The 139,729-nt window shown below is 40.3% G+C and overlaps 15 protein-coding genes and 1 long non-coding RNA gene across 20 annotated transcripts; 5 read left to right on the plus strand and 11 right to left on the minus strand.

Annotated features, from left to right (window-relative positions):
- Positions 1-11,584: 11,584 nt before the first annotated feature.
- Positions 11,585-12,714, minus strand: LOC124197825 (paraplegin-like). The gene is made up of 4 exons (XM_046593370.1): positions 12,662-12,714; positions 12,194-12,592; positions 11,929-12,126; positions 11,585-11,871 (listed from the first exon to the last, which is right to left on the minus strand). Exons 2-4 carry the CDS (start codon positions 12,296-12,298, stop codon positions 11,686-11,688), a joined length of 489 nt encoding a protein of 162 aa, XP_046449326.1. The 5' UTR covers positions 12,299-12,592; positions 12,662-12,714; the 3' UTR covers positions 11,585-11,685.
- Positions 12,715-15,486: 2,772 nt separating this feature from the next.
- On the plus strand, positions 15,487-16,945 carry LOC124197827. The gene is made up of 2 exons (XM_046593372.1): positions 15,487-15,845; positions 15,907-16,945. Exons 1-2 carry the CDS (start codon positions 15,625-15,627, stop codon positions 16,130-16,132), a joined length of 447 nt encoding a protein of 148 aa, XP_046449328.1. The 5' UTR covers positions 15,487-15,624; the 3' UTR covers positions 16,133-16,945.
- Positions 16,946-17,042: 97 nt separating this feature from the next.
- LOC124197826 lies at positions 17,043-18,500 on the minus strand. Its single transcript, XM_046593371.1, has 4 exons — positions 18,210-18,500; positions 17,984-18,143; positions 17,715-17,843; positions 17,043-17,637 (listed from the first exon to the last, which is right to left on the minus strand). Exons 1-4 carry the CDS (start codon positions 18,450-18,452, stop codon positions 17,594-17,596), a joined length of 576 nt encoding a protein of 191 aa, XP_046449327.1. The 5' UTR covers positions 18,453-18,500; the 3' UTR covers positions 17,043-17,593.
- A 7,985-nt stretch (positions 18,501-26,485) lies between these two features.
- Positions 26,486-28,560, minus strand: LOC124197618. Its single transcript, XR_006876275.1, has 3 exons — positions 28,475-28,560; positions 26,722-26,869; positions 26,486-26,634 (listed from the first exon to the last, which is right to left on the minus strand). It is a non-coding gene; the product is annotated as an uncharacterized LOC124197618 (long non-coding RNA).
- A 9,795-nt stretch (positions 28,561-38,355) lies between these two features.
- On the plus strand, positions 38,356-40,244 carry LOC124197839 (actin-related protein 2/3 complex subunit 1A-B-like). The gene is made up of 8 exons (XM_046593387.1): positions 38,356-38,556; positions 38,621-38,753; positions 38,814-38,941; positions 38,998-39,110; positions 39,177-39,357; positions 39,446-39,624; positions 39,688-39,972; positions 40,036-40,244. The coding sequence occupies exons 1-8, from the start codon at positions 38,490-38,492 to the stop codon at positions 40,072-40,074; spliced, it is 1,125 nt and encodes a 374-aa protein (XP_046449343.1). The 5' UTR covers positions 38,356-38,489; the 3' UTR covers positions 40,075-40,244.
- On the minus strand, positions 40,238-41,560 carry LOC124197843 (rhythmically expressed gene 2 protein-like). Its single transcript, XM_046593390.1, has 4 exons — positions 41,151-41,560; positions 40,938-41,071; positions 40,599-40,868; positions 40,238-40,528 (listed from the first exon to the last, which is right to left on the minus strand). The coding sequence occupies exons 1-4, from the start codon at positions 41,351-41,353 to the stop codon at positions 40,398-40,400; spliced, it is 738 nt and encodes a 245-aa protein (XP_046449346.1). The 5' UTR covers positions 41,354-41,560; the 3' UTR covers positions 40,238-40,397.
- A 175-nt stretch (positions 41,561-41,735) lies between these two features.
- On the plus strand, positions 41,736-43,978 carry LOC124197841 (lactosylceramide 4-alpha-galactosyltransferase-like). The gene is made up of 3 exons (XM_046593388.1): positions 41,736-42,144; positions 42,327-42,863; positions 42,939-43,978. The coding sequence occupies exons 1-3, from the start codon at positions 42,036-42,038 to the stop codon at positions 43,364-43,366; spliced, it is 1,074 nt and encodes a 357-aa protein (XP_046449344.1). The 5' UTR covers positions 41,736-42,035; the 3' UTR covers positions 43,367-43,978.
- LOC124197838 (myo-inositol transporter 1-like) lies at positions 43,405-53,731 on the minus strand. Of its 3 annotated transcripts, none has more exons than XM_046593385.1 (17): positions 52,545-53,731; positions 51,057-51,606; positions 49,994-50,014; positions 49,205-49,733; positions 48,935-49,081; positions 47,663-47,758; positions 47,424-47,584; positions 47,203-47,327; positions 46,966-47,136; positions 46,798-46,905; positions 46,648-46,710; positions 46,382-46,489; positions 46,214-46,297; positions 46,011-46,150; positions 45,702-45,905; positions 45,490-45,626; positions 43,405-44,451 (listed from the first exon to the last, which is right to left on the minus strand). In XM_046593385.1, the coding sequence occupies exons 1-17, from the start codon at positions 52,759-52,761 to the stop codon at positions 44,301-44,303; spliced, it is 3,012 nt and encodes a 1,003-aa protein (XP_046449341.1). In that variant the 5' UTR covers positions 52,762-53,731; the 3' UTR covers positions 43,405-44,300. The 3 variants fall into 3 exon arrangements, with proteins under 3 accessions (XP_046449341.1, XP_046449340.1, XP_046449342.1); XM_046593384.1 differs by having other exon boundaries at positions 49,205-49,736; XM_046593386.1 differs by lacking the exon at positions 43,405-44,451 and adding an exon at positions 44,774-45,061 and having other exon boundaries at positions 49,205-49,736.
- Positions 53,732-53,956: 225 nt separating this feature from the next.
- Positions 53,957-65,263, minus strand: LOC124198371. The gene is made up of 5 exons (XM_046594203.1): positions 65,148-65,263; positions 65,019-65,088; positions 63,967-64,089; positions 59,130-59,209; positions 53,957-54,186 (listed from the first exon to the last, which is right to left on the minus strand). The coding sequence occupies exons 1-5, from the start codon at positions 65,261-65,263 to the stop codon at positions 54,138-54,140; spliced, it is 438 nt and encodes a 145-aa protein (XP_046450159.1). The 3' UTR covers positions 53,957-54,137.
- A 2,671-nt stretch (positions 65,264-67,934) lies between these two features.
- Positions 67,935-69,172, plus strand: LOC124197842. Its single transcript, XM_046593389.1, has 2 exons — positions 67,935-68,049; positions 68,117-69,172. The coding sequence occupies exon 2, from the start codon at positions 68,167-68,169 to the stop codon at positions 69,151-69,153; it is 987 nt and encodes a 328-aa protein (XP_046449345.1). The 5' UTR covers positions 67,935-68,049; positions 68,117-68,166; the 3' UTR covers positions 69,154-69,172.
- Positions 69,173-69,492: 320 nt separating this feature from the next.
- LOC124197837 (alpha-1-inhibitor 3-like) lies at positions 69,493-77,763 on the minus strand. Its single transcript, XM_046593383.1, has 28 exons — positions 77,603-77,763; positions 77,091-77,321; positions 76,725-76,966; positions 76,500-76,616; positions 76,244-76,419; positions 75,941-76,163; positions 75,490-75,873; positions 75,187-75,408; positions 74,819-75,118; positions 74,517-74,751; positions 74,332-74,441; positions 74,137-74,269; positions 73,984-74,043; positions 73,829-73,922; positions 73,329-73,763; positions 73,128-73,210; positions 72,946-73,061; positions 72,717-72,867; positions 72,378-72,616; positions 71,993-72,308; positions 71,702-71,874; positions 71,429-71,629; positions 71,323-71,360; positions 71,066-71,249; positions 70,770-70,980; positions 70,323-70,652; positions 69,990-70,214; positions 69,493-69,921 (listed from the first exon to the last, which is right to left on the minus strand). The coding sequence occupies exons 2-28, from the start codon at positions 77,311-77,313 to the stop codon at positions 69,758-69,760; spliced, it is 5,385 nt and encodes a 1,794-aa protein (XP_046449339.1). The 5' UTR covers positions 77,314-77,321; positions 77,603-77,763; the 3' UTR covers positions 69,493-69,757.
- A 794-nt stretch (positions 77,764-78,557) lies between these two features.
- On the minus strand, positions 78,558-79,362 carry LOC124197844 (40S ribosomal protein S20-like). Its single transcript, XM_046593392.1, has 4 exons — positions 79,202-79,362; positions 79,010-79,106; positions 78,816-78,948; positions 78,558-78,753 (listed from the first exon to the last, which is right to left on the minus strand). Exons 1-4 carry the CDS (start codon positions 79,202-79,204, stop codon positions 78,630-78,632), a joined length of 357 nt encoding a protein of 118 aa, XP_046449348.1. The 5' UTR covers positions 79,205-79,362; the 3' UTR covers positions 78,558-78,629.
- A 598-nt stretch (positions 79,363-79,960) lies between these two features.
- LOC124198561 (valine--tRNA ligase-like) lies at positions 79,961-84,470 on the minus strand. Its single transcript, XM_046594442.1, has 15 exons — positions 83,923-84,470; positions 83,647-83,857; positions 83,339-83,582; positions 82,964-83,225; positions 82,754-82,900; positions 82,533-82,657; positions 82,328-82,471; positions 81,843-82,190; positions 81,661-81,783; positions 81,494-81,601; positions 81,279-81,438; positions 80,810-81,217; positions 80,633-80,736; positions 80,454-80,568; positions 79,961-80,394 (listed from the first exon to the last, which is right to left on the minus strand). Exons 1-15 carry the CDS (start codon positions 84,119-84,121, stop codon positions 79,997-79,999), a joined length of 3,096 nt encoding a protein of 1,031 aa, XP_046450398.1. The 5' UTR covers positions 84,122-84,470; the 3' UTR covers positions 79,961-79,996.
- A 7,020-nt stretch (positions 84,471-91,490) lies between these two features.
- LOC124198562 (sodium/calcium exchanger 2-like) lies at positions 91,491-101,256 on the plus strand. 3 transcript variants are annotated; one of them, XM_046594445.1, is made up of 21 exons: positions 91,491-91,596; positions 94,857-95,076; positions 95,220-95,349; positions 95,454-95,588; positions 95,680-95,768; positions 95,850-96,003; positions 97,082-97,214; positions 97,277-97,385; positions 98,017-98,125; positions 98,272-98,344; positions 98,418-98,511; positions 98,582-98,732; positions 98,803-98,928; positions 99,007-99,074; positions 99,209-99,353; positions 99,420-99,517; positions 99,590-99,670; positions 99,729-99,879; positions 99,954-100,132; positions 100,211-100,308; positions 100,379-101,256. In XM_046594445.1, the coding sequence occupies exons 2-21, from the start codon at positions 94,876-94,878 to the stop codon at positions 100,518-100,520; spliced, it is 2,466 nt and encodes an 821-aa protein (XP_046450401.1). In that variant the 5' UTR covers positions 91,491-91,596; positions 94,857-94,875; the 3' UTR covers positions 100,521-101,256. The 3 variants fall into 3 exon arrangements, with proteins under 3 accessions (XP_046450401.1, XP_046450399.1, XP_046450400.1); XM_046594443.1 differs by lacking the exon at positions 91,491-91,596 and adding an exon at positions 93,149-93,341 and having other exon boundaries at positions 95,850-96,009; XM_046594444.1 differs by lacking the exon at positions 91,491-91,596 and adding an exon at positions 93,191-93,341.
- Positions 101,257-105,552: 4,296 nt separating this feature from the next.
- Positions 105,553-107,153, minus strand: LOC124198372 (zinc finger MYM-type protein 1-like). The gene is made up of 2 exons (XM_046594204.1): positions 105,625-107,153; positions 105,553-105,583 (listed from the first exon to the last, which is right to left on the minus strand). The coding sequence occupies exons 1-2, from the start codon at positions 107,151-107,153 to the stop codon at positions 105,553-105,555; spliced, it is 1,560 nt and encodes a 519-aa protein (XP_046450160.1).
- Positions 107,154-128,159: 21,006 nt separating this feature from the next.
- Positions 128,160-129,059, minus strand: LOC124198373 (ovarian-specific serine/threonine-protein kinase Lok-like). The gene is made up of 3 exons (XM_046594205.1): positions 128,949-129,059; positions 128,539-128,782; positions 128,160-128,350 (listed from the first exon to the last, which is right to left on the minus strand). Exons 1-3 carry the CDS (start codon positions 129,057-129,059, stop codon positions 128,160-128,162), a joined length of 546 nt encoding a protein of 181 aa, XP_046450161.1.
- Positions 129,060-139,729: the final 10,670 nt, after the last annotated feature.

Consider the following 139,729-nt stretch of genomic DNA (forward strand, 5'->3'; position numbering starts at 1 on the left):
ATTATTTGCCAAAAGATATCGCCAGAAAAAAGGGTTTACAACCTTGAGTTTTTTTTCACTTGTAGTCGGCTACAACTCGCTCCACCTCATCTTGGCTATTGCTGTTGTGCGGGACCTCGAGATCGTTCTCCTTGATTCTACGACGACTTTTTCAAAAGTGTTGTTGAAGACGAAAATTATATTGCTCAATCTGAAGGGTATTTGGTTTTCGGCCGTGAAACTGATGTTTGCCGCATCAACAAGGGTATTTACGGCATATGTCAAGTATTCCGTATCTGAAACCAGTTGCTCCACACCTTTCCTCTTCGTTTTGACCTTTCAAATAGCACTGCAGATCCCTGCGTCTACCATCACTCAAGACTTCTTTCCTGTGATTGTTACCTTGGTCAGTGATGATTGTCGCTTGTAATACTATGGCTGTCGTCGATCAACTTCTTTGTTTTCTCAAAACTTGATTTGAAATTAAGACTGCTGCCTCTGATCTGTTTGTTGGCATGGTTATCACGCGTGATCGTCCAAACAAAATGATTTATTTATCCATTTTTCAATTCATCGATAAATTATTGGTCACCTTTAACATTCGACGTCTTGCGCGGTGACCATGCCGGTTTTGAAAAGGGACCTCGCGTCTTTCTGCTTCATCGACCCCGGCGTCTCCTACTTACATGGCTTCTAAGTGACATATTTCTTACTGCCACTCGAGGGGAGTCAAATGTACACGGCTCTCACAGTTCGACTAGACGTCACCGTCATGGCAAGTTAACTTGCACTGTACTTTCATAATCCAGCCGTGACCGAATTGAAAGCTGATAATGTGTCATTTAATACCTCGGTTCAACACACCGGCATGATCTCTAGTTCGGTGTAAGGGCCACGGCAACCACTTCGTCGTTGGGTGTTTGGACGCTAATTACGCTGGTGAAATATAACACTGCTAGTGATTGTTCAAGAAAAGTAGTTTCAATTCGAAGATTAATAGAAAATCTTAATGCTGTTCATCTGGAATCAATTTTGCTAAAAGTCCAAACCAGTGTTCTATACTGCTATTGGTTTTTGCTCTTCTCCTCCTGCTAGGTGCTAAGCACGTATGTAAAACAGCGAACTGGGAAACGGCCCGCGAAATCGCGAATTGGGACACAAATTGACGATTTATTCTTAAAGTAAAATACATAAAATAAGAGGTTTATTGCAAAATCTAATAAATTAAATTTAAAATATAGGGGGTAAATTTAAAAAAGGATGTCTAATATTCAGAATTAAACGAGATATCAATATCTTAATATTAGATGTCAATATTTTAATTAGATAATGACTCCTCTTTCTCATAGTGCCGTACCTTACGTCCCAAACTATAGCCCCAAATTATTTTACAGAAAATATTATTTAAGTCTTAACGTTTTTCATTCATCCCGTTCACGTTCATAAAATATTTGGGATTCACTGTAAAAAATAAAAATAAAACGAAAAACCGATAACATTTTCGAAAAAATATTTGCATTTTTCTGCCATAAGGTGCTATGATGCTAATTGGGACCGTCGAATGGGAAACTTTGTCTATACTCTATCACAGACTTCTTACGGAATAAGTATTCAGTAGCTTCGAGGTTCAATGCTAGATTAGAATGCGTGTTATCGTTCTGCTGGGTTCGAATCCCAAATCTAAGCAGTTAATTCGTTATTAAATTCCCAATTGAATTAATATCTTTAAAATATATCTATTCATCGTCCTTTGTCAAATGAATTTTTAAAAAAGTTTTTCGGGTTGACATCCCGCTTCAGATCACTCGTAAGATCGTGCACATTTACAATAGTTGAACCTTCGAAACTTGTTTTAGCAATAAACAAGCTTATCCACTATTCCAACAATTCCAATTAAGAACATTTCAAGATTTCATAAGCAAAACCTAAGCCAATTTACCCGATTTCATTTCCATTTCCATTTGATTTCACGATTTCATTTCAATTTATCGCAATTATCAAAGAGAATAATAATTAATATTAATACTGAAAACATAATTAACCGTTTGGTCATTTATGAGTATCGAATTTATAAATATATTCTTCATCTGCCGTGATTATACCGCCACGCCATCATAATTTTATACTCAGTAAGGTAAAGCTGGGTTTGCTCAAGTTTGGGACATTCGCAACACGGACATCCAAATTCCCAATCAAATTTCTTTATAAATAAACATATATTTTTTTTTTATTTTGTAAACCGTAGGTTATTCTTTTTAGATTTAGCAAATGAGTTATAGAGATTTTCAAAATTCATTTTTTTGTTGTTGAACAGTTTTGATCAATTGTCGAAAAGTTAAGCAGACAAAAAATACTTTTTGACAGCACAATATTTTGATTTTTTAAATCAGAATATCTTTATATTTTCTATTGCACCATTCGTAGTGGTTTAAGTAATTCGATTCAGAGAAAAATCTGCTTCGAATGAAATAATTAGTTTTAAAAAATAAGTCTGTCCGAATTAGAATTATTGTCCCACGATTCGCATTTCGTCGATACACGTAAATGCAATAAGAAAGTCTATTAGAAAAAACGCTGTCCCAGTTCGCTAATTTACTATAGAATTAGTTGAGAACAAAACCTTTTGTGTGGTGTATGTGGGGACTAAACTTCAATTAGCGGATGAGCTAACTAAAGCAGTAGATGGTGATACTAACCAGTTAAAACCGTTAAAACTCCTTTATTTTCAAACGGAAAATAAATAAAAAATAGGGCAAGTAAATAAGGGAACATTTCACAATAAATGGAAAAAATGTTCTGTAAAAGTTAATACAATATAATAAATAACAATAAATAACAATAAAATAATCGCATATTCTCACATAGGGTAAAAATGAAATTGCTTTGAAAGATTGCACAAAAGCTTTAGAATTGAATCCAACATATTTCAAAGCACTTATGCGACGAGCCAAACTTTATGGAAAATTAGATCAACTTGACAAGGCTTTAGCTGACTATAAAGAATGACATGAACTAGAGCCCACCAATGGGGAGTTAATTGTGCCTTGATGAATTTGCCTAAACGTATTGAGGAGCAAACAGAAAAGCTCAAACAAGAAATGTTTGGTAAGCCTTCAAATTATATCTTCTTTTTTTTTACTTGTTACTAACCTGTGCAAAATATTTTGTGCATGAAAAATGAAAAATTTGTGAAATATGTTTTTTAAACCTTTTGGATTGTCAATACTACTACCATAAAAAAAGTAAGCCTTTAGTTTCTAAATTGTTATACATAACCTGACTTTCATTTCATGTTTTTTCAAACAGACACTACAGTGAGCCACTAAAATTTGGAGGCTCCACAACAAGTACGCCCAATCATAAGGTAGAGGTGAGATAACTTCGATTGTTTTATTTGTTCCAAGTGTTGTAGAACATTAACTTTATTTTCGGTCAGCCAAAGATGCGATAGCCATTGCTATCTTGTTAATTGCCTCGTTTTTCCCACGCTGAGATTCTGCAATGATTGCAAGGGACTGCGCTCGTTTCTCTTCGATGTCAAGCATCCTGCCTTTAAAATCCTCATTTTTTCCTTTAGATTGTTTTGCGACATTACATTTACCCTAGTATAAGAAAGGTTATTACTGTGGGGATTTTTAAAGTCAGAAACTGAGTTACCTTCTTCTTTACTGAGTAGTACAACACCTCAGTGACATTTTCTAGGGTCACCGTAGGATTATCTTTAAGAACTCGCGTCATACTCTCCATGTATGGCCAGTCATTTTCCTCCTTGTCGTTTGAGGTTTTTCCATTTCACCGAGCAATCGACGTCGGAACGACTGCTGAATCCTGCTTTCTTCAGCTCCTTTCAACCTGTTGGATAGCTAACTGTTATTGCTTATCATGAAAAGTTAGAAGATCTGTGACATTACCTTTTTCCAAAGCTGTTTTTTCGGTGCGGTTGATTTTTCAAAATCATCATTGAATATTTCCATGATGGAAATGAAACACTCCGCTTCAGTCCAATTACGTGCTTCTCCTAACTCGGTGTGATTAGCTTTCTTAACATTTTTTTTTCTTGGACAAATTTTCTAGTGTGGCCGCTTTTGCATCCTCGTCAGAAGCATCTGTTGCAGTTGGCCTCTTCTTATGTGATGCTTGAGTCTCTTCGTTGCTGTCCACCAACACTACCTCGTCGTCATTCTCATCCCCGTCTGCCGAATGCCGCTCATTCTTGGCCCATTCTTTTTCCTGCTCGGCCCATTCCTTCGCCTTGTCGGGCCATTCCTTCTCCTTCTCGGCCCATTTTCTCTCTCTCTCCGTACGATATTTTTTTCCTTTTCTCTCTCTTCACGATCTCTCTTCTCACGATCTCTCTCTTCACGATCTCTCTCTTCATGCTCTCTCTCTTCACCATCTCTCTCTTCACGCTCTCTCTCTTCACGATCTCTGGCTTCACGATCTCTGGCTTCACGATCTCTGGCTTCACGATTTCTGTCTTCATCTCTACTCGATGCTTGTTCCCCTGCGGTGGAATGAGTGGCTACAAGTGATCCTGCTGCTTTGGCTTGTTCAAAATAGGCTGTTGCTTTCGCGATAACAGCTGCCTTAAAATCAGGATCTGGGCACATTAGGACGAAACAACATTTTATGATTATAATATTCACAAATACTAACTTTTTGAAATTTTACCTTTCAAGAATTTCTCCTCATATTCAGGTGTCACCTGTTTACACAAACTTCCCCCACACGGAAATTCAAATTTCAGGACGACGTTTCCAGGCTTGACTCTGAATTCGGTTGGATAAGACATGGCCGTGCTTTCGCTTTGAAAGGCTACTGTGAATTGACCTTTGGAACGTTTGCGATTGTGGCATTTTACCTTTAAGCGTTCATTGCCCTTACTCTCCTATTATCAAACCAAACAGTTGCCCTTGACCAAATTGGTAACTCTACCTCCGATTTTCTTTCATTTTCCATTTGCTGGCTTGGGGAACCCAGCCATGTAGCATTCACATAAAGGATGATGTTAATTCTTTTATTTTTTATGTCAAATGATTCCAGAATGAATTCCGGGTGGATAAAAGTACAAGCTATGTGGCTTACCCTTTCTGATCCAATATTGGTGGACATAGCCAAAGCAAGTACACTAAGGTAATAATTAAGTTGCAATTTGACTTGATACAAAAGTTAAAGTTTGTAATTGTCATTGCAGAAATTGCGGAACGGTGGACTTGGGTTAGTGTATAGCTGGATTCACCGGAAAAGAAAAAAACGACGGTATTATCCTGAACTCTCCTTTTTTATGCGTCCTTGAATTTGCACAGCCTAGTTAACAGCATTCATTTTTCACTAGAACGTATGATCTCATTGTTTGATAGTAATAACGAAGCTGATATGCTCGTCAATGCTGCTCGGTTGTGGCAATCGGTCAAACAAAGTTTAGGGTATGTAGAAATTTACTTTAAACGTGTATTATTAAAATTTAAAAACAAATCACTTTTTATTTTCCGTACACAGAGAAGGTGTCCTTGTGGTCATTCGGTTTGTCCAATTATGAGTGACTTTTACAAAGCATAAAACAGATTTGGCATCTGAAGAACGTCGAGAGGTCATGACGTATTTTCGCTCCAGGCTGCCAGTGTAATGACTTGAGGTGACACTGCAAGGCTTCGGTGATACTGTGTATTGACACTTAGCACTGAGAGGTGCTCTTAGGTTGTGAGTTGAGTCCAGACTGACTCTCCATTATTGGGGTGGGGCTGAGGACGATACAGATGAGGGGGAGACCTCTTGCGGAGATATAACATGCCCCTTTCCCCTGTTTTTTGGTCTTTTTAACGATAGATACATATAGTACAATTTGATTGAATTCAGCGACAATGGTAGATACATATAATACAATTCGATTGAATTCAGCTTCGGTCTTCTTCTTGAGTTCATTTCCTCCATTCTGAGTTGGGGTTGTTGACATCGTAGACTGGGCGGCGATTTCGTTCGGGCTGTTTACGGGTAGGCTGGGTGTTTTGCGATCCGCGGTGGCGATTACGGCGGTGGACTGGTGGTATTGTAGTTGGTTCGCTTTGTGTTGTCGAGGCCGGAGGTGGTGTGGCTGGCTCGTTTTGGTCGGCTGGAACTGGTGGTTCTTTTGCTGTGGTTGCCGGGCAGACGGACGCTGAAGACGTTTTACGCTGGCCACCGGCTGCTTCCGCGTACGTCAAGGCTGGATTGGGTCCTCCTGGCATCACTGGGGTGCGTTTTAAAAGATGGCGGCGATACGACGGAATTCTTTCCCGTTTGCTGTGTACACCAGGTAATCGTTGTTAGGGCCGATGCCGATGACTTTTCCGGGGGTGGACCAACCAGAAGAATTTGGGCCTTGAATGAGAATGTGATCTCCGACGGCCAGATTTCCTAGTACGCCGGTATTGTAAAACTCCTTGCTCTTCTCGCGTGCTGCGTCTACTCGCCGTTCAAGCTCTTCCGTTTGTCGCTGCCACTCTTTAGCAAATTAGCGTTTGTGCGCTGGAAGGCCGTCGTGAATCAGTCGTCCAAAAACACTTGTGGTGACGCTCGGGTGACGGACCGCCACCGCAGCGTGGAGCGTTTCGGAAGAGCATCAGTGCTTGGCTCATTTTTTCTGCATCCCACTTCCCGCCGACTTTGGAACCGCAGATGAGTTTTTTTATTTGTTTGATTTCAGCTTCTGCTCGACCGTTGGACTGTGGGTAGTGGGGTGATGATGAATGCCAAGAGACATTGTAAGTGCGCAGGAAATCCTGGAACTCGGTCGCTTTGAAAGGCTGATTGTCCGACAAGAATCCTTCCGGCGCAGAGAACCAGGGTTGGGACTATCGTTCCGATACTCGATGAAAACGTCATCGTAAATAGTTTTTTTTTTAATTTCCCGATTATCGGCCGATACATTTTAAAATTGTCATCGATCGATAATCGGAAAACTATCGATCGATGAAATAGCCGATACCGATAGTTTTTTTTCAATTTACGAGTAGAAGACATAAAATTAGTTAGTATACGTATTTCAACTCAGAATCAGTCAAACAAAAAATTTATGTTCATCCTCAATTTTTTACCTATCATGGCCCAGCAGAAAAGGCTGGGAATTCGCATTATATCTGCATTAACTGTCCGAATAAGATTAAAAACAACGGTAAACAAAAGACTATTTCGGTGAGTGACATATCTCGACAAAACCTTTACTCACATTTATCGTCCAAACATCCTGGTCTGCTTTCTTCATTCAAAGCTGCTAGTATACGTGGCGAGCAAACGCCGTCAAAAAGAAATCGAGAGGAAGATTCAGACACTGCTGATCTTCAAGTAAACAAAAGACAAGCTACAATTCAAGATTCACTTACATTGCCACTAAGAAAGCCACTAAGGCCTGTCGCTCTATCGCAGGAAGAATTTGATGATGTTGTGTTAAACTACATTGTAGATAGTGTTTTGTCTTGTAGACATGTAGAAACAGAGCCCTTTCGTGAATTAATGAAACAAGTTTCGCCAAGTATGATTCCATTATTTTTCATTCTCAACTATTTTATAATAATTATGCTTTATTAATAATAATATAGATCATTCAGTAATGTGCAGAAAAACTTAAGCAAAGCGTCTGCAGGCTAAATATGTTGCAGCAAAAGAGAACATTGTAGATCATTTATTGAAACTGAATCACGTCTGCACGACAGCAGACCTTTGGACTGCACATGGAAAGTCATACCTTGGAATGACTTGTCATTGGCTGCATCCAACATCTTACGAAAGAAACAGTATATGTCTTGCAATTCGACGTGTAACTGGAAGCACACTTACAACGTGATAGCATCTAGTCTTGACTCAATCAATTTAGAATTTGGAGTTGAAAATAAGACTGCAATAACAGTTACTGATTCTGGACCAAATATGTTGAAAGCCTTCAGGTTATTTGGAGCAGAAGCAATGGCATCTAATGATGAGACACCTGATGGTTCAAATGAAGAAGAAAAAGAAGATATATTATATACGGATTTGGATTTTGCTATACTTACTTTAGATACTACTGAAGATGATATTTATAGACTTCCTATGCATTCTCCTTGTGCTGCACACCTACTAAGTCTGTTAGCGAAAGCAGACGCAGAACTGGCTTTATCGGACACACAATTCAAGAAAAAATCAAGATCGGCTATTGGGAAATTACAGGCCCTATTTAATAAACAGCAACATCCATCTTTAAGTAAAGACAAAATAAAAGAATTCCTTGGTAAGATTTAAGCTCTGTAATTTGCATATCACAGTTTCCTTTAATTACTTTTTTTTATATTTCTACTTTTGTTAGGAACGTGGTTTGTTATTCCAAATGATACGCGTTGGAACGCTTGGTTTGACGCAATTAATCACGTAAAGACTTTGGTCTCAGACGTGAATACTGTTAAGACAATGAAGAAAAATTTGAAAGATGTCTGCGAATTTTTGAAAGTTCCTGCTCTCACTTCATAAGACTATCTGTTTATTTCAGAATATGTATCAGTGATGACACCAGTAGCTTATGCTTTGGAAATCTTGCAAGGGTAGCAGCATACCCAAGTTACGTCTGGTTATTTACTGCAAACCATTGTTTTGATTAGAAGACGTCTTGGCCAACTCGCTGAGAAAGAACCACCCCTTCTTATCTGCAAGCCGCTCGTACAAGTATTACTAGACGGCATATCCAAACGTTTTGATAGGTTGTTTAACCTGGAATATTTTCAATTGGCTGCTGTCATCCATCCCAAGTTTAAGCTTTGCTGGTTAGACGACAGAGAAGAAAATGAAAAGAAGCTCCAGAAGAAAATTATATCGAGAATTGAAAAAAAAATTACAAGCAATGCAGGAAGAAGATCAAAGTAATTCAAGCCCTTGCAAATCTATATCGCCCGAAGAAGAAAAACACGATTTTTTCACAACTCTTTCAAAAGGAAAAAAATGTGACCAATCTTCTGACAATATTTGGAAAATTGAATTAACCCGTTACCTCGAATCAAAGAAAACAGATGACCTCACATGTCTCAATTTTCTTTACAACGTTCTCTGAGAGAACGTTGTGAAGAAAGCTCGGCTGCTGTTGATGAGTCGGTGAGCTGTGGTGTTCTTGTCGTTGTTGTTGAGCAAAACCCATTCTGCCATCTAGCGTTGACTGGTGAAGTCTTGTGGTGCGGAGAAGTAGGGTGACTGTTTAGACTCACCCGATATAGAAGAGAAGCGTCGTTACGGGTCTGGCAAGAAGAAAGCGTCATCCCTACAAGTGATCTAGAAATTAACTGTGTGTTCCCCTCTCAACTGGGGGCTGGTTGTGACGGGAGGTGGCTGACGCAACTTTCACACGACTTAGCAGCGTTGTTGATGTCAGCGTCCATGTGTGGCCAGTATACTGACAGACGGACCCGTTGTCGCATCTTGGTTGAGCCCTGGTGCATTCCAACTAGGATTTTCAGCATCTCCGGGACCTTAGCGCGGGGGATCACTACTCTTGGGCCACACACAATCATGTTGTCGTGGTCGTCGATCGCCAGGCTTTCTATTTTATCTCATAATGGACGTAGGTTGGCTGGTAAGTTGGTCTTTCCGTTTGGAAACCCGCTTAAGATTACTTCTCTTAGGTCCTGTAGGTCTCGATCTGCAGCCGCAGCTATTTTGATGCCTTCCAGGCATATGTCTGTTGCTTTTTCTTTTGATCCTGTCCACTCGGCTATCATACCGACGACTGCTTTTCGGGCTGTGTAAACCATTGGTCCTTCTCCAAGCAAGTCCTCCTCGGTTGGTTTGTCCGTTGGGGAGCGTGATGAAGCGTCAGCTTAAATTTTTTGGGTGCCGGGCACCCAGCGGGCATGGAAGCAGAACCGAGACATTTTCAATATCAGTCGGAGCAGTCGCTGGTTGTCTAGCTGGTCCAGCGTGTAGTCGTTGAGGATGGGAATCAGCGGCCGGTGGTCCAGTACCAGTTCGAATGTAGGTAGGCCCTTGAGGAACTGCTTGCACTTGCTAATGGCCCAGGCCGCTCCGAGGCATTCCAGCCCGATCATGGCGTATCTTGATTCGGCTGGGGCGATGAATCTTGATCCGGCTTGCACCATCCGCCATTGTCCGTCTGCTTGCTGCTGCTTCAGGATAAATCCGAGTCCGCGGCGGCGCGATGCGTCGGAGAATAGCTCTGTAGGTCGGGACGGGTCGTAGTAGGCCAGCGCTGGGACATTTAAAAGAAGACAGCGTGCTGCTACGAATGCTTTGTCGTGGTCGTCGAGCCATACAAATGCGACTTATTTTTTCAGAAGGGGGGGGGGGGGAATGGAGCCAATGCTGTTGCAATTTCGTTGCTGAAAAGGCCGACTTGTTGGTAGAGGCCGTTGAATGACCGAAGGTCAGTCTTGTCGTTTAGACGATGGAATTCGGCTATTGCTCTGGTGAGTCCTGGGCTTGGTCCATATCCATTTCTTTCCAGTCGGTATGTCGCCTTCTTGTCGCCTTCTTGTGATGCGAATGCTCTAATTGTCTTCTTGGTGTTGAAGGAAACGTTGTACTTGTCTGCTCTTTCGACGATCCCCTCTGTCAGGGCCAACATTTCGGGATATGTGGCAGTGTACACGCACATATCTTCCACGCATATGGCGATAGAAAGGTCGCCGAAAATCTGGTGGTAATGGCTCCCGAAGCTATCGCCTGAATGGCTGATCCCCATTGGGAGGCGGGTATACTGGAATAGGCCGAAAGGGGGAGGAGAAGGTGGTTAGCGTCATTGATTCTTCCTCGAGGCGTACCATGTGGTAGCCCTTGAGGCCATCAAACATGGTAAAGTAGTTCATTCCGGTTGGAATCGATCACACGGCTTCAAAGGGCGTCTTGTTCGAAAAGATGGTGCCTAGGAACCATTTGTTGAGCTCCTGGAAATCGACTGTAATGCGGACGCCTCCTGACACGGATTCTTTTCGTAGTGTGACGACTCCATTGATGAAGGATGTTATGGTTCCTGGTTGTACTGCTCGGAGTAGTCCCTGTTCCACTTGGCTCATGAGTTCGTCGTGGAACATCTGCATGAGCGGTTCAGCAATGTTTCGATGACCGCGTATCTGTACTGGAATGGCTCCTTCTCGTAGTGTTGGATGCACCGGTTCACAATCCATCTCTCTGCAGACTCCGTCGAAGACTTTTGGGTGTGCGCGACCATTAGTTTGGCTAGGTCGAAGTCTCTCTGTTCCTTGGATGGGCGGTCTGTGTCGGTGATTTGATGGACTCGGAAGTGTGGATAATCGACAGGAATCATCCCTAGTTGTTGCTGCGACGATCTCGATAGGACTGCCCACATAACACAAAACATCCGGCGGATGTCCGTGCTAGAGCCGAACAGCCGAAACATATCCTTGTCCCGATGCGGATGTCCAGTGGATGTCCCACTGACGACCTTTTAGAACATCCGATAGATGGCCGGAAAAGGACAGCAACTCTACGTAGTTTGGCTATCCATATTGATGTGTGGATAGGATGTGTGTTGTATAAATAATTTTCATGCGAAAAAAGGAAATTTTTGGAAGAAAATATAAAAAATTCAAGTTTCGTAAATTCGTAATGAAATAGCATTAAGACACAATTGAACCATAAAGCACTTTATTTAAGAAAAATTTTTACACAAACATATTTTTTGTACATTGGAAAAAGTCAAAGCACTTGGATCTAGAAAAGATTAGAAAAAAGAGTCTAGTCTTCAGGGAGAGGTGGAGACTGTTGCTGGGATCTACCGGGTGCAATACCGGCTTGTTCGTTAATCTCAGCTTCAAACTGAAGAGGTTCAATCAACTGTTTCTGGCCGTGTGGTGGCGAACCGACCAGAGCTTTCATGTCATGGTAGTTGAGCGTCTCTTTAAGAAGCAACTCCTCTGCAATCTAAATACAATTCACATCAATAAAAAAAACTGGCGTGTTGACATTTTCATGTTGTACCTTCTCGAGCATGTGGCGGTGCTGGAGAAAAATACTTTCGGTCCTCTTGTAAGCGCTGGCGATAATATTCCGAGTTTCGTCATCCATCGTGTTAGCCAATCTTTTACTGTAAGGTCGAACTCCGAATTCCCTCGAATTGCGATCCTCATCCGGGAATAAAATGGGACCCATTGATTCATTCATTCCGTACGTTCTCACCTGTCCAAAACAATTTGACGTCACGTAATAAGACGAGATGACAGAAAGCGTGAAAATTTATTCAAACCTGCGAGTAGGCAATTTTGGTGACTTTATGTAGATCATTTTGTGCTCCGGTTATCACTCGGAACGTGATAGATTCGGCCACTCGCCCGCCTAAGGCCATGCACATCTGCCCGAAAAGTTTTTCAGTAGAGAAGAGTCGCTTGTCGGTGGGCGTGTACTGAGCGAATCCCAGGGCCTGGCTCGCACGAGGAACAATGGTCACTTTCAGAAGAGCGTCAGTGTTGACATTCGCGAGTTAACATTTCGTCAATTTCCACTAAAAGTTGATTTAATGTCTGTTCACTTTCACAAGATGCTCCATCAAAAGCACCACCACCCTGGGAACGCTGGCGGCCAATGGCATCGATCTCGTCAATGTAAATAATGCAGGAACTCTTTTCGTGCTTCTTTGAACAAATCTCTAAGTTAAACAACAACAAAAAAGCAATTAGGATTCGTTTTCAAAAGATAATTAACGTTTCTAACATACCGGACGCGAGCCGCTTCCAGTCCTCCAACTACTTGGGGGATTTTGAAGAAGATACGTTTCCATCTGGTTCAACTCCACCTTCCAACACAAGAGCTTTGGCGTCTACTTCCAAATATCATGGTAATTATCTTTTTTTGTGGTGTTCAGAAAACAATTTTTCAATTTAAATTGTTGTTTTTCAGCAACAAGCAACCGCCCTGGATCTTCAGGCGTTCGTTCCAATGACTATATGGATTTTGAAGACGAAGATACGTTTCCATCTCGTTCATCTCCACCTTCCAATACATGAGCTTTGGCGTCTACTTCTAAAAATCATGGTAATTATCTTGGTCTATACTCTTTATTCGCTTACTTTGTTGGTTATATAAGTAATCTGAATGGAACAGCATGTATTTCAATTGTTTTTTTTTCTTTCCAGCTTCCGGAATTCGCCCTGGACCGAGTTGTGATGAAGAAGAGACGTTTTCATCTCGGTCGCATCAAACTTCGAAGAAACGAGCTGTGGTGTCTACTTCAAGATATAGTAATAATCGTGTCAATTTTCGTTATTGATTTATTGCTGATTATTAATGTTAGAATTATTTTTCTTTATTTAGGTGAAAATATCGTGAGCAAGGAAAACAAACAAAATGAAGCTGGGAATAGAAGATCCAAAATTTCATCTCGTCCTGGTGGTATGATATTAGTTCATTATTCGTTTAACATTCTCATTGCTGAAGTCGTTTAATTTCCAATTTTTGTTTGTAGAATCTCCGGATGAGTTTGTACAAAGAGGCATAGTCTCCATAACTCACGATATGAGAGATCTGCGATTCCTGGGATCTGCTGTCTTGGATCAGCTAAAGAAAATGGAAATGAAACTTATGCGGCATCAGGATCACGACGATGATGACGAGTTTCTTCAAAATCTCCCTCTCAAAACAATGGATGAATTCAATTTTTTTGACGAAGAAATTAATAATAAGTCTATTCGGAAGATTTTGGTACGTAATAATTTTGCCACCAATATTATTTTAATTGTGTTCTTAATCTTTTCTATCATCTCTTTCTTTAGCATAATCATCTAACTGGGATTGGAGGGCGGGATGGAAGAAATATAGTGTGCTCCATTGCCAAGCGGATATTTTCAAAGGAATTGGCAAAGAATTTTTCTTGGTTTGGGCAGAAAGGAAACAGGAATCTCTCTCTGACCAATATAGGAAAGGCGATTATGAGTAAATTTTTATTTTCTCTAACTGTTATATACAAAAGTTAACTCAATTTTAAACGTACTTGTTTTAGGAGCGGCTAAGCGTGAAAAGCCCGTTATTTCTGAACGGGATGTAATAGATGTTATGATTGACTTCCTTAGGCACTGCAAGGACAAACCAAGGAACAGACAACAACAGCAATAAAGTTTTCCGGAAAAAGATTAATTCAGTATATTTGTTGAGATCTGGTTGGTTTCATTTAATTTTCGTTATACAATTTGTTTTGTTCCCATGCGTCCGCTTTGTTGACTTACAATTTGTCCATTTGATCCCCTAATTTTTAGTTTCCTGTCATTCTGAATTTTCTGTTCTGAAATTTGTTTTCTCCTTTTTGAATAATTTCAGTGTTGATGTAATAAAATGACCTAGAATAATATTACAAAGATTGCAACAAGATTGATTGAAGGCTTATTTTATTAGTTTTTTACAGTGAATTACACATTTAATAGGCATATTATATGAAATGAAATCAAAGCCAAGGAATGTTATCCCTATGTCCCAATTGATGAACGGCGGATGTCGGTAGGCGCCGATTTGGGTAGGTCTTCTAACGTTATTCCGACCTCCGAACGCCCTCCTGTGCGGATATGCGGCGGTCCCTCGGACATCCAACGGATGTTTTGTATGTCCCAGTACGACATCTGGCGAACATCCGTGGGACTGCCGTGTGCTATTTGGGTGGTTGCCTGAGATCTTCTAAGACGTGGACTGTCGACTCTATGCAGCGTGATGACCCGTCGTTGGCCGTCCAGTTGATCGAAGCCTTGAATGATTCTAAAGATTGAATGTGATTGCTGGTGGTGGTTTCGGCGTGAGTGCCGGCATTGAGTCGTACATCTCCGAAATGGCTGCAGAAAACTGATGGCGGAATTGCGTCCAAGGTTGATCCGGTATCGGGCAGCGTGAGTACCTGAGTGGCCGGTCCTTCTTTGGGGGTGATAGAGATTGCGACTGTGTCTTCTTTATTTGAGGCGATTCGGTTTACGTAAATTGCCGAAAGTTTACCTTTTACTGGGCAGACGGATTTAACGGATTTGTTTCTCAAGTTTATCGCCTTCTAAAATGCTTCCGCAATCTTATTGGTGTGCTTTCAGGCCAGCAGCAAGTCAGAATTTTGTCCTGGCCAGCTACATAGCTCCGGAGGTCTGTATAAATTTTGTAAGCTGGTCTCTTCTGTTGTTCTTTGACAGCAATGTTTTTATACCATAATTTTAGGTAGCGTTGGCTGTCATTTGGGCCTTAGCCATAGAACGTACAATGATCATGTACAAATATCATCGAACAGATTGCATTTTCTTTTCGTGCCCAAACTTTGACTGGCCACTGTATTGCTGATACTTTGCTTGACAAAGAAGCCCATAAGCTGAAGAACTTGCACGAAAAGCATTTGCTAGCCGTCAAAATTTCTATCACATAAAAAGTTAGTCGTTTCTTTGTTTTCGTTTTTTTGGCTAAAAAGTTTATCTTATTAAATTGCTTAAACTCACAGGGAACAGTATACAGAAATGAGTGTATCCTCGCAAGTACGCTCCGTCATGCGAAATAAAAAACTTTTTGTGGAAGAGATTCCGTTGGTTATCTTCCGTCTAGAAGAAATTATCGCTTCTCTGGACGTAGCTCTCTAACCATGGCTGAATTTCAATTCACGTTTTACAACGTTTCGTGGGAAATAGTACACATGCAAAGGTCCTTACAATTTTCTACAGTTTCTTAATGGACTATATTAACCAGAACCAGACAACTAGTCATCTGAGAGAAATCAAAACCGAACCTAACGTTCGCGCTTTACTTCAGCAAGTCTGCGATCTGGTGCAGCGAGAAGAATTGAACGCGTCATTAATTGTATTGGAACTACTAGGAAATACTGGACCGTCTACTTCACATTCCACATGTTCACCCAACACTGAATCTACTGGAGCTGACTCTTTGCCGACGTACCTAATTGATGAAAAGTAACTTTTAACATTTTTACCTTACTCATTGATGATTCGACAGGAATGGCGACTTAAGTATGGTTGGCCCGCTGTGTCGCGAGCCTATAGCAAGCAAAAGTCCCCTTGCTCGCCAAGTGTTTTTACTTTTGGAAAACCAAAATAATTCAGACCTAGAATTTGTACTTCCAACTGATGCTGCTGCGAGCCAAATTAGCCATTTGGTCAAAGCACACCATGTAATATTAGCTGCAAGATGTCGTTGGTTTCATCGAGTTCTTTTGTCTTGAATGCGAGAAGCAATTGACAGGTATACAACAACAAAATATGCTTTCGACATCGCTGTCGTGTTTAAACTGCTCTTTTCTGACAAGGAAAATCACATTTCCCGACTGTTCTGCCCAGCTGCTATCAGTGTTTCTTCGTTTCCTTTATGGTGACCATATTGATTAAACTACTCTCAGTAATGAGCAACTACTAGAGTTGTTAATCATGGCTGACCTGTTTGAGGTTGAACAACTTAGTTCCGGCTTGAAGATATCCTCGGAGGTGAAGTTTCTAGGCCTGAGCTTTTGCGGTTAGCCCTGGCGGCTGACTGTGACATTAATAGAGCCGTCAACTATTACCTTGCGCAGCCGGATCCTAGTAACGTTAGTGCCAAAGGTCCCAGTAAATAAATATTCAAACTTTCCCCACTCGTGATGCATACATTTTAAATTTCCGCCTATCGTTCTGTTTCAACAGCTGCTCGAAGCTTTCATCAACCATTGTATTGGTTTTCTTGCGTGGTTTCCCTCACTTGCTATCGCCTATTCACATCCCATTAAAAATATTGTTTAATAATGTTGTGATTGTTTACGGTTTTTTTTCTTTAACCTTGTATTTTATTCTGGTATTTTATTGATGGACGACGTTTTGTATTCTATAATTATTTCTGTGAACCGTCTCGTTATTTATGACGTCGATTGTGCAATCATCTCTAAATTCATCCTTAACGAAACATCACTTAGTATTCATCAAAAATACAAAATTTGAATTGCCTCCTTTGGTTATTATTATCTTCAGACCAATTATTACCGACAGAAAATTTAGAGTGAAAATTTCGATTTTTCAAAGTGATGATGGTTACAACATAGATGCAATGCGGTTTCTCTTGATATGTCCGATATGAGCCTCGCGATCCATGGGAAAGTTATCGTCCTCGTTTTCGTCTTCGTCGCTTCCGTCAGCATAATCGTTGTCATCTTCGTCAAGGCCGTCAACTTCTATTATGAAATTGTGCAGGCAGCAGCAAGCAATAATGACACTTGGTATCAAATCTAGTCTTAACATGTAGAGAAATTTTAAACAACAAAATTTCATTTTTAGGTGGGCAAATGCACGCTCTATTGTTGATCTGTCACCATTTAGCGTGCGGTTGAATAACAGTTGTTCCTGGAAAACATTAACGTATTAAGGGATGATTTTGCAGCATACTCTGCAACGCAATGTTTACCGCAGTTGCACCTTCTCGCGGGTATGATTTCAGCAAATAGCTGGAAAGAGGATAGGCAAGATCTGCGATTAAATGCTAATCGGTTCTGGCAAGTTTGTCGTGAAGCGTTTTCCCTAGCTCGCTATTCGCATAAACACGGGCGTCATGCATAGATCCTGGCCAGCCAGTGCTTACCGATGTAAATGACAGATTTTTTCTACAGGTCGCTTGCAGGGTTACTGCAAAAAAAATTTCGACAAGTATATGCAGCAAAGTTTTAAGACGGTTGTAGTATTCGTATTAGAGTGCCGTCCAGTGCGCCTAGAATGAACGCATGAAAAACAACATGTTAATAACTCTTGTTTACCAAGATCATGTGGTTTCTTGGAAAACACTACCTATGGTGTATGGAAGACGAAAATCTTCGCTGATACTACGATATTCATTCTCTTCGGGCCAACCAATGAAATCAATACCGTGAGCCAGTATTATTTGGCACGCTGAAATGAAAATGAAATGGGCATCACCTGGAATGATGTTAATGGTGTTATTACATAACAAGTAGAAGAAAGCAATGATATCTAACAGTAACTGGTTCACCACCAAAAATCAAGCATATTCCCTTCCAAAAAAATTTGTGGAGAACCTATCGCCTAACATTTATCACCTTTTAACATTCCGAAGCGATCTCCAATTGCTCTGAAACTGTCTTGGTTGCTTATAGTCCATAAAAATAAGAGAAGTTTCACATAGGGCGAAAGGGCTGTATTATGGATTGTTGTGTTAATTGGCTGTGTCAAGTACACCGTAAATCTCTGCAGCAATACCTGTATGAAATAATATGAGATTGAATACAGGAATAATTATGTTTAAACTCAATAGGATTACAATACATTATAAGCATTTCTAGACATCCTGAAATGTTGTTTGAATAAATCGTCTGGATACCTCCAAACTGTGTCTTGGATATAGTTTCTGATACCAACAAAAGGCGAAGGGCCGAATCGTAATTGCTGGTTAACTATGAGACCAGCAATTCTACCTGGATATATGTATTCGTCTATTAAATCCATTTCGATGTCGTCGTCATATATTATTTCAAGAACTGCCGCAAGCATAACTGGCAACTCGTCCATTTTTACTACGATGTCCACAATTATAAAATGTCACTGTCAACTTTCAAAGGAAAAATTAGCATTGATCTTGCAAGTAATTTATCTCGCCGCAAGATATCGCAAGATAGGTATCCACCTCCTGTCAGCGTAGAACGTTTTTTTTTGGAACGCACCCTGAATCCCTTTTCTGAATTCAAACGAATCCGAATTCGGATTCTCCACTTGACGAGTCCCGATCTGCAAGTAATCGCCATGCCCTGCGATGTGGAACCGGTCATTGTAAAAATCGCTCATGCAGCCGCTTTCGACGCAAACCTTCAGCAGCTTGCTTCTAGCAAAGTTATTTTACTACAATATGACAAAGTTATTGACTGAATTCTATAGCGTCTTCGAACAAAATGTGTAGTAACTATGGTCCACTCATCTAGTAGAACACAGCATACTGAGTTACATCACTAGACGTTCAAGTCTAGCCGAGAAGCTTCGCAATCTCATCTCGTCGTTCACAGAGCAACAGCCAATCAAGAGGACGCTACATTCACTGACATCCAGCTATCATCCGTTCCAATCGTCTTGACTAAGTGACCCAGTTGTTGAGCAAACTCTACTGAATCTCTCGTCGATAATTGTTGCCGAAGAAGCAATGCGATGTGGAACCGGTCATTGTAAAAATCGCTCATGCAGCCGCTTTCGACGCAAACCTTCAGCAGCTTGCTTCTAGCAAAGTTATTTTACTACAATATGACAAAGTTATTGACTGAATTCTATAGCGTCTTCGAACAAAATGTGTAGTAACTATGGACCACTCATCTAGTAGAACACAGCATACTGAGTCACATCACTAGACGTTCAAGTCTAGCCGAGAAGCTTCGCAATCTCATCTCGTCGTTCACAGAGCAACAGCCAATCAAGAGGACGCTACATTCACTGACATCCAGCTATCATCCGTTCCAATCGTCTTGACTAAGTGACCCAGTTGTTGAGCAAACTCTACTGAATCTCTCGTCGAGGATTGTTGCCGAAGAAGCAATCAAATTTGGTGAAACGGATCCGGCTAACATTGTGTTCTTCGCTGGCAAATCATGACACACCCGTTTCACCCAGCTCAACAAATGAGACTGCCATGTCTGCCAGAGCTGGGTACAACGCTTACAGAGGAGGAGGAGGAGGAAGAGGCTATTGTGAACGTAAAAGAAGCTATCAAAGATACAAACACGACTATGGAAATCGCCACTCTGACGGAAATGGATCCACCATCATACACTCTAAATGTTGAGACCCGTACTACGTAGTACGGGTACGTACTATGTGAGTACTATGAGTCTTAGTATTCCTTTCGTAGTAGTGAAAATATATTTTGTTAGTATGCACTCTACGAAGAGACCATACTATAATTTTCGACCCGTACTATGTAGTATGTGCACGTACAAACCCTCTTCGAGCTCCGTTAGTATGTTCATAAAAAAAGACAGTAGTATCCGCCACTACGAAGACCCGTACGAGTAAAATGGATTATACCACACCCTCTTCGTATCCCTTTTGGCCTTCTCGTCCTCCAAACGCCCCCTCTAGTATTTTAATTATATAAAATTTAATTTTAATAGTATTTTAGTACGTCTTAAGTTTTAATTTAAAAACTAACTTTATCTATCTTATAAAACCCATCTTTGAAAATAAAAGTGTCCATTAAGCTTAAATAAAAAACCATGTCTTTCTAGCTTTTACATTAAATTAAAAAAGAATTATTAGGATTCTCATAAAAATGTGCCTTTATTGCGATTGAAGGCTGTTTTCAAAGAGTTATAAGAATATGTCCCTAGACTGACTTGAAATTATTAACTAACTATTGATGTGACGGTAAAGCAGTAGGATTTCGTCGTTCTTTACCCAACCCGAAAGTCGCCAATCTTTTCTCCGTGGAAAAAACCATCGAGTCTGGTTTAGAAGTCCTCTTTAAAGGCACAAAGTCATTTTTTGGCAAAGGCTGTGTCACCATCATCCATCATGATCGGAGAAAGAAATGGAGATTCAATCTTTTTGCTGCTTGTGACTCCAGTTAATTGCAAACAGGGAGATAATTTTGTGACGCAACTCAGCCACATGTTGGATATGCATCCCAAATCTAGCAGCACCAGCAGAACCAAAGGTACCTGTTTTCACACCAGAAGAGAATTGGGATGACTGTACATCACGTTTCCTCACAGTAAATTCGATTGAAGACTGGAAGGCAGCAGTAAAAACACGAGGCCAGCAATCGGGACAGTCAGTGGCACACTACGCTCACGATAAAGCAAAAATCCATCACCTTTGCCCGAGACAATGACAGAGACAATGAGCGTTCGTCGGGAATTTGGTCAGTGGAATCAGACACACTTTAACTATACTTGCATCTCCACAACGGTAACCTGTCACCATCAATATTCTCATTCATGATAGAATATAGACGAATAGGTAGGCAGCCAGCACCGCATCACCGATCGTCGATCCACTACAATGGAGGTGATGCGCATAAAGGCGGAGATGGAAGAAGTAAAAAAAAATTAAAATATTAAGAAGGAAGAATTAATAATAATAAGACTGCAACAACACGTTTCGCTTCCAACAAGTCACTATCACCAGCCAAATAATGTGCCTCACTTTCAACCAGAAAATCATCAGCAAATACTTCGACAATACCCTCAATCTGGACCACATGAGCAACATCCAAGATTTGATACCCGTAACAACTTGCTATCACACCAAAGGTTACCATCAGCTTGTATTAGACTGAACATGAGATGGAACGACCAGCATAGCAACGAGCAGTTGAATGTTATCGGTGCTACAAGCAATGACACATTGACTACGATTGTCCAAAGGAGAAAGGGTGTTCCTATTGCAAAAAACCGGAACACTTGATTAGTGCCCGAAATTAAGCGGGAAAAAAAACCTGACAGGCTCAGCGACACAACAACTCAGTAGATCAGTCAGTCCACACTAGAAAAACAGAAGGACAAGTCATCCGGGGCAAGACCGTCAATAGTAGGACTTCCAAGACCCAAAGGAGAAAGCGGATCGTACAATCAACAGTCCTTGAAGCAGCAGATTCTTCAATCATCCTAGGAACGAAATAGGCCGTTGATGTAGGAGCTGCCTCAAACATGGACGAAAGAAAAATTATGTGTATTTGAGGAGCGGCGGAAGTACAGGAATTGGCAAATTCTCTAGTAGCAGACAAAAGAGGAGTGAGGTAAGGGGAAGAAGTCAGAGAGAGAGAGGAGGTTTCATGGTTTCAACTTAAGCCCATAAGCAGAAAAAAGAAGACGAGACACTGTTAATCGTAGCAAGAATGATGATCGTCCGATCAGAGCCCCGACAGATTGTAAAAATTAAATGGGGTTTCAGGGTTATTCAACCGCATTGAACAGAAATAAAGTTCTAAGAACCGAAAACTTCATATTTTTTCGACTATTCCAAAACTTTGACAATTCTGAATTTTTCCTCATTTCTCTTTCTCATTTTCTTCAACCTCTGCTTACATTTTGTTTCTTTCACCGTCTGTCCGTCCTCCCACCTGACGTGAAATCTCTGACCGAGATATTTCTGTCATGTTAGAATCCATGGCTTTTTCTGTATCTGCCTGGAGGAACAGATCTGGAGCGTGACAAATATTTTGACAAAGTTTTCGGTCCCAGGTTTCTCTGTCAACTTAGATCGCAGCCGCCTGTTGGGCCAGAAATATCCCTTAAACACAAACACGACAGCTCACGCCTGATTCTTCGGAAAAGCCGTCGAAAAGATTATGTCCTGACAGGTGATAAAGGATTAAAATGTCCAAACAAGTAAAGACTCGGAAGCAATTATCAAATCAGAGGTCTTCAATCGACGAGAAAACTAACTATATAACTAACGTTTTTTTATGTTAGGGGGAGAAAAGACGATACACACCTCGATCCAATTCAAATTTTTAAAGATTGATTGAATAGACTTTTTTTATTCTAGGGACACCACTGTCGACGCGAAACAATCTAACGCCCTAAATGAGGCGCCTCTAAATAACTCAAAAATGGTTACTACTCAAAACAGAAAATGACAAATAGGAGATGTGAATCACATTGAATCATTTATGGATATTGTGTTTACAATATATATGTATATATATATATATAATTGATATGTGTATTATTAAACAGGATGGCATTGAATTTGGAGTCATTTCAAACATTTCGAACAGTACGTTCAAAGTGGAATTCAAAGTACATTTGAAGTGTACATTCCCAGGAATTATTTTCACATTGAACGTAAAAAAATCTTACATCCTTTTAATTTTGTTTTTAAATACTGGAACTAAACTAATGCCAAGCAAGTTTTTTTAAAGTAGTTTTCGCTTTTTTATTTAGCTTGAGCCAAGCCTTTTTCCTACCAGTTAATTTCCACCAAATTTTGGGAGGTTGGAAACTGCTTTATTGATTGATTGGAATTTAAGGATTTGTTTTAACTTGAAAAAGGTTGGCCTCAAGCCATTTATATTGAGCCAGGCATCCGCTTATCTTTTTCCAAACAATAAAAAAAAATTTCCGGTTGTAACAAAGATATTTAAGTAAAAATTTACGAATCTTAACTTAAATTTCTTGAAGCTTTATTGGTTATTTTCTTGAATACAGATGAATTGCAATTTCATCATATAGTATTTATCATATAGTCATTAAAGAGGACTAGAGGTAGTTCCTAATTCGAGACCCTTTTTTGGCTATTGCCGTTTTGCATGTTATGGTATAGGCCGAACACCTTCCTAAGTCGGGACACCAATAAAAAGTACGGGACGAAGATCCCAAATCATCCGCCATCTACCTTTGAATGTGAAGTTACTATCACTTTCAATCATTTTTTGACAAAAATTAAAACAAGAATCAAAACATCTTTGGTCTAATAGATGGCGTTGAACTACCAAATCAAAGTTAAAAACCGTCCGGGTTCGAATCCCATGATATTTTGAATTATTAAATGGATAATCGTATGACTTTATCTGGAAATTTTAACACAGTCGGCATCCATCTTAACCTAAATTCTATGACTACTTTTAAAATTTATTATATAACGCTCATCTAGAACACACAACCCCCCCCCCCCCGGCTCGCTAACTGGCCTAGCGACAGAATTTTAATGTTTGAGATCTTAAAATTATATTATTTGTATGATTGTTTACTAGGGTTCATTTTCCCCCGAAAAAGAGTATTTTTAAAATCGCAACTCTCACTAAATTTTTTAAATAGAGCTCATAATCTATTACTACTTGCGTCTAAAACATAAAACATATCCAGAAATCGTAGAGGTTAGATTTTTCGTTCTAAAGATATTTTTATTTTAGTTGGTGACATTTGAGCGGTGAACAGAAAATTTATTTCTGGTAAAGAATATAGAGAGACATGTGCAATTCCAATTCATTGGCAATCACATTTTTCGCATTAGATCTCCCGTAAAAAAAAACAGCTTGCCGGTACTCGAAAATACCGAAGAATACCAATTTAAGCTAATCCTAGCTAAAATGGGTATAATGGTGAAAATTTGTGTGCTTAAATCAGAACAGTTCAGTCAAAGTCTAGCGAGGTAAAAAATCTGCAACTAGTTCTAGCTGGAATTAGTTTTTTTTTAATTGTGCATGCTTTCCGCTATTAATTTTAGATATTAGTAATTAGTAGTATGTGGTAAATATAGCTAAATTTAGCTCATTCTTGCAAATTTAGAAGATACAAATGTAATTGCCGTCGGCTTGCATCAGAGTGCTATGTCTTAATAAGTAAATAGAGAATAATAAAGCTAGCAATACCGGACCATTATTTTTAACAGGCTTGCTAAATATGTGTTAAAATTTGTGTGAGAACTATTTATTAAGATTGCTTTGTAGATTAAAATAACCAACTGAACATTTGAAATATAAAAAATATTCAAGACTCCATAAATAAAGAGTCCGACAATACTGCTATGAAGATATGTATTGGTAAATTTTTTTAACAGTAATAAGATCTGATTAGAGTAATGGTTAGCGAGTCGATCTGGAAGACTAAGGGCACAAGGCCTACACTTTAATGGACACCAGTCTTTTATCAGGCAAATAGTATTACTAATAAATACTTAACTGAAAATAGCTTAATTAGTTTTAGTAAGCGGTAGTATAAAACCCAAACATTACGCATACTATGTCCACTTTCTACCTAGTTTGGGTGCAAAATGGAGTTGCAAACAAATATTCTAATAGAATCCCTTGATACCGTTACAAGAATTAGAAAAAATTTAAGCTGTTGTTTTTTATACGGGCTTCCTATCAAATATTGAACGAGCTTATCGACCGAAGAATATTCACGGGAAACAATATTTGACCATTAGGGGACTCAACTGACAACACCGCTGTTGGTGTAGTGGTTATAGCATTGGATTGGTAACTCAATGAATGGTGATTCAAATACAATCTCGGCCAAAAGAAAGATAGTCATAATCATTTCTAATTACAAATTGGAAATGTATAATGATTCCACGCTGGACTATATAACCATAAACACATCAACCAGATTTCATCTAAATATAAGACAAATAATGTTCGCCAACATTTTAAAAATAACAAAAAATTTTATTTACCAATAGAAGTAAAATAAGTTGAAAAAAATATTGTAAACCAACAAATTTGGGTGCAAAAATATATTGGAACAATATTTGAAAAAAGTGTTTTACCACCATCTCAATTTGCAATATTTGGGAAATATTCTCTGCTAGCAGGGTAATATCGCGTCTAAGTAGAAACGTGAGACAACGCTGATTTAGTTCGAAGAAGATGATTTCCAGCTGCTTTTGATGAGATTATTATTTAAAACACATACATAATTTTAGATTTCATAATTCTCATCTTGGTGCTTGTTTATAAAACATGAGATACCTTTCTGATTCCAGTCAGATGTGTAATAAAATTCACAATTCAACTCTTGATTAAAAAACAACCTAACTTAGTTCTTGATGTGACACACACTACACCCAATACTACACATCAAGTCATCTGTGCCCCCATCGTTTTCCTTACAATGAAAAACCGACGACTATCGTCGTTATCGCTTTCTCCGAAATCTAGGTTGTACAACCCTCGTTGGTTTCAAAACCACTCTCGGCTGTTGTATAGATCATAAACAGAGATTACAGGCAGTTCCTTTTTCTTCCTTATTAGATTTCTGGCAGCTCCAACAACATGTTCTGAAACTTCAAATTCGGATTCAACTCTCTCTCAAGACCAGGAGTCAGGTGTAAATGGTAATAGCTGGATGCTCTCAGAAAATTGTTATGATGCATTAACTAATTCCACGTCCCATTTTTCTCAATTTGAACAGCTCTAGTAGCTACAAGGTGTTACGCTACTTGAGGTGCAAATAATTTTTTTTCTTTTCGTATTCCCGCTTCAAAAAACAGAAAGTTTTTCTGTTTTTTATTGATGCCGTTCGTGCATCATTAATTTGAAATACATTTGATGAAATTACTATTAAGAAAGGGCATTTGGAAGAAAAAAAAATGTATTTCTATGTCATCCCTACCGTGTTATGAATATTACACACCCCTAGGTGATTTTCAAATATTTATCAGCAAAAACTCATGGATTTAAATATGGATAATCACAAGCAATTGGATTTGAAACCTATACCAAGGCTTCTCTAACATAGCTATGTTAGTTTTTTTTTAGGGAATTTGGTTTAGCTTAAATACAAATCATAATGACGACATATAAATTTTCATATTCACGAAATTGTTTGAATATACAGGGTATATTTTAAATGTACCGATGAAGATTAATATGTTTCATATTTATAATTCAGGTCTGTACTGGTATCCGTATCAGGAACCCCTATTGTCTATTGGGCCTATTCGGATGCCACGGGGACTATCTCGCCTTTCACCGTGAAATGTAGCAAGCACCTCGGAAACTATATATATGTCCATGAAACTGATCCATGGTATTGGGGGCACTGACTTGTTTATTGATAATGAAAGTTTTCAGACATAATTATGTTGCACCATGAGTCGAATTAATTTACCTGTTGCATAAAAGCAGTAGAGCTTCCACTTAGAGCTACCTCTTCGTATATCGCAATAACACTTTCTTCTGCTTCAAGACGCCAGTATTCTATGGTTCTTTCAGTTACTAGTACCGTAGTACGTGGACCGAAGAAGAAGCATCCATAAAAAACCACTGTGGATTGAGATTTATGTACGTTACATCTTTGTGTAACGACTCAATAGCTTACTGGATGGTCAGTACTCTCTCTACTTTAGTCACCTGTAATTAATTTAGTTATAGAATGCAGGTCAAGTAGTGGACTTTGAGAATATCAGTCAGTCCTTCCACAACTCTTCCGGCACATATTTTTCTATTTTCGGTGGCCGTAATTATCTCAAAAATTTTACCGTTCCTGTCCCATCCTTTCCTGCGCAAAATTAAAAAATGTTTAGATAATATTTATCTTTCAGTTTGAGAATAAATGAGTCTTTAAAATATTCTTGAGAGTAGTTTCCTTTGTTGTCAGTGATATTAATTTCTCTTGTACAAATTAATGGGGTCATATAATAGAATTAAAAAACTTAGATACAGGCAAAAAAGAGAAGCACCAAGAGTCCATGATTTCGAGGTGACGCAAGCCTTAGCACTCATTTTTTTACTCATTTCTGGGTCCTGTATTTTGTTGTAGATCTTTGCCAAAAAAGCTTTAGAGATTTTTTTTGTGGGAGGTATCTACTATATTGATAGGCGAAGGCTCTTGTCTGATGGGGTGTTTATTGGAATTTCACTCAGTCATGAAACATTTTGTAAGCATTTTCTCGAATGACTGTAGCGATGTCATGTCTCTCTCTTTCGTTGGGTCTTGTTGTGATTGGTTTATTGTCAGGATAAATGTTTCTCAGGGCCCGTCATTTGTCATTTAATACTCAATGTGTGGGTGATTTTTAACGGTTGTGGCAGCTGCATGTCGATTCGAAGGAGGTGTAGATCACGAGAGGGAGAAAGAGCTAGAATTATGATTTAGAATTACGTTTTTATTTTAAGTACTTTCTTATAAGAATAGCGATATTGCCCGTAAAAAGGAACGGGGGTCTAAATTTGTAGCCTATTTGATTTCAATGACATCATTTCAAGTTCCATGTCATCTTTATTTCTTCTATTTTCTCCTTATACCTATTTAGTTCTTGGTAGAGAATATGGTTAGCGTGCAGTGACCATGGTAGATTGTTGATTATTTTTTTTATATAATATTTTTTAAGGCATTTAATGGCGAAGGTAATTTCAATGACCACTGCCTAGTGTATTACTCAACAGTTAATTTATTTGAACTACTTTTGTCTATATTTCCTAACAACACGTAATTTGATAAATAAAATTAGGTTAAATCAGATTATGGTATAAAGTGAGGAGTGTTTTGCTGACGAGCATAGCTCTATTAGGCCATAAAGAAAGAGACCCGTCCCATCATACTTCTGCTGAGTAAGTGATAGGAACCAGCTAGCGATTTGTTATGCCCAGAGCTCAGTCACAGAGCCATACACATCCTGGAGTGACAAGCCCAAGTCCAGATATAATATTACAATGGGAAGGGAGAGATCGCAGAAAATAGCGTTCTCTCATTCGCCCTGCCTAGACTTACGTTCCCACCGTAGTATGTTGCGTTGGAGTGGCAAAGACGACTTGGGGCCACACCCATTTAGAGCCATACGACTCTAGAGGTCTGGAGATGATAGAAGGCAATCGCTGCTGACCAAGAATTATAAGATGATTTTTTTTGTTAGATAAATATAAACTACCAAACAGAAGTTTAATTCTCGTCATCTGCAATCTTTAAAGGATGGTTCATGATACTTATTCTTTTTGTCTCTATGTTGGTGAATTAAGATTATTGCCGGTTCAAAGCCTAAAGGCATGGACCACACACACACAAGAAAGGAAACAAAAAATCAACTTTTTTGCAATTAAACACTTTAGTAATTTACTAAAGTGTTTAATTGCAAAAAGGTTTATTAAATTTAGAACTTGATTTGACCTTTGAGAGAAAAATTAGATGAAGAGAGACACTGTCAAAAAGGGACCAGTCTTGAAGGCTGGTTAAAACACAAGAGAGAGAGAAACTTTTCTTTTCAAGACACGAGATCCTTTTTTTCCGACTGGTGACCGAAAACAACAAAAGTCGTCTGCATAGGTTTCTGCAACCAACAGAACTTTTTTTGAATTTTTTGCTTTTAAATTATTTACGCCAACACTCTATCGTATCTCCATTCATCACTATCATTCTCATTCAATTTCCATTCAAAATTTCCTTTCATTTCTCCATCTTCTAATTCTCTAGCCTCTGCAAATTCGCCATCAAGCTATAAAAATATAAAATTATATAAAAAATATTTTTGCACATGATAATGGCGGAATTCAGTGAAACTAATAATATGAATCGAATAATGAGAAGAGAATCTTTAGGTCAGTCTTAGGTGATTTCCAAATGAGATTGGAATTTGAACCTTGACACCCAAAATCTAAAAAATACCACACAACCATGTTAGAATACGAGTCAATCCGCCGAGTTTCGGATTTTTTTCGTCGCAAAAAAATTTGATTTTCAAAATTTATGTTCATTTTAGGTGCTGATATTGATTGTTGTATTTGTACATGCTATGAACGTTAAGTTAATTTAAAAATTTAAGATGAATTTCTTCGAACAAAAATAACATCAATAAAACGTTCGAAAAATCAATGTGGTTGTACACATTCGTTTTGACCATCATATAACGTTATTAGTATGCGGTGTTTTAGTAGAGAACCCACTGTGCCATCGAAATCCATAAATTTGTTATGAACTCTTCAATGGACGATGAAATCTAAGGGTAGTGGCCGCAGAATTAATTTTAAGGGTATCCATACAGTGTTATAAATTCGGAGAGCCTTGAGATGATTTTCGAAAAATTTTCACAAATTATTTCCTGGGGTTTGAACCAAGGACCAAAAACAATAGCCACCATGACCACTCCCACCACTTCCAATCAGGACGATGGGAATTTTTTCGATTATCATGTCTAATTTCGCCTTCATGTAATTTCGTGAAGCGGTTTGCCACCTTTTGTTTGTCGATTGGATCGTGCCATTTCCAATTGGATCATGCCATTTTTCTTTGTCTTCTTCTCTAGAGAAATTATAAAATTTATCTTACTAAGTATCACTTGGCTGATGATTATTACCAACGTCCCTCTTTCAGTGGGCTCAGTGTCTATTACCTTAATTGAAAAATCTCTCATGAAAATGAGAGAGAATAAAAACTTTTACCCTTAAAACAATCCAGTTTATGAACGAAAAACTCTCACTTGAATTACGTTTAATTGACGCTCACTGCAACTGAATTAGTAAAGTAGCTTTCCAGGGAGTTGTAGATAATTGATGCTCAGATTTGAATCTAAATTCCGTCAAATTTATTTTATGAAATTCATTTAAAATTGGCCGAAGGTGTCCAGAATTCGTTTGGATGGAATGAACGTTCGAAAGTCGAACGAACCAACAATCGTTGGATGATCGTCGGATGGAAACAACTTATGTTTAGCAATTACACTTATGTTTAAGAATGGCAAGATTGACAAAATGGGAAATAACTGATGATATAAATAGTGGTGTATTACTTAGTAAGACGACAAGTATTCACCCTTTATGTGAACAAACAAAACTGAACTTCGAAAAAATTTGTCTTCATTGATTTCATCGAAGAAAACGTTAGAGACTCGTTATCGAATAAGCTCCACTTGTCCCCAAAATGATCTTGGATGTATGACAAATAATTGTATTGCATTGTATTGTAACATTTATATAGCACACTATCCATGCTGAAAGATCTAATGACGCTTTTAAGTTTCCAATTTTTAGAGGATGTGATTAAACACAACACAGTACATTTAACCTCATATCCTTGAAACCAATAAAGAATCTTGTTTCATGCGTGCATGCGTTCATGCGTGCTCATGCAGGTGGTTGAAGTAGTTGTGGGTGGTGTCACAATGTACGGTGTTATATTTCTCTCTCTCTCCATTTTGGCTCTTCTGGGCGAAACTACCACTAAGTCCCGTTGGACCCCAACGGGACTTTTCGGTCTGCTCCTGAGTTTTTTCATCAGGTGTATACGATTCATGTTGACTACCAAGGCCATACATTTCCTTTCGCTTATGTGTTAATGACACACAGAAATCAACTCCTTTATGAGGAAGTGATGAACCACATCCTAGAAACAGTGACATTGGAGTATCCGAATTTTAATTTGAGCAATATTAAATATTGTATGTCCGACTTTGAGCCTGCGATTCTTGGGGCAATGAAGGTAGCATTCCCAAACGCTGTTGCAAAAGGTTGTTGGTTTCACTACGGCCAAGCCATTTATAGAAAAACAAGTGAGCTTGGATTATCGGTTACACACAAACAAAAGGGAGTAGTTTATAAGATTGTTAAGGAGCTCATAGCTCTTGCTCTTCTCCCGGCAAAGGACATATTAGAAGGTTTCCAGGTATATTATCTTATTCTCAATTATCCTAATTGTAGTTATGCTAAGAAATTGTTCTTTGTCTTTAGATCATCCAGGCAAAGTATGAAGCTGCTCTTGCTAATGAGTCGCAACGCACTCAAGATGGAATTCCGTCTTTGTATGCATACTACTGGGGTTACTGAATAAGCAAAATCAAACCAGAAACCTTTTCTGTATACCGCAACGAAAAGCGTACCAACAATTTAATTGAATGTTGGAATCGGTATTTTAACAGAAAGGTGATATGGTGGCTCATCCTAATTTCTTCAATTTTATGAGTTAGTAATTGCAAAATTTTTTTTTATAAATATTTTTTTCGTTCGCGCATTTATAGTCATAATTGTTTGATCTGTAAAATTTAGAAGCCCTTGTGAAATCAAACGCGGATACTGAACTGGATTTACAAGCTGTGAAACACGCTTTCAGCTAAGGGAAGAGCAAGCCGGTCAAAGCCAGAATCGTTGACCGAAAAATTAATGATCTTTGGACTAAATTTGACGAAGGAGTCATCAACATTTCACAGTTCTTAGATCTGGCGTGTAACTTTTTTGAGCCAGATAGAGACCTTCCACGTCCAACGTTTTATACGTCGGCAAGGCCAGCACGACGGGAGAATGCTCGACGTGGCCGAGCTACAGCTGGGCAATGCAGAAGTAGACAATTGCAGCCTTCAGGGGCCCAACCTGACGATGCCAACGGTACAGTTTGCTACTATGACTTCCGCCCTTCGGCTTTCAAAGTAAAACTTTTAATTTTTATTTTAATAGCAATAGTTATTCGGCAGGATGACTCGTTGACGAACGATTCGTCGTCCCAGCTGCAATCAATAGACACTATTGCCAATCAGTGGGATGGATCCTTGTCAATTGCCACCATCCCTCAATCAACTGCTGTTCAACAATGGTGTGAGCCTTGTTGAAAAGTTGATTTCTGACTCGACTTCGACAGTTGATCTGTTCCGGCTGATCAGCGGTCGTTGACGGCTTTCCTTTATGGTCGCATGCCATCACTGCTAAATAAATTGAAGATGGCCTACCTTCAACACCATGAGCGTGCCGAGCTGGCCAGTGCCACCCAGGGGAAACATTACAAAAACTCGGTGATCACCGTTAGCAGCCCTTGCCGGATGAGTGAAGAAGTTGTGTGTAAGGCTGCGGATTATCTGGATACCAATTCACACAAATTACCAGCTGCATTCGATAATGACAACTTCCTCAATCCTTGGGGAGGGGGGGGGTTGTTTTGCGGGTTTTATATTGCACTTCCTGTCAGTTTTATATTGATGTTTTCGCGTTTTATATTGAATTTGTAATTATATATTGATATTTTGAAAACATTTTATATGGAAAAGAGGCGGTTTTGGGCTCTCATAAAATTTGTTCACGGCTCCTACCTTGAGAATCATCTTGAACAACCTGTGAAACAAAATAAAATTTTAAAAGAGAAATTTATAGAATATCTTTTGCTCCTTAAACACTCTTGCAAGTTTACGAGGAAAACAACTAGGTGAAACACTATTGTTTTGAAGTTGTACTTTTTTTATTAAGGCTCAGACTACTAAACAAAAGAATCACAATTTTATGGTTTCATTATTAACATTGAATTTGTTAAAAACTCTGTCTACATCAACTCTTTCATTTTTATCTGTACTCGGTACTGGTTGTCGTTATCTTATTCAAAGTTAAATATTTAAAGTTCGAACCAGCAGAATCAGCTCTCGACAGCACATGGAAATTATTTACACGAGAGCAACAATGAAAATGAAATTCCGAACACCATAGATCAGAAGTTTAAACTGAGCATTCAGCAGATGACAGTGTCACAGAGGTCTTGTCTCTACTCTGGGTACTACACAATTCATTAAATAATAAAAAAATCATTAAAAATTCAAGACGTCATAAAGAATACCAGAAAACCGACCAAAAATTCGAAAATCGGTTCTTGAAAGTGGCTTTTTTACGGATTTATTTTTCCCATCAAAAATCAGAATAAATTTTGGTGCAGGGCATGTGGTTTGAACCAACGAACCGTCTTTTTACTCTAATAGCAGCGTATTGGATTTAACAAGATCAAATCAAATCCAAAATATCTTAATATTTGATCGGCGGTGAAAACATTCTCGACCGATTTTGGCAACGCTTTTACAACCGAGACCACAATCTACAAGTGCTTTTAGCATAGTTTTAGATGAACTTGATGTTTATCTCAAGGAACCGCTCGTAACAAATGAAACAGGGGAGTTTGATTTGTCATTCAGCCCAGTACATGAACGTACAAAAAAAGAAAATAAACTTCCAACACTTGCATCCATGGAAAGGGACCACTAGACAGAAGTACCAGCTTCGTCAGCTAATATCAAGCGGGCTTTTAGCACAGCTGTTGATATAAAGTCAGCTAAAAGAAACCACCTATTGCTTGCAAAAACAACATTCCCCCTTTCTGCATTTAGGGTCTGTTGGGGTGGTCTCCCTCATAACGTCAGCCTACTCCTATCGAAAGGGGGTGGACCGGCCCAACAATCCCTACAGGAAAAGAGGATGAAATGCTATTATTTCCAGCGCTAGGTCGCTTATAAGATGAAGGCCAGCATGGACAAAAAACGTTAAAAAAAATGTAGAGAATTTTTTTCAAGATTTCAATCGTTAATATCTCGCCTTCTTAGGTGAGTATTGAAAAAAATATGAAAATAGTTTGAAGAGGTGGGCTATCCCATCATTTAAAAATATTTCGATTATTTTTTGGTGCAGCAGTTTTCTCGTCAACTGCTGCACCTAAAAACAAAAAAAAATTCGAAATTTTGGCCCTACCCTACTACTCCGTCTACTACTACCCCTTCAGTTTTTTATAATATCTCCCAAACTACAAAAGCTAGGCGATTGCGGTTTTTACCAGAACAAAACCTATCTATTTGTTTATTTTAACAACCACTAGCGATCATTTCCGCAAAAACAAAAACCCCCAAAGTGGTCTCTTTGAGTGGTGGATCGCTTGTTAAAGCATTACTTAACAATTTTTTTGCATTTAAAAACGTTTCATATCAACAGTTCTCGTTTGACACTCAGAAACTTCATAACTTGGAATAAACAAATTTCTTAAATTGTAAAAAAAAAATTACAATTCAAATGACGTTAAACGTCATATTTGACGTTGGAAAAATTTGACGTTTTTTTACGTTTGACGTACTGCTTTTCGATGGACGGTGACGTTTGCCTTAACGTCAAACGTCACGAAATTCAATTGACGCTCCAAACACTGGTTCAATTTGGTTTTTTTAAGGAATTTGATTTGATCGATTTTTTTAATGATTAAATTTAAAATTTTCTGGATTAGGCCTTTTCGAATTTGGATTTGAATTTGATTTGAAATTTTTTATATTTTGTAATATTTGATCAAATCCTAAATAATCGTCAAATCTGGTCGAGTAAACGTCCCAACCCACTCGACCAGCGTGCCCCTCATGTTGTTTGAAACGGTAGCCGATATATAAACATCTGTTGTATTTCACTTTATAAAAATAGAATTATTATTTTATTATTTACCTAGGTAATTCAAACTGATATTTGTATTAATTAGAAAATTTCCTTTTTCTCAACGGGTTGACGGCCACCCTAATTCGTCACCGTCTTCGTCTGTTGAGTTAATAAATTGCGCTGATGAAATCATGAAACAGCCACCAGACGGTGCCGCTTGACCTATTCTTGCATTTTGAATAACCAGTAGGGGAGACTGGAGTAAGCCGGGACGGTTTTCGTTTTCCCCCCATATCTCCCAATTTAATCACCCTATTTTATTTTTTTTTTCATTTTTATGTATTTAACATGTAAAGGTACCCCCCATATTTTTTTTTATTTTAGAGTAAACCGTTTACCCGTAGGAGACGGCTAAAGTTTTCACAAATTTGTGGGAGGTGCCTATTTTGAGGGGTAAGTGAGGACACTAGGGGGGGTGGGGTGGGACATTTGCTTTATAAGCCTTAAAATTTGTTAAAAATTTAAAAAAAGAATTAAAATCGTGTTTCCCTATATCAATTATATATGTCTGTAAAAAAAATTATGAATTATCGTGTAAATTGAAATTTACATTTTATGAAAAAAATTGCTTAGCTACACCCGAATTGAGGGCGGAGATCCCTGCCCATCTCAACTGCAGTAAAATTTGCTTTCCCAAATTCCCGATAACCTCTTTTTTTAATGTCCATATTTCCTAAAATAATGGGTCTAAAATTCTAATTTATTTTTTAACGATAAAGAAATGAACAAAGTTTCTTTCCATTTAAATACAGTATGCATTTTTTTGTATTTTTCCCGTAATACCTTTTATGGAGGCGAAAAATGTTTACATCGAAAAGCCGTTTTTTTTATTTTGTCAATAACTCCTACAGTTATTGACAAAACACACCAAACTTCAACCCCGATTACATAACATGTTTTACATGCTACACTAAAAAAATTTAATTAATTAATATTTTCTATTTTTCCCCTCACTGTCCCTCTTGACCCGGTGTCCCGGCATATTCCAGTCTCCCCTACAGTTCTCTTAGGCTCGAACACCGTAGTACGAATCTTCTGATGTCTATTTCTAATGTTACAATAAATATTTGATAAATGTTTTCAACTTCTTTTAAAACGAGGAGGGAATGTAAAATTAATTTAGGAACATAACAATAAAAAACATGGGGAACTGCTTTTTAAAGAGTTGAAACTTCTCTTTCAAAAAGCTAAGCTTCTGTGTCAGTGTTGTTATCAACCCATACCATAAAGATGCCTTTTGGCGAAACCTTCGGGGCTAAATTCTTTTAACATAAAAATAAGTTACAATTTTCGGTAGATTTTAGCAATATCAGTATCATTACATAGTATAGTTGATAGCAGTGTAAGCTACGACACGAGCAGACATGGGGTCCACGATAAAGTCGTTATCAGACCAACGGTAGACGACATAGTCGTGTACATTTGGACAAAGTTTCAAATTTTTCTAATGATACGCTGATTTTTGCCAATTTTTTATTATATGTTGATTTTTCTTCTCACGTCGCGTGGAGCGTATCCTGTCCCGGGGGTAGAATAGAAGAGGGAAAGCAACCGGACCCCTTTGTTCTCCCCTATTCTCTTCCCTCTATTCTTCCCCCGGGCTAGGACTTCGTCCCTGCGCCACCAAAATTAATCGGCATGTTTTCTTTAAAAAATCGGCAAAAATCAGCGTATCATTAGAAAAATTTGAAACTTTGTCCAAATGTAAACGACTATGTCGTCTACCGTTGGTGCAAGTTTCAAGTAATAATGTATATATTTAAATTTTTTATGATTTTTTAATTAGCATACTCTTTAGCTTAGAAACATATGGCGAGCACGCCGATGTTTCCAAACTTTATATCTAGCCTTTTCGGGATAAACTTCAATTCACTAAAATCTGCAAAAAATCATGGTGAAAGGAAATTTTTTCCTCACCAAGACGATTTTTTAAAATTTGCTTTGCGATAACTCAAACGTGAGTTATCGGGTAAAAAAGGGAGACACTTTGGCACGTAAGCCGCCGTGTTTCCAAACTTTGTGTAGGTACTGTATATTTGAATTTTATTTAATCTTTTTCTTCGTTATATTTTTTATATTTTACTTCATATTATTTCCTACGGGAACCTCGCACAACGGAACCGGGATGCCACATATATTGACACCATTGACACATTAAGAAATGTCCCCCAATAGGTTAATGCTAAAAAAGAGTCAAGGAACCTATAGAAAGAGCATATCAAACTTTCACATTTGATATTTGAACGCATGTTAGCGCTTCTTGGGTGCAGCTGGTCTTCTCCACCACCACCACCCCAGCCACAGAAAATAGTTTCGAGGCTTAATAACATAGACGAGTCAATAAACTAAACCCAACGCTGAAAATTGAATGCGCAATATAATCACACAATTTTCAAACAAAACTTTTCTTCAATTTTAATTCACTACTCCCTGATGGAGTTTACAAAGAGATTTCTTTTTTTACGGGAACGACTATTTCAAGAGTAAACTCGAATTACGTATTTTAAAAAACACGGTTCGAATGAAAAGAACCAATCCGAAGATCCTAATCGTGTTAAATAAAGGTTGTTGAGCCTACCTAAGCTTCTAAACTCTTGGAGCTACAGAAACTTAAAACCTTCATACTCATAAGAATGAATATTACCAGAGTTTGTATGGTCCAACCATTTATATGGAAAGGCCTTCCATTACCTTTTCCGCCTGGAAGTGCTCTGGCTGGAGACCTTAGTTACAGAGCCACAGCAGGTGTGTTGGGAAACACATGTTTTTTTTCAGTACCAAAATTAACACAGTTTCAGTAGATGGCCGCTGTTGGCGCTGACAATTAGGTCTAAATCGATACTCAAGCACATTTTCCCACTTTTGATTCGCGATATTGGCTGCAACTTTAGGAAAAATTTCCGAGAGGAAAATTTAACAGGCAGTGGTTCTACCATCATCTATAGCTCTGATATTACCCTCAGGGATAACGTTAAACTAACGTTAACGATATTTATAAATAAACGGCGAAAAGTAAAGCTCCGTTAACTTATTGGTTACGCTAACGTTTTTAAAATCAACTAACGTCACATCACTTAGTGTTTGCTTGTTACTTGTTAGGATAATTGTGCCAGAACTATACGGTTATACGTATAGCCAGAGCTATACCTCCCTATCCCGGTTTCAGGGTAAACGTAAGCCGATTTTCAGAGATTTTAGGGCGGAGCCTCTCAGAATTTGTGAAGTGGAAACGTTAAAAAGAGCCATCTAGGCTCTCAAAAGTAGCTGGGCGTAGTAGCTGACACACTCACTAGAGGCGCTTTTTAAAGTTTCCAAATTGGCTTACGTTTACCCTGAAACCGGGATAGGGAAGCCAACACAGCCGTGAAGCGACCAGGAGTCTATAGACCTTATTCTGATCCAAAGGTATGGGTCAAGCCGACCCCTTTCCGTCGCGTTGCAGTGTGAAGGGGTGCCGTGAACAGGAGATTTTATTTTGGCTCCCCCCATGTGGCATGGGACTAGTCTTTTCGGGTTAATTGTGCCCGAGGGAAGAAAAGGGAGGAAAGGAAAGAATGAAGAAAAGAGGGGACCAGCTTTCCTTTCCTCCCTTTTCTTCCCTCGGGCACATTCGTCCCACATTCGTCCCATGCCACATGGGGCGAGCCAAAATAAAAACTCCTGTTCACGGCACCCCTTCACACTGCAACGCAACGCAAAGGGGTCAGCTTGACCCATACCTTTGGATCAGAATAAGGTCTATAGCTCTGATTGTGCAAGTTCTTTTTTTTTTCAAAGAACTGTGGTTTTCGCGGGTTTTTACTAAGCTGTACGTTTTTGATATTTCAAAAGTGGCAACGCTGCCACTTTGATTAGAAACTGGGTGTGGGCCAAGTGTGGGAAGTAACATACAGGACTGTACAGGATACGGCTTACATTTGTATACTCTTTATATGTCAGTTTGATCCGTGTTGACTGACCAGAGTCCGCGGATAATTAAAATGCCCGAATCGCTAAGTTTCGGAATTGAACCCATAACTGCTCATGCTTGGAATAAGGACCGTACAAGTTAGTATTTCATTTTATATTCTCAAGTATAAATAGTATTGTTGATACATTTTTACTTTGGTAGAATTGGCCATATCTCCCAACAGCCCTGAAGTTCATATCTATCATTTCCAAAGAGGAGAGTGGAAACTTGAAGAAATTTTGAAAGAGCATGATTTAAAAGTTACTGGTATAGATTGGGCACCAAACACCAACCGGTAGATTAAATTCACACTCTTGTGTTATTAACATCCAACTGATGGGTACCTTTACCACAGCATTGTAACATGCTCTGCTGATCGCAATGCATATGTTTGGACTCAATCTGAAGAGAAAAAATGGAGGCCTACTCTGGTTTTACTTAGGATCAACCGTGCTGCAACATGTGTCCGTTGGTCACCTCTTGGTAATTTAAGAAAGAGTTATGACCTTATATAGTTTCATTGATGAAATTTTCTATAGAAAACAAGTTTGCTGTGGGATCTGGTGCTAGGTTGATCTCAGTTTGTTATTTTGAGAAAGAAAATGATTGGTGGGTTTCAAAACATATTAAAAAACCAATCAGATCTACTGTGGTATAATCAATATCCCAGAATTCTAAGTAGTTCTTTTTTTTAATTAAAGCCTTTCTTTGTTTACAGACTTGTCTTGATTGGCATCCTAATGATGTTCTTCTAGCTGCTGGATCTACAGATTTTAAAGTTAGGGTTTTCTCTGCTTACATTAAAGAGATTGAAGAAAGACCATCATCAACATCTTGGGGCTCTAAAATGCCACTGGGACTGATGATGGCAGAATTTTCCAATTCAACTAATGGGGCTGGTATGTCCATACTTTCGAACCTTGTTTTTTTTTCCTTCTTTTTATTCAATACTACATGGAGTACATACTTAATGCCTAACATTTTTAGGGGGCTGGGTACACAGTGTAAATTTCAGCTCTACCGGTGATCGAGTCGCATGGGTTGGTCATGATTCCTCCATTTCTGTAGCTGACGCATCAAAGGGAATGGCTGTTTCTATGATTCGAACAGATTTCTTACCATTTTTATCGTGTCTGTGGGTGTCGGAAAATCGTCTAATAGCTGCGGTATTGTTTGCTCTAGAACAGACAGTTTCTTGAAAATACTAATATGATTTATTTTTTAAATAGGGACATGGTTGCTGTCCTATGCTTTTTGAGGTTGAAGAAACGGGACAGGTACAATTTGCTGGAAAATTAGATGCTTCTCTGAAAAAAGAAACTTCTGGTGTGAGTGCGATGAAAAAATTTCAAAGCTTGGATCGCCAAGCTCGCACAGAGACCAACGATACATCGTTGGGCACACTCCATCAGAACGCCATAACAAGTGTATGTCTTCATACCGGAAACAAGGCTGGTGCCACCAAGTTTTCTACTGCAGGTGTAGATGGACTGCTGGCCATCTGGGATTTTAATGTTAGTTTATAAATATCGTCACTTGTTTCATATTTTTACATTAAATTTCACCATCATTTGCAGAATTTAGAATCGGCGATGGGAGGATTGAAATTCAACTAAGGGCGCAATATTATTCCCTCGCATTCTTTGAATGATATGTTAATTGCAGTTCTTATTGTAGTTGTCAATCAATCAATTTACCGAAGTCTTGCATAAGCGAATTCTTTTCATGATTCCTTCATTATAATTATAATTTTTTCTTTTAATAAACTGAAGAAATGACTAAATAACTATCACTCTTTGTAATTACTTAAAGTTACAGTGATTTAGAATGTGCAAAAATGTTATTTGCTTGGAAAATCCAACTTTTGAAAAAGGTGTGAATATGTAAGTCTACTTCAGTTAAACTGCTAATTAGATATATCCACAATTACCATTCTGAACTATTTTTTATTGATAAGACTATCAAGTAATCGGTCGTGAAATTCTTCAAAATTAGCACACCAGTTACTTGAATTGAGAGAGTTGGAAAACTTGTTTACTAGGATAGCATTCCACCCAGATTGTACTGCTCCTATAGTGTAAAAAATGTTGAAATTTTATTTAGAATTTTCTTTTTTTTTTTTTTAGTTACCAAAACTTACCCAAATAGTCCTCATTATAGCTGTCACCAATGTGACAACACTCTTCTGGTTTGGTGTTTTCTTTACAAAGCAAGCTATACCTTTCCAATGCAAGTCTGAAAATATCAGACTGAGGTTTAACACATTTGACTTCATAGGATGGTAAAACAAATTCAAAATAGTGTCGCAATCCGGCTTCCTTTAGGATATTTTCTAATCTTGGGTCCATGTTGGAAATTATGCCAATCTTTTTATCCTTCTGTTTTAAAGATTGTAGCACTCTTTCTACACCTTTGGTATGAATTAATTCTTCACGTCAGAAAACATATTAATAAAGAAATGCTTGTACCAATATAATACCTGGCACAACTTCCCACCCTGCAGTAGTACCATATAATTTAATGAGATGCCATGATGTAGCATCTAAATTTGGGCTATCATGAATCCCAGCACTGATAAATGTACGCTTCACAACATTTAACCACCACTCAGTCCTTTTTAAGCCGTAAGATACAAACAGAAAGATTTCTTTTGACAAAAATGATACTGTGACACATACAAGCATAGGCCTACCAATGTAGATTGGTGCTGGCTCCAAAATTTGGATGAACTTCATTGACAGTTTTGAATGCTTTTTTAAAATTGTCATGAAAAGCTTTTTTATTCTTTATTTCAATTCCATACAGACGGGCTATATTTTCATACTGGACGGTCGGTGGTTTTCGAAACCGCATCAGCGTCCCCGTGAAATCAAACGTTATTAACTTGTAACCCATAATCTGTTGTTTGTTTGTTTTTTCTCTTCAGCTGCGAAAGGCGAAAGGTTGGAGCGAACACTTCAATGCTTGGAGTCGTCAGAAACCAAAACAAAACAAATTTTGGCAGGAGAAAATCCAGCAGACGACATTAACGTAAATTGTCCTTTTTTTCTGAAAAAAAATTAAAATTAACTCAAGCGTTAATTAACAATGGTCGCCTTTTTTTTCTATTTGAGCCGTTCAAAACTTCGAATCACAGATAAAGACCTCTTCTTCTTTATCTATGATTCAAACATGGTGATTCAAAAATCAAATGTTAAAAAAAGTTTAATATTATGCAGTGTTCAAAATATAATGCGGTAGTGCCACTGCAAATTTAAGGCTATTGCCACGAAAAATCCCGTTATTCAATCATAACACTCATGAACATCAGGACATTAGTTAGTACATATCATTAGATAGTTAGTTAGTTTTGGCTTTCAGTAAATGATATATAATTGTAAGCAATGAAATAAATCTGTTAACTGATTCAAACCGTATTTTGTTGGTGGCTAAAGTGATGGCTAAAGTGAATACTTATTGAGATTTGCGAAATTAGACATAAAAGAAGACTTTGTGTTGTCTTGTGGATGCAATTTAGACAGGTGCTATTATATATATAGGTGCATGTAATATATATACGAAGCAAGAAACATGTAAAATGTTTCCGCGTTCAACACGTAAAAGAATTCGAAAAGTATTTGGTTTCGCGTTTCTCGTGTATTGTTTCGTTTATTTTGTCAACTCTGTCAACCGGCCTTCTAACACAGGTAATTTTTCTACTTTCCAACATCGTTACGTGTACCCCCTAAGCATATTTAGTTCGTCCGCAAATGAATTTAATTTAATTAGTCTATCTTAGTTTTAGAACAGAAATTAATTCACATCAAAATCAAAAATTTTTAATTTTAGGCTAAAACAATTATCATACAATCATATTCTTCATTTATAGGCATAAGCATTCTAGTTCCTGGAACAGAGGATTTATGTCCCACTAAACCTCATTCTGCGGCGCGTGTACGAAAACCTCGCAAAACTCAAAATATTTTCTTCTTGGAAACTTCGGGTGAATCTTGCTTAACCGCTCGGCAAGCATGTAGTGTTGAATCGGCCGCGCGTTCTAACCCCAACGCCATCATTTCTGTCCATATGGAAAACAGCGGACTTCAAAATCAAAAAGAAATCAAAGCCAAACTAGCTGGTCAAACAAGAAATTGCGCTATAACCCACAGACTCTTCAAGGAATGGAGTAACGTCAAGCTTGTGCAGGAGGATTTGATACAACATTTAAGAAATACAACGTTGTGGCGCCTACAGGAGAAATCGCTATTAACTCAATCAATTCATCCACTAACTCATCGAAGTGATGCCATGAGAGTTGCTATGCTTTGGAAATACGGGGGTATCTACCTTGACTTGGACTGCCTTGTCTTACGGCCGCTTTACTGCCTTCAAAATACTGTGGGACTTGTCGACTTTTTAGCCGACTGTAATGTTGACTTTAAATAATTGACTGATAATTTGTTTTTTTTTTAATTAAAATATTTTCTCTCCATTAAATTAGGGGTTGAAAATGGTGTCATGGCATTCGAGGCTGGCCACCCATTCCTTCAATTCCTGATGAAATATATGGTGTTTGCTTTCAAGCCGGAGGAATACATAAGCCTTGGCCCGGCTACATTAACAGACTCCATCAAGTATTTTTGCGATCGTACTGAACTTCCGGCAGAAGAATGGTTTATGTGCAGAAACAGTTCCATGATTCTTCAACCTCCACGAGCTTTTTATGCCATCAACAATCGACGCCAAAATGCTTTTTATCATCCCGAGGCTGACCCATCTGATTATGAAGACTTGCGCCACAGTTACCTTTCTCACATCTATGACGCCGGAAATGGCCGTTCTGTCCCTAAAAAATCATTGTATGGAATGCTGGCCCAAGAGTTCTGTCCCACCACATACCAAATGGCTTCGGACGAAGGTGAATTTTAAAGAAAAGAGAGAAAATAATAACAATTCAGGCTCGTAACTCAAGGTCTTTCAATATGTTTGTATTAGTTTTTACTTTATTCGTCTTAGCCGTTTAGGGGCTAACATAATGAGTGTAAAACTGCGTGTTCGTGTCCCTTTCATTATCAATGTTTTCCCAAGATTCCTTCAGCATTGAATGAGCTGTCACTATTTTTATGTTCTGTTGCTTATACATTAAAGAGTCTTTACAAGCATCAAAAGGAATGTTGAAGCGTATGTACTGTATGCATACGCGTAATGTATGCACGAAGAAACGAAACAATGTTGTCCCGCAAAATAAGGATGCAATCAGGAACTGTCACATGTCGAATACCGCACAGTAGACATTGCTTCCACACTGGCTGAATATTTAACGATTTAACAACAGAAAGAAATGAACGAAACCACCACTGTAACAACACAATATGGTCATATTCCACAACACTTTTTTTTTAGAAAATCCATGCATGCTGGCACGCATATTATACAAAATGAAAAATGTCTTTTTCCCTCCATTTTCTTTTCACCGATTTTACCCAAAAACTTGGCTCACAACATTTTCATATGTAATCTGAAATAAACTTGTTTTTTTTTTGTTTTTTTTTTTGTTTTGTTTTTTATTATTTTTGTTTCTTTAGTTTTTCTTGTTCATCATTTCGCTTTCGTTTGTTTCAAATTTTGAATGTAATAGTGTAATCATCAGAGAGGAGTCGTGCTTCCAAGTTATTGAGCCGATTTTTCTTTCGTGTGTCGAACATAAAGGCTACTATGCTGATGTTGGAAGCCACGCCCTTGACACGATAATTGAACGAGAACAGGAGAGATGAGGAAAAGGGGAAGAAGAGGGCAAGGAGATGCAAGAGAGAAATAGAGATAATGATGGAAAAGAAAGATGGCAAAACGGATTTCGATTCGACTACGAAGCGTTGATTTTGATGGTTCGTATGTCAGCCAGGAGAGCCGTGCTCTCTGTGTGTGCCGGAGTACTGGATGGCGCGGGTACGGCAAGAGTGCTAGACCCGGCACCACTGGATGTCAGAATACAATTCTGTGTTGCGAATTCCTCTCTAAAATAGTTACACAAATTGTTAGAATTGTAAATATTTTCGTATCGTAAAATGTTGTGGAACTCGTTGATTTTAAACGCAATTTCAAACGCGTTTAAATTATCTGTTGATGTTCATAACACTTGTGAGCAATCAACATCAATTACAAGATCTTATTGTTAGTTATCTATCTAAATCTAGGATTATTCATACATTATAATTCTTGCATTCTGCTATTCCATATGACGGCTAATAAGAATAAAATTCTCGTGCTTTCAAGAAAACATACATGACGAAAAAATTATGAATTGCAAATAAATGAAGCCAAACTTTAATGACCTAATGCGCTAAAACAAAATATATTGGCGATTTAACAACGACATTCCAAATTTACGAAGCAAAACAGAAAAAAAGAACAAACAAACCACTTTCACTTCGCACGATCAATAATCAGCAAGTCTACCAAGATGCCCAAGTACTATTTTTGTAATATTTTAGAGGATTCTTTTTAAATAAGATAAACCTTGATTTGATCATTAGATCAAATGGCTAAAGAAATAATCTTGTTCACAATGAACTCTGCTGTTTGTCGTCAGAAGCAGATGGAGCACAATCGACGTTGGGATGAACTCTGCATGGGCAAAATAAGACGACATAACGGGTAAAAACCAAAGAAACAAAAACAATACGAACAAAATATAAACACTACCACCAATTAAAAACCCAAGCAAAAAAACAAAGAAAATAATAATAATAATATAACGTACGGAAAACAAGTAAAAAATGCAGAAAAAAATAACGGAAAATAAAATGATAATATTTGTAATTCATGGTGAATAAAAAATAATTGCTATTGAGTATTTTAAGTTTAATTGGGGTTATTGCTTGTTGGTATCGTATGCAATGAAAAGCGCATAACCAACACCATCAAACCGAGCACTGACAAGAGACATACGGAAAAAAAATCCCATCACAACAACCAATAAGAGCATAAAATCACGAAAACCGAAAAATTTGTTGGAAAGGTAAATTAAAAATTAAGGGGAAAAAAATATTTACCTATCATTGCGGCGAAATAATGCCGAGATTTCGTCAAAAGTTTTGTTTTTCGTCTCTGGAACGATTTTGTAAGTGAAAATCCAGAAAAATGCTAACAATACGCTGAATGGCAAGAAAATGTAGTTGTGCAGCATCGCCTGTTAATGCACGTACAGCAGATATAGAAAAAGTTAAGTTTGTACAGTTCCAAAAATGTCATTAAACGCATTTACTTTGAGAGGTAAGAAGAAGAGACCGACAAGAAAATTTGCCAACCAGTTGACAAGTACGGCGATGGACATTGCGGCTGGTCTTGGTCCTTGACTGAATAGCTCGGCTGTAATCATCCATGGAATGGAGCCGGGTCCAACGGCGAAAAACAATACAAATGTGAGTGTGGCAACAACGGCTACGTAGCGAACCCATTCGATAAGTTCCTACATTAAAGCGAATCAAATTTTAATGTAATCTAAGTCTCCTAACCATCCCAGTGGTGGCAAAACTCAGTTAAAGAAAGAATATTTTTCGCAATTACGACTTACCATTACGAGCAAGGAAATGGTGATGAATATGCTGAAAATAAACATGCCTCCAAGTCCCCATAAGTGAAGGGTGCGTCGGCCAGCGCGATCCATCAGAGGAATGGACACAAGAGTCATGCCCACCATGATGGCACCCACACCTACAAACAACATTAAATCAAATGACGTGTGCCACGAAAAGATGCTTTCCATTCACGCCTTACCAATAGTGGCATATTTAGCAGATTCACTAGCAAGGCCTGCTCCGATAAAAAGTTCAGTGGAATAGTACAACACGGCGTTGATTCCTGCGTGTTATAAAGTTGCGATGTAATGGCTGCTCATCACGAAACAAAGAGATATTTGACCAACACAAATAGCCAGCCACTTACCCGACAACTGCTGCGAAAGTTGCATGACAATGGCAATGCCGAGCGGCATGAGCAAGGCGCGTGATTTGAGCAGCTCCAACATCCCCATGTGGGCCTCAGATTGTTGGGCTGGTTTAGGGCGTAAGATAAATTCAGACAAAATTATTGGAAAATCTTAGGTTGTGGCACGAATAGTTCAAACTTTAAGAAGGCCCGAATAGAAATTAATTTTGCACATCGCTACGAATATTGTATAAATAGCTGAAACTTATACAATAACAACTTACCCTCGACTCTCATTTCTTCCATGTCTTCCTCAATTTGGCTAGACGCTCGCAATCGTTTCATCGCTATAGCACAGAATAATCAAAATGAATCAACCATATAGTTGGTTGTATAAGCACCGACTTCAAAGATAATTAGACCGCATATCTTACCAGTTCTGGCTTCTTCTTCGCGATTGGCTGTTATGAGTAGGTAACGCGGAGATTCAGGACAGAAGGAAAACAGAATCAACTGCAGAATTGCTGGGCAAATGGCTAAACCTGCATAGACAAATGTTAGAATGTTACAATCCCTTGGCAAAATAAAAGTCTTAGTTTTACCTAGGAGAAGAGGCCATCCGCTCTCCGTGCCAAGAATTTCTTGGATGCCTAAAATCTGAGAGAAAAGAATGCCAACGGTGACTCCCAATTGGTTGACCGTCCCCAAACCGCCACGTAAGTTCAATGGAGCGATTTCAGAAATGTACATGGGCACCAATGACGTATTCAATCCTGAAAAATCCCGCAACATTCATTTAACTTTCGATGCACCTTTATTTTCTGATTACGAAATGGTACCACAATTGAATCCGATGATCATTCTTCCTATAATGAGCATTTCATATGACTGGGCAGCTTTGGAGAAGGCCATCAGAATAGCTCCGAGAATACCAGTTGCATTATTTAGCAGCAGACCACGTTTCCTATAAATAATACAAAACATGATGTGTAACAACAATAGCGATCACCATCAAACAACAGGCAAAAGAACAAAAGCTGAGCCAACTGGTTCAACTTACCTGCCAAACTTATTGGCGACGAAGCCACCACCAAAGCCACCAATCATCCCACCGATAGCGAAAATGGAAACAGCGATAGAAAAGATGATTTTCTCCCAACCATCGGCTATTTCCACTCCATATCGGCTGTAGTAGGCTGACTTGATGAAGCTTTCAATCACCTAAATTCGAAAACAAAAATATTTTTAAAATCAAATTTAGAGCTCACGGGTTGTAGTTCCAGATGACAAAATACTTGCCCCTTGTGGTGCGTTGATGACTCCCGTATTGTAGCCGAACTGAAGCATTCCCAGCACGGCCGCAAATATGGCATAGATGAGGAACCCCGTCAGGCCCTAGAATTGATTGCAAGAACGAGGACACAAACGCGGGTTAGTTACCGATTGATGGCTAATAATTGAATTGTTTGTGGCTAGAGTTTAGATTGTCATTCGATTCTTCAGCCTCTCTGCTCTTCTCCTGCTGCAGTTCCTTCACATGATACGACTTGGAATCAAAAGATTCACATCACGATTTCCAAACAGAGGGTTACCATTTAATGGAATAACAAGTCAAGAAAGTTGGTAGACAAAATTGCACCAACTGACAACATTCTTTGAACAAAGGCTCTACACTATTGTGTGTAGCATTAAATATCAAAGAATAGCGATCTCGTGTCAACAAAACAAATCAGACAAAACGCAGTCGGTATAATCAAGCACACAAACTGAAGACGGGGGAAAAAAAAGAACAGCGCGCGCGCACACACACACCTTGTTCGACTCCATTGTAATTGTAGAAACTCTTGTTATTAAAAATAGGGGCTAAAAAGAAAAGTCAACATGGGCAGAGAAGTTGGTGGGACTAGCAGCTGGCTCGCATGCACAGCAGCTGACTGTCACCAACCGATTCAAAACCCCCCCAAAAGAGCGGTGGGTAGTTACCCCCAACCCTTCTTCTTCTTCTTCTTTTTCCCGTTGTTCTCCCCGTGCTTGCCGTGCGTGCAGTGGACGGGCCAATGCAGTATTTTTCCAGCTCACTTGGTATGTTTGATCAAAGTCAATGGGGGAGGGCGAGCGGAACACAGGAGAAGAAAAGGCGCACACACCCACACACACACACACACAAACGAACTGAAATTGATGGAGACGGGCATTGTTGATGGGCAACGGATGCATTCCAACCCAAAAAAGGCGGCCGTAAGAAAATGAAAAGGCACGTCGATGATGACGACGTACAAAGCAAATGAACGTCAAAAGTAAATCAAATAAAAAATGGCCTAACAACATTCATCGAGGTTCCAATACTACTCTCTTTTCCTCTCTATAGACTCTTAGGTCTATTAAGGTTAAGCCAATCATCCCTGAAAAAATCTTAATGCAACTGAAGTAATATGTCGAAGGCAACCATGCGAAAAAAAATTCAAAAGCGTTCAACGTTGACTGATATTGGCAGTCAATCCGCAAAAATAAAAATAATTCAAATCGAATAAGAATTGGCATCGACATTGAGAAATGGCGGGCTAGGGCTACCTGTTCGAGCAGTCTGAGTTTCCTACGCCGATTCTGCTCTTGTAATTTGTCGATGCAATCGCGCAGATCGTCAATGTCCTCCTTGACGTGGTGGACCGATTCCACGTCGTGTCGCATGGTCGACATGTCACGTTTCATGTCGCTCACCTGTCATCATCAACGGGAACAATGCCCATTCATCGTCAAAGAGGATTGGCATATTTAAATCGATTGGGCTAAGAAAAATGACTTGGCAAGAATTTGGGATTTTTGTTTTGTTTCTCAGCTGACCTCATTTTGACAAGACTCGACGGATCGAGTCAACTCCTGCAACTGCGTGCGGATCTCGCAGAGGGCGGGGCAAACGACGGGTGCCATTTCCAAGGAAGTTTGGAGTTGAATGGCGTGCGTATGGCCGCCGTGATTAGTGTGATTGCCGTCGCGCTGCTGTAATTGAACTTGCTGCTGCTGTTGCTGGTGCTGCTGATGATGATGATGTTGCTGCTGGAGGTGGGCTAGGCTATTGCTGACGCTGGCCGGCAGCGGCATGGCCGAAGGAGCCGTCGGCTGCATCAGGAATGGCGGCCCGAAAGACATGAGAGGCAGCAGTTGTTGCTGTTGCTGCTGCTGCTGTTGCGGCAGCAGTAACGAGGTCGAAACTCCGCCTAGAGGGGCGTTCATCAGAAGGGAACTGCCGGATGAATTGGGGGCCAAGACGGGTCCCGTTAACTGCCGCATTTCGCCGGATCCTTGATCGAAACGTTGCAGCGTTCCCATCACGGGTGGCAATTGGAAAACTCCACCAGGCGGAGGCAAACTTCTTCTGTTTTTGGTTTGTTTTTGTTTTTTCATTTCAACACAAGACAGCGAGCGCCACCAGACGTCGGGAGATTAAAATAAAAGAGCCGGACCCATTATCAAAAAAAGAAAAAAAAAAGTACCGCACGTGTGCATAAAAGAATTAGTCTAGTCCTATCGTACGGCTGACTGTATACGGTAAAAAAGAAAATCACGTCTATATAAAGCTATAGGCCATGCCATGACGGCACAGAGAGAAGCGCCAAAGTATTGATCACTTACCCACCATCTCCTGCGTGTTGGCTATATGCAGGGCGAGCCCGCCGTGTAGATAGCATGTTGAAAATAGAGCAGCCGAATAAAAAAAGAAAAAAAAAGTAAAGAATAGAAAAAAAATTCAAAAAAAGTTGTGTATACACAGCATTAAGCGTCACACGAAAGAATAACGACAGTTTCTCTCTCCCTCTTCCTTTTTTGGTGGGGGGCGTATGAAATCGGTACTTGTCTAACAGCAAACGTTCTCCGAATGGATGAAATGTAGATTTCACGTAGCTTTATATATAGACCGAACTGTCTGAAACGTCGAGGTGGCTCATCGTGTCACTTTCACTTTTATGCTTTTTTATACGGAATCGTTCCGTTCTAGAGTGTATATAGGGTGCAAGCAGGATCAATATTCAATTTTAGCTGGAGCATTTTTTTTTACTATAGTCGACCACCAAGAAAAAGGAAAACAAACATGGTGGTCTTTCCATGGAAATGAAACAATCTTTCAGATATTTGGTGGGTTCCAACACAGCTACATCAGATGTACCATAGTGTGCAGTTAATATCTGAGGTCAACACTACCGAATACCGACTTGGTGAAGGAAGAAAATGATATGAGAGGAGAACGAAAAAATCTATCCATAAATGCACTGGCTTAGTTGAAAAACTGCTGCTGCCGTCGAAAAAAGCCTCGGCCCACTTGGTTAGAGCATTTCTATCCAACATGAGCGGTCCGACTCATGATTTATCATTCCACCCTGGACTGATTCGTCGTTTCTCATGTACCCAACCCAAATCTAACAGGAACCAACAAACCCAAGTCACGCCATCAATAACTCTTCCATCAGAGCGCACGAGTACCTCCTGGACTGGTCCCCCCCCCCCCTCTTTAAACTCGAAGGGGAAAAACTGAAGCCTTTCGTGCTTACATCCAACCTTACAATTCCACGATTCATCTTTTGAAAGGTATGCACATAAAGAAGTGGAAGCAATCATATTGATGACAAATCTTGGAGAACACAAAAAAGGAGAATCCAACGTAAAAGAAACGAATGAACGGACGGAGAGCTGAGCTGACCTGGTCCGATGAGACGAACGGGCATCTTTGATGGTGATGTTGCCCGCCGATGACGTGGTGGTGGCAACAGTGTCCTGTCCGTCATTCGATTCCAGCCAGTCCTGATTGGCTTGGAAGACGCGGGCCAGAACATCCGACTGGCGGCCGTTGTGATTCAACCAGTGCGAACGTTTGATGGGTCGATGGAGAGACAAGGTGTGAGGCGGATCTCCGGATGGAAATTGTTCGTTGGCATTGTCAGCAAACGATCCGACCGCTCCACCTGCCGGCCGAAAGAGGACACCCGCCGACGCCGTCGTGGCCGTCGAGTAGTGATCACGATATTGTCCGTTATTGCCTTTGGCACCTTCGCCAAACTGCGGCTGAGGCGGCAGGGTCGCATAGCGGCCCGACGTGCACGAGCTCAGATTCTCATAGTCGGACGTGTCGGACGAATCGAGGGTCCGGCTCTTGGGTTTGGGAGTGCCGCCACCCGAGATCGTGTTAGCGCCGGCACATGTGACGGGCTTATTCGCTGCCGATGCCAACGGCCGGAACGTCGTTAGCTGAACTGTAAAACAATTGGCATGACTAATTTACTAAAACCACGGAAATTCATTTCATTTCGTCTTTCTCTCAATACAACTGGCCCCCATCGGCAGATTTCGTCGTTTTTTTTTCGGTTTTTAATTTGGAGGAGACGTCCATGCAGAGAATGAAACGTTCGTTTGTTCAAAGTTAACTTTTAGATTTGATTTCCTTGTGTAGTAGTAGTAGTAGTAGCAGGAGAGCGGCATTTTCTTGCACACAATAACGTCTGTCGGTATCATGGTGCGACACTCGGCAAAAGACGTCAGCCAAAACTTTGCCAGCAATAGCCCGTTTGAGGCAAAGTTGGATGGGATCAATAGCTAAGACGAATCTACATCAAAGTCAACTTGGCCTCCCCCTCCCCTCCCTCGTCCCCAAAGAAAAACAAAATGTAACCCAACAAGAACCAAGAAACTGTGATTGTTGACTTGGTAGTCTTTTTGACGTCCATCACGGTTTGTATGAGAAAACAAAGCAAACAGACAAGGCTATTATTTACAACGACGTTCTCTTTGCCTTGTAGACATCAGCCGAGCTGACATGCTACTCGTCTGATTTCGCGCAAAAGCCAAAACCAACCCGACACCCCAGTTTCATTTCCTCCCCCCAAAAAAGGTGTTTCACGTCCGACTCACTCTCAGCTATTTAATATATAAAGCCCTTCATAACCTATCCAAGGAAATGTCCAAATCCATCCCATGGTATTACGTTCCTTTTTCCTTTGAATCAATAGAAAATTGAATCGACTTTTATAGGTACGACGATTCGGCCAATCAAAAGTTGCGTAAACCCATAGTCGGATGGATAGGCCCATTTTTGAGTTGAACTAGAACAGACATCTGGATGTAATATAGATCTAACAGACACAGGGCTGAAGGAAAAAAAAAAACAACAAAAACAAGAGTGTTGTGTATGTACCCGTGTCGGTGGCGTACCAGGCGGCGCCAGCTCCTGCAGCCCCGGTCCGGCTGGCAGTCAGGACTGGAGCGAGGTTGCCGGACCGGGCGGCGGCAGCGGCGGCTGTGGCTGCGACGGTGGCCGCCGCAGCAGCCGCGCTGGCAGCGTTGGGGCTGGCGATGTGATGGGAAGAAGCGCTGGGTGGCGAGTCGGAATCGGAATCGCGACACCTCCGCATGTGAGGAGGTGGATCGAACGACGTCGTGGACGATGGAAAGGAGACGAAGAGCGGCGGCAAAGGCGGCGGCGTGATGCTCGGGCAAGGCGGCGAACTGCTCAGACTGTGCTGACTCGACGAAATCAATTCCTCCACGTCTTCCGTTTCGCTCTCCGTTTCAATTTCTTCAGACTCTGGCTCGTCCTCGGCGTCGGCGTCAGAGTCTTGGCCCGTCCTGGCCACTCCTGGGCCGTCGCGGTATTGCGGCTCAAAAGGGCGCGGATAATATTCTGGAATGTTGTCGTCCGGATCTCGACTGCTGGCGCCGAAGGAAGAACTTGCGCTTGCTGTTGCACCACCACCACCACCACCAGCAGCAGCACTACTCGTTTGAACGTTCAAACTGAATCCGGAGGCCACTAATTGGGCGCAACACGTATTGAACACCACCCAATAGGAGCTGTTGATTCGTAATCCTCCGCCGAATGCGGATGCTCCTCCGATGGGTGGGTGAGCTCGACTGTTTTCACTCGACTGCAAATCCGCCGGATGCGATGAGAGCCGCTGGTGGCAGCAGAGATCCGTCGTCGTCGTCGTCGTCGGTGGCTCAACCCGATTGGCTTCCAATTGCGGATGTTTGTGGACAATTGGCCGTCGATGCGGTTGACTGCGATCCAGCGACTTTGAGCGTTCGGCCACGACTCCGAGTCTTTTGAGACGCTGGTGGGCGCCCGTCACGATGGGTCCTCTGCCGTTGGCAGCACTGCCGCCGCCGCCGGCGGCGCCGCTAGAGTAACGCTGCCGTCGTCTGCCGCGACGATGTTGACGTCGCCCCTGCAAGTCCACAGTGACTTGAGACGTGGCGCTACGGACAGACGCGGCGGCGCCGTGCACCTTGATGATGCTGCGTGATGGCCGTGTGCGTGAGGCCTGCGTGTGCGCGCCCCCACCACACCAGCACGCGACTTGTGGCCTCCACTCACTTCTTATTCGTCACCCGCCACCGCCACCGCCAAAACTTATTGGCCGGCCCACCCAACAAAAGATTCGCAAACTTTTGAAACAACTCGCTCGTCCTCCGATTTCGCTTCTTTCATCGGCCAAAGATTTTCCAAAGATTTTGGCATCGACCGAAAATAGTCGCACACTAGTCGATCAAATGCTGAGCTGCTGGTGGTGATTTCTTTGAAGAACAATCTGACAAGCACAGGACACAGGTTTTTTTTTTTTTTTTAAGAGCGACTCGTTGGAAATGATTTCAGTCTTCTTCTTCTTCTTCTTCTTCTTTTATCACCGTTTCTTTCTGATCCCCTTCGCTTTCGGGCGACTGTCCTTCGGGACTGTGTCAGAACAAGAGGGGTTGCCGCATCCCGACTCCTGCATCAGAAACAGCAGCCTTATCCGACATCCGTCGGATTGTTAAAGTTGCGGGCAATCGTCAACTCTCTGTGGGGACGGGACAAACAACCATGACAAACGCATCCAATAGCCAAACATTTCGTTTCTCCTTTTTTGGCGTGTGTAATGCAGAGAATGAAATATACACATGATGTGGAGAGTTTATAGAGATTCAAAAACGTATAAATCCATGTCAAACGCTTGATTTTCGTTCCGGCAATCAATCAGAAAGGAAAAAAAATAAGTAGATCATTCAGAACGATCACGAAGCAATTCGTTATAGAACGCGAGCAATGAAAAAAGAAAAGAAAAACAAATGATTTCAATTTTTCATGCAAATTTCGTCATTATGCATATCATCAAGTAAAGGCACAAAAGAAATTGACAAAAGCACAAATTTCGAACCATCCGATCATCAAGCCGATAGGAATAAAATGATGGCGAATTGTGACAAATTTGCGTTCGTGCAAAAATCTCGACTCGGCGGAAAACTGAAAAGAAAACACAGAGCGCATGGCCAATAAGATATAGAGCGAGACTGCGAGAGGTATAGGATATTATACCGTGGACAAAAAAATAGGACGATAGAGACTCGTAAAGCAAATGGCAAATCTAAACTACAGAGAGCGAAGAGGTCTATAAGAACAGCGTAGAACGTCTTATTTCTTTTCTTTTTCCGTTCAGATGGTCCATTGCGGCGTTCCTCGGTCACCACTTTGCCGACTAAAGATAGCATCAAATCACAAAAAAAGAAAGAAAGGCGCACTCATTTCAGTTGTGTCCCGACCAATTTCACGTAGACTCCTGGGGGCTCCAAAGACACACGGAAGGAAAAAAACAGGAACACGCCGCGAGGTAAAAAGAAAAAGAAAAAAAAAAAACGATAAAATAAAAAGACCAGTGACCTGACTTTTACATTGGGTTGCGGTACTGGAGGGAGACATTCATTCCACTAGCGGCTGGCGATGGCTGTCAGGCGAGGCGGTTACCTTGCTCACACGACGCGCTCAAATGACCCAATGGCCGAATGATACAGATTCGGAAGAGTGCAGTGCTTTATGTAGGGTGCCTGTTGTTACCAACCGTAACTATTTAGGGCCGTGAGTATGAGCAAAAAAACTACCGGAAAGGTTGCCGTCGATTTCTTGATACTAAATAATGAATGCATATCCATCAACCATTTAATCCTTCCGTGGTTGAGTGAACTACCGTACTCTATCAATTACCGTCTTTTTTTCAGCGAAACGAAAGACGGCTTAACCTTTTTGATTTTGTATTTTTCGTTGTGGATTAACCCACAAGTGTAATATTGACACTCGGTCTAACATGTGGAATGATAAGTAAGCTAGCTGTATTATCATATCGTCCTCCCAATCATTCACAGTCTATATTCCTACGAGGTTTTCTCGATTCAAATTTGTTTCTTTTTCCTTTTTCGGCGAAATCAGTTCGTTGATGGAAGGGTGCTGTAGCATGGATACGACCACTGACCTATCAACATAGCCACTATTCACGCGATGTAGGCAATGTAATTTCAAACCGACGGTTTTGGGTATACAAAACAAATGGGGTGCATTGCATTAAATCAAAACGGCGTTTCATCATCGCTCTCAAATAGCCAAACACGACGGAAAGTGTAGAACCCCAATTTCTGTTCTAATCGACAGATGGAATGAAATTCCACGCTAGACCCACAGTGAATTCGTTACGGGGTTTCAGAGGCGAGGTCACCTGACACTCGATTCGAGCGCCAACCTCGTCTCGTTTTCTCGTACACCAAGTCTATATAGAACAGAAGAGTAGAACCCCCCCACCCCATAGAACTATAAGTACGTAGCTCTCGTCAGACGATATCTCTCTCTCTCTACGTGGTTGGCTGCTTGGCTACTAAATAGAATTAGGTTAATTAAATTGCCCGGCACGCTTTCCTTCCTACTTCCACGCTTCATATACGCACACACTGGGTGTGTGCGTATATATGACGCTATATAGCTGCTGGGCTTGTCATAAATAAAAATACAGGAGTCACTGAGCGAAAAATCGAGCGACTTGCACGATCCTCTACTTTTTCCACCCCCGTCTTCTTCTAGATTGTGTCGCACACTGGACGACCGGTACAAAGAGAAACATGCAACTTCTTGGCATGTCGAAAAGGAATGGCTTGTTCAATTCCAGCTGGCATTTCAATGTAGACAGCAGCAGCAGCAGCAGCAGTACTATTTAGTGGATATGTGAGTCTCCCACCCCCCCCCCCCCATTTCTGCCCAGCCACAGCCAAGTTCGGCCAGCCAGAAAGATGGCCAACTTTGGAGTCTGTCCTGCTTTGCATGAAAACAGGATCGATGGCAACCGCTCCCGACTACTGTGGCTTTCCAATATTTGTTATGTTGTGGTTATGCAGCCCGAAAAACAAACTGGTCCATCGGCTAAGAAGAAAGCGCGGCCCACTGTTGTGAGCACACAAAGGCACTGGGAGATGATTGGAAAGTTTGGCTGGACTATATGTCCGTCGAGCGCAGCAAACGACGGGCACGTGAAGGGAAATTCAATCTTGATGGTGGGGCAAACGACCCGGGTAGATTCTAAACTAAACACCCGTGTGTGTATCTACTAGTAGTACAATCGCCTGGCCGGTTTGAATACGATAGATAAAGTATATGGTTGATGCGCGCGAGCAGCACTGCTACAGCCTCAACGACGGGCCGGAAAGGACCTCGGTCTTCTTATTGATCTGTCCATGGCAAGGAAGGAAGGAAGGGATGGAGGGACGACGAACCACCGCCGTTCGTCCACGCTTTCACGTTAGAAATATGTCGCTCAGGCCAATTCTTCATATATCAGAGATGCTACTACTTGGGGGCCTCTCTCTCTCTCTCTCTCGGCTCCTCAGGATGTGCAGCGAATGACAAGAGAGAGACTTAGAGATATGAAACGAGAGTGTGTGTGTGTGTGTGTTGGGAGTTATGCAGCGAGTGAAGGTCATTAGCCGGGCGAACGAGACAAGCGTGAAAAAAGGACGGGCGCAAGAGCAACAGTGGCAGACTTTTGGAAGAGATCCATCGATCGATAGCCATTACTGGAATTGAAAAGACAAAAAAAGAGAAAGAGAAAGAAAAGAAGAAGAAGAATGGGAGGAGGAAACAAGGTAACAGCAAATCGTGTTCTGTTTTTATGTCCACTTGATCCAAATCTATCCGGATCGGAAACTTAGTGGATACCTTCGACATAGACAAGGAAGAGATGGTGGGTGGGTGAGGGGCGCCATAAAAGAATATGACAAGAGCATAGGATAAAAAAAAGAAAAAGTAGTTCAAAAAACAAGGAATAAAAAAGTCCCACAACTGGGATGCGCCACTTGATCCGCCAATGCGGATAAAGAGTAAACGGTCTCAACGCGCTACCACCACAAACTTCCAACACACACACAAGAAATCTTCTTCAAAATAGCTATCGACTATAGCTCTTTACACACACAAAAGAAGAACGGGCTTGGTGTGATCTCCGCTTCGAAAAATAAAATTCCTACCGGCCTGTTTTGCTGTCAAATCTTTTGGACTTTTCACCAAATAAGTTCAAAAGTCCTCAGAATGAGACCTGCGTAATATACAACTTGGCTTTTGAAGAGTAGTACTATAGTAGTAGCGTTTGTATAGAGTGCCCTCACAAAGGATTTTTTTTTTTCTTAGCCGAAAAAGTGGAGATGGTGAAGTGATGACGTGAAACTATTGTGTCGAAAACTTGCGCTTCTCTCCGAAAATGCTCAATAAAAAGCCGGCAACTTATTTCTTTCCCAAGTTCTTCTTCTTCTTCGCGGAAGAAGCGAGGCGGGTCTTATCTACAAGGCCAAGAAATGAGAACCAACTGTTATCCGTGGCGTATTCTCTTCCAAGACATTCCGACGCCCGTTAATTGCCGTGGGTTGAGGCTCCGCAGTTTGGCCAGGATGCATCAAAGACGCTTGAGCTCTATCGGTCGGTTGCGCTACTTATTTATTTTTTCATTATGCGCAAACTTTGACGAGAGAGAGTCTGAGATGTGCGCGAGAACAAAACCAGAAATGACGGGATGAAAAAGACGACGGAGCGGAGGACGTCCGATCGATTTTTTTCCCCTCCGCTCAGCTCTTCCTTTTTGGGGGCGGTCTGGCCGCCTTAACAGAGAAATTAATCAAGAGTCGCAGGGGCGTGTCTGATGCGGCAAATTGTGGGACCGTGAGGTGCTGCGGGCCGACTCCTAAGCCAGGCCCATTTATTACATGTCCTCCTGAAGGAGGCTGGACGTATTATACGACGTGCCAGCGACTCACGACAAAATGTAGATCGTGCCGCTGGCCCTGTTGCCCATGTAGTATACGTTCCTTTTCTTTCTTCTCCTTTTGTCCAGCGCTCGTAATTAAGAAAAATTACTTGCCATCCCACTCATTACGTTTTCCAATATATATGAACGCGCCATAGGCAAATATGTAACAACAGTCAAGGCCTGGTGGGACGTGAATTGATTCGTTTTTAGATTAAAGTCATTTAGACTCTATGGGGTCTATATCGGGTTACTTCATAAACAGCGCTGACGACAATGAAAAATGAACTTGACGGGCTGCGCAACTTGAACAAATGACGAATTCAGTTTCGAAAAAAAAAAAACATTTCAAAAAATCAGCGACGATCAACAAGCAGAAAACTACACAAGTCGATACAATTATTCAGACTCGTTTCATGCAGATAAGACAAAATTAAAAAAAAAAAGCAATTCGTAAAAAGATTCAATGTGATACGTAGGAACAAATGCTGTTCGCACATGCAGGGTGATGCGGGACGATCATAACATCATTCTGCCTGTAAATAATAAAAGGCAATGCACGACAACTTTGTCGCTTCTGTTTGTTTTGTTTTTCTACGCGTCGCCAAACATATAACAACCACAGCAACGTGCGCCTTTCTGCCAGTTGTTTATCGGAACAGTCGGGAATAAGTAGATTGAAATGAATCACTTACCGATTTCTTGAGCATCCCTTCGTCTCCCATGTTCCGCAAAGTTGGCGATGCAAATGACAAGTCAACTTTTTAATCAGCACCTTAAAATCAAACAGAACTGTTATTAAAATCATTTTGCGCGTCTCTTATTTGGAAAATTGTCAATACCGAGAAACGCCCCAAAAAATCAATCAAATAGAAATAGGAAGGAAGAAGGAAACGTATTTTCTTTTTTGTTCAATTTCTAAAACTAATGTAAAAGCTTGAGCAACTTTTTCTCTCAGTCGAACAGATAACCTTCAGCTTGATCGTCTTACTCTGATACCCCTCGTCGAACTTGGTACCCTCGGTGAACCATTTCGAAGAATTTCCTCTTGTTTTTCCTGTTTTTAATTTTGTAATGAGATCCGATGGAAAGTTTATGTTGATACGATACCCAAACAAAATTGGAGTATACACTGTACAGTTTATCCTTCTCGTTGCGTAAGCCAGATGTCGACAAACTGTTTATTGGGTTGTATGTAGACTGAATCTATCCTCGTTTAACCTTTCGAAAACGAATCGAGTTGTGAAGAAAAGCTTGGCGTAATTCACTCGTCGAGTACTGAAATAAAAGATGCTCTTTCCTCCTCTTATGGCTCTCGAAAAATGTACGAATTCTTTTTAAACAAAATGACGATGAATCGAGTCTAACATATAACGAAGAAAATCGCGCACACGTTTAAAAGCCGCAGTTATTCATGCGAAAGATTCACCCCTTTATGTTTCTACGTTTAACACCTTCTTGCTTTGACATTCCTCAACATATCACGTTGTCTCCCCCACGTGCCGACTCGTACAATAACATTGAAGTAGCGACACTGTCACGATAAAATGAAATGACATCAAGTGCGATGATTATCGCTCCACCCGCATTTCTTTAAATTATTATTTTGATGATCGGACAACATCTGTCGCCAAAATTCATTGTATACTGTATGTACCTACTGGACAGATATGGCCACTATTATTTTGACAGAGTGATGGCACAATCCTATTGTTGGAAACGGCTGGAACTCTGCGATAGTGGTCTTAGGTCTCACGTTCTATTTATTTAGACGGATGGATCTGAATCGATTCAGGTTCAACTAGCACCAAGGATTTCCTCGGTGCTAGTTGTGTACATTTGCAATGTTACGGCGTGAATCTCGGGGCAGATGGGCTCGTTTGCAGTTGAATAACCGAGAAGTTGGTTTCTGCGCCCGCACACAAAGTTTCTGATTGTCAGATGAATTACTTGGTAGCGAAATGACGGAAGACTTTAGCATTAGCCTTCCACTTACGGCGAATTTTGAAAGCTACCCAAACAGAAATACATTTTCGGCGAAAAGCACGAACGTAGCCTTAAAATAGGGCATTCTTTTCGTGTCAAGCGTTATATCCAATTTGGTTGGCAAAATAGAACTTGCCGAAAAATCTCGTCAAATTCTGCACTAACATCGACACAAGAATTTAAATTTCAAACGAAATTTACCCGTTCTATTGAAACGGGGTAATTTGGGCTCTAAAGGTCGATTGGATAACTAATAGGCTATAGATCAGCACAGACATCCAACGACGCTATAAGAACAAATTATCACGAGAAGTGAATGAATCCCACTTAAAAGTCATAGTTGCTTGCTGGTAAAGCATTTAGAATTTGTCAATGTTTGAAATCGATACTTTGGAACTAATACTACATTAGGATGCAGTCTTGTAAACAATGCACATCTTTGCAGTCTACACGTCAGCCCAATTCCAAGAAATTTCATTATTCCATCTTTTCTAAATATATTTGAATAATCAGATCGGCATGAATAAAAGGGAAAATAAATGACTAAGAGTAGAAAAGTGCTTGGAACATCCTGACTTGAAATGGATATTCCGCCACTTCCTTCTGAATACATGGGGAATGCGATCGCATGACAATATCCGCAGGGTTTATCCCACCGGGAAATACGAGTCGTCCACCCTCTTCTCATCTGCTAAATAAAATGCCTCTCATTTATTAGAGCAATCTCCAATAGAGCGCCAGACAGACAGTAATGAGAGCCCCAAATGACATGGCATGACGGAAATATTGTTTTCGAATGAGAGAGTCCGGTCGATAACCTCTCACGTTTCATGTGTGCCTTTGCTAAATCCCAGAGCAGCCTATACAGACTTGTGCACACACACACGCATTGACTCTGTTGGTTGGCATATCAACCGTTTTTCGCTCATCCCAGCGTCGTAAAGTGGATCCACTCTCCTGATCATCTTTCTCATTTTTGTCTCCACCATCCTAGTGTCTACGCTATAGACCATAGCTATAGCTATAGACAGTGCCACACAAGAAGTAGAGTAATCACATGAGAAGATCAATCATTCCAAGCATCGCTTAGTGCCAAAGAGCTCAGGAGAGATTTGTTTGATGATTGGCAATGTCATGACAGCGATACATTACGGTAACTGCGTTTGCCTACAATAATGTTCTCCGAAACCGTGGATTATATGGCGAGTTTTTACCGTCAAGAGTATTAACACACCACTGACAGCAATGAAGCAACGGGCCGACAAGAGAAGAAGGAGGGGAAAAAAAACCAGAGTCGGTGGCCATGGTCACCAAGGCCGAACGCTAGAAACACAATCATGGGAAATAGACACATAATTTCCCATAGGATCGTGGACTCGTCGGGAGCGGGAAAAAAAGAAAATCTGATTTTATTTAAGGCTTTTCTTTTTTTACAACATTGCTAGAAATTGAAGCTATCAATTTGCTCTACCTTAGTTGTACTATTCTCTATTTAAAAAACCTATCGCAATAATATTCGAGCGAAAATAATTCATGCATACACAGGTTGTATGCATCTTGATTCGTGGTAGAGTCTTCGGCAGAGTACCAAAATGAGCAGAATCTCATAAAGAAAACCCTGGAAGTGCGCAATTTTTCTACAGCCTTATTCGTCTATTTTCGCAGTTAACTTTCTCCCATAAACAAATCTTCATTGCCCTTTCTATTCCACGATAAAAACATCAGCTCAAATATCGACAATGAATGAATGCAAAGGAAGCAAACTTGTGCGATAAAAATATCCAAACGAAAAGCAATAACAGTTTCTAGCTAGCTCCCGAACTTTGGCAATGTTGGAAAAAGTCGAAACATGTAGTACGGGCCTGCTTGCCTACCGTCCATTTGATTCAGCCAAAACTCTTATAAACTAAGACGCTTCCTGATGGTCAAAACCAAGGAAACGAGGCAGTGGTCACGTTTTCAAGCGTGAAAGTTGATCATTGCCGTACGTGCTAAAACAAGTCGACACGTACTCGGATTCCAATTCATTCATGACTCATCGTCTTGTTTAGCCCTCCCACAAACAGCCGCATTCCAAACGCTCATCTCCCGAAAATAACACATTTTGACAAAATTTCCTCAACGCGGAGAAAATGCGATTTTGATGTTTTTTTCCCCCTTTTTTCCTGATAAAAAGTTACGGGATATCTAATCAAAAGAGAAAATGAATAAAGGGATCGCTATATATCGTTTCATTTCCCGCCTCTCCTGTCTTCTTCAATTTCATTTTCCCTTTTTGTTTCGTCGACGCCACTCTCTCTCTCTCTCGAGTCCTGCAGAACGCGGAAGAAAGACGAAACAAAAAAAAGGAATAAATAAAAAATATCCCGAAGATGCATTACGAATTAATGCTCGACTGCTTTTGGCAGGAGCACGTCACGGCTTTTAGTTGTCAGGGAGGACCGGAAAGAAAAACTCGAATCCATCATCTAAGATGTCTCCCGTTTGCAAAGTAATTAAGAATAAGACAACGGTATAAATACGAGATGGATTAGTTGGACGATACATAAAAGATTCTTGAAAAAGAAAGTCGCGAGATCTTTCGAGAAAATGGGGAAAGACCTTGGTAAAACAAAGCAAATGAAAAAAACCAAAGGGACTCTGTCAAGGTTCTGAATGGGAAAGTGGCGCGTGCTGTTACGTAAAATGCACACCTGGCAGTTATCCAACTAGTTGTTATTTGTTGGCCGAGACCAACAAACTTTGGAAAAGTTAAAAATATCATCATCTCCCCCCCGTTCTCTTGAATTGATACACGGCGAGTGCAATCGTGCACTGAGCACACGAGAAACTTTCAAGTGTCAAAATCGAAATTTAAATAAACATATGGACTGCAATGTGCAAAATAGGCTCTAGTCGATCGTTTGCTGGGCCATTGGACTCTCGTGCTGTGTCCTAAAAAAACGTGGCGGATCGAGCTCTGCCGGCCGTTTGCTCTGGTTGTGTGTGTACATAGTCTATGCACGGTGGACCACTTTGACTGAACTTATATAACTGCTATGTTATGAAAAAGTAGACTGCTGGATTGCACTGTGTAATAACAAGACACTTCCAGGATCGGTTCGTTATTGCCAAGGAAATGAGGGCGACTGCCGTCGAAAACACTTCACCTTTAAGCCGGAATTGAAGCGCGAGTGACTTGAGAGAAGGCGGATAAGATCGCCCTCAGCCACTGCTTTTGGGAGATTTTTTCCAGCCCTTTCTTTTCTTGCGAGCCAATCGTTAGAAATACTGACAAGATGGCGGAGATGACTATCCTTCAAAGTCACGGTTCAATGATCATCATCTGCCCCTCGGAAAGAAAATAACAAACCCCCCTCTTCTTGGCTGCGCAATCTAGATCGAGGTGTCCATTAGTGTGACCCGTCGATGTGAAAAAGAAATAAACATTCGTCTTTGGACTCGTCCAAATGCCCTGCAGCTATTTTTCATTAATCCACAAACAGGCCGCTTCTGCGCAGGTGGAAAAATCAAAAGGAAGATGGGGAGTGTTTTGTTTTTGAATACCTGAGCGATTTGTTTGTCCCGTTTGTGTGACACCAAAAACTGGCAACTTGATGTAGAAGATTGAAAGTTGTCACAGGGTCCAACGTTTTCTCTATTGACCGGTACGGAAGATTTCAGCGGCTGCTAAATAAAGTACTGAGAAAGAGCTTCTGGCCGAACTGACTAACTACAGTTAAAAAACTTGACTGGGGCGCCCGTTTGGACGAACGCAGACGTCTGTTGGCGCAGGTCTGAGCCGAGTCACTACCCAACGTTTGAGAAGAAAGAAGAACGTCATTTCAATATTTCCGTGCAGCACAGACGACGACAAAAAAGGGGCGTTGACCAACGGGATGGCTGCAGCGTAGCCTAGATAAAAGCGGCTTCTTTTTGACCCACGCCGACGTCTACTATAAACACACACCAAGACCAAGTCGACCGTTATCGATTCACCACCGCAAGCGGGAGGGACCGACTGTTTCAGCCGCCGGCGAGCTCGCCAACATGAAAGAATAACGGCCGCCGTTGATTGGGCTTGACTAAACAGTCGAAATGACCAACTATTCCAATAGTTCGATCTATCCAAGGAGTTTTGGTTATATGCGTAGCAGCTAAATAATTTCGTGTGTAGATTTTTATTTTTTAATTTTTACATCAATTGCGCCTTGGACGTATAAGCAGGTAGGCGCTGTATCCTCTCCAGATAAACCCAATTTTCCCGTTTCTTTTGAAGGACACACCTTTTCTTTTTCAAATGCCAAAAGACAAAACAACATTTTTTAAAAAAAAGGGGGCGTGTGTAGATTCTTTTTCCAGATTTTGTCAGCCCTTTCTCCTATCGGTCTCGTGCACTTTACGCCAATGGCACGGAAATTCCATTTTACGACAATTTTAAAAAGGAAAAAGAGAAAAAAATTCCTTGTGGATTTCTACGGTTTTTGGGAACGCAGCTCAATACAAAGCACAGAGCTACTTTGCAGTTGTAGCGAAGAAACCTTTTGAATGGGGGGAAAAGAAGAAGAAGGGGTCTCTCCGGTCTATTACGGTACGGGTGGGGGGTGGACTACATTTACTTGACAGTCGGACATGTTCATCGACACTCGGGCCGTCTCGCGCTGATTTATATGACAGAAAATCTCAATTCTACCAAGCAAGACGCGAGTAAAATTTGTCGTCAGTCTCCACCCGCTGACGACCTATACCCGTGCCCATCTTCTTCTTCGCCGCACTCTCGCAAAAGGCATCCATTTGCATGTGGTATGTGGAAAACATTTGATTTTCTTTTCCACCGGGCGGCGACGGCGTTAATGGGATCCATTGTGCTATTTGGAGTAGTTATATCATCTCTCCCGGATGATATCCACTTCTTTCGTCTCCACGAGGACACTTTACAGATGATAACAAAACGCTCATCATCTTGCGTGGTTTAGCACCCATGCGACTGTCTGTCTGTGTGTGTCTATTTTTCAGCTTTTGTTGTTTCCTTCACCAGCAGCACCGAGCAGCAGCACAGAGGAGCTTTGGTGCTTTCACGATATATCAGCTCAAATGAGGTAACAAGCAAAAGTATTGATCTTCCCGCCTGCCTTTCTCCCCCCCCTCTCCACCGCCCGTCTTGTGTTGTCAAGATTTTTATCAAAATAATCTACTACATTTTGCCAGCGCTATTACTCTTGATTTACTCGCTTCATCCTGCATTCGCCTTGCCTGTCGTCACTTGGAATAAGAAAATAGAGAGAGAAAGATATTTCTCAACGTCGCCTAGATACATAATGTAGGTGTTATGTGTAATACCACCTACCTACCTACTAGTAGTACTAGTACTAGTACTAGTACAAGTTTGGCGATTTCCCTTCGGTGGACCTCCAATGACTTTGCCGCAGTAGATCAAACGAAACCTCCGTCCACCAAGTCAATCGAATTCGTCGCTACGTGAATTCGCTCAGCTGTTTCCTGCTGTGTGTACTGAAATTCAATTGGCAAATGCCTACCGAGCTACCGAGGTGAATACCTCTGCTGCGTTATTACCAATTTACCCTAGTGTCTTTGAGAGCTGGTGGCCATTGGAATTGAAGTTTATTTGGGAGTTTTATTATTATGCGGCGACAAGCCAAAAAGAAAAAGAAAAGGAAAAGATAAACCCGACATGCATAGATGACACATTACACGTCATCTTTGGCCGGCCATTTCATATGGCACGTCAAAATGCGGGAGAAGCCGAGACAAGTATATTCCGGATGGATGATGGTTTTGTTTTGACCAGGCCGCCTATATATACGGTATATATATACGACATCCTGGACCGTGACTCCTTGCCGGACGGAATGGCAAGAGTGTCATGGACCGCTCGCTTGTTCCCTTCTTCTTCTTCTTTTTCCTCTCCATCTCTTTCTCCGAACGTTATTCATTTCTTTTTCTTATATTCGGCGCTATTCCTTTATTTCCCACGTTCTCAACATTGATCCAGCCCTCCGACGATAAGAAGGATGAAAGCGAGAGCCCAGCAGCAGCCAGCTAATGAATAATTCAAAACGGTGTGTTGATCTGCTCTTTCTAAGCGAATTCGTACCCCCGATGTTCGATCCCGAGTGCCAACACCTAATAGTCAAGCCGTGAAAACCGATCCACCGGGAGGCCTATGGGCACATTGGCTGAATCTCTCACGCCTTCTATTGCTCCTCTCTCTCTCTGTGTGAATGTATGTGTGTGGACGTGTTTCAAACCTTGGCCGCGTGCGGATGTGGAAGCGACAGAGCAAAACAGTTGGCAATGCACTAAAATCAATACATCTCTTTCCCGCATCTACCCAATCAGTACACGGCCTTTTTTCCCGCGCACGCGCCCCTAAACACCCAGCACATTCTTCATAATTAACGGCGATCTTTTTACGCTCTAGCCTTTTTGAAATGAGGTGATTTTATTACCAACAACTCCTTTATTCTTTCAGGGTAAAAACGGTTGGCGCCTTGATTTAACTAATGCCCATCTAATGGAAAATGAATTGCTTTTTACAGTAGGATTACTATAGAGCAGCAAAGCTCTATTGCTTGGAAGTTTTCCCTTTCGCTATACTACCGTATATAAAGTATATATATGTATACTATATACTATATATGTTGCCCAATTCTGTCATATAGCGTCAAGTCATTTCACGCCTTCACTCGTCGCGATTGACCGATTTTTCCTGGCCGGCTACACCGTAAGACATAGTTCCTCAAGCGGATATATCGGGATATATATACTACCCAGTATATTGCATTATTATAAGAAAGCCGATCACATTAAACCTCGATTGATATATACACTCGGAATTCTAGTTCTATTCGTGTTCCGCGCCAATGCTATCAAATGTTAAATTACCTCCGGGGTTAAAACTCTACAATGAGTGATGAACAAAATTATTCATGTACTAGCCTATTAATTATTCTGGTGCAAAAAACCCTTACACCTTATTTCCCTCCAAAAATAAACACGGTTCCGGAAATTAAAAGAAAAATGATTCAGCAGCTCTATCTCGATGAAAACTTGATATTCATAAAGTCATTACCGGCATTTTGCCTCCTCCTTTCGCGTGAGGCGAGGGATATAATTATGCGAAGCTTAAAAGGATTGAGTAGTTGAGTACGGCACGGTTACCAACCAATAAGGAAAGAGGCATAACAAATCCTACACAGCATTCTCTGAAAGAAAGAATGCATTTAAAGTTGATTCTATGCAATTTTAAATTAAAGAAAACTTTTTTTCGCTTGTCAGCTTCGACTTGACGCACGCGATGGCGACAGCAGCGCATAACCATAAAACTAAAGTTTGTAAAGGTGTAGGTTGTTTAGCCGACATATATTACTTGCGAGGCCTGTGCGTTACGCCATATTGCCTATGCAGCTTATCGGATCTCTGTAATCCAAAAAGCTTAAAAAAAAGCTAAATCTTGTTTACCATTTCAAATTTTTTTAAACCCAAATAATTCCAAAAATCGATTATAATATTCTTTGGATGTTACTTCACTCGCCGCTAGAGGCGCTGAAACGTTGTAAACAAACCGCATGAAAACGGTAATCCAGCGTTTGAAAATGGAAAATGCCCAAGCTTGATCATCACAACCACGTAAAATCAAATACATTTCACTATTACGTTTAATAATAGTCTAACAATTAAAATATCAATTTGTTAGGATTTCATTTTGAGACAATTGGAAGAATTCCATTTTGAGATTGCTGCAGAATGTCAAATTTTTTAACTAGTATCACACACGAGATTGCAAGCTACATAGAATGCACGGGAACAGTAACGCGAAATATTTTCCAATTCATTGCGTGGGTTGGAAAATTGTTGCTGCAATCCATAACTTTCATCATCGACAACCTTCTCTATTGTATGCTCAATTTTGCTGATGGCCTTACAGCAGCGAAAAATGACTTTGTCTTATTTCTTTGGGATGTAAATGATGTGTATGAAGCCTTGCTCAAGTTTGTAAGCGATACTGGAGATTTCGTTATCCATGTATTTTTAAGTTGCTTGAATTCCTTTCAGAGATGTATGACTCAGATCCACCTCTTGATTTATGCTGTGTTTGATAGTGTGTTTAACTTCCTGATCAATGCCCTCCTCAATGCTAAAGCCTTATTGATACTTATTGGCGATGGCACACTGTTCTTAGTACAGCTAGGACCTGTTCTTTTGTTCTCTGTCTTTTGTGGAATTTCTTCAGCCATCACTTGGACTTTTCAACTAGTGTGGCACTATACGTGTCAGATAGCAAATGGCATTCTTACCTGTTTTAAAAGTGTACACTATGAGCTGATTGATATTCCACCCTCATCTATGTTTGGAGTGTTGCTTGCCTTGCTCATTTCTTTGGTTTTCTTTTACTTTTTGAAGTCCATTGTGTTTTATTGGCGAAAGATGACAACTTTAATATCGGAAAAATCTTGGTTGCATATGCCGAAGTTTAGAAGACCAAATATGTTGCAACGAAGTGGAAAAGTAGAACAGGACAACTCCTCCAATATTCACCTACTCCGCCAATTGGAACAGGAACGAGAAGACAAATTGTGTATTGTTTGTCATGATCATTTGAAGTGTGTCATTCTACTCCCGTGTCGTCACTTTTGCTTATGCCAGACCTGCGTGTCAATCATACGAGAAACAGATTCGAGCTGCCCACTGTGCCGTCGTTATGTAGTCGATAGTATGAAAGTATACACCTGATTTATCTTGTAAAAGAAGAGAAGAACATGTTTTTTTTTCAGATGCTGGTCTGTCACTACTCACTATCTTTTGGCGCTAAGCAATTTCTATGAAATAAATTACTAAAACTAACGACGTTTACTAGAAATTATTTACGTTTACCGTTTGAGACCCCCGCACAGTATTTCTTTTCTTTTTTAAGCTCTGTTTATTAAGAGTAATAAATCACTTTTGAACGACTAAAGAGACTTAAAGAAAACTGCCATAGAAAAATGGTTTTGTGTTATGTTTAATCTTGACGATATACAAGATAATTGTAAATTAAATTTTAACTAATAATAAACTTCTCACTCAAAATAATTCTACGTTCTAAACTTCTAATTTATTGAAGACAACAATCGTACAGCTGGAGGATTACCGTCATGTATGCTGGACTGGGGCGAAGAAGTTGAATACACATACAGTACATAAAATCAACGGCTGAATTATAGGTGAATAAAACTACAAACAGTTTTGAAGGACGTGAACGAGGTAAGCTAACTAATAGTTAAAACGGTTACGAAATGTATTATAATGCAAAAAAATAAAAATCAGTGCGAAATTAGTCAATCTTTTTGTCCAGCTATCAAGGTAACGTTTGGTCGCATTTGTTGCGCATTGATTTAATATTGATTTGCTTGGGGTTGGAGTCGATAATCAAAAGTTCTGGTCCAACAACCAATTTAGCAGGAGGAGAAGGAAGCGGTGACGAGGGGAGACCAAGGACCAATACAGTTCGATTGCTGGTACCTAAATAAATATTTAAATAGTTTCACTCGATTATTTTATTCAACACACAATTCATTTTAATCAAATACCTTGCTGGAAAAAGCTGCATTGGCAGTTGGGCTCGAGAAGCATATCGACCGATGAATTCATTTTAACGAATCGAGCGTATTGCAACGAAACATTGTTTACTAGTCGTAGTCGATGACCGCGCGCTGGTCGAGTTTCAGCCAGGTAAACTGATTTCGATTGGCAATATAACATTTTAAGATCCTTCGGTGTATCTGTTACGCAGCGCGGGCAACCCCGAATGTGACCTTGAGGAAAATTAAAACATGTAATCAAAAAATTCGGGCAAAATTCAAAAATTTTAAATTCAAAATTGCTAATGACAAAATATCGTTCGGGAAAAATGTTCCAATTACCTGGGAGCACGAAGGCTGGAATAGGGCCTTCCTCTCTATCAGCAACGCTTAAATCAAAATTATCACTCTCAAAGTTATTCCTTCGTACTGTGCGGTTTCTGCCATTCGCCACTGCGTTTGTTTGAGCAGAGCGCGTTACTTGAATAAGTTCTTGCGGTGAACCCGGTGATTTCTTACTGGCAACTTCTTGTATGGGTTCAACTATGACGACATCAGATAACAACGCCGATGATGTCGGGGCTGGTTGGAGCATAGGAGAGAGAAGTGTCATGGAACTAGCATCCGCCAATGAAGGTGGCTGCTGCGGGTTTTCGTTGGACGAAAAACAGCCTGGCGACAAAAATAAATAATTGTTTATTGAATTTTTTTTCCCGGCAAAGAGATCAGTCGTATTCCATGAATGTGTTTTATTTTATTTTTATTAAATTTTGAATGAATTGCTCTTACTGCTAGGTAGATTATAAGCGACAGTTTTGCTGTGCTCAGGTTGATAATAGTCATAGATTTTGACGTTGGCGTCCTTGGCGTCGTTCACCTTAAATACATGTTGAGCGACTACAGAAACGCATACATCACTATGAGCAGAAATCTGGTCGAAATAAAGGACCACCGTGTCGCCCTTGATTTCGTGACGTTTCACTCCAGGAAGTGTTTTTTTCTAATAAATTTGTGAACAAAATTCGGATTTTCAATAAATATTTTTTAACAGAACCAAATATTCCTAGTCTTCTGAAATTTCGTACATTCAGTGATGCCTTGTCAACTTCAAAGCCGGAAACGAATCCGATTTCGATTAGCGCCATGTTGGATTCTTCATGTTTGGATCCGAGATATCGGCTGCAAACCACTACCTGCTGTTGACATTTGTTTTTTTGGCCAGCATCGTTTTGCACAGGCACGTTACTGACATTTAAATGAAATGCGGCTCTGAAAAAAGGAAAGAAAACAGAAACAAATTCAATCAAATAAATGAAACAATCCCGGCAGTTGTAAAACATACGATGGAGGTGGTGTGCGGACGTTGTAGCGAAGAGTAGCCTACGGTCAAGTCAAATATTGAAGTTGCCAAAAGTCTCAAACTAAATAATAATGTGATGACGAAAAACCTGGAGGACAGCACAGCCAGTTCCGTCGCCAACAGTGGCAATATGGACCTCGGTTGCCAAAGGAGACGGGAGATCGATCCGGCGCTGCACTAGACGGTCGTGTTCACGAATTCGAGCATAATTCTCAAACTCTCCCGCTGTGACGAGTATTTCCATATCGACTGTCTGGGTGCCGATAAGCGAAGCGTATGCTGCAATAGCCTGAAATGTCGAATCGTTCAAGTTTCAGCTTGCAAGTTGATTTGTCGTCACACAAATGTGTCAGCAGCCAACCTGAAGGGCGACGACAGTGTCCTGAGTCGAAACAAATCCTCCTTCGCTATTGCGCTGCTTGGAGAGCCAGCGAACAATGGAACGGGCCTTCAGTAAATCTTGGTTACTGCCAAGTTTGACCAAGCTTAATAACACGTACGACGTCATCTCAACATTCAGAGCCGGTCCACTTTCTGGTTCGGTGGTCAAAAAATATAGTTTCATTAGCTTACAGTTATGGCAGTAACTACGTACGTATGTACTGTAATTCCACCAATCAGCGGACACAATGAAAACAAAGTTTGAACGCACCGGGTTTCTGCCACCAAAGTAATGAATGATTGCTTTGGGCGCGAGCCATTAGCCAATCAATGTGCTGTCGTGAAGCGTCAGACTGGCCGGCCAATGCTAGAGCGTAGGCAGTCAAAGCTCTGGTGTACACATCGTCCATTTCAGTCTCGTCGGGTTCCAGACAGGGTAACGTATTTTTCAATAACTTGTTCACAAGTGACGCCGTTTTTTTCCGTTCCGCACTTTTGCCCGAATCTTCGGTGTACATTTCCAAAAGTGAAATTAATGTGAACGCTGTCAGCGGCGCTAAATTCTCTTCGTTTTCCGCCAATCCACCCTGGTGAAATTTCAACATTTTTTAAAAGTCCGTTTCTACTTTAGAATAAGGGGAAAAAAGTAAAGGCACCTTCAAATCTCGATGGAGCACAGTGCCAATGACGGGGAAACATCCATTTTCCAGCTGTTTAGATTGAAGCCAGTGGACGGACGTTTGAAGTTCATTGTCGTCGATGTGAATGTAACGGCGTGAGGCGGCGAATGATTTGACAACAAAAGCCGTCAGCCACAGAGAACCATTCTCGTCCGATTTACCGAACGCCGAATAGGAACCGTCGTCGTGCCGGTACGTGAGCTCACGTTGATATCCTAATACATGTCACATTAAAAAACAAAAACAAGATTGGATTGCTTTAATAACAGTCAAATGTTTTTTTTTGTTTTTTGTTTTTTTTTCAATGTCTCAAACCGCTTTTCATGAAGTTAACGGCTTTAGTCTTGAATGAAGGTTCCAGTTGATTAGTAGCCTCCAAATATTTAGTGACGTAGATATTAGGAGTGAAAAGGATCATGTTTTGCTCGCCACAACCCATCGGAAGACGGACGAGACCCGACAAACCCTATCAGATGGCAGCCATCGTCATTTGAGTAAATTTTTAAAATTTAGTACTCCTTTGTAGATTATTATATTTGCTTACCTGTAATGCAGGTCCCATAAGGTCACCAACGGCAGTCACCCAGGCTCTTGCCGATCCTTCCACTAGATCATCGGGTAAAGCTAAATCCCAGACAATTGTTTTATCTTCGTCAAAATCTGTTTAAAAAAAAAAGTTCCATGTTAACAATGCGACGCTGATTCTCCGCTTGAAAAGTTAGATACCTTTAGGACAAGCCATGTGAGAATGAACGCGTTCAACGGGGAAACCTTCTGGTACAACGAGCAGTTCCTTAATCACATTATCGCTGAAAGCGGAATAATCATTACGTTCATTAACGAGGAAGATGGCAATAATATAACTGACGGAATCTACCCGACAGTTCAAAGATATCTCTTAAATCTTGAACACATATCAACGAGTACCTCGCACTTGGCAGAATTTCCGGGCCACAGTCTCCTGGATAGTTGTCGTCAATGGTGGCGAAGGCGGAAACGTTGTGCGTGCCCATCTCGATGGCGTGGATAAGGAAATGATGAACCACACTGTCTCTGGCCGGGACGCAGAGCAGCACAGAGTCGGAGACGTTCATCAATTCGAACTGCTCCGAGTAGGCCAGCGTCAATCGAATAGGCAACGGATGAGGCGCGTAATTGAACACGGAAATCTTGAGCTGCAGCTTCTCAGTTCGTTTCACCGAGTAAGGCAAATGCAGTTCGACGAAGAAAGGCTGGAAGGCTTCGATGTTTGCGGATGAGCTCATGCCGAAACCCTGAGACTCGGAGACGCAAAGGGCTCGACCGACCCATGTGGTAATCGTATGAGGGAGGGTGACTGCTTTGCCGTATTCTCCTTGAGAACTGGCAAATTGAACGTCGTCAATTAATAGTGATTTTAATGGGTGTTATATATTTATTCAGCATACTTGAGATGAACCAAATCCCAGAGCCAGGTTTCAGGAAAGTAAGAACGAGCACTGACGGTTGATTTCAAATCGACCACGTTGTCGTATGAATTAACTAAAATTGAAAAGTTGTGAATTAATTGAATGACTTAGGAAGACGAAACTTTCAACCAAACCATCTTCGGTCGCTTGAACAAACGTCCTTGATTCAGCATAGATTGCTTGGATGTTTCTCTCTATTCGAAACACAATTAAGTTAGTTGATTTAATACAAGCATAACACATGGAAACGTAATTCGACGCTTATTGGAGTTATAAAGATAATTTACCGGAAGGTACTTCGGCCTGCATTTTCTTTAGTAATCCTCCACGACGCATGAGGTACATTGGGAAAATCCTCGACTCCTCTGAGCACGGTCGAGTTTCAATGTTTAAATCAGACATAACCAGCACTCCAGCATGCTGTGAAAACAATTGGTTTTTAGAGAAAAGATATTGAAAAATTTGGTATTGGTCTCAGTTACATCAAAAGCTTCCATGGCGTCTTTGAATTGGGCGGTAAAGTGTCCGATAAAAAATGATCGCTTCCGGCGACGAAGATCATCATCAAAAGTACGACCCGACTGTTCATTTTCTGTTTAACAAAACAATAAAATTATGAAGGATTTTTTTTTTTTTTTTAAGGAATAAGTTTAATATTTTGTCTTACTTTTTTCACAGTATTTCCAGTCAGGTGTGACTTGCTGGGGATAACTACCAGCAGGAATGTGCAGGCCGGGCAACCAACTGTAAATGTTTGATTCGGATAACTGTAGATCCGGTCTTGCGTAAGTGACACTTCGATCGACGACAGAATAACCGCAAATGGAACCAGCGCTAGCTTTCAAATTCATCGTCACATTTTGACCGGGTTGCTTTTTCTTGGACGACCAAGAAAATTTCACCTTTAAAAAAAATTAAAAAAATCAGTTATCTTCGTGAATATATTTTGGGCTAAGAAATGCTCCGTACTGGATTTGGGAAGCAGTTTTCAATCGGTATGTCAATGTGAGCAGTGACCACTTCTCTGTCATCCCGGACATAATAGGCCAGCAAGGACATTTTAGGGGCCAATTCGGGAACGATTTCGATTTCAAATTCCAAGTCGCCGACGGGTTTCAATGAAGATTCGACGTCAGACTCGGATTCTGACCCACCATTATCACTTCGCTTGTTGAGCAGCGTTTCACCCAAACTCAAATCGATGTTGTCTTCCTCGCGGAATTTGACTTGTTTCACGCCCGTTTGCATGACGTCACCCCTGGCCATCACCTGCAGTACCAGACATTTCTAGAATCAACCCACAAGCTTCTAAATCTAGTTTCACTATTCAAACTGACAATGTAGTGAACGTTAAAGTTGATATCCTTATCTGCGGTGAAGTAGAGCTTGACCGGAAGCACCGAAAGACAGGGGACATCTTTCGGATAATTAGGAGGCGGAACGAAGACCATGGAGCTATTACTGGGCGAATAGAGACTGCGGATATTGAACTGAGTTTCAGCGATGACATCCAGCTGAGGACCCACAGCTCGGCGCTTCCTCCTGTTTGGTATCGTTGCCTGCGACCGCAAAATAAAAAAATAAAAAAGTTGCACATCACCGACACTCTGAATTCAACAAAAAGAAATCTAAACTTTTACTTTGATATTGTACTCTGTTATTTCCGGCTCAGTAGGAAGCAATTCGAAACTGACAAATCCGTTGGCATCTGTCTCACGAAGAGAGCAATACTTTGGCGTGTTGCTGACGCTTGGACGCTTCACGCTGGGCCTGCGATGGATATTCTCTTCTTTGACGTCACTGTTGGCGATCGTGGGATTGGCGCAAATTTCAACGGAGGTGCCGACTGCCGGTTGATTATCAGCCGTAGTCACTTTGATTTTCCCGTAGTAAGGTAGACCGCTTTTAAAAGTGCTGCTGCTCCATGTGGCAATGTCAATCGACATTGTTTGACGCTGGATTTCGGTACTCCACGTGCTGTTCATTTCGATCCCTGTACCCTGTTCAGTCACAATCGCCAGGACCTGACAGAAAAATGGGAAAACAATTGGGTAAATAATAATGATCAATATGATGTAACTGGTAGCTTACTTGGAAAGTCTTTTGAATAGATCCGGTGTAAGAAGAGATGCCAATTTCATCACCCGACACTTTAAAGTTGAAGCAACCAGTGTCCCCATTCAAAACACCACTCCTGTCAAAATCAACGACGGGAACTGTTGACATGAAATTCCGGCGGAAACCATACCGAGAATCTGATTTAACTTTAAAGTTAGCTTTCACGTTGCCTCTGACTGGTTGGCCATAACTATATCTGTTTAATTGAACAATAACGTATTTATTATATGTGACAGTATAAGTAGCTGTTTTGTGTGCGGAAATAGATTCTTATACTTTGCACAGACGGAGATGATAATTTTCTGAACAGATCGATCCCCATCCTGGTTGTAGGAGATAAACGGTGGAGCATTGATGTTAACTTCAAATTTGGGCAGAACGTATTCGCGCACTTCGAAATATCGTACGCCTCTTTCATGTGACTCTCGTTCCATTTGAATCTTCCACACCCCCTGCAAGAGAAAAAAAAGGGTGTGGTAGATGACGAGGTAACGCTTCGTTAAATTCGCAAATTCCAAACCAATCAATTTACTTGAACGGGCTCCACAGAAAGTTGGAGTTCCAACTGATGAAGACCGTGAACGGTGGTCAAATTTGTCCATTGGACTATAGTCGCCCCAGTCGGATCCTCCACCCAGACGCGCTTAATCTGAATAAAATGACGGTGATGACCTTGTGATTGTTGCCGATGAAGGAAATTGGGGCGTGCGGAATATTTAAAAGAAGAAAAAAAAAGGGAAAAAATAAAGAGACAAACCAGGTCTAGTAGAGGATACAGGATGTGATTCAGACTAAGTATTCTGAAGCGGACCAGCTGGCCTGGAGTGTACCAAGCTTTATCAGTCTGAATCAAGTGGATGGTCTCGAGTTGCCTTATAGCCACTTCCTTGATGCTGTCCACTGTGTAATCGGGCAAATTTTCGAAACGCATTCGCCAACGCAAGCGGCCACTCGTTTCGCCAGTCATAGGCACCGACAATTTGATGCAATCTTTCGGACCTGAAGAATGCGATAACACAAATATTGAAATGAATGCAAGATAGTAGGCATGTAGTAGGAAATGAATTGAATAAAGTCATTATTTCAATTAAGAAGAACAGCAATTATTTTTATAAATCTATACCTTTCATACGATGATTGTGTGAAGCGTAAACTTCGTCACCCTCTCTGGCCATTAGATCCAGAGTGCAATTAGCTGTGGTGTGGCTGCCTTCAATAGAGACACAAAATGTCTCGACGCTGTTAGACAGGAGACTTTTCGGTCCAGTGAGTAGATATCCTTGCATCGCCATCGTTAAGGTAGCCCTCCATAGCAAGAACACTAATAATTTGGTGATGTTCGTCATCACTGAATCTAAAATAACGAAATATTTTTCAAATTCAGTTTAAGAAACAATTAAAAATGATAGTGGAATAACTTAAAAGAAATCGAGTGCAAGTGTTGAATGACAAATATTTCCGAGACATTCTGAATGAAAAATATAGGCACGAGTTTCAAGGTACTTCCTGTTTTGATTTCTTACACACTTTATGGAAACCAAGGATGGCGTAGAAGGAAATTGATAACACTTAACACTGGGTGGTTAGTATTCAAATATCTTTTAATCGTATTCTAAGAATAAAAGATGACCCTACCTTCATTGAATAGAAACGTATGATTGCGTTCACTTTTCCAGCGCCTACGCCAAAAGGAAAACGTATTGTGGTTGGTGATTTGTTAAGGATGTGACGAGCTTCTGTTTTGCGGCACGACTGATTTCTTAAACTGAGACGCCAGAGTATATGCTATAAAGCCAACAGCTCTAGGAGGGGGATCTTTTAAAAGAAAAAGAAAAAATAAAGAAAGCTGAAGCAGCGCAAGAAGAGAGGGATTGACTGCAGATGTGGAACATTTTGGGGGTTCACAGGTCAAGTTCCACTAACGCAAGAAACATGAGAAAACGCATTTCTGAGTCGCAACTCAACATCAACACATATGCTTCATCACCAGTTTACATTAAAAATATTTATGTTGTGAAATAATTCGCACGTCCCTATTGAAGGATAACGAAATTGTGGAAACCCAAACTATTCAGCAACTAAACAAAACATTTACTAGATCTGAACGTCAACAACTTTAGAGTCCACGTCATCCGTTATTCTACGAATAGTCTAACAATAATGAAAGGGTTTTTCCAATTTCTTCAGAATGTCGTAACTTCATCTACAACATTTGCCTCTGCAAACTATATAATTATACTACTAAACCTTGCTTGATAAAAATATTGCCTGCACAATGTTTTTGAACGCTTTCGACCAGTGATACTTAACCGACTGCAGGCAGACACCACAATCTCGAGATGTTAGTCTTACTCAATGATCTTGTTGTTCCCACTGTAAGAGAATGGATGCGGGATGAAAGATAATGAATTAAACGATTAAAAGTTAAATTCCAACCAATTTTTTCCTCCGTTGAACCTTCAGAATGCTAGCTAAAACCAGATTGCCTTTCGTCGACTCTTCTCAGTGTAGTCTTTAAGCTGCTCTTGCATTAGTTAACACTACCAACAAATTTGAAGGAAACCTTTAAACCAAGTCGCAAATCCAAGAGTAGTTTGATTATGCCTTTTTATTGACTTGATCACATTTCAAGAATAGAACAAGTAGGCACAAATGGACACGTTTAAGCGTCAGCAATGGTAACTTCAACCTCGACGCCAGGCTCAATCGAGAAAGATGTGATCTGCTTAACGATCTCAGCTGGGCTCTGGAGATCAATGATGCGTTTGTGAATACGCATTTGGAATCTGCACAGAAAAGGTAAGTAAATATTTTAGCAGTTCTAATTAACTATTACAATATTACGTACCTGTCCCAAGTCTTTGATCCCTCACCACAAGGAGTCTTACGAGTAGTGATGCGCAGAGTCTTGGTAGGCATGCGGACGGGTCCCTTCACGCGGAGGTTCTTGTCCTTAGCAGCACCAACCAACTCGGAGCACACTAATTACAACACACTCAATATTAGTAACTAGAACATATTTATCGAGAATTAACAACATACCTTTCTCGAGAGATGGAACATTGCGGGATGTCAATGTAATTCGGATCTTGTGAATTACAGCCTCTTCAGCCACCGGTTTACCAGTGTCCTTGTAGGCCTGTTACAAAACATTAAATATTTAGAATCCATGATACGATGGGTAGACATAATACGAACAGAAATGAAATCAAATGAATAAGAAACAATAATTACCATGTTTGAAGTTTACAATTCACGGCTTGGCCGAGATGATCACGGATAATTCGCGACCAGGCGCTGAACCAAGCTCGCAAAGTGGAGTGAATGAGAGCAGACGCTGGAGGTCTGAAGCGGATAAAAAATGGCTGACATGGGAAGCGCAACGTTGTGACTATTAAAGCATTTTTGAGAATATATTATTATTTTGTTTGAATTTATTTATTTCAAGAAATTTTTGCAAGTATTTAGTTTTTATTTTATGATATTAATGTTATTAATGAAATATTAATAAAAATACAAGATAAGAATGAAATATTTTAATTTTGGCAACGTAAGCTGGATGTTTGAGATTATTTTCAAACCAGAGCCCTTGATGGCTCTGTTCAAACTAAAAAATTTCAACTCTGGACCGAAGTTGTCTAAAGAAACGGTTCGATAAAGTAAAGTTAATTCAGTTTTCTTATGGAAACATAGTTTAAGAACCTTGAAATAAACCCTTACAAACCTTCAAGTTAATTAACTGAAGAATGGGGCTTAAAAGTAAATTTATGGAATGTAACAAAATACTAAAATATTCGTTATTATGCACGATTAAAGCCGTGTTAACTTATTCCATCATTTTGTAAGGATAACTTGCGAAGAATTTGACCTTTATGGTTCTTGTTAACAGGCCAAATTTATAATTTCGTGACTTGTAGACAGGATTTTGCAACACATACGTTTGATCGCGGGAGTTAGTTTTCTATAATGTAAAGAGTGAAAAAAAAATTGGAACTGGGTCAACAATACTTTGTATTTACTATTCCTAATTTACAGTTCGTCTAACTTTTGGGCATATAATTTTAAACTGTTAATTTCGTTTCGCAACGAGTCAGCTTTTTGTCGGTGAATTTCTTGCACATGAGAAGGGGCACTCAGTTGGTATGAAGATGAGTTCATATTAGCTTCCATCCGAGCAAGTTTATCGATAAGTTTCCTCATCTTATCTTGATTTTTCTTAAGCTCCGCTCGCAGATCAACCATCCCTGCAATATTGACATGTACAGAGCAACTGTCAACTGTACGAGATACCCAGACTTTTTCTTTCGAATTTTGTAGACGCCGCTCCTCACAAATAGTCACAGATTCCAGTCCACCAATAGTTGCCATAAGCTTGGAATACTGATCGCTTTTACTTAAAATATTTTCGGATGAGCAGATGAGGATGGCTAAGAAAAAAAAAATTTACTACCGATAAAACATTTTAGAAATTAATTTTATTTGATACCTTCTGGCTTTGACTTGGCTAATCCGTACTCCACTTTCACATTTCGTAATTCTGTGACGACCCGTAAGATTAAATCGACATTTTGTTCAAGCTCGGCATTTTTCCATATAGCAAACTGTAAGAAATATTTGATAATAAAATATAAATGTGTATGCTTTGATGTAAACCAAAATAATAACCTCATCTTTCACGGGATATTTAGCAATAAGAATGCTCATGGATCGTGGCGATTGGATTCCATGATCGGCAAGTTTCTTATGCAGGCGCTGATAAAGCTCTTCGCCTTTAAAGATAGTGCGGTAGGTAAAACACTATTAACGTGGGCTACGCTAAAATACTAAATATTTAAAACTTACTAAGAAAAGGCATAAAAGGGGCCAAACAGCGAAGTGCCACATCTAAGCAAATTGCAAGAACATGGGCAGATTCTTGTTTATCCACCCCAGTTAAAGGTTTGATAGCTTCTAGGTAAACATCGCAAAGACTCCCATACAAAAAAGTGTAGAGTGCATCCGTGGCGTGATGGAAATCGTATCTCGACAATGCACTGTTGACTTGGCTGACCATTTTATCCAGGCCATTCATAATCCATTGATTCATGAGGGACGAATGGTTCGGATCCTTTCGCAAATAAATGTCGTTTGAGCTTTTTTGCGGAAATGTTTCATCCAAAAGCTGAAACAAAAACCGAGTAGCCTGCCATATTTTGTTGCAAAAAAGGCGGTTTTTCTTTAAAGTTGCCATGTCCAGGTTAATAAAATGACCTATTCAGACAAATTGTACAATACGGTTGATGAATTAACACAACTTAACAATGAAAATTACTTTTAACATTGTAGGAGCAAAGGGTAAATCTCAAAGCGTCAGATCCTGTTTGTGGTATTCCGTCAGGAAATGTAACCCTCTTTTCTGCCATAGCCTTTTCAAATTCTTTTGAAGAAAGATGCCCTTTTTTGAGGCTGGATTCCAGTTGATCTTCCAAGCACTGACATATATTTAAGAATGAACTAATGAAGTATAAATTTAAAAAATAGGAGTACTTTTAGGGATGAACCATAAACTATATCCAACGGATCGATCACATTCCCCAAAGATTTTGACATTTTGCGCCCTTGACTATCGCAAATGATGCCGTGCAAAAGAACTTCCTACAAAACAGAAACATTTACTAATATTTGTTAAATCTTTAAACTTATTTCTAGACAACCTTGAATGGTAACTCTCCGGTTAGTTCCAGACTCATCATTACCATACGAGCAACCCAGAAAAATAGAATGTCGTGTCCTGTTTCCATCAAATTAAGTGGGAATAAATTTTTGAGATCAATCGTCTGTCAAACAAATTACTTGTTAAGGCATCGATAAAATAAAAAATTGCAAGTAACGTTACTTGTTCAGGCCATCCACAGACTGAAAAAGGAAAGAGCGACGAAGAAAACCACGTATCGAGTACGTCTTCATCTTGACTGACTGTTGAAAAGGGAAGATTTTGATGTTTGGCGAGTTCGACAGCTTGCTGGAAATTATGCGCTGCGATCCAAGTTGCATCATTTTCTCCAGCAAAACGATATGCAGGTACACGATGACCCCACCAAAGTTGACGCGAGATGCACCAATCTCTAATATTGCCGAGCCATTCAAACCAGACGTTTTCAAAATGAGGAGGATGAATTTTTAAATTGCCACTTTTGACCGCTTCCATGGCTCTTTGCGCCATCTCTTGTGTGTCAACGAACCACTAAAAAAATGAATTTGCAATTAAAAATTTTACAAATCATATTTTCGACAAAAAACTGGTACCAAAAGGATCAGAACTGTGACTCAAATATGACCACACATTTGTAAATTGAAATTTATTAAGTTTACAAAACTAACCTGCGGTCTTAAAAGGGGTTCAATTACATCGCCAGATCGACTACACCGTGGTACACTCATTTGGTGAGGTAAAATACTGTTCAACAGGTTATTATCGCGTAAAAATTGTATCATCTTTTCCCTCAGTTCAAACCGAGGTAGTCCCTGAAAAATAATCATTAGATGTATTAAAATTATTTACAGTGTTGTATAAGATTTTGCATACGCTGAATTCGCTGCAGTTTTTATTTGCTATTCCCTGATTGTCGAAAATGCTAAGCATTTCAATACCATGACGCACTGCTATTTCATAATCTTTTTGATCATGTGCCGGAGTAACCTTTACAGCACCTACATTTAAAATCAATTGAGCCAAGTGTTTGTGTACCTTATAATTGAATGCACGTTTTACGCCAACAAGTTTTATTATAGCGAAAGTGAGCTTACCTGTTCCAAATTCCTGATCAACCATAGAATCAGCAATAATAGGTAATTTATCGTGGCGAATTGGATGAACAACTGATCTACCGATGTATTTGCTGTAGCGTACGTCTTCAGGATTGACTGCGATTGCCATATCACCCAAAATAGTTTCTAAAACGAAAATAACAATTTACATTTACATCTGTCTTTTTTTTTTCCAAAAAATATTTATACCTGGTCTAGTCGTGGACACCGCAATACGTTCATCGGAGTCGGACAATTTGTAGTCAAACTTATAAATATACCCGAATGTGACTGGTTTATCATATCCTGGGACAGATATTCCCTGTGGCCCATCAATCGACTGGTGATCAACTTCGATGTCTGAAATGGCAGATCGCAACTGACAAGACCAATTCACTAGGCTTTCCTTCCGATAAATTTTTCCTTTTTGGTGAAGTCGAATAAACGCTTCATTAACTGCATAACAAAGTTTCTAGAGAAAAACAGATATTTCCATTACTTTATTGAATAAATGTTGCAAGTTACTAATGATTTTCAATTATATTGTTTGTAACTGCTATAGCTTAGACTGAAATATAAACTTACTGGATCCATTGTAAAGACTGCTTTGTCCCAATTCAAGGTTGAACCTAATCCTTTTAACTGCTGATAAATGATGTCTTGTTTTTCATGTTTCCACTTCCAAATTTCTTCAACAAATTTGTCACGACCCAGCTGCTCACGTGTCAGGTTTTGAGATTTCAAATTTTTCTCAACTATAGCTTGTGTAGCTATTCCAGCATGGTCACATCCTGGAAACCAGTATGTATCTTTCCCATTCATTCTATTCCTGACAAGACATATAATTATTTTCATGAAATCATTAACAATATAGACTTACAAAGACGATGTACCAGCAAACTAGAGAATCCTGAATGGCACATGTTAAGGCATGTCCAATATGGAGACTACCAGTAATGTTTGGTGGAGGAAGAACCATGGAAAACTTTTCACTGGATGATAAAGGCCTATGCTGCTTAAAAAATGAGTTAGACTCCCACCATTCATACCACTTTCCTTCTACTAAGGCAGGCGAATAAGCTTTCGGCATATCACTATTGACATCTGTACAAAATGAAAAACAAGGTAAGTTATGGTTGATTCCTTCAAACGAATAATTTATTCTTTACTTTTTGGTAAATTTATTGTAGCACAAGATCTGTATGATAAGGGAAATAGTTGTTTAGGGGCCCGTTTCCACATTTTAGGAAGGCCGGTTGTTTTGAAAAACAAAGTAGACGAAAACTGAAACTCACAATAGCAACATGCTTTTTCACTGTTGCCATGTTTTTTAACACAAGTAAAGATAATAAAAATCCGAAGAAACATTTAAAAAAAAAACGAAAAAAACCCAAACCACGTATGTATTGAGGAATAACGATAAATTTTATGATTGGGAAAGCAAATATTTTAATCCTTGCACGAAATCAGATGAAATTCATTTGGTAAAATGTAAGTGTTGTGGAGGCCGAGCGGTTGAATGCAACCACAACGAATGAATAAACTTAAATAAAATGGGAATTCAGTGACTTACAGTTTGTATTGGGAAACCAAGGGAATTACACTCAGATGAAAGGGGGTTTCTTCGCGAGAGGTAGCCAGTGGGTGAACAGGGCTCTCTCTTAATTGCTGTTACCAGGATCACACGCTCGACTAAAACCGACTGTCCTCCCTGGCTTGGGAGACAGACGAACTTGCCGGTGTCCCTCTGACGGTCGATCTGCCTGCTCCTTGCGGCCAATCCGCAACATTCGGCCTTTCCTGACTTTTGACGATTCGAAACACATATATACATATCCAACTCCACATTTCGAGAGACAAAACATTTCAACACATGATAAAAAACAAAACACCAAATCAAACCCTACCCTGTGGCAGCTTTTAGTGGCACTGGAAGAAAAATAAATAGTATAGACAAAAAAGAATTGTGAAAGAGAAGAAAGGAATAAAGAACTGGACGGAAATGGACGGATGGCTTCGTTTTCAAATGGAATGATGATGGAGTTTGGATATGAAGGTGAGGTGAAAGACACATGAATGAACAATGAGAGTGAATAAATGCGGACGAAAGCGAGGGAAAAAAAAACAACAACACACACAGAAAAAGAAAAAAAACAAAACACAATACAAGCCGTGGTCAATGCCGTTCGTACTCGTTGTGCCACCGTGGTGCTCGAGTCTGTCTGCCGGCCCTTGTTCTTTCCGGCTCTCTTGGCTGGACTGGCTGTTGCTCCTCCCCCACTGTCTCTGTAGCAGCAACTGACGGCAAATTCTCTTCCGGCTCTTCCGTGTCGTCAATGCCTTCTCCTTCCTCCTCTGTGCCAGAACTTTCTTCTTCGGAATCGTCTCCTTGCTCCCACTCGACATCCTCACGTGAATGAAAACGGCGGATCTGACACACGTGAGCGTTGAACCTCCTAAACTTAGTTTTTTTTCGCCTTGAGGGCAAGTCCTCCACCAAATAAGTCGTCTCACACACTTTTTTAACCACTTGATAAGGGCCAACAAATTTCGGGAGAAACTTCTTTGTTTTTCCTTTCTTAGTTAAGTTGCGTTTCACTAGCACAAGTTCTCCGACACGTAATTCTTGCGTCACTCGGCGACTACGGTCTACACGCTCTTTCACCTTCTGTTGTTTCTCGATGATTCTGAGTCTTGCAGCTTCTCGTAGGTCCGCCACTCGTTTCGCAAATACCGCGTACGGCTCTTGACGTTCTGGTGGCCATGGAAACTTGTTTTCTTGTGCCATCACTGGACGTCTGCCGTAGACCATCTCAAAAGGTGTGATTTCGGTTGCTGACTGCCTCGCTGTGTTGACTGCCAACGCTGCTCCTTGTAGTTTCACATCCCAATCCGTATGTTTCGTGTTCAAGTATGCTGCAATCGCCAAAGTTGCTGTCCTATTCAGCCTCTCGACAAGCCCATTCGTCTGCGGATGTTCTGGTGTAGCCGGAATATGGTCGATTCTCCACTCAGTCATTCTAGCGTCGAACTCTTTGGATGAAAAAGCGGGACCTTGATCACTTACGAGCCTTTTCGGATGACTGTGGCGATGGATGATGTTATCCTGAATAAATGGAATGACGTGGTCGGTTGACGTGTCTGGAACGGCTGCCACTTCCACCCACTTTGTCAGATAGTCGATCGCCACAATCACATGCTTGTTTCCGGAATCAGTCGTTTGTAGAGGACCCAGATGATCAATGCCCAACATTTCGAATGCGTGAGCTGGCGGTGGAATGGGTTGCAATCTTCCGACGGTTTGACCAACGGCATGTTTGTGCAATTGACAGTACATACAAGAAGAGACATATTTTTTTACACTAGCAAACATTTTAGGCCACCAATAGCGCTCACTAACCCTTGCGAAAGTCTTTTCCCTTCCCATATGCCCAGCATGAAGATCATCATGACAGCTTTTGAGAATTTTTCTACGAAGAACGGAGGGAACCACAAGAAGAAATTTTCTACCAGCAGGACCAAAATTTTTTTTATATAAGACTTTTCTATGAACAACAAACTCGTGGGGATTTTTACCGGGGTTTGGGTATCTTAAATCTATAAAAATTTTCCGTAATTGGCTGTCCACCTGCTGGAGGAAAGCCAATTCATGTGGAGCATAGCCCGAAGGCCTACTACTTTGCAAAACACAAATTACATGATCTCTCTCGCATTCCGGCAAATTTCCGTCCGGATTGCGAGAGAGAGCATCCGCCATAACATTATTTGTACCTTTTAAATGGCGTACCTCAAAATCATATTCCTGCAATGAAAGAATCCACCTTGCAAATTTACCGTTCAGTTCCTTTTTCGTATGCATCCATTTTACCACTGAACTGTCGGTTTCGACTAAAAATCGCCGACCATAAACATATGAACGAAATTTCTTCAGCGCCCAAACAAGCGCAAGACATTCTAACTCGTTAGCATGATACCGTGACTCCGCGTCTGACAACGTTCTACTTACAAATGCCACTGGCCGTGGCCCAGCGCCATCATCTTGTAACAACACGGCACCTAATCCCAAGTTGCTTGCGTCAGTTTGAATGACTACATCCAGTTTCTCATTGAAATGGCTCAGGAGGGGTGCGGATGTCAAACACTGCACTAATTTCTGTTTGGCCGTCTGCTGCTTCTCTGACCAAATCCAAGGCGCATTTTTCTTGAGTAAACCATACAGAGGGCTGGCAACAGCCGCAAAATCTGGGATGAAGCGCCTGAAATAAGAAGCTAGACCTAAGAAGCCTCGTAAAGATTTGACATCATGCGTTTTAAAATTAACAAGTGCTTGAACTTTGTCCGGATGCGGACGGATACCATTACCGTCAATCACGTGACCCAAATGCTCAACTCTTGACGTTGCAAACACACATTTTTCTACGTTTAGAGTCAAACCTGCTTTTTCTAGTGCCATAAGCACAAGTTCCAATCGTTCTTGATGTTCTTGAAAATTTTTGCCAAAAACCAGCACATCATCCAAATAGACGAGACACATGTGCCATTTCAAACGCGACAGCACTTTATCCATCAATCTCTGGAAGGTCGATGGCGCGTTATTCAGTCCAAAAGGAAGGCGCCGAAATTCGTAAAGTCCATCTGGTGTAATGAATGCGGTCTTGCACTGATCTTTTTCTGCCACTGGAACCTGCCAATAGCCACTAGCTAAATCGAGACTTGAAAAAAATTTAGCGCCCGATAGGCGATCAAAAACGTCATCAATTAATGGCAATGGGTACACGTCTCTCCTAGTTACTGAATTTAGTCTTCTATAATCTATACAAAAGCGGTGGCTACCATCTTTTTTCCTTACCAATACGACCGGGGCTGCCCAAGGGCTCGACGACGGCCGAATCGTTCCTGACCTCAACATTTTGGCCACCTCGTCCACAATTATTTCCCTTTCGTACCTTGAGACCCGGTATGGTGCTGACCGGACTGGTTTGGCGTCGCCGGTGTCGATTAAGTGTTCGGCCTGATCCGTCCTTCCGATTTGTCCATCTTCGCTGGGAAAACATCGCCAGCGTCGCTTGATGACGGACAAAAGGTTGATTTTCTCCTCCTCCGATAAATTTTCACCGAACCTCAGCTTGTCCACCCATGATGGTCGCAGTGTTGTCTTTGACTCGTTCACCGTCGCCGTACAGCAAACCGGCGAATCTGCTTCCTTCACATCCATCATGACTTCCGCTTCTAGGTCGATGTCCACTGTTGTGATCAGGTCGCGTCGATTGAATTGAAGAGGACTGGACTGTAGGTTGACGATCGGAATTTTTAGTTTGCCTTTCTTGATGTTCACTATTGTCGACGGCACCATCCACTCCTTGCCCGGATGAGCGCATTGATTCAGCTTCACTGCTCCTTTTCCGGTGAATTTTCTTTTTACTTTTGCGGCGACGAACATCATGGAGTCGCCTGGGATAAATACTGAATCGATTAATTTAATTCCGAGTCCACCACGAGAACGTTTCGGTGCGGACTCGGCTTCATACATTTCAATTAATTCGTCTGACACACATAAATTTTCCGAAACAATTTCCTCCACTTCGTCTTCGAATCTCACCTTCTTCATCTTCTTTTTCCTTTTTACCTCCTCACACTTTCTACAATCAAAAATTTCCTCTTCTTCTTTCCCCATATTAATATCCGTACCCTTCCCTTCTAAAACAAGTCTCCCTCCCTTTACAACAAGGTTTGTTTTACTGCTTACTATCCAATCTACTCCTAAAATTAAACAAAATGGCGATGTTTTAATTACTGCTACTTCCGATAATTTCGTCTTGATACCTCCCCACCCAATAATTAAAGAACAAAATGAATCTACTGGCACAATCTTATTGTCTACACCTCGTAACTTATACCTTGTTTCTCCCGGTCTGAGCGCCATCTTCCCCAGCTTACTGGCCGTACCAAACTTAATGGCGCTACCGGAGGCCCCCGAGTCTACGAGTGCGACCACTTCACCAATTTTATCAATGATTACTTTAATTAAAGGGAGACAAGGGCGGCAAGGTAAAGAAGCGTAGCTGGTCAACAATGGCCTTGCCTCTAACGACCAGCGCTTGTGTTTTCCGGCCGTGTCGGACAATAACGAGCTTTATGGCCCGTGTTGTGACAGAGCCAACACTCCATCGGAGGCCTTGCTGCCCCAGGTGGACCTCCTCGGCCTCTTCCTACACTTCTACTTACTGTCAAGCTTTCCAATTTGGTCGCCAACTCTGCCACCAGCTTCTCGCTGAAGTTGTTGAACGCTGCTGCCAAATCAGGGGGCTGAGGTGGCGGAATATTCATTTGACGATTGGGTGCCACATCTGATCTCGCTGACACACCTAACTGTTCCAGCTGCTGGATTCGAGCTATGAAAGCTGGGATATTTACTGGTGCTGCTGCTGTCATGGCGGCAACGTGTTCCCATTTAGCCAGGCCGTTGATCAGGAAAGGAATGGCGTCTTGTTCCGCCAGAGGAGTTGGCGAGAGGCGGCATAGCCGAAACTTATCCAGCGCGTATTCCATTCCCGATTCGTTTGGCTGTTGAACTCTGTCTTGAATTAGTCGATTCCAGTCTGCAAAAGACAATCGTCTAGAAAAATTAGTAATCAAAGCCACCGACCATGTGGCCCAATCAACGTGCGTGTGGCCGGTCTGTACATGCCACAAGAGCGCCGTTTTAACCAAACGTCGGATTCCCACTTGCAATCTGTGAGCATCAGTCCAATCTTCTGAAGTTGCTACTCTATCTATATGATTAATAAACCCTTGAACGTCCTCATCCATACGTCCTTCAAACTTAGGTATACTATCAACTACTGCAGTAGAAGGTCTATTTACCATTGGTCCAGCAGTTACCAGATTCCGTAAAGCCGTGTTCTCATCTTGTTGAGTCCGAAGCGCCTGCAGTAAATCATCGTGCTTCTGTTGTTGTAGCACTCTATCGTTCGCTGCTGCTTGAGTGAAGGCCGTCAGTGCCTGTATGAGGTCGTCGTTGGTCGCCATCGGTGCTGGGCTCAATCTGGCCGAAAGACGAGATGTTCTTGTTGGTGACGGTTGACTGACAGCTACACTCCCTCCTGATGAACTTGATGCTGATGATAAACCTGCGCGCCTTGCTGTTGTGGCTCGTGTGAGTGTCTGGAAAGGGACCGCTGGTTGCTTTGAACGTTCAGACATACGACAGCTTCGTACTAAAAAAAAAATAAACTTCCGCACACCCAAAAAAACTCGAGACGAATTAACTTCACCAGTGGCCCGGTACCTTGACCGCGTGTCTACCACGTGAGCTTCCTTTCGTCTCTTTCACCACACAAAAAAAATAATTTCGCCTTTTAACACTCTAAAAAAAAGAATGGCTGGTGCCCGCGGAATAAAAAAGGCAATGAACGCGCGGCAACAATCACAAAAAAGAAAAAGGCACGGGGGCGTTTAACGAAGAGGGTAGGAGGGAGGGGGAGAAAAAAAAAAGAAAATGGCGACTATAATTATTGGACAAAAAAAAATAAAAATCAAGATGAGGGCGAAGGGACCAAATATACAAAAAAAAAAAAAATCGGCGTGGGAACTTTTGTGACTATCTCAAAAAATAATGAGACAATTCAATGGCCACATCTCATCACTGACACCAATTGTTGTGGAGGCCGAGCGGTTGAATGCAACCACAACGAATGAATAAACTTAAATAAAATGGGAATTCAGTGACTTACAGTTTGTATTGGGAAACCAAGGGAATTACACTCAGATGAAAGGGGGTTTCTTCGCGAGAGGTAGCCAGTGGGTGAACAGGGCTCTCTCTTAATTGCTGTTACCAGGATCACACGCTCGACTAAAACCGACTGTCCTCCCTGGCTTGGGAGACAGACGAACTTGCCGGTGTCCCTCTGACGGTCGATCTGCCTGCTCCTTGCGGCCAATCCGCAACATAAGGTGCGAGCAGGTGCAAATCTAAATCTCTCTCATGGTTCATGGATGTCTAAATGGAGCTGCCGTCAGTCGACTTTTTATTCAAGGATATAATACTTTTTTTTTTATCTCGAATAGATCCTAACAAGGACGTTATGCACCACATGTTACTTGATTTAACGAAGGTCAGACGAGATCATGCGTGGGTACATAAAACGGAAGTTTATTGTGAAAGGACGTTGGTGGCCTATGACTGCATCCAACTCTACAATAATTTGAAAAAAAAGAAAAAATGACAAACCAAAGTTATTTTTGACGATGACGTACTCACGGTTGAGACACACGCTAATACACCCAAAGAGGTGGAGCGAGTGCTAAGGTTTTCATCATAATCATTTTAGTCGAGTTGCATTACGCTTCAAACATGTTGTATCTGACGAAAATAAAGATGAGCTCAATCTTCTGTGAGTTACCACCCACACTATTAAATTCAGATTTATTTTAACGATAGATCCAACCCCCACACAAAAAGTGCCTTTGTAAGTGACAAAGCAAATAATAGTGCAAGATCACGGACACCTGACAACGACTGCCATAATGTCTAATCATAGTTTTTGATTCTTTCATTTTTGGTTCGATTCAAGGCATATTTGGAAGTCTAAGGTAAGTTTATCTTTGAAGAAGAGGAAAAAATGGGAACGACGAGTCTAATGTAAATGTGTTCATCCGTTCCAAGGTGAAAAAGGCGCCGCCGCGGGCAGACTAACCGTACGCTAGGCATATTACGTGTGGGCGTCGACCGGGAGGCATCAAGGCCAAGCCGAGGAAATTACTTTTTATGACAGTAGAGAAGAATCCTCGCAACAAAAAGGAAACGGTGAAAAAGCCCCAAAAGAGAGAAAAAAAAGGACACGGTGAGTGTGTATTTACTTTTGTTCAAGCGCTACTCGTCTATACGTCTACATTTCTGTTTGCCTTCAAATAAGTCGATTCAACAGCAACTAAACAACCGACTCTTTTTCAACATGTCCAGATAGCTATTTAGTCGACTGTAGTTACCCCCCCAAAAAAAACAATCGAGTCTATAGTCGTACAGTTATTGTATTGTTTCAAGTGCAAGCTGGTGGCGCAACAGCTTGTCTAAATAAGAGTATCGCGTCCGATATGTTCTTTATAGCCTCTCGTAGTTGCTCTGCTCGTTCAGCCGTCACGGCCGGACGTTGCGTTCGTCTCCATACTGGCGGCCGCCCCATAGTCTCTATAAACACTGTATGAACGGCTTCACACGGCACGCTTGGCTGATGGTTATAGGATGGCTGGAACCCCAAAAGAGAAAGAAAATCGCGTGGCATGAGAAGCCAAGCAATTCACGTTTTCCCGTGTTGCGCGCGAGGCCACGCCAACTGCCAGCGCCAAGCACCCAGCGCCGCGTTCAAGCAAAACATGAATTGAAGACCTAACTCGACCCATTCCCATTTTGTTTATCCGATCTCAAAAGCCCATTGTGGACTAGTATGTTGGCTATTTGCACTTTCGAATTGATCAAGCCTCGTTGATTGATGTACTTAGACAATAACCGACAGTCTATTTTGTTCGGCCAAGAGCAAAAAAAAAAAACAAACTTCCCCCCTTGTTTTCTTGTGGGGGGGACCGTGTAGATAGATAAAAAAAGGGCCACTCCTATACAGCCGCTCACGAAAGGTTGGATTGCATACGCTGCGATGGAATGTTCCATGCGGATGACGCCTCTTATTCTGCTGTGGGAGAGAACCAAAAAGAAAAGAAAAACCGAGTCGGATTAGCTGCAGGCAAGGTGGAAGAAGAACAGGCCCCGGTGATGATTCACGTTGGGTCTTTTGTACTGCCAGCATGTCCTTGGGCACAACTATACACACGACGCCCACACGCGACAGCATCTTTTTAAAAACGAATGTACATACGCTAGCTGTAGCTGTAGCTGGTTGTAGAGTTGCTGATGTTCCCAACATTAACTCTTTGTAGGGCGAATCAAGGAAAACATTGTCCAACTATATATCGACCACCACGTCTAGCCGAATCGCGAAAAAAACGGGAAAAACCTGTATCGAGTTAGACCTGAACGTTCCGTTTGCTTATTGACAGATAACAGTCGATGACTGGGCTAAACACGACACAAGTTTTGTTTTTTCGTAGCCATCAGAAAAGTAGGTAGACGTCACGTTTTACTGCCTGAGGAACTCTTGGTTGATTGCAGTGTCGAACTGGTTGGAACGCAAAAAGATTTTACGACTTGGGCACCTCTATACTGTGACCGTACAAGTCGGTAGCTTCTCTTTGATTTTTCTCCGCGTGTTTATTCTTTATGATATAGACTCTAATACTGAGAGCTCTGTGAGCTGCAAGGGGGAAAGTTGGCACTCTCTCTAGTCTCTATACTACCGTAGGGCATCTAATATCTGATTGTTGCCTTTTTCTTTTTTAGACTGTTGGGTCGCAGGAAAATGCCGCCGGTGCTCCGGTACGGGAATTCCTGTAGACTCCGTGAGTCGCGGCCGAAACCAACAACAGTCTGGTCGTGAACGCCGAGTCGTTCCGTTGTTCCGTTCTTGCCGCGTCCGACTATTTCGTTTTGTTTGTTATTTTCTGATATTTCAACCTGCAGCTTCTGACCGCCGACGAGGTAAAAATTCTTGAGTGTTTTCCTTTGCTTGCTGGGTCAACATCCACCACAGGAATTATATATACACCTGAAAGCCGATAAAAACAAACAGTAACGGTGTTTTGTGAAATCAATTGGACGTTGGTAACGCCCCACGTTGTTTTCCTTTTTTTCGGGTAGAGAGTCACACGACGTTTTGTTTCAGCGTGAAAAAAACCAGGAAAATACCAGGAAAATGATAAACCAAATTTTCGTCAAAGTGTTTCCCATTGGATACGAGAGAATTAAAATAATTGAAACAAAAATTCCAGAGGTCTAGAAAAAGAAATAGACTCGATTAATGCACGTCTGCTGTTGGCACACCTGGATTTGTTTCAACCTTTTTTTCCTTTCGAAGTTTTCACACATGTATGCGACAAGCAGAATTGAAAGTGCTGTTCCATATAAAGTTGAATGTTTCCCACTCGATGAATCGTCCTCCTGTCACACAATAGCGTTTGTTAATAACTCGCAACCCACTTTTTTTTTCTCTCTTATTCTCTCCCCATTTCGTTGTTCACGCCATTTCTACTTTGCCAGGCTGTTTATTTTTTTATTTTTTTGTATTTTTGTTTGGTGTAAAAGCCTTCTTGGTTCGGAGTATAATGAATAGCCTAGGCGGTGGGTGAAGAATGTCCGACATGACATCACCTATCCTCGGGCGGCCAGCGGTTCGACACAGGATCGAAACACACGTTCATTATTCATCACGACGAGGTTTGCGTAGCCATGGAGATATTACACAGAACGTTTCTTTTTCTAGCAGCAGGATGAACGCGTAGAATTGTACAGCGCAATTGAATTCCCGCCCTAAATATCAAAGATCGATAGGCCGATTCCATCGGCTCATCTAGAAATCTGACGGCAGTACAGATGGTGTGACGCTAGTGCAGATGGTTGCCTTGCCTACTGGTTGCTACAGCACTGCTGCCGCCCTTTTCTGGCCGGCCGTGAAAATGGAGAGAAGAAAAGAATAAAGCTCACACGCGGGGAGAGAAAATGGCACCTGATGTCGGTTCGTCCGTCCGTCCGATGACGCCACGGCCTTGTATGGAAGGTGTACGGAATGAGTGGGCCGTAACTTTTGAGACGTTACACTGTAATGTCGAGTTTCGCATTCCATCGAAAGTCTTGTGTCGTGTTGGCCAGCCCGGCACGTCATCTACTGCTATGGCCAGCACGGCCAGGAGAAACACCAGCACACAGCGCGGAATATAAAATATATATCGCTGCTACGTATACATATCACGCAGCTGTAATGAGACATCCGACGGAAGCAATGACTTCCCAACGGTTCATTATACTCACTTCTCCTGGTTAACAATCAGCCAGACCCAAAGAACTGCATTGTGATTATACACATATAATAATATATTTATACTTGGGCCATAACGCGCGCTGGCTGTCATTTGCCAAGATATAATTAACAATTTCCCTTTTATTCTCATTTTATTCTGATTTTATTCTCATTTGATTCTGAAACGGTCGAAAATCAAGGCAGCGCTTGCGAGAGAAAATGACGCGAAATAATGGGACACTGGATGACTACACGTGCTCAAACGCACTGCTGTTGCCGTTGATCAGCGAATTCACTTGGTCAATCGAGGTGCGGGCATTTCTCTATTTGTTCGGCCTCCTCTACTGCTTCACGGGTGTGGCCATTATCGCCGACATCTTTATGGGCGCCATCGAGAAAATCACGTCCACAACTCGCAAGGTATTCATCAACCACAGGGCAGGGCCTCCTTACGTTCATTCCCCTATAACTAACCGGTTCCCGATGAGTGTTGTTGATACAATGAGCACACACATTTCATTCATCTCCTAAAAATAAACGTTCAATCAAACACGTTCTTTCAGGTGTATTTGTCGAGAGGTGAGTCGCAAGAACCCGAAGTCATTGAAGTGCGGATTTGGAATGACACGGTAGCCAATTTGACGCTAATGGCTCTCGGCTCATCGGCACCTGAAATCTTACTCTCAATTATAGGTAATTTTCTCTGCTATTATATATAAGTTGTATATTATATTAAGATGAGAAATTACTGATGCATTCTGTATGCGGTGCGTGCTTAATTTATTTTAAAAAAACAGAGATTGTCGGCAACAACTTTGAGTCGGGGTCTTTGGGTCCCGGCACCATTGTCGGATCGGCCGCCTTCAATTTGATGGGAATCAGCGCCGTCTGTGTGGCCGCCATTCCCGGCGTCGAATCACGCCAAATCAAAGGTTAACACATCCCGCTATTATTAGACCCTTTATAAGAAATTCTGGTTGTTGCGGTGAATTAATTCTTTTTTTCTGATTCGATTATTCACAGGGCTGAAAGTGTTCGCCATCACCGCAGTTTTCAGCATATTGGCCTACCTCTGGCTGATTTTCGTTCTGATGGGAGTCAGCAAGAATGTGGTAAGTCATAACGAATGTCGGCCGCTCGTTATAGTGAAATCGAAATGGATACAATTCCGACTCTTTTGTTGGTTATATCAGGTGGAAGTGTGGGAGGCGGTGGTGACTTTCCTCCTCTTTCCCATTCTGGTTTACCTGGCGTATTTGGCCGATAAAGGATTCCCGTGGAACAAGTCACGTGTCAGCGCCACGACCGCAAACGGCAAGCAAATTGAGCTTGGCTCCATCCAGCCCGGTGAGTGTAAGTTCTTTCTTTGATTCCCAACTTGCTGCTGGCTGCTGGCCCCCACCACCTTTTTTTTGACCGGCGCTCTACTTCATTAACGGCAGCGAACAGCACGACACGACGCGTTGGGTAGAATTCAACGTTCCGTGCTGGCTTTCTTTTTCCATAACCACACACGTACAACTTTTCCGCAGCCCGGCAGGTTTGATGAGCGCGTGTATATTTCACCAAAAAAAATATAAAAAAAATTATAATATTTAGTCGATTATGAATATATAACTCCACAACGCCCTTTACTCATATACACTTAAGTTTTCAAGCATTTAAGGCGAGACGTTCTTACCTAATCGGGATTACATACTCTTGGTGCGCTGACAACTTTCGAAAAATCTATTCCTGACGTGTAAAACAACTATCCTTGAAAAACCTCTTTAAAAAAAAAACAAAAAAACTTCCAAACTTGGTTTTTCATTCTAAAAGCGCCTTTCTCTGTTATCGAATGCCGCTTTTATTTTTGCACTTGCTGTTGTTGTTTACAATACTCTACGATTTCTTATATGGACGGAATGGTTTGACGAGCACTGATTGAATTAATTTCAAATCATCAATTCTTTCAATTTAGCACTCTTTGGGACTTGATATTCACCTTTTTGTTTTTTCTTTTCGTTTTTTTTTTTTTCTTTCTGTTTTGATTTCTTATTTGCCTCATCCCGGTGTTTCTTCTCCTTATTGGATGACTGCTCGTCTGATGGCTCCGAACTCAACTCTATATATCCGTGTGTGGCTGTGTGCTCGGTTCAATATTTCTGGATGATGTTTTTTCTCACACCAAAAACAAAACCTTCACGTCGGTCATCCGACCTACTTGTTCCCGACACATGCGAGCCGCTGTTTATTCTTCGTGATTTCCCCCGTGATCGATGGCCCATATGGATAAACACCCGCCGCTCCGCTATTATATAATTCCGATACATTCATCTATACCACCCCTGCTGCTGGCATCGGGGGGGAATTTTTGAAATGCATGCCTTGCGTGTCGTGATCCATCGCCTTTACTTGACGCTTCATGTCCTGCGTGTAAACACAGTGGAAGCCATGGTGGATGGACTTACTCTCACCAAAGACGGACAGGTGGACCCCAACGAGCTGGCCAAATGGGTCAGACAAGCCTCGCGCATGGGACTCACCGGAGAAGATGCTGCCAAACTCGCCGCATACAAGTCTGTTTCATATCGATTTGGCGTATATTTACAGGGTTCTATATAGTATTTGATTTTGACAGGTTAATTACGAGCAAAGAACATTCCCGTGCTTGGTACCGAATTGGAGCCACCCGCATTTTCTCCGGCAGCAAGAAAATTCAACCGCAACTGAGTATCAAACTCAGAGAGGTAAAGAATATTTTACTTTTTAAATGTAGCCCTACTAATACGTTGAGGAAACAAAATGTCTTGACGACATTTCAGCTTTATTAATTAAGTCATTTAGAAATTGTTAGCGCAAAATATGTCTTTTGAAAATATTAGCTTTCGTCACGATCAACTTCAAAGCCTTAGATAGATTTACACATAACTGTGTATAGCCTATACACATATACTGTATGTGCTCTTCATCTACTGTTTTCTCGTTTAATTACACACATGACGCTATTTAAAAGCGTTCGCAAAAGGAACAAAATTCACCCAAGGTAGTACCAGGAAAATATGAACTACTATATCCTAGCATGTTTTATCATCGTCTACTTCACGTTACATTTAACAGTTCATTATTTTTGTGTAATGCGATTAAGGAAAAACACGTGACATTATTTACGCAACTGCCTGTATATACCTGTACTGATAATACGATTTAGGCCTAGTTGTATTGGTTTATGCACTTGCTGTTCGATAATAACGTCCATTCTGTTTATACTTTATTTGAATGTTGCACTTTTTTAACAAATTATTTAAAAAACCGTTAAGCAACAGTTTTTTTCTAACTATCCTCTGCGTGTTCTTTTTGAAAAAACAAAAAACAAAAAAGGTTTACGACGCCATCAATGAAAACCCGGACGCTGTAAACCTGAGCCCGTTAATCGAAACCGTCCCGCAGAACAAAGCAATCATCGAATTCCACGCGATCGCCTGTGCAGGTATTTTCCCCTTTTTTTACACCATACAACATCAATCATTGTATTCTTTTAGGAAAAAACCACATATAATACTGAAGAATGAGCTTCACAGTCCTTTTTGTTTTATGGTTTCTGCAATAACAAACGGTTTGTTCAATTTACTATAGTACCTGAAAGCGTCGGACGGTTTCCCATCACCATCGTGCGTACCGGAAAGACGGACAACTCCGTGTCTGTGAGGTAATAACTACATTTTTATAACTTAAAAAAAAAAAAAAAAAGGAATAGAATAACAAATGGTTATGTGTTCTAGGGTCGAAACAATTGATGGCAGTGCGGTTGGAGGACAAGATTTTGTGACGTTCAACCAAGTAATCCAATTTGAGGCCGGTGAACTTGAGAAAATAGTGAGTCGTAATACCAGAGATTCTATTGATTTTTCTAAAATGACAGCAATATGTATTTTTTAAATGTCAGGTAACGATGGAGATTATAGATGACAACCAGTACGAACCCGATGAGCAGTTTTACATCAAGTTGAGCTTAACAGGGACCAAAGCGATCAAGCAAAAGGATGTCATGCTCGGTCGCATTTCAATCATGGAAGTCACCGTCTTGAACGATGATGGTCAGTAGACTACACAACAGTCTTTTATTTAGAGGAGATTATTATATTATATATCAATTTGGCTTGACAGATCCTGGCACTATTACATTTGAAGAAAGAGGCATCCTCGTTAAAGAATCGGTGGGCGTAGCCCAAGTGCCTGTTTTACGTAAAAATGGCGCTGACGGAGAGGTTAGCGTTCGTTGGCGAACAATTGGTAAGCCCTTCTATCATCTTTCTCTTTGGATTTTGAATTCACCTCAGCAAAAGCACATAAATCTTCTTTATAATACAGACAAAAATGCCGTCAGCGGTAAGGCCTACATAGGAGGGGAGGGCTGTTTGGTTTTCAAGCACTCCGAGGTAAGTTAGGTTACACAATACACAGGCCACCGCATAGTTTATAATCACAATTTCGATTCTTAAACTGTGATATGTGGATAAAAAAATTTTATTTTTGCATTTATGCAACCTACAAAGTAAAGTTTTTATATTAGATGAAACGTGTGATTGAAATCCCAATTTCAAATGACATGATGCCGGAAAAAGATGAATGTTTCGAAGTAGAATTATCCGATCCTACTGGTGGCGCCGTTCTTGGATCTATTACCAAATTGGCTGTTACCATCACGAACGACGAAGGTTATTGCAATTTTTAATTTTTATTCGCTTAGGAACAAAATATTCAATCCAATTTGTTTCATCTAGAGTTCAATTCGGTACTCAACCGCTTAGCGGATATGACCACCGCCAATGTGGATTCGATGGAAGTGCATCACAGTACTTGGACCAGTCAGATCAAAGATGTAATTGATTACTACCATTTTCAAATTGCTGGAACTATATTACACGATACAATTTTCTTTAATGATTCACAGGCCATGAATGTAAACGGCGGTGATATTGAGAACGCTACTACTTCTGACTACGTTATGCACTTTTTAACATTTGGATGGAAGGTTTGAAATCTTTTGCGATTAGTTTGCCTAATTTAAGTGTAATTTTTTTTCCCCTCAGCTTTTGTTTGCGTTCGTCCCACCAGCTGGAATTTGGGGCGGCTGGTTATCGTTCTTTGTTTCGTTAGTTGTCATTGGTGCACTGACTGCAATTGTGGGTGACCTGGCCAGTATTTTCGGATGCCTTGTAGGACTTGATGACGCCGTCACAGGTGAGTTTTGTTTGTCATTAATACAACTCTATAATCAAGTGGTTGTTTCTGTATCGGATGTTCATTAAATTCAGCCATCACTTTCGTGGCTCTGGGAACATCTCTGCCGGATCTCTTTGCAAGTCGGGCTGCTGCTATGAACGAGAAATATGCGGATAATGCCATCGGAAACGTAACCGGAAGTAATTCTGTCAACGTTTTCCTTGGCCTCGGTTTACCTTGGCTAATCGCGAGCATATACCACGCGTCAAACGTTTGTTGAAAAATCATTTGTCATTTGCTAAGAGTACGAGGAAAGCGGAAGCCCTTACTTTTCAATGAAAATTTCCAGGGAAATGAATTCAAGGTGGAAGCCGGAAGTCTGGGATTTTCCATTACCGTTTTCACAATCACTGCAGTTTTGTCGCTAGCGCTGTTGGTAACGCGGAGGTGAGTTAGACTTTGACATGCAAATATACAAGATCTCATTAAAAAAATAAATTACGATTTGATCGCACAGATGCTCAGCTGCATGTGGGCGTGGTGAACTGGGGGGTCCACTCGGAACCCGCTACGCTTCGGCCATCTTTCTGTTATTGCTTTGGATGGCTTACGTACTTCTCTCGTCTCTAGAGACTTACGGACACATTACAGGCTTCTAAAAAAATCATCACACCGATGTGTATTAAACTATATAATACTGCCTCTGCCGGACCGTGCTCCCAGTTACAAAATGCCAGACTATCCATATGTATTTTAGGTGATAGAGAACCGGACAGTATGTTCCACGCGATGTAAACCGACGTTGTTTGGTTAGACTCTAAGTCGCTAAAATTCCGCCGTCGATTTATTTCGTAACTGACCATGACATGATGACAATAAGTTGAAGTTAATCCATAAAATGTATTTTCTAATGCCTAATCTGGCAATGCGCTTTTTTCAACAATGTGACAGACTGAATCGCATCCAGTTAAAGAACTTTTTGTCGGTTTTTCATTGGGACATACTATTATATGCCTGTCTCTATTTCTAATAACGTATGTATGGAATTCTAAGAAACAAGTATTGAATCTCTTGAAGTGCATAACAAATTTTTATGTATTTTGAAATTTGCAACGTACAAAGTTTTTTAATTACGGTTCTTTTAACTTTTCTATTTGGGCATTTTCCGATAGCTTTTTTGGGAGAAATTACCTTATCATTTTTCTCTTTTATCATAAATCTTTTAAGGTAAATTCCGTTGGCATTATTACTTATTTTTACTTCTCTTGAATCAAGCATTTATATTACACCAAACTAACATAAATATATCACGTATATTGATCGCGTGTTGTTTTTGCAAATTTAATAGGTCGCTATCTTTTTAAGTACACTAGCTGTGTTTCCCAGCAAAATGTATATTACTGACTTATCTTTGAAATTTTTCACGGTTCGTTTCTTTAAAAGAGTTGGCTAACGTCCGAAGTTGCCAGTTCGATGAAATTGTGAAAAAAAAACGATTGGACACGAACCAGTAAAAGTTCTTGCATGGCGGCTTACGGAGTTTCGCTGGTGTCATTCTTAGTTTAATGTTTCCCATTTCAGTCGTTTTTAGTTTCCATTCATAATTGGAAAACGTATATTCCTTAGTTATCAGGTAATCTTTTAGTATTTATTTCCCCTCGATAGTCATTGTAGTTTATTTATTATTAATTTTTAAGTAAAACGCATTTTGTTTTCAAAGACAATATCCCCTTCTTGTAGAATATACTCGTCGACGACTTGCTCAGACTAGAGTTGGATTTTCTAGTAATAGTCATTGCCTATGCAGACGACATTTCCATTGTAGCACCCCACAAAGACCCAGAAATTGCTACTCGTAATCTGCAGATTGCGTGTGACACGGTGGTCAGTTGGCTCCGTTCTCGGAAACTATATCTGAATGCCCTCAAATCTGTCTTTGTCGTATTCTCTCGCAAACGTATCGCACTGAACAACCTAAATATCTGCATTAACAACATCGTGATTTTCCCTTCTCTGTCTGTCCACTTTCTTGGCCTCATTGTTGACACAAATCTAAAATGGAAAGATCATCTAAATGCTAAATGCGTGTCGGCCAAAAGGGCCCTTCTCATGGTTAATTCTTGTCTGCGACAGTCCTTTGGCTTTGATTGTATGCGCCTCAGGTCTCTTTACCTCTCTAATGTTGAGCCGATCCTCTCTTATGGGTGCTCAGTGTGGCTCTCCATACTCAAAACTCAGGCTGGAAAGAAAACCCTACGGTCCTTACAGCGCTATGCCGCTGTCTTATCACTGGGTCCTTCAAAACAGCTCCCACTGATTCCCTTTTAGTTTTGGCCAATCTGCTCCCGCTTGATCTGCATCTCCTCAAACTTGCCAGCCTAAGATACCTATCTATGAACCTGACTGGTGGTTTCTCTCCCTCCTCGTTGAAGATTCTGTCTGAGCGCGTCCCGTTACTTATCTCCGCCCAGAGAATTCCACTCCACTTCCACTCGGTCGAAATAATTCGATTTTTGATAAATTAAATTAAAAAAGCTTCCGGAGTTGATGGAAGTGGAAGATCGGTGGTAAACTGGTAACTCACGACCGCGACAAGAGCTGGAGGCGTGGCGTCGTCGTGAGTTACCAGTCTGGAATCTTTTAAATTTAATTTATCAAAAAACGATTTAGTTTTCCTAAGCGACTTCGACCGAGGACCGAGTTCTGAACCTCGGTCCTTTGGCATGGCAGCACGTGTCGCTAACCATAAGGCTACCGTTGACATGAAAGAGTTAAGGGAAAGCATGAACTGTATGGTAGCTCCTCACAAACAATAATTTATGTTTGCAACGTGTGACCGCCTGATATTTCAGTGACTGATGCTATTAAAATTTTAAATTTTATCGATTTTTTTTGCCTTTTTGTTTGGTGTGAATTCTGACATTTCAACATCTTACGACGGCCGACGGGATTTATCATTTCAGGAAGCCAACTGTAAACAGAATCTTCGAGATCAGAATTGAGAGATCTTTTGCTGTGGATTGGAAAACTTAAACGTCCAATTTTCTTTCAAGATTTCCTGATTCTGTTTACTCGTGAATGTAAACGCCCATTATTTCAGCAACACACCTCTCACTTTTTTTTCATTTAGCAATTCATGAATTGCCTTTAGACTTTAACACTTGAGAATAAATAACTTATTCTCAAATGTTAAAGTCCTCACGAGTTTTTCTTGGTTTCTTAAACGTTGGCGGATTCCCTAATTTCCGCCACTAGAGCTATTCATCAAATTTCCCATAGCTCCCCCTTGATGGCGCTGACCTGGTGTAGCCCTTTACCTGGCCCGATAACCGGGTTGGCCCGATGAGCGGGTGGCCCGATGACTGGACCGCCACTGTATGGCCCAGGTATACCCCCCCTTCACTGTCCCCTCTCCCATGGGTACGCGCCACCCCCCGCTCGACCCCCCTTTCTGGCCGGCTTGGGCTGCGCGTCAGCTCCGTAAAACTCAAAACTTTGAACGCGTTTTACGGGCACTTCCGCTCATTTGCACACCCTAAACCCTATATTAAAAATGATCAGCGTAAAACGATCTACAACCCTGTATTAATTGTTTTTTTATATAAGAAAACCTGTCTTGGTAGGGAAGAGCCGGTGCACGGTTTTCATCTCCTTCCTCTGGACAAGATCTAGTCTATGTGTACAATTTAAACAAAATGCCTTTCCCTCAAAAATTGATTGAACGAGATTCGAGAGATTTGATTGAAACTTGAAATTGAACTTTAAAATGAATTTCGAGTTGAAATATAACTAATTAAATCAATCGATAGTTAAGCTTTTAAATATTATGAAGTAATTTTAGAAACACAGGTGAGGAACTACATAAAAAGAATTATTTAACCAGAGGACTTAAAAAATCTCCATAAGCCGTCATACAAGTGGTTCGAATACAAAATTGTTTTCCCATTTGGGTAAGGCTGGGAACGTGTCGGTCGTTTGATAGAGATGTAAACAAAAATCCGACGTTGTTAGTCCTATTCAAAAGGGAAAACAATTTTGTGTAGGGGAATTTGACATAATTTTTTACCAGGAGCTGCCGGTGTGGCGGCAGGTCCCTTTTGGTGTTCTATTTTTTCTTTGTCTATGTTGCATTGATTAGGATTACCGAAGTCCCCCTCTGCCGTCCCAAACCTAAAAGTTAAGGGATGCAAATTTAAGTTATTGGTTGTTAGGCGGCTCCATTTTCCTGCTTATTCGTCAAAGCCATGTTACCATTAGATTAGTTTCGGCTCCGGTTTGATTTTTTTAAATTGAGTAAGACTGAGAGGAATTGGTTTAATTTTCACGTTGCAGCTTCGACGCACTTACGATATTCTTGTATAATTTGATGGATCTTGTTGGTACTGAATTCAAATCAAAAATAGTTTTTTTCCAGCGTTTTCCCTTACATATTTCGAATGTGATCACAAATGCCAATTCCACGGCGCGTGGCAGTGCCGGATTAGAGTTTGGCGGGCCCTGGGCAAAATTGATATCGCGGGCCTTTTTTCCACTTTTATGCTGAAAAGATTATATTTTAGAACATACATTCAGATTCAATACACTTTTAAAATAAGTAATTTACGAACATTACCGCAATCACTAATTAAATTGGAACGGATCGAGATTTTCTACTAGCAAAATCACTGATAATATCATTGAAATCAATATCGTTAAGTAGGTCGGACTCGATGCTCATCAAAGTTAAATTATTTAGGCGGTCTTCGAGCTTGCCCGGCTTTCATTTTTGATCCGCTTGAGTTTTGAAAAGGACCGCTCTCCTTTACAGTTGGTTACCATCATGGACAAAAATATGCGAAGAGCAATCTCGATGTTCGGGAAAGATGATTCTAGACGATTTGATTTGATTCTTGAATACAGAGTCTCAAACAATGTTTTCTTGCGGCCTTCAATATTAGGAGATGATTCTTTCTTCTGTCTTTCTTTCACTTCGTCTTCAACGTAATAGACAAATTGCAGACATTCTCCGTAAAGATCCGTTGGATCTACATCACCACAATAAAATCCTGCGAGCTGTTCACATTTGCTTTTGATATCAGCGTTACTCATGTTGTTTAATTGTGTCAAAAAAAAGAAACGGTCGTTAATTCGCTCGTAAGCAACGCTTCGCGTAGATAAACCCTCGTTGAGTGAATCAAGGATTGGATAGAAGACTTCGACTCGGAATTTTGTATCGCTAGTAAATTAGCGTCAACAGAGGGTCCTTCATTACGTGTTACACGAACACTTCGCTTTTTCGCTCGTTGAGTGGTAAAACTGTATTCAGCCAGGGGTCTTTTTTCTTTAGCCTTCTCAACACAATCATCGAAGTCGTCTCTCACCGATTGAACAAAAGTTTTCAAGGAATTCATAAGCGACACTATATCGGATAAATTTACGTCCTCGGATTTTAAAGTCTTGCTTACCATGTTGAATCTTGAGAGAATGCGGTTCCAAATTGAAGTCAAAATAACATTTTCGAGTTTATCCATTCTAGAAGAAAGTGACTTGGCTTCGATGATCGTTTTTGGTTCCTCTTCTTCGTCATTTGCTATTAGGTTTAAAGCAGATTGGATTTCATTGTAGCCACTATCAAGAGCGCTTACTGCATCGGCATGAGCTGACCATCGTACATCAATTAGTCTCTTAAGAACCACTTTACCTCCAAGGGCTTTACACAAAATATTCCATCAATGCGGAGAAGCTGAAAAAAATACGTATAGGTTTTGTACAATCAAAAAATACGCCACGACGACGATGAAGCAACACTCTGCCGCTTTTAATCCAATCAAATTGAGAGAATGTCCACCACACGGCACATATTCCGCTTTTTCATTAACCGCTTTGATGCGAGCCTGCAGCCTGTTGTACTGGCCCGACATATTGGATGCATTGTCATACGACTGTCCTCGACAGTCCATCACATTAATTTTGTAGGTCTCTAAAAATTTCAAGACACAATCGGCCAGATATTCGCCAGTGTGACGAGCAATCGGAATAAACTTAACAAATCGCTCAACTGGTCCATCTTGTTTCACGTAGCGGAAGGTGAAAGTTAACTGATCGACGTGAGTTACGTCTGGGGTAGAGTCGACACTTATTGAAAAGTACTTCCTTTCTTGAATTTCTGCTACGATAATTTTCAACACTTTTTGTCCCATAACATCAATAAACTCATTACAGATGGTCGACGATAAATAAGAGGGAATCCCACGGCCTGCATTTCCATATTTCTTGATATGCTCATTTAAGAAGGGATCAAATTGAGCTATAAGTTCCAAAGTTCCAAGGTAATTTCCATTGCGAGTGGAACCTATTTTTTCATCGTCACCACGAAAGCCGAGTCCTCGATTAGCCAAAAATTTTATCGTTGCAACAATTCGTTCGAGAACTTGAATCCAATAATTTCGTTCTTTTTCATACTGTTTAACTAATTCACAATCGACACGACGTACTCTTGAAAGTGAGTTGCGTTCGATGTAAGTGCGGATACACTTGACGTGGTGAGCACTTTTTTCGTGACATCCAAGCATAGTCGAAGCGTGTTTCCAGTCGGCAAATCCTTTACAAAACTGGTTTTCTTCTTTAGAAAATAGAACGCACACAAAACAGTAAACACATCCTAGCGATGGCGAGTAGATTAACCAATCTCTAGCCACAATTTCTCCATTTGGTATTTTTCTTTTGAACGAATCGGCATTTAGTTTACGATTTACCTTTTTGCCTTTGGCGTTGTAAACTCGCTTTGATTTCAAGAAAGCACCGTCAGTGTTTTGACAAGCAATCGGACCCTTTTCAATCCAAAAGTCAACTAGTTCGGATGAAAAGGGCAGAAGCCACAAGCCGGGATCAGATGATTGATTACAATCCAAATTCACTAAAGCACATTCCGAGTCGGACACGTTGACAAGAGTGGAACACGGGCGACTAGCATTAGAATAAACACTTGAAAGAGACATCGTGTCGTCAGATGAATCATCACTATCGGCTCCATTATCACTATCCACGATAGGTGATATTGATAAATCAATATCATCGGCTGACTTCTCAGAATCTCGGGCGTTGCTCGTTGAACTGGAGGCTATAGGTTCAGGTGTAGGCGTAGATGAAGTGGGACGAGAGTAAAATTTAGTCAGTTTTGGCAGAGTTTTTACAAACTGATCATGTTTATCCCTCTTTGCACGTTTTTGACACCCACTTTCTATGTGAGCACTAACTGTTTTCACTCTCAGTCTTTCTTCGACTCCTTTTTTCTTTTCACCCTTGCCAGACATGCTTCTTCGTGTAAAGTTACGCTTAAACTGAGGCAATTACAGGCTTACAGCGATTCACTTGATGACGACGTACTAAAAAATCAAGTCTGAACATGTTCTCGTCAACGGAAGTCTCAAATCGGCCTCGGGGAGTAAAGGGTTAGAAGTAGAACTAAGAGGTAGGGTTAGAATCAGAATTTTGAAAAAGCCCTGTAGGCACATTGAGTCACTGACGGCTTTACGTATGAGTTATGACGAGTTAAAGATGTTTTCAAATTTCTTTTTCACCTCCTACATTTCCGAAAATAAATTTATTACAATTTCACATATTTATAAAAATTGGTGGTCAAATTTTTTTCGTAAATTTGGCCGCGGTGGGCCCTTGATTCCGCGGGCCCTGGGCATTTGCCCACAGTTGCCCATTGGCTAATCCGGCACTGCGCGTGGTCGTATATTAATTGTCCCGCCAATTGATACAGATAACAATGTCTTACTTTTAATTGCATTTCCCGGTCTTCAACAGTACCTGCAGGGCAACTTGACCTGAAAAGTTGCTTCAGTGTCCTACCAAGTGTTTGAATTTGCAGAAGGAACGTAAACGTTAATGGTGTAGGGAAGGTTTCCATAAATCTACTACTTCTTCTGGTTGAGCAGTTACTATTTTTTAGCATAGAAATTCGTACATCCTCTTCATTTTCGTCTTCATCGAAGGAAATGGACTCGTACGTCACGGATGTCCAATCCTTTAGCCGGGTTTATGTTCTCAGTGAGGAATCCTGGCGCCACAGCAGCAAATTTCTCATATCGGTTGCTCTTTCTCCAGATATGGAAATGCGCAAAACAATGATATAGAAAGACGACGAAATTAAGTGAAGCATACAGTCATATCACATTTGAGGGTTCTTATTTCGCTGAACGTGACAACGATTGGTGCTCACGCCTATTAAGAATACTCGATAATGTCTGTTACGGTCAGCTGTTTTTTGGTGAATTTATGAATTATTTTGACGTCAATTGGTTGTGTTAAGCGTGGGTCACGAAATTGCGAAATGAGTGCTATTTGATCTGCGTTATCAGTTCTCAATTGTTCTGTGAGCTCACACCGATCAAAACGAGAGACAGTTCTGCACCGACCTTTTATTGGCGTATTTCAGTTGACGTAGAATACATTAGGTTGTGTTGATCAACCACAGAGAAAAATAAAAAATCCGCTCCTACGCATTTGATAGTCGTCACCAGACAAAATAACTGTCAGCAACCCAAACAGAAGATCGATGAAACAACCTAATGATCGAATGGGGTAAAAATAAGTATGGTGTTTCTTCTAGTTCTTTTTTCTTCTTCTGGTGTTAAATTTTTTCTTCATGTACATAAATTATTATATTTGATACATTATTTTTCTTACATTACACATTTTACATTACACATTACATTATTATTCTTTAGCAACAAGAATTAAAAAAAAAACAAGTTGAAAACAAGAAAAATACAGCGTCCGCTCGCATTTTCGGCACATTGTCTCTCCACTCGTAATTGGCGTCCTGTTTGCAGGTTTCGCGGTGAGTTAAAAACATATAGCTTTGATTTTTTCAACAACTATTATTAACTATTATTTCTATTTGCAAAGGAAAAGTTAACGAATAGACCAGAAAATTAGATTGAATGTTAGCTTATCTTTTAAGTGCCTTGTTCTTTTCGGCTAGGGGTTCCACTGGAGAGAAACCGGTGTATTTTCTGGGTCACACACGTTGTTTAATGATGATCTCATCAACCTTCCTCACTGAACAGTCGATTATGTTGTGCTCCTTGATCACCGCATTACAAATTATCCGAAATTGCGATGAATAAATCATCGGCTAACAACACCGTTTCATATTTTTGCGATTTCAAATCAATTGTCGTCAAACAGTGACAAAAGAAATATAAACTATCTTCATAGGGATGCCACACCCAAATGGTTCTTCTATGATTTTTTTCTATTTGAAGAGAGGAAAAAAAGAAGGAGTAAAAAAACACCATTTGTAGTAATGTTATTCTAGTCTTTGACACGCCATATTATATTAGGTGACCAAGAAAAATGGTAATGTGATGAAGATGAAAAAATCAAAAATAATCTTCCCAGATAGCATAGTGAAGTCCAAAAGACGTCCCAAACACGTCACTTTGAGACGTCTGAGATGTACTTGGAACATAGCAGATTCCCAAGTTTACATTCCTCGGACGTATTTTATGTCTAGCCAATGTCCGCTTTGCCGAGATCCGATAGCGGTCCCTATTGCGTCCCATGGGTTGGACCTTAGACGTACTTAGGACGGAAAAAGGAAATCAAGAAGTTATTAATAATAAATCTTTTTCTGGACTCTGAATTTCGTTACTTTTTCTTTACTCTTCTTTTTCTTATGAGTGTTTGTTATGCCGACATTTTTTCACGAACTATATCCGGAGTCGAGATGTTGATCGATAATTCTATCAATCGATTATTAAAAGAACAGCTAAAACTGACTCAACAGCTGTTCGTCTGCATTGTTTAGGGCCCTAATTAGGCTCCTCCTACCAAAGATGGCTGAACAGCCAAATACTGCACTTACTGCAGTAAGTGATACTACAGAAAAATATCTTTGTATGAACATGATTGTTTGTGATGTAAAAAGTTATGTTTGTATGATGAAGCGATGTGAATCTTTTCCAGGAACTGAACCGTTGATTGTTTTTTAAAGAGCCAAATTGGAAACTTATCTGTTATTAAATTCAAACAATGGGAATCAACAGATAGAACCATTCTTGTAAACACTGAGTTGCCAACTACTGAATTTCTGACTCTACTCGTTAACAAAATTGATTGTTTAACAGTACATCTTTACGTTTCAAAAGCCCAATCAAAGTTTTGTCATGAACTTAAGCAGTCTTTGCCACTAAATGAATGCCTCTTACAAGGCGATTTCTCTCAAAACTACTCCATGATTTGCCAAGATTCCATACAATCTTCTTTCTTTTCCCCCCTCAGCAATGCACACTTCATACTTTTTTTGCGTATGTTAATATTAATGGAACAATTTCACACCACAGCATGTGTGTTTTCTCTGATTGCATGCTCCATAATACTGTTGCCGTCCACGAATTTTTAAAACATGTCATAAAACACATTTTTAGTTTTGCTCCTAATCTTAAAAAAATCACACATTTTACTGACGGGTGGCAGGTGCTCAATATAAGAATTACAAAAATTTTTGCAACCTTCTATTCGACAAAAAAGATTTCTATGTTGAAGCGGAATGGCACTTCTTTGCCACTAGCCATGAAAAAAGACCCTGTGATGGGATTGGAGGTACTGTTAATAGAGGATGGCTAGAAGGGCAAGTCTTCAAGGGGGGACAACTATTCAGACACCGCAAGCTTTATTTGAATGGTGTAATGAAAATCTACTGAATATAAAATCTTTTTTCGTATCTTCAAGCGACATTTATGAGAATAAAAGATTTTTGGAATCTAGATTTGATAAGGCTAAAACAATCCCGGGGACGCTTTCCTTTCATTCGTTCACCCCTAACTCTGATTGCTGTTCTTTAAAAGTTCGTGATGTGTCTTTGTCAAATGTTTCAAAATAATTTGTTGTTATTAATGTTTCCTACTTCAAATGTTGATTTTTGTGAAGTGAAAATTGGTTCAGTTGTCGCTTCCGTTTATGAAGATGGTAAATGGTATCTTGGAATGGTTCTGTCAAAAGATTATATCAATATTGAGATAAATATTCATTTCTTTAAACCAGCTGGAGAGGAAGCAAAAATAACCGGATTCCAATTGTCACACAAAGACGACACAGCGACAGTTCCTTTAGAAAACGTCCTCAAGATTTCATCGTCCTTCGCGGCAACAAGTCGCAGAAGAAGAACTTTCAAAATTGATTTGTCTGAGTTTGAAGCAATTGAAAATAGATTTTCTAATGTTATGGCAAACGGAATTTTATAAGGGGAATGTGAAACTCTTAAATTTCGATGGAATAAATATACTTCAATGCGCAATACAACTAAACTTCTTGCTAAAAATAAAAGATTAAGCAATAATATACCTTATTTATCTACAAAAACTGCTCACTTTTCAGAATTATTTAATTCTCCGTAGTTTTTATAGAATTTCAAATATAAGTAGCCCCAATTTTGGCGCCAAGACTGTAGCAGTTCCGTTTCTAAACTCGGGCTAGTTTCAAGGTCGATTTTACGATATGAAGGGGGTAATTGCTCCCCTTCCAAAATGGCGGACGTTCGTGGGGGGGGGGGAGAATGCTCGGGGGCCCTTCCCCAACTGCAGTAGGATGATGGAAGACATTTGGTTTTTACTGCCCCCTTTGAAGAGCACGTTCTTTTGGTGCGACGCCTCTTAAGATTGGCGTCGGATAACCAGATCGCAGTCAATATATCTAAGATTATGTCCGTTTGCTCTTTGGTGTTGTCGTCAGCAAAGATGGTTATCGTTTAAACCCGTTATTGCTCAAAGCGATCAACAATGTCCCTCCCTCGCGTAGTGTTAATGAGACGCGAGCGTTTCATGGGTTCTATCAGCAAGTAGGCAATTTTTCTGACGAATAAGTCTCGCTTTTTCTCCCCCTTACCCTATGATAAAAGGAAAAAATCGGTTTTTTCTTTCCAGATTCCTAAACGTCGATCTTTCGAGTTATTTTCTGAGTTATTTCTAACGGCGGCCCGCAATCCAAATCTGACGAATACAATTTTTTTCTGCAAGATTGGGATATCCTTCATTGCCAATCTTCCCATCACCATCTTAAATCCACGATTATGCTGAGAGTGCCGCGTCAAAAATATGAACAAGCTTATCGCCTGACCATGGACGTCTGGATTGTTCAATGTCAACAATTCGGCAAGGACATTCTCCATTTCCGCAACGCCCCTATTTCCGGTGGCGCACCCCCGTCTCATCTTGTCTTTAATTGACCAAACCGACATAGTCTCCTGGATTAGCGTCGCTTTTTCGCGCCATTTTGGCATACATCAGTTCATGTTCTCGAAAATCGTGCCCGCAGTCCCCAGAAAATGGAGGCGAATCATTTTAACCGCAAAGCTTATCATTTTCGTTTTTTTTAATTCGGAGACCGACGTTGGAGGAAACCATGTTGGAGGAATCCGGGTGTTGTAGTTGAGGTTGGTTCCTTCCGTGAATATCTCATTACAACACCGGCTGGCCGTATTTTCCTCCACAACCGGAATTGCCTTCGTCTCAGTCTCCCTTCTGCCCCGCTTTCCGTTCTGGCTGAAGGATTCAGATCAGTTCCACCCGGACGGGAATCGGTACTTCCGGCCACGTCGGCTGCATTGGCCTCCCTCCGAAAGGTTTTTAAATTAGATGGCAATAACTAAGAATGAAGAGAAACTCAGCATCATGTATTTACCATCTCTTTTGGTACATCACCATACCACCAAATAAAACAGAAAAAATATTGCGCCTTGCTTTGTCTGACTTTGTCGGACAGAGTCGGACAAAGCGAGACGTAATATTGGTCGGATTTTTAAATTTATCACATTGACATAGTTAGATATTTATCATATTGATAGCTGAATCATAATCCTAAAACTCACAAAATCACTCATAAATGCGCACAGAATCACAAATGATTGTTTATTTACGTCAACAACCTTTTCATTTAACAACTGATACATACCACAAATTTATGACCGATTTTAGACAATTTTGGAATTAATAAGGGTCTTCATTTTCAATTAGCGTAAGAATAAGAAAAAGGAATTGTCAGAAAACAACAGCAGAACATTTTGGTAGAAAAAGAAAAATCTGCGCTCGTAGCTGTTATATTCCTATAACAACAACTATATGTGCAGTATGAGCTGCACTTATTTTCCAAACTTATATTTCAGCCACTACTTTTACCACTGAAGTTGGGGCATCTGGTGTTGTAAATGCGGTCAACTCCGATGCAATTTCATCGACAAAATAGGGTGCGGAAATCGAATCAGCTTCCATAGTGGATATTGGATCTCTCTGAATTTCAAGATGTTGTTCACTTGCAGTATGGAATCTACGTACGTCTTAAAATAACAATTTAAAGGAGTTGATTACGTTACGATTGATTTCTTTTTCTTGATGAGTTTCAAAATTAAATTTCACAATACTGTAAAACCAACGTATGGGTAGTAGTTGACGGTATACGTTCCTGCAAAAAATGTGCACAATTTTTTTTAGGATCTAAAAATTTATGAATTTGATGTTTTTTCTTACCTCCTGTGGAGCAGTTAAGAAGAAATTCCTGGAAAAATTGGCGATTTTAAATATTTTGTCAGGTCGAGGAATGGTCAACGGTGCAAACCATTTAATCCACAGGTCCCAAAGAACCTGTTAATTTTAGGTTTAAATATTAAACGAATCAATGGAACGTTATAATTGCATATCCAGTTTAACCCAAATTCAAATGAAACAAAAAATTAGTCCGATTGGTTATTATATTAAAGTATGCTAGATTTGATGTTAGTTTAACGTAGGAAAATGATTATAGTAGGTTTAATATTCTTTGTAAGGGTTGGGTTTTTTTACGGCTAGAGACGTTTCATTACAATTTAACCATTTATTGACGTGATAAAAAGGGACCAAAAGGTTTTTTTTGGCCGTGCCCGACTGAAATTGATGAAAAATGTAGCGAGGACGTTCAAGCTCGTTCAATTCGATTTGTTTCTGGCTATTTGGTATTAGGGGAATAGCACGGTATCATAAATACAGTTAAAAAAAGAAAATATTTTGTTTACGTAGGGGAAAAGGCGAATGAAAGATATCATGAAAACAGTTTAAAAAAGGGAATTTTTTTTCCATTGTTTTCCCAGAGTTTTTTTATTTGTTTCCTCTACGGGTAGGCTAGCGACGGAAAAAGTTAAATAAGCCAAAATAAGAATACTTAAATGAAGAGAGGGAAAGGGAGCCATTTTCTATTGAAGTATACAGCGGTACAGAACGAATGAATTGAGTTTCCATTCTCTTTATCTGTCGGTTGCTCGAGACCCTTTAAAGGGTCTCGAGTAGTAGGTATGTATAACTTCCTTTATAGTTACTATCGATTTGTTCATGTGTGGGTACGTTACACTATCCGATATGTATGTTTACATGTGAAAATTGTAACAGCAGCAAGCAAGCAACTGCCATAAAGAAAAAGAGGGCATAGACCTGTCACACACACACACACACACACACACGCACGCACATAACCCTATTAGCACACGTACGCCAATAGGAAGTTTCAAAGTCGGTCGCACTGTTTGGGGTGAAAATCCAAGCCGGACGTAATTTGTAATGTTTTTTTGGACGTCAAAATGAATTTGATGTCTCCAATGAATTTCCAAGCAGTTCCTTCGTTTTACGACCGAAAATGAACGTAAGTTGTATGTTGAATTGCAAATATAACTGAATGAAAAAAGATACGAACCGTTCGTGTACCAATCCCGAGCGTTCTCACATACTAGCCAACAACTCTTACCACTAGACTAACTGATTTATATGTGTATATAACAATATATTTATTATTATACTAATCAATATAACCACCATGCTAGCAAGAGACATCCATTCTTTTTTTGTACCACGTCCATCCTGCCAACGTAAATTTGCTGACAATATCGAAAGCTCATACAACTTCACAATGCGTATGGGATACTATGAAAGGACAATATAAAATAAAAAATTCATAAAATTTTTCGAAAAACTTAATTTTATTATTTAATTGTTTATTCCCTTAAAACTAAATCAAAACTTAAAAAAAAATTGGCATATTTTATAGGATAATATTTGTTATTTCTATCACAAAGAAAAGAAATAATGTTTTTCGTTAGCTATATCTGGTGGATGTTGATTGGTCATCTATTATTTGTCGTTAAATGAACGTACAAAAATGGACGTAAAGATGAGCTCAATTGGTGTTCAAATGAACGATTAATGGAACGTCCTAGTATGGTATAAGAATTACCACCCGACTTGACCGATTCCTACAAATACATAAAAAAAGCTCAGGATAGCTGCAACTGCCCGAAAACGGACGGACCTAGTTTGGATAATTGGACGTTCTAAGGACGTCCCATGGATGACGTTTGCTGCTATAGGTAGTACATTAAAGTTGGACGCTTGGTTTGGTAAAACATTGATAACACTTTCGCAAATGTGCTCGCTAAAACAGCAGTGAAAGGACAATGTACCAATTATCGTGTGCATATTGACATTTTTGTTATCCGAGCAGTGTTCGGAAGATCAGTGGAGATTCAAATAAACTTTTGGTGATTATAATTATCATTTAATTCATATTCCCCTCGTTGATTTTGTTTGGTGTCATTTTTCGATCATAAATCACTTTTTCGCAATCAAAATAATCTAATTTTTTTCCACCGCTAGTCCATTTGAAAATGAATATGTACAGTACCTACCACATGTTTGGGAACGCGCGAGAAACATTTTGTAACAAAGTAGTTTTGCGAAGCACCCAAAAATCGATTTTTCGACGAACGTCGACGAAATTTTTTGAGATAAGGAATGGCTACTGTAACTGATTTTTTTCAAATTACAAAAGTAAAGGGATTGCTATGAATGAATTTCAAAGTTTAGGAATACGCATAGAATCTTATTTTAAATCGGCTATTTTGCCGGTTGATAAAAAGGAAAATAATGAACTTACAACGATACAAAAAGGTTCAATACAAAGAACTTCGAAGTTTCTATAAAATGTGCCACTTTTAAATTTCTAAAATACTTCTTTTCAAAAAGGGCTGTTTGACATCATTTTTAAGTTCTTTTAAATCGCAAAACGCTGCAGTCCAAGTTATTTTTCGTCTGCTTCAATCGCTCCAAGCATTGAGGCTCCCTTGGTACAATTTGGTCAATTGCCCCAGAAAATTGTTTTTCTCTCGCGCCAAAGAAAAAACAAGAGGGAAGAGGGATGGGAGCTGAAAAAGGGGAATTTTACTCTTTCGTTTTTCAACTTAAAATTAAACTTAGATAATATCAATAAAACAAATTTAAAATCAGACCTGATAAAAAGATAACGCAGGTCTTTTTTTTTAAGTCGAGTTTCCCTAGCCCTAGCCGTTCAACTGCAGAAAAGGCTAAGTGGCCTAATTTGCATATAATCCTCTCGGCTTTCCAAAGACTTTTAGAACGGTTCAAAAGTACTTCGGAAAAGGAAAACCCAAATCTGAGAAAAATCAGAGAGGTTTTCACTAACTCTACCTATGTACATACCAAATTCGAAAGCATTTAATTAAAAAATACTGAGAGGACTGCAAAAACAGCGTTTTTGCATAAGGCCATCTCGGGCTTCCAAAGACTTTCGGTAGGTACTGTATACGAATAAAAATTGTAAATAAATGTTGTAAACTCAATAAACGGGGAAATAAAATTGAACATCTACAAAGAAAAACATGCTGATTACTCAAGGGACGACGAGTGACTTCCCTCTGTTAGGTGGCCTTGTGGAATAACTGTATTTTTTTTTTAATTTTCCATGTGATTACAGATGTAGGCACAACAAAAATTATGTTTCAGATATAATAAAGCACGGAAGTTGTTTTTTATTTCTTTTTGTTGCATCTTGCAAACCCATAATTTTTGCTACGAGGAAACTATTATAACACCAACTGAGAAATGTTGTAATAGCAATTACGAATCCCCATTCTGTCAAAACGTCAAAACTATCGACTGAATCAAAAGTGGAATCTATTCAATTATGGTCAACAAATAAGTTAAAAATGTATTCTACCAATGATTTTACAAAAACAAGCGATATTAGGTAGTTTTTTAATATTCACAAAACAATTTAGTTGAGACCGAACTACTTTTTGTAATGAAATTATTCAAATGACATTTAAAAAAACAGAATTTTTAAAAATGATTAGTACTGTTGACGTGCGATATGCATATTATATATACTACTACGCCCAACTGACGCCTAGCAATTCGGCTATCGGTATTTAATTTATTTCAATTAAACTCAATATGAGAAATACCTTAACTCCTACTACTAGATTATGTGTCGCCCCATATTACTTGCGCAAATATGACTTTGCTTATTATAGTGGTAATTAAAAATTACCGGAGGACTCGCTCAGTGATCCCAAAGGGTAATTATGATTATACTAGGAATAACGAAAGAGGACTCTAAGGGTGTAGACGATATTTATGTAAGCTCTTTTAACGATTTAGGGTTGTACACACTTTGCAACGCCCCTTTCTGATCAGCATTTTTTGGTGGCTGATTTGAAGAATATATTAAAAAGTTTGACAATTAAATGTTGAAATGAATAACTGGGTGAGAAACGACACAAGCAATCAAATGCAATAAAATTTTTTCCATGAACAAGGTTGAGGAAAAACATAAGTTTGTCATTTAACCAGTGGTATACAACATAATATGAACGGTGTGCAAAGAACTGAACATATAGGTACAATATGCTGCAAAAAATCCGAAATCGATTTTAATTTTTAAAACCATCTAGGGACGAAACATACGATACATACAACGAAATAGGGCGGTGTGGAAGGGAATGAGGGCCCATAGGGTCTTTCGTTATTTTTGGTATAACCAGTATTACCCAGAGATAAGGAGATGGGACACTGCCGTGTTAAAGCGGCCATGACACTTTTTGTCGCGCCATCTAGCGGCTAATGCCCTCCCTTCATCATTAGCAGCCGAATTCCCAGCAATTCTGGCCCCGGCTGATTTGAAATTTCAAGGGAAACCAGTGGAGGACTTGAATAGAGTAAGTTGCCAATCCCCCTCCAGCATAAAAAATATAGCCTGTAACCATAACAAATATTAACTGCTGTTTTTTGTTCATAGATATTGATATTTTTGTAAGGTAATAAGGATGAAGGAGGAAAATGTGTGTTTTATAGCTAATCAATGGGAACGGTCCAACTCAAACCTTTGTCATCAAATCAAATTGAAAAGACTCAGAAGAAGGGAACGGTCCAACTAAATTTCTCATTCCGATCCCTTTACAATTGTGAAGTCAGGCTGTTTAAGAGAATTTCAGTTGGACCGTTCCCTAATAATAATTTAACTTGTTGAAGTAATTATATCTTCTTTTTGAAGAAGACATTGACTGTATCATTGGGAACGGTCCCACTTCAACCCTTTGCATCAGGAATATGTTTGAAGTGACTCAATATAAGGGAACAGTCAAAATAAATTTCTCATTCGCAGTACTTTTATAGTATTGAAGTCATGGACTGTGAATGAAGAATTTAGTTGGACCGTTCCCTTCTTCTGAGTTAAGGTTTCCCTTACTTCAACAAGTTAAATTATTATTAGGGAACGGTCCAACTGAAATTCTCCTAAACAGCCTGACTTCACAATTGTAAAAGGACTGAAATGAGAAATTTAGTTGGACCGTTCCCTTCTTCTGAGTCTTTTCAATTTGATTTGATGAAAAAGGTTTGAGTTGGACCGTTCCCATTGACCCCCATAACATAATCACATAACATACAAATTTTCCTTCTTGATTATTATTATTACCTTACAAAAATATCAATATCTATGAGCAAAAAACAGTAGTTAATATTTGTTATGGTGACGGGCTTTATTTTTTATGCTGGAGGGGGATTGGCAACTTGCTCTATTCAAGTCCTCCAATGGGTTGAGGGTTTCCCTTGAAATTTCAAATCAGCCGGGGCCAGAATTGCTGGGAATTCGGCTGCTAATGATGAAGGGAGGGCATTAGCCGCTAGATGGTGCGACAAAAAGTGTCATGGCGGCATTCCCTATCAGGTGTCCCATCTCCTTATCTCTGGTATTACCCTTCGGTTCGCTGAGCGATCCCTCTAGTAATTTTCAATTGTACCTGTGATAGTAACTCTTTCAACCCTAATGGTGACTTTAAAGCTGATCCCAAGGAAATATGTTCATTTGGTAGAATCTACTAAATGTAAATTCCATTTCCACTGTCCCACTTTCAGAATGACAAGCCGGTGGCTAAGGCTTTTGAAGCTACTTTTCTTCTGGTAGAGTGAGTTTTAAACACCGCTATGTCGACTAGGCTGCTTTAAGATAGGAGCGGATCACAACGCTCATTGTATTGGCCATTACGTTTCTAAAAGACGCAATGAGGGAGATAAAAACTGAGTTCATGCTTTCTCATGTTTTCTTGAAGTGTAGCTGTACGGTCTATATACGCTCTGACCGTTTTACAGGACAAATTGTCGTGTCGGGAAGGCAGAGAATAACAATGGATTGAAGCTATCGTCCTTTATGAATGCCAATAGAAAATGTATGGTCTTACGACAAACACGCAAGTTTGTATGCAATTTCTTTATTAGGTTAAGACAAAAAAAAGGTCGATACCATTGATAGACTAGGTGTCAGAAACAAAACAACATAGATGCGGGCCACGCACAAACAACAGAAAAAGAGTAGTAGTAATAGTAGTAGAGTTCCTCGGCCTCAATCGTTGTATGAAGCTTAAGTTCGACCTCGTCTGGGTGGTTTGAGCCTGCCATTCACTCATCTAGAACGGAACGATCGAGTAAGAGATCTTCTTCGTCGTCGCCCGAGATAGGCCCGAACAATTCTTGGGCCGTAGGTACGGTCTCAGTTACCGGTGGGACGGATCGACGCTGCCAAATAGCAAAAATAAGACGAAATTTTATCTCGCAGGAACATTCTCCTCCGAGTCGGATTACTATCCGGTGGAAGTGGAAGACCGATGAGCTCCTTCAAAGGTACAGAAATAATAATACAAATAAAAACAAGTCTACTTGGAGGAGAGTCAAAGCGGCAATTTTCGTTTAGTTTGGGCTCGTTGCCACAGATCAGGGCTCGTTCAAGTACACACAAACAATGAATCGCTTTCGAGTGAACTCCATCCTTGGTCTGGACCTGGACTACACAAACGAGACCGTATGGGTAGACTTGACTCACATGACCAATTAATCTTCCATTTCACGCGCGTGTTTGATTTGGATCTAGAAGAATAACGACGTCACAGACGGAAATATTTTGCTGGGCAGATTTTCACTTCTTTCGGAGAACCAAAGATTCCAAAACAACTTGGCCATTCGTTGTCGAATGTGTTAAATGAAATCGCTCTCTCGGTAGAGCATCGTCGAAGGAACCAGGAAGTTAATCTGTAGTCAGAGGCCGATTCCGGAAGTCGTTAGGAGACGACGGTCTGAAATCTTCTGGATCAGAGCTGGCGTATTGACGCGCGATCAGGAAACCAGCAATCCCTGCATGTAAATCGCTGAGCTTCTCATCTGTTAGATAACGGAGAGTTACCGTTTACAGATCTAGTGCACGATAGAAAGCTATCTTAGTAGAGCGCACCAGACTCTCATGGGTTCCACCGACGTGTGGCGGTCGAAGCGGTAGAAATAAGTGCCAATCAAAGACATTTTCCTTTTGTAAATTTGGGATCTTCCTTCAACGAGGTAATTAATTCGTTTACTTCCCGTTCAGCTCCTACGAAATTCGTGACGTTGTCAAAATGAACCAACACCGCTTTGCTAAAAATACTGATGCATACGCGGAGAGAAAATCTTCTTGTGAAAGGGATTCAGCTAGCTCGAAGGGTACTGTTCTGGTAACGAGACACGTAAAGAGCACTCCGTATCGCTTGACGACTCCATTTTGACCTAGACTATTTCCATGGACCAGAAGTGATCCACAGCAACGTGTGAAAAGGGAGATGAGTAGGAATTGAGACGAACTGCCAGAAGATCTAAAGGAGAATGGCGAGAGTCATTCGGTAGTTTCTCTCGTCTGATTAGACTTCCTAGACGCAGCAATCCATCTTCTCGAACGGTTGGACTCAAGGCTAACAGATTGGAGGAAGGACGAAGAGTTTTTCCTTTCCTAAGTTTGTGGAGATCGTCATACAAAACCTTCTTCCGACACTGTTTTAAAAATCAGAGAGCATTACCATCAAGTTTCAGGAAAGAAGAAAGACTAGATCAATCCAAGTGAAATGATCCAAGCTACAGCTAGAAAAGTACAAAAAGTTCCAATTTAAATATTATTTTAATTTAAGTCGTCAGATCTGCCAGATTGTAATACTAATCACAACTGAATGACAACTATTTTTCAAAATTTAGGTATGAGATTTTACATTTTAGGAAACAATTTTACATATACGGCCGCGGATTAGTTTTAGTCGAACGAAACGCGTTATTAATGATGCAAAGGCGATGCAGGCAGGACAATATAGGAATGCAATGTCAAAGTTATAATCATTTTCTCACTGTGTTGTTGTTTTCTCGAGATATTGTTTTCTCACTTGTCTGCTTTGGTTTTTCACCCAATCAGCGAGATGGAGGTTTCTACTGTTCACTGCGTCTTCAACATTTATCCCCGGCGTGTAAGTAAGTATTCTCGTCTGGCTCTGTGTTTTTTTCCTTATTCCTACACTTCCAGAAATTGGTTGCAAGTTGTCGGGATATACAGTCAATCTAGAGATCCGTTGGGTCCGTTTCGTAGAAGGGTTGATGGTGCTTCTAAAATTGTTGGATCAATCAAAGCTAAATACGGTGTATCCAATGGATCCCATGGGGCCAAAGACGACGGACTCGATGGAAAAGAGAATATAACTTCTGAAAATACTATTCCAGAAACGTAAATAAAACTCGTTGATGTTAGAAATACTTCATTATATAATTAAGTTATTGAAAAGGAACTGCCCTAACCAACTGGCAGTAGTATTTAATTTTTTTTTTATGTTTAAAAGTACTTCACCAAAAGTCTCGATTGAATCATACAAGAAAACTGTTTACAAAATATCCCTTTCGTTCATAAAACAGACAATGATTTTTGGTCACCTTCTGTAGGTACTTTTCTTTCGACTAAGGGTGGTATTTTAAATTATTTGTTTCGTATGTTTAAAGTACTTAGCTAAAAGTCTCAATTGATTTTAAAGGAAACCATTATTTGAAATCATAAAAATTGACACTGGTTTGTGGTCTTACTTCTGTCCTGACTAATTTTATGACTGGGAATGGTATTTTGAAATCTTAAGTTATTGTTTATCTTGAAGTTATTGTTTGAAATTAATACATCAAAATTCTCGAATAAGTAGTAGGACATTTTTTCCCCATACCTCTTTTGTTCATTTGACTGACGTTTATTGCCACTTGTTGACTACGACTTTAGGAGATGGTGATTGTTAATTTTATTTTTGTTTTGCTGCGTGTCTGGCCGTACTTACAAATAATAAAATAAAAGAATTGATGACACTCGTAGTTTAAGTCCTACACCCTTCGTCTTTTTTACGCACACTGAATATTTTACAAAACGTTTCGGGGGTCTGATCCATCCTAGTGAAACTAAAGAATCCGACCAGTAAATTGTTCCCCAATGCTGGATTTGCATTACGTTTTTCACGACTTCACCTAGACGTACAGCTAAAAAATAGCTTAGCAATTCTAAACGAGGCAATTTTGTTTCCTGGGAAGAGGAGTCACGTGTTCCCTTTGGAGTTGGGCGTATGTTACGGCTGCGTACGCTGCCTGTGAAGCGTCACCGAAGAAGTGGATTTTATGGGAGATGATTTTTGCTGATAATCCGATCCAGCGACGTATTTTCAATTGGGTGAAATTGATTAGGCCGGTCATCACCGGATTCTAAGATTTTTGGATTTCGGCTGGAGCAGCTTGGTTCCAACCTATCTCTTTTTCCCAAAGTTTTTGGTAAATAATTTTTAACAATGAGACCACTCCTCAAGGAGGCAAAATTTGGGGTTTTGGGAACTTTCAATTTTTGAGAAACGGTTACTGGGGCATCGCATCCAGTCTCCGTTAAATGATTTTGTTCGGAACTTTGTGGAAAACCGAATTGGTGAAATCCGCAGTTTTATAGATGTGTTTTTAAATAATTTAAGAAAAACTAAGGGGCCAACGAAAAAATGTAGAGTTTTTCGGGGTTTTGACATCAGTTTTCAGGCGAATAAGACCATAAAAAAACTAATTTTTTAGAACGAAAGATTTTGCTCCCCCCTCTACAGATATCTTGTCCCGTTTTTCGATGTGAGCATTATGAGCAGAGATATCAACAATTGAAAATCCAGAAAATTTCACACCATTTTCTAAACATATTCGCCATAAAAAATCTTCTTTTTGCCACGTCATCTAACGGTCATTTTTAATATGCAAAGGAAAATTCTTCTCGGCTATTAATAATTGTTAAAAAAATTAATTAAGAATTATAAAATTGCTATTTAATGGGCATAACAATAATAAAAGTGCTACTCATAATTCCTAATTAATGTTTTGAAAAGAATTTTCCCTTGTTTTTCCGAAATCGGGAGTGAGATGGATTTGTTTCCTGTATGTACCGGTATCCCCTCTCGTCTTCGTTCGTAGAGCTGGGGTCTTCCGATGAAACACACGAACTTATCCAGCAGAGTTTCCTCCTCCACGCTGTTTGTCTTTTTACGAAATTTGCTGCGGAGCACTGGTCTGCTGTGAAGTATATCCTTGCCTATCTCAAGGGCACTATCCACCTTGGGAACTTCTTCAGCGGGAATTCTAACATCGGTATTCTGTCAACCTTCTCGGACGTTGATTACGCTGGATGCCTCCAAACCCGTCGCGTTACAACCGGATATGTCCTTAATATAAAAGGAGGTCCAGTTGCCTGGACCTAATTCTCCACGGGGATGTTGATTAACTGGATTTACGTAACATCAATGTTGTTGACCACAAAACCCCCACAAAAGCCCGTAAGCATCTTGACAGAGTATTCGGTGGAATCTCACTATTGCCCGGAATATCAGAAAATTCATAAAAAATTAATTAATTTCATGAAAATCTGACTCGATCTTGTCCAGTAGCTGTGTCAAGAAGTCATTTTTGTCTCCGCCCAAATCAAATTCTTCTTCGCCGACATATTTCACAGACAGAGAGTAACATAATCCTGACCTTATCAAGAGAAATGTTGTAGGTACAATACAAACTAAATTTTAACTAATATTGCACTTAAATTGCACATTTTGCAGTAGGCAATCGACCCGTCTAAGTAATTAGACTGATGGAAAATTTTTTTCGTTTCTGAAAGAGGAATTTTAGATTGCCACGGCGTTTTTAGTTCTTTTAGCTCTTCAATCAAGTGCTTCCCCTTACCCATTTCGAGAAAATCATCTTCAGTTGGCTCAGTCACTTCAATTTGCTGGCATGATTGTGTGTGCTGTATCAGTTCGGAAGGACGAATAGTTGTCCGGCTTTGCCGACACAGGAATGGCTAGTTCTTCGTTCTCAAGGGAGGGGGTTTGACATAATTTTTTCCTTTGTTTAATCCCTGCAAATACTATGAAAGAAAAACCATGAATGTCGCAAACGTATAACATAAGAAAATAAATTTCGTAAATTTCCTGTCCTTCAAACACAGGGTTTGGATGACAGGTCTCTCTCGATTTCGTCGATCGATGGCACTCTCGAATTTCCTCTTCAGTTCTGTAAACAAATTATATTCCTCCTCTTAAAGATTTCAGCCAAGGGGAAATAATGCCTAAATTGTAAATGAAAAATATAATTAACGTGGCAAAATTTTAATCGGTTATTATTATAACATCTAAATTTTTTGAACCACAATCGACTAGCAGCCCATCATGGGCTTTACACGCTAACTATATATTATCTATGGAGATCCATAAAGATTTAAAGAAGCGATAGCCTGTTCTGTAGCTGAAAAATACGAATATATCTTGTACAAGTTTAATGATAACGTGATCAAGCAAGAGAGGTTTAACCTAAAACCTTTTTTTTCCCTGTGGTTTCATCTTATCAAACTGAGTTAAAAGAGATTGTCAATCATATTTCTAGATGGTAAATAGTATACCATCATTTTTTTCTTGAAATGAAATCTAAAGTGGGCTTAAGAGCCGGCTCTTAAAAAACCATAACCTGGTCATTTTGTGTGAAGGCAGAGCCTAACACCGAGTCTAATTCTATTTCCCCGTTGATGCAGGCGTGTATATTTAACCGTTGCTAACTGTCCAATTAAAAAAACTGGTTTTTTGTTTATTGTACATGCTGTTTACTGTTTTGCACGATTTAATCGTCACTAAAGATGGGTTACACAAGTGTCCTGAAGTAGAATCAAATCAAAAAGCAAAAAGATAAAGAATTTCAAATTTACGAGAGACGCTTTTACTCAGAACAAACACCAATAAAACGCAATAAGAAGTGCAGGGCAGGCAAACGTAATACCGCAACAGAAACAAAAATAGAAAAACAAAGAAAAATATTTCCAAAGAACTAACTGGAAAACGACCACAGAAAGGAACCAGAAAATGTCGATGAAGATACTGAAACAATCCGACATTTCCCTCGACAATTACAAAGGAATAGGGTACACGCACGGAAAATAAAGATTTTTTCTTTTTAACTAGGCTAAGGTAATTTTTTACGGGGATAACTTTTTCGAGAGGGTTGTATACCTCGAAAAAATTTATTTCGCGAGATATTTAAGTTTAAAGTTGTATTAGGCTCCACCTTTCCAAATTTGGCTGTTCAGCCATCTTTGGTAGGAGGAGCCTAATTAAGACCCCAAAGTCAAACAATGCAGACGAACAGCTGTTGAGTCAGTTTTAGCTGTTACTTTAACAATCGATTGATAGAATATCGATCAACATCTTGATCGATTATTAAAGAAACAGCTAACTGGATGATCTCTTTGCCAGAGAAGAGAAACCTACAGGCACCTCGCTTTTAGTCTAGGAGGGCAACCGTTGGCGTTCTAGTCAACTACCCTGACGCAAACCCAGCGGCGCTATTGTCAGATTGAGAAGGGGATCATGGAAATTCAATTCGGGCTTATGAGGTTCCGCCAGTATGTTTATGGCGAGCAAGTCGTCGTGAAATCAGACCACAAACCTCTAGTGGGACTACTGGATAAACCAATCACGGCTTGTTTGCCACGTTTTCAGAGGATGCGTCTACAGCTCCAGCGGTTTCATTTTAAGGTTGTGTAAAAACCTGGGAAAGAGGTTTGATCGCGGACACTCTCAGTCGAGCTCCGTCGCCACGTCTTTATGAAGACGATGTCACGTCAGGCTGTGAGGAGCAGGTCCATCACGTTCTCGCTAGCATTGTGCCAACTGAACCGAAACCGGAACAAGGTCACTGAGAACAGTAATAAGGTCTGATACCAGCGGCTTTATTTGAGAATTTCGACCAATACACAACATGTGGGAATGAAGAGGGGGGGGGTGATAAGGGAATCCTGTCTATAGAGATCACAGTGACCCAGTTTGTATGCTGTTGGTAAGCGTAGTCCACATGCCGCATTATCCTCTCGCAGCCCCATGCCAATGACCCTGGTGTAGTGGTTTCGATGTCTTTCCCCAGTATGCATGAGTGTTTTAAAAAATAAATATTAGCAGAAGGTGTTTATGGGGAATGAGGAAGTCTCAACATGCACACCAAGGTTATGGAATCCCAGTTGAGAAATTTGATCCGACTTAAAAAAAGCCATTCCACCATCAGCATGTGCGCAGTAAACAGTGGCATTACAAATGAACATGTCGAGAAGGTAACGTAATCAACAATGAAGAACGGTATCCCAAATGTTCAGGATAAAGAGGAGAAGGAAAGGTCATCAGGGAAAATCCCAGCTCAATCTCGACAACATGGTCCGAGTACAGCCCGAAGCCCATTGTCAATTTCCACAATGAAAAACCGACCGCACTTTGAAGCTTAGAAATCTTCCAAGCGAAACCGGGACAACACGCATAGGGAAAACCTTGGGTGAAATGTGTGGCACTCGTCCATGAGCATAAATGTGCCTCACTACTGCTTTATGTGCTGAAAACACCGGACATTGAGTTTGCTTGCAGTAACGGTTCTGAGTAAGAGGGAGGGGAAAGCTACGGACACTGGCTACCTATTTAGTTTCCTGGATTTTCAACTTTTTGGATAGTTCCTGGTCCCCTTCTCCGTTGGGCTAGAAGCCCAGCTCATTGGACTACTCTAGGCGTGGGGGACCTGTTTGACAGCAACTCGCACGGAATGTTTTTTTCCAAACACATTGCAGTACGTCATGAACGTTAAAGAGTCGGTGTCTACGTGTTGTAACAAAGAAACCAATCAGCACAGCCGTACTGGACTCTCCTGGCAAAATTGTTTTCTCCCTTGAGCAGGTTTCCGGTCACCATCGATTGCTTGCGTGATCGCTGTTTTGTTGCTGAATCAATATGTGGCAAATGTTGATGGTGTATGATTCTACTTACTGCTCTGGTAATTCTATTCAAGTATGAAATCAACACTTTGCGGTAATAAGTGAGGCCCGACACAAGCTACATCAACGGGGTAGGTATCCACCCCATAGCCGAAAAAGGGTTGGAGCGGGGCCAGACCGTCATGTTGTAGTCTTCAATACCCCGTGACGCTCCGATTGGAACAAACCCTATCATTTGTGGTTTTGCATCGCTTCAACGCAACTGAAGAGTGACAACCGCAGTTTAATTAGCACCAATCATGTTAACGGGGTGAACGAGAGCTGAGTGTCTGGGAAAACGTCATACTGGAATGATGGGGAAAAATTCCCCTCAGGTACACATAGAATCGCGTGCATATAAGTAGAAGACGGAATTATTTCTTTTCCTCGTGTGGGTAGCATCCGAAAACATGTTGCGCCTTCTTCTTGAGATATTTACGCTTCTACTTCAATGGAGACCGAAAACTAGTCGAACTACAACGAGAACTTTCCCCGACGAAAGAATGCAACAATAGTGAGCACAGCATAATTCGCGTCCATTAATATTAGGCTAAATAACTCATGTAGCTTAAAAAATTTTATAACTGCCCGTGCCCATGTCAGTAGGAACATTCTGCCACTACTTTGTGGCATGCTAAAATAGGCAAGGCTACCTCCGATGCTAAAAAAGCGACCATGAAATAAACCCAAAAACATGTATGATGGAATGAAAACCGGTGACAGTCATACACATTGACATACGAACAAACACAAACCGCTAAAACTCAAGCATGGGAAAACAAAGAGGGTTTTCAGAATTCTGGCTTCAGTCACGCGCGTGCGTTTCGTCGTTTTCAAAAAATGGGTATGTCCTTGAATATCGTCTTCCGCAGCTGGGCCAAAGTGACCTCGTCACAAAGCCACTGGCAGCCGGTTATCTCTTCGACGCTGTGGCGCTGCCCGACGTCGGACGTCAGCATGCCGTCGATCAAGTAGCGGGCCGGCTCGCTCACAGTCTTGCCGTGCGCGTTGGACGAACCGCTGACTATTGGACGTCCACAGTCCGAAACGGCGAGGACATTTGAGAGAACAAAGAAATGAAGAAAAAAAAAACGAAAACATTAATTCTGGGCTGGACGCGGCCGGGCTGGTGACCAATCGTTATGGCCCCCTAACCCCCCCCCCCCCCCCCCAAAAAAAAAAAAAAAGCGGCTTAGAAAACTCTGTACGTACGCTCTGTGGAGGTCGACAGGCCGGTGTGATTGGCGCGGGCGCACGCGGGTTGCCGCCCAAACAGCATGTAGTGCAAGACGACTCCCAAGCTACAAACGTCCACCGCCGGCGTGTAGGGATCGGCGCCCTCGTCGTCCAGCTGGCGTCTCACTTCCGGGGCGATGAACAACTCGGTTTTGCAAAAGGTTGTTAGCGACGAGGGACACGACATGTGCTTCGGTAGCGCAAAGTCGGTTATCTGCGTCTAAAAAAGAACAAATCAGAGCAGCGAACAGCAAGCACGAGCACCAACACCAAGACAGCCGTCGAGGATCAGCCAAACACATTGCAATTGGTTTATCCCTTTTCCGAAGGAAAGGGCAACACAGACGAAAAAAAAAACGGTTATGTAACACATTTGGCGAACTTACCTTTACTCCCGCAAAATCGCTAGAGCCCGTAAGCAACACGTTGGCGGGATTCAGGCCGCGGTGAGCAATTGGCGGCGAGCGGGCGTGACAATACTTAATGGCCGAAACCATTTGAATGAAAAACGAACTTACTTACGACGGCGAACAATTTCTTCTGCAGGTCGCCGCCGCAGGCGAGCTCCATCACGAGAAACGTGTAATTTGTTGTCCTGTCCACCGAAGAGTCCAACATCTGCCAAACAGCACAACAGCGTCGAGGTTTAAAACATCGCTCACATTGCAATGCCACTTTCTAACAGTAGGATTTTATGCAGCGGCTCAAATTGTGCTTTCCCTCGCGTGTCAAGAATAATAATAAAAAAAAATTTGACTACAACGGTTGCCACTAACATCTGAAAACCACACTAGTCAACCTTAGCAATGCATGGGTGCTCCAGTTCCGTCAGCATGTCGATTTCGTTTTCAAGTGCTTTGTCCTAGCATGTGTTCACAGTCACCCCGAAATGAAGCGCCCTTCGGTTACTGCAACGGACAGTTTTCACGGCTACAATGGCGTTGTTTTGCTTTGCGATGGCACGACACACATCGCCGTAAGTCCTGTGACGTCATATTGTCGAAGACTAATAAATGAATTAGTTACAAGCGTACAAAGCAACGGCATCAGTTACAACTACACTTACCCGCTAGCTAAAACACTCATGACGAGATACCTGTTGGTGAGTTCAAAGTGGTAGTCGAAATGACTTAGGTAGTTGTCGTAATACGTGAAACTAGCTTGGCTGTCGACGGAACACAAAGCAATCACGCTGCCGTGTTGCACGTGAAGCCTGCGATGGTATTCAACTCGCTTGCCGTCGACAAAAGTATCGTTCCCAGAGTTGTTTAGCAACACAGTTTGCTCAACTCCTAACGAACTCCAAAGTGTACAATGCTCTCGGCTGATTCGTCGAATAAGAGACTGCCCCACAAGTGTGGGGGGAATTATCACCGTGCACGAAAGAGCCCGCCCAACTGTGGCTACGTTTCCCATCTCCACGGACCTGGATTGCATGGATGGGGAAGGAAATGTAAGCAACAGACAAACGTGCACCGATAACGTAGCCTTTAAAGGCAAAACACAGACCACAGGAGAATTGCGATTTTCCATTGAGGATCGTTCCACACTACCCAAACCCAAGGCGTGCTGCTGCCGCCCGTGGAATGCGCCGAGGAAGAAGGATTGCTCACCGTCGACGAGGACATGACCACGTGCCAGGGTACAGCCAAAGGAATGAACGAAGAGGAAAAAGAGTTGCGAAAAAAACTGTGGTCGAAGGTGTTTCACTACCCTGCCTGTTGCGGGGGTTGGTTGCTCTGCACGGCTGTAGCGCAAGTAGTGACGCCCGTGACTCGGAAGCGTGCGATGCGGTATGGGTGACTTCTGACGAATGAGAAACCGAGGCGTGCGCCTATGTTATTTATGCATGGCGCCTCGTTACTATTGCGTTATCAAAGTAGGCGCGGTGGTCGGATATGTTGAAAGGTTCATCCCATGCTCCATTTCTGGTCGATACTGGTAATCTCAATGTCTAGTAATTGTATGTTGTTTTCTTAGTACTCTGAGCAGTACGTGATGGGTCATGCTTGACATGCTTAAAGTAAAGTGGTGAGTTTCTTACGGAAACACTGCACCATTTTGTGGGTGGGTTTTCATGGGTGGGCGGCTCTATTTAAGCAGAGAAGAAAAGATTATCACTGCATTTATATGCTCAACAGTAGACCAAGTTGGGTCGTAGCAGAGGCTGCAGATTCCACTTGGTTGATTAAGTGGCAATGCAGTTGGGATAATAAAGAATCACTCTGAGTATAACATTGGCTATCATGCTTGTACGTCGAAATGGGGAAGTAACTCTTAAAACTTCAGTCTTTGCTCAAAAACCATTGTCTGTAGGAATCTATGGATAAACGCCCCCTCCCGCTCAAAGATGTAGGAAGACCAAAATAAATGATCGAATTACCACACAAGTGCTTTGACCTGAATTTGTCACCGTTGGCAAATTTTTTTTGTTAAGGACTCTCACTTGATGTTCGACGTAATCGAGTTTGGCCTTTTTTAAGTGGTTGTGTGTTGATAAAGACACTATCAGCCAAGCTCCAGGTGTTAAACTTAAACAATAATTTCCGCGAAATGACATGTGTTCCACTGTCATCGCTAAAGTAACGCTACCAAATGAATGATTTGGGCTTCAGTAAATTATAGCATTTCGAATAACTGCTTCGAACAAGTAGTGTGCCTCACGCGTTTTTTTTGTCAATTTGTTGTACGTTGGCAGCGTTGAGTAGATATTATGCCGTTACCCACAAATTCCCCCCCCCCCTTCGATACATAAAAAAAAATGGAAAAAACCACAAGCAATGGCCCGTTTTCGTCTTGTTAACTGTAATCGAACAAACAGGTTGTCCAAACATTTCAACAACAACTCCCAAACTACTTGAAAGAGAAGAAGCTACTGTCTGTCGCCTTCAATTTAGAGGCGAGCATAGAGCAAATGGTCACAGGCTATGTATAACTATGGAGAAAAGGTGGCAATTGGTTGCGTTGCGTAATTCATCGTGTAAGAACCGTGGTGTGGTGCTCTTTAGACGACATGGGCGAGGGTGTCTACACGGACCAATCATCCATGGGATCCATAAAAAATCCAACGAATCTTCCGAGTCGCTGCCTGACATTGATGGGTAACGAAAAGCACCTAATAATATTCAGTAAGAAATAAAACGCTGGTTTAGTTCTCTTGCCCAGAACCAAACGATTGATTCGGCTGCTAGAAGAGAAAAAATAACAAAAACCAAAGGCCTACACGCCTAATACTAGGCCGTAAAGAAAGTAATAAGTGAAATGGGAAAGTTAGATTACATGGGGCTGAAAGCAATCGATGGTAACCGATCGTGACGTAAGCAGCGCATTGTTGCATAGGCCATGATTCTACAAAAATAACGCCTTAAACTTTTTCACTTTGTTCATAGTTGACAAAAACCAAACGATAAGTGAAAATCAATGAAATTTGCCATACATTACAAAAAACAGTAGTAACAGTAGTTTACAGCAGTTTACAGTAGCGATGGGAAAAAAATCGGCTTGTGCATGCTACCGCAAACTCGAGCCCGTTGTAAGTTGTTGGCAAACTACACCAACGTCTTGATTCCCGTCTGCATTGGAAATCACTGGTTGCTGTTGCACGTTTCCAAAGGACAGGAAGCGGTACCAGTAATTTTCATGTTACACTAGTACTTCTTACTCATTTTCTTTCTCTCCCTGTCTAGGATCATGCTAAACGTGTACGACTCTCTAATCGGTCATGAAGTGTCGTACAAATCAGTGATTGACCGTGTTATAGAGTACATCGAAGATGAATTGCGTACCAAGGATGGCAGCAAAGACATGCCACTGGGGCTCGTTGATGTTCTCGTTAATCAAGTTGCGGTTCCCCGCCAACTGCCTGGTTCCCAGGACTGCGGCGCTCTTATTCTCTACTACGGCATAAAGCTCCTTATCGAAAGATTTACATGTTATCTTGTGTGTTTTTTTTTGTTTTTGTTTTTTTAATTATTTCATTTTTTTGGCTTCAACGGCCGAGAATGTCTTTTTCTCGTACAGTAGTTAATTTTTTTTTTATGAAATTGTGTGGGGAAAAGTCAGGCAAGGAGAAACTGGTACGCGAAAAGGGGCTCAAAGTGAATTGCGGCTCTCTGTCACGAACGTTACTAAAGGTTCTTCGGGAACGGAAGCAAGACAGGGTACAGTAATTTTTTTCAGTACTCGGCGTGTAGTTTGTGTTTTATCTGGTGTCTGCCCGTTGCTTTCAATATTTCGGTGAAATTATAATATCGATTTTTTTTTGTTTGGGCGTTAATTTTTCAGCTTGGGAGTTTACGAACTTGCAAACGGAGGTTGCAGAGGAATTGGCTTCCATCCAGCTCGCCTTCATGGAAGGAAACACTGACAAACTGGAAGTGCCCTTGGAAACGCAGAGACAGTTTCTCGCCGAAAAGATGGTTCCACCCCCAACAGAAGAATCGTTTAACTGCGTCCAGAAAAAAAAACAAGTATCGGATAATCCAGTACCGAATGGTGGCCAATTTAGCAACCTAAGGGGGCCGGGTTACTCATACACAAGAAATACTAGATTTTGAAAGTAACTGAATACGTTTTTCCTTGGTTAGGGTACTGTTACTAATTCTTGACACTTTTGTGGCTATGTCATTTTTGCGTATAATGAGATAGGCCAAACGTCTTCCTAAAGTTGGACAACCGTAAAAAATCTTGGACAGCTTGTAAAAATTCTGGACAGCCACTAGCGCTATCTATGAGCAGGAATCATAACTAAATAAAACTAGTCTTTTTTGAATGAATTCGACTGCGATAACAAACGCAAAACATGGCCCCATTATAATAAGAACCTATTCATCTTGCAAAATTGCTTTTTAAGTTATGTAAGGGATTTAAGATCATTTTATGGTCTATGCAGAACATATTGGTCGTCATTATTCTTTAGGCTTACCCAAACTATAATTTTCAGTCCAAATTTGACGAAATCTGGATTCGAACCTAAATACTAATAAAATCAAGTTATTGTCAGGACAGCCCTGTTCCATTTAAGCTACATCACTGTTGCATTCTATAGGCAGATGTTGATATAATTTGAAAAATGATGAAAGTTTCTCAATTATTAAATTTCCAAGCCATCTCTAACGTGTTATAAATTCTGGACAGCCCTAGGCAAAGCCCAAATTATTTATAAAAGGAATATTCTTGGAGCAAACCGAATTTGAACCTCTGCCCCGGTTTCAGACCACTCACTAGGTGGACGCTTTTCCGATACGGTTACGATAGATATAATCATATAAAGATGGAGAAAAGATGTCTATTTCTATATATTTTGGTTAATGATCAAAGTTTAAAAAAGAATAAATTTCCTTGCTATCCCTAGCGTGTTATAAATTCTGAATACCCTTACGCAATTTCCAAATTATTTTCTTGAAAAAATTCATGTTGAGATTTGGATTTGAACCTTGACACCCATTATTCAAATAATTATTAAGGAAAGAACCTTACCACAGAACCATGGTAGATCGCTTGGGCAGAAAATTATTTAAATGCAATGCCAAAATAAAGCAAAATTGAAAAAATTGAATTGAATTGAATGTATACGTTATTTATAAGATACGAATGAGATCAGTATAAACATAATTGCTTTTAGATGTTAAGAAGCTGAAATTAAAAGAACAATGAAATGTGGAGTACACCTCAATTAGCGACCCCCTTTGGCTTCTAAAGTTGTCCAGATTTAGAAAGGGGGGTGTCCAGCTTTTGTGTAATGGGAGTTATCGCCAGAAAGCTTCTACTTAGATTTCTTCCATGAATTTGCAGTTTTAACGCAGTTTTAAGTACTTAAATTTGAAGAATGAACAAAATTCCTATTCTAGCTCGATTTAGGAGGCCAAGAAACTTCGTGTTTTCTAAGTCCTTTTCAGCAATTTTCATTTAATAATTTCCTTACATTTCAGGCATTAAGAGTAAAACTTTTGCAAACCCAGATAGAATGGCAAAAATTCTTTATAATGGTATAGTTTTCGCAATATTTGCTTATCGTATTGAACTTTTAATCCAAAATTTCTTAAGTTGTCCAAAATTCGTAGCGTTCAGGCCTGTCCAGATTTAGAGACATTACCCTATGTATCTTTAGGGCTAACATTAACGCTAAAGTTGCGTTAAAAAAATTGTAAATAATAAATGAACTCATTGTCCTACCACAACGCAAAAACATTGTTTTGAAACTCGTTGAATTGTTTAAAAAATAATTGTATTGAACTCAAGGCGGATCTAGAAATGAAAGAAAAACTTAATTGTTAAATAGGTATGGAACTAACGTTCCATTTGAGCCTCAATCTAGTGTCCATTTCACCAGTTGTACTAGTTGTAACAATTTAAACTAGCCTTTTGCATGAAAAAATATAAGGCGCATGAATGAATGAGACATTTTCAATTGATCAAAATTTAATTATAAAAAGCAAAAAATTGGCAACTATATAATGAAAATTGGCACCCGACATTTATCGTCTTGGTAATTATAAAACATACTTCGTCTTGGTCGAGCAATGAGGCCCAATTTTCAAGATGTCTCATATTTTAGTATTTGCGTTACTTTCTGCAACATCTCAACTCAAATATCTGTCCGGAAGGGTAGTTTAAAATGAATTTTAGGTGATATACACATAGTACGATAAAATATTGTACGTTGATTTCAGCGGTGTATTTATTTATTTGTTTATTATTAGTATTATAACTGAATAATGATTAAAGATATTATTAGCCTCATCAATTCTAAAACGGCTTACCCATCATGTTTGATAGTCTATCGCAAATTTTAGTGTACTTAGAAGACGTGAGATTTAAAAAAACAACATGCAATCGGGCCGAAGGAAGAACAGGGGAAAGAAGAAAGTAATGCCCCCTTTTTCCTACTGTTTCTTCTTCATTTTCTTGGTTTTCTTCCCTTTTTCGAATTGCTTGTTTTTATATCATTTCGAGTAATAGGTACACTAAATTAAATTACCTGGTAAACCTTTTTTTTGCTAATAAAGTCTTTATGAATCTAATGCGCACTGTGTTTGCTGAGCCGCAGGCCACGAATTTTAACTTTTTTTTTCAGCGGTCAACAAGTAAAAAAGGTAAATGTAATTAATAACGAACCACCAACTTTTGAAGTGGGTTTTAATATTCTCTTTGGAACTAATTTGTTTTTTTTTGAGCTCGTAATCTTTGAAATTCATTTTTTCGGGGGGCGGGGCCAGCGGTCCAAAAAACAGGTTTGTTTTGCAAGTGGTTGAATATGCATTTTTTTCATACTTTGAATTTTTATTTGTTATTAGGAAAGACAATCAAATTCCAAACGGTGTAAAAATGCCTAAAAATGGGACAGACTAGCTTCCTAGTCTTAAGAGAGCTGTTCCTTTTAGGAAATACCTCTTACTTACCTTACCTCTTACTTACCTTACCCTTACCTATATTGTGGTTTGCATGACAACATTTAGAGGGTTGAGGGTAGAAAGGGAGACCCACTAAAGGGGAGGTCTCTTACTTCTTTCCGGAACGACTAGTCGATAGGCCATTAAGAGCTTTGGTCATGATATACTAGCAACGCCTCACGTTACTGGGAGCTGTAGTACAAATCACTTTAATGAAATTAAAAATAATCATGGCTGCAAACATGTTTATGGTCAAAATAAACAAGAAAAGAGACAATTGAACTAACTATTCTAAAAAAAAGTCAACTTCTTTTCGTCTTTTGTCCTGTTTGACTTCATCCGAATTTTTAAGCTCGACTAATAAAAAAATACTTCAATCATCTATTTTTCCACTCGTATTGGAGATGAAGTTATTTGAACCGGTAAAATCAACGTATGACCCTTAAGGAATTTCGTCAATCGAATTACGATTGCAACCCTTCTTTGGCGGTAGAATCTTTGGATGGTAACATGGCAGAGTTCGGAGAATGCATAAGCTTCTCAATTATTGCCTCAATGTCATAAGCAATTTTTGGGCAAGGGATATGTGATTCGGGCAATGTGGGAATCCAAATCTTTCGGGTTATTTATAGTTTAAACTTCATTTTCAGTCTTTAAATTTTCAAGTTTTGATGCAATTGAACGAAGACCCACTGCAAAAACTTAGAAACGGCTTTTGCCACCAAAACAGCTTCTGTCTGAATAAAAGTACTTCTTATCATCATAACCATCGATTAATACAGCAGAAATTCAGAGAGAAATAGGATTTCGAGTGACTTTTTAAATTTTTCCAAAAATATTTTTCATTTTTAAACTTTTCGAGGCTAACTGACAGATCAATGTCAATTGAAGCATTTTCAAGCGCGCTAATATTGTCGACCAGCTTCAACGGAAGATTCAGATTCTTTTCTGTGGTGTTGAAAAAAATTGGCCTACCCCATATTCTTGGTTCTATTGTTGCCAACGAAGTCCAAAGAAGGGACCAAAGCCCTTAGTATTGAATTTGTGAGATTCAAAGATTTTAACATCTATTTCTACATTGTCATCTTTAATACTGGTAATAAGAAAATGCAGATTGACAAAATAAAGTTAAAATAAAACAAATAAAACAAAAATTACCATTAGTAGGCGAAGTGCTAAATCCAGCGCAAGGAGTAAAGTTAGTGGCACTTTGTGTATCCTGTTTTAAATTTTCTTGAACATCCTAAAAGCTTTAGTGGTTCGGTAATATTTAAATCCCGTATCGTTGCGGTGATGTTGTGGGAAACCCATTTGCGGGGATCTCCATCAACTTTTGCTACCAACTGACGACAGAAGCGTGCGGATTTGTAATATTTGAAGAAGAGACAACATCTTGCAACGCGACGGAACAGTCACCCCAACATAGTGGCTAACCATTCAGTATTATATTATTGTTGTCAGATGTTTCATTTAATTTTGTTTTGTTATAAACATTTCGTTCGTTTTTATGTTGATTAAATATTGATAAAACTATATTTAATGTTGGTTGTCATGAAGAAAACACATAATTACTTCTATGTAGTATGTATGTATTACGTGTTGATTACGTAGTTCAATTGGATTAAATAGTATTTTATCAATTAACTTCGTTTATTATGACTGACTTAAAAAGGTCCAATCAATGAAATCTCTGAACATTGGGCATAAAAAATAAATGTCGACACTCAAACTTACGCACAGCACAAACGATCAGACGAGAAAGACTAGATGTGTTTCTAGTCACGAGTGGATGTTGCATTTGAATTTCGACGTCCATGTGTAGAAAATTGATAATCGTGCTCTTTGGTGCATTTTTACGCTCCCTTGTGCATGCTGAGCAGGGTCTTGGTGGTTTCCTTTACTATTGGCCGGTAATGCGTGATCCAACCACGTGAAAACCTGCGTAATATACCCTCGCTATCTCATATGGCGAGTGCATGTCAAGTGTTCCAATTCAGCCTGAGAGCGAGAGGTAGATTACATTATTTAATCGGGAATTTCTCTCCGAATGGTTGATCGTATAGATCTCTTACGCCGGGGTTATTTATTCTAGAGCTGCAGCCAACTCATTTATTCTTTTGAACATGACTTATACGGTGATGGCATGGGATTCTCTTATGATTCATATGAGGGTGACTCTCTTTGCTTGAAGGCCTTTTAAAAAATCTTTGGCCGCTCTGCCCGGAAATATTTGGAGAAGCATAGGGTTCCCAAATGTGGTCTAGTGAGCAGACGTTTATGATGGGTACACACTTTAATGACCGATGACGAGCTAACAATTCTGAATCCCTTCAAAAAGTTGGCGCCATTGCCACATTCCCCCAAATTCTGCCAGTCATTCTAATTGTAACAAGTATCTAGCTTTTGAAAAGCAAATGAATCGGGAATTTTTAAATTTTGAAAGAACCCGAACAATTTTTCATCCAACGGACTCAACTCGAAGTTTTTGAGGATAAACCCCACCTCTTTTTGCAAGAATTCATACACCGCTAGGGATGTAAGTCAGACCGGATCGTAAAAGTGACATTAGGTGCGGTGGCCAAGGGAACATTGGGCTCAGGCGGTACAAAATATTTCTTCTTATTTTGATTACCAATTCCACGAGATATATATTTTTAAAAGCTGTAATGAAAATAATGAACCCAATGTTGTGGCAATTTGGGCACTAAAACTGCCTACTTGCTGGCCGAGGTCACAAACCGAACAAAGATAGGTGATGCTTGAAGGCCGACGGAAATCTCTGATGAACTGAGTGGGCTCTGGGTTTGGCCGGCATCAATTTTTTGAGACCTTGTACTCAGCAAAACACCTGTTGAGGTCTCGTAGAAGCGTGACGAGCTCTTCGTATATTCCCGAAGAAGTCTGCAGATCGGTGTCCGTAATGAATTAAGTGAGTGACACCATCTAATTGGGATCTTGTATCTGGCATCCCAAGTGCTGGTGCAACTGATGTTACACTTGGGCCGTGACTAAATAAAAACGCGTGTCGTTGATTCACTAGAAATTCAATTAAATAGAGTCGACATGGCATGTGGACGGAATAGTTAAAGGTAAAAGAAATGGAGAGTGATGTGTCAGTGTAGGGTAGGCATCGCCATCGTTTGAGAATGAAAGAATTGAGGGACGTTGCCGGCGACCCATAAGTGAAATTTAAAATCCTTGTGGAGGCCGGATGCGGGAATAGCAATAAGTTTCGACAAATTGTACCCTAGTGTTTTGTGACTAGTGGAAAAAATGTGCGTCACCGCGTGAGGGAAACGTTCGCTGGTGTAATCACCAGAGAAACCCTCTGAAGGCATGCAAGAAAATTCCAGATACGACGAGTTATTGAGGATTGTAGGTGAGAATCAACTGCGACCTGTTTTGACGTAGGCAACGAATGGTCAAACAGTTGTATTCAATAAAAAGAGAAAAAATCGAGACAAGGAACAACAGCGTACAAGCTAAAAAAATTACATCTATTTTTACCCATATGTATTCTTATGTTTCCTTATCTAACCTTTTGTAGAGAACTTTTCTCTTGCTTCATTAACTACATCACCGTGTAATCTAAACCCTATCTCTAATACAAGCTCACAGAAGGTATATAACCCGCAACCCAGAACAACACCTGCAGTGCATAGGCAGACCACAAAAAGCCAGTAGCATTCCAAAGAAGGTGTCTCTTCAGTTTAGTCAGTAAGTACAAAAATCTTTAAATCAAAAGTTTCCTCTTTGTTTTCTCCAATTCAATTGTG

The sequence above is a fragment of the Daphnia pulex genome, chromosome 7 (assembly GCF_021134715.1).
Source record: "Daphnia pulex isolate KAP4 chromosome 7, ASM2113471v1".
Taxonomy (NCBI): domain Eukaryota; kingdom Metazoa; phylum Arthropoda; class Branchiopoda; order Diplostraca; family Daphniidae; genus Daphnia; species Daphnia pulex.

Bases quoted from the DNA above. Each gene is read 5' to 3' on its own strand.
- LOC124197825 (XM_046593370.1), bottom strand. From the start codon at position 12,298: ATGTGCATGGCCTTAGGCGGGCGAGTGGCCGAATCTATCACGTTCCGA. The intron at 12,127-12,193 runs GTTTGAATAAAT...TGTTTTGGACAG, and splicing joins CCAAAATTGCCTACTCGCAG to GTGAGAACGTACGGAATGAA. The intron at 11,872-11,928 runs GTACAACATGAA...AATTGTATTTAG, and splicing joins ACCGCCACATGCTCGAGAAG to ATTGCAGAGGAGTTGCTTCT.
- LOC124197827 (XM_046593372.1), top strand. From the start codon at position 15,625: ATGGACTATATTAACCAGAACCAGACAACTAGTCATCTGAGAGAAATC. The intron at 15,846-15,906 runs GTACCTAATTGA...ATGATTCGACAG, and splicing joins GGAGCTGACTCTTTGCCGAC to GAATGGCGACTTAAGTATGG.
- LOC124197826 (XM_046593371.1), bottom strand. From the start codon at position 18,452: ATGGACGAGTTGCCAGTTATGCTTGCGGCAGTTCTTGAAATAATATAT. The intron at 18,144-18,209 runs GTATTGTAATCC...TATTTCATACAG, and splicing joins TGTCTAGAAATGCTTATAAT to GTATTGCTGCAGAGATTTAC. The intron at 17,844-17,983 runs GTGATAAATGTT...ACATCATTCCAG, and splicing joins TCGCTTCGGAATGTTAAAAG to GTGATGCCCATTTCATTTTC.
- LOC124197839 (XM_046593387.1), top strand. From the start codon at position 38,490: ATGCCCGAATCGCTAAGTTTCGGAATTGAACCCATAACTGCTCATGCT. The intron at 38,754-38,813 runs GTAGATTAAATT...CCTTTACCACAG, and splicing joins TGGGCACCAAACACCAACCG to CATTGTAACATGCTCTGCTG. The intron at 39,111-39,176 runs GTATAATCAATA...CTTTGTTTACAG, and splicing joins AACCAATCAGATCTACTGTG to ACTTGTCTTGATTGGCATCC.
- LOC124197843 (XM_046593390.1), bottom strand. From the start codon at position 41,353: ATGGGTTACAAGTTAATAACGTTTGATTTCACGGGGACGCTGATGCGG. The intron at 41,072-41,150 runs GTAGGCCTATGC...CGGCTTAAAAAG, and splicing joins GCCAGCACCAATCTACATTG to GACTGAGTGGTGGTTAAATG. The intron at 40,529-40,598 runs GTAAGTTTTGGT...TTTACACTATAG, and splicing joins CTATAATGAGGACTATTTGG to GAGCAGTACAATCTGGGTGG.
- LOC124197841 (XM_046593388.1), top strand. From the start codon at position 42,036: ATGTTTCCGCGTTCAACACGTAAAAGAATTCGAAAAGTATTTGGTTTC. The intron at 42,145-42,326 runs GTAATTTTTCTA...CTTCATTTATAG, and splicing joins CAACCGGCCTTCTAACACAG to GCATAAGCATTCTAGTTCCT. The intron at 42,864-42,938 runs GTAATGTTGACT...CCATTAAATTAG, and splicing joins TGTCGACTTTTTAGCCGACT to GGGTTGAAAATGGTGTCATG.
- LOC124197838 (XM_046593384.1), bottom strand. From the start codon at position 52,761: ATGCGGAGGTGTCGCGATTCCGATTCCGACTCGCCACCCAGCGCTTCT. The intron at 49,737-49,993 runs GTAAGTGATCAA...AACCAAAAACAG, and splicing joins CAACACGCAGGAGATGGTGG to AAGAAGTTTGCCTCCGCCTG. The intron at 45,627-45,701 runs GTAAATGCGTTT...GTGCATTAACAG, and splicing joins TCTTCTTCTTACCTCTCAAA to GCGATGCTGCACAACTACAT.
- LOC124198371 (XM_046594203.1), bottom strand. From the start codon at position 65,263: ATGGATCCCATTAACGCCGTCGCCGCCCGGTGGAAAAGAAAATCAAAT. The intron at 65,089-65,147 runs GTATAGGTCGTC...CTTGCTTGGTAG, and splicing joins GAAGAAGAAGATGGGCACGG to AATTGAGATTTTCTGTCATA. The intron at 64,090-65,018 runs GTAAATGTAGTC...TACTTTATTTAG, and splicing joins TGAACATGTCCGACTGTCAA to CAGCCGCTGAAATCTTCCGT.
- LOC124197842 (XM_046593389.1), top strand. From the start codon at position 68,167: ATGTCAAATTTTTTAACTAGTATCACACACGAGATTGCAAGCTACATA.
- LOC124197837 (XM_046593383.1), bottom strand. From the start codon at position 77,313: ATGACGAACATCACCAAATTATTAGTGTTCTTGCTATGGAGGGCTACC. The intron at 71,875-71,992 runs GTGCGTTCAAAC...CCACCGAACCAG, and splicing joins ACTTTGGTGGCAGAAACCCG to AAAGTGGACCGGCTCTGAAT. The intron at 71,630-71,701 runs GTTGGCTGCTGA...TCGACATTTCAG, and splicing joins ACACTGTCGTCGCCCTTCAG to GCTATTGCAGCATACGCTTC.
- LOC124197844 (XM_046593392.1), bottom strand. The intron at 78,949-79,009 runs GTATGTTGTTAA...TGTTGTAATTAG, and splicing joins TGTTCCATCTCTCGAGAAAG to TGTGCTCCGAGTTGGTTGGT. The intron at 78,754-78,815 runs GTACGTAATATT...TTTTCTGTGCAG, and splicing joins GGATCAAAGACTTGGGACAG to ATTCCAAATGCGTATTCACA.
- LOC124198561 (XM_046594442.1), bottom strand. From the start codon at position 84,121: ATGTTTCTTCGGATTTTTATTATCTTTACTTGTGTTAAAAAACATGGC. The intron at 83,226-83,338 runs GTAAGTTTATAT...GTTTTTCTCTAG, and splicing joins CAGTCTTTACAATGGATCCA to AAACTTTGTTATGCAGTTAA. The intron at 81,602-81,660 runs GTTGTCTAGAAA...TCTGTTTTGTAG, and splicing joins CCGGAGAGTTACCATTCAAG to GAAGTTCTTTTGCACGGCAT.
- LOC124198562 (XM_046594443.1), top strand. From the start codon at position 94,876: ATGACGCGAAATAATGGGACACTGGATGACTACACGTGCTCAAACGCA. The intron at 95,769-95,849 runs GTAAGTCATAAC...TGGTTATATCAG, and splicing joins TGGGAGTCAGCAAGAATGTG to GTGGAAGTGTGGGAGGCGGT. The intron at 98,929-99,006 runs GTAAGCCCTTCT...TTTATAATACAG, and splicing joins CGTTCGTTGGCGAACAATTG to ACAAAAATGCCGTCAGCGGT.
- LOC124198372 (XM_046594204.1), bottom strand. From the start codon at position 107,153: ATGTCTGGCAAGGGTGAAAAGAAAAAAGGAGTCGAAGAAAGACTGAGA. The intron at 105,584-105,624 runs GTATTTTTTGAT...TATTTTTTTCAG, and splicing joins TGCTTCATCGTCGTCGTGGC to CTTCTCCGCATTGATGGAAT.
- LOC124198373 (XM_046594205.1), bottom strand. From the start codon at position 129,059: ATGGTTTCGGCCATTAAGTATTGTCACGCCCGCTCGCCGCCAATTGCT. The intron at 128,783-128,948 runs GTAAGTTCGCCA...GTTCTTTTTTAG, and splicing joins GCGATTTTGCGGGAGTAAAG to ACGCAGATAACCGACTTTGC. The intron at 128,351-128,538 runs GTACGTACAGAG...GACGTCCAATAG, and splicing joins CCTGTCGACCTCCACAGAGC to TCAGCGGTTCGTCCAACGCG.